Genomic DNA, 108126 nt, shown 5'->3' with positions numbered 1-108126 from the left:
TATATCTTTTTGCCTTGATGTGGAGGGTGTCAGCCCCGCCCCCTTCCTGCTCAAAACCTCCTCCATTCCTGAGACAGGCACATCTCCCTCACAGCGCTCGATGAGAGGACATCACGCTGCAGAGAAAACATGGAGAAGCCAAAGCCAGCCTGATGAGGCTTTACAAGCCGAAACGCGTCGCTGGAATCAGGTCCAACAATGTGTTTGACATCACATCTAATGCTTTTGTGATTTCTTTCTTGCAGGGTGCCCTGAGGGCCTACCGTTGGAGCTTGACGTTACCGGCACGGGCTGAAGCAGGACAGTGCATCCTTGCCCATCCCCCTTCCCCCAACCCTAACCCCACAACACCTAACTTGGCCAGTGCCGCCAGTCCGTGCGCAGGTGTCTTGTCTCCTCGGTGGACCTGACGGGTGCCTTGTGGGTGAGTTGTCCTTTTGCGGCAGGTGTGATGGGGGCAGCAAGTCATAAACTTGAAAGACTTGTTTTAAACACATTGTAAATAGGAGTTTGAGGGAGATCAAGGCATATATCTTTTTGCCTTGATGTGGAGGGTGTCAGCCCCGCCCCCTTCCTGCTCAAAACCTCCTCCATTCCTGAGACAGGCACATCTCCCTCACAGCGCTCGATGAGAGGACATCACGCTGCAGAGAAAACATGGAGAAGCCAAAGCCAGCCTGATGAGGCTTTACAAGCCGAAACGCGTCGCTGGAATCAGGTCCAACAATGTGTTTGACATCACATCTAATGCTTTTGTGATTTCTTTCTTGCAGGGTGCCCTGAGGGCCTACCGTTGGAGCTTGACGTTACCGGCACGGGCTGAAGCAGGACAGTGCATCCTTGCCCATCCCCCTTCCCCCAACCCTAACCCCACAACACCTAACTTGGCCAGTGCCGCCAGTCCGTGCGCAGGTGTCTTGTCTCCTCGGTGGACCTGACGGGTGCCTTGTGGGTGAGTTGTCCTTTTGCGGCAGGTGTGATGGGGGCAGCAAGTCATAAACTTGAAAGACTTGTTTTAAACACATTGTAAATAGGAGTTTGAGGGAGATCAAGGCATATATCTTTTTGCCTTGATGTGGAGGGTGTCAGCCCCGCCCCCTTCCTGCTCAAAACCTCCTCCATTCCTGAGACAGGCACATCTCCCTCACAGCGCTCGATGAGAGGACATCACGCTGCAGAGAAAACATGGAGAAGCCAAAGCCAGCCTGATGAGGCTTTACAAGCCGAAACGCGTCGCTGGAATCAGGTCCAACAATGTGTTTGACATCACATCTAATGCTTTTGTGATTTCTTTCTTGCAGGGTGCCCTGAGGGCCTACCGTTGGAGCTTGACGTTACCGGCACGGGCTGAAGCAGGACAGTGCATCCTTGCCCATCCCCCTTCCCCCAACCCTAACCCCACAACACCTAACTTGGCCAGTGCCGCCAGTCCGTGCGCAGGTGTCTTGTCTCCTCGGTGGACCTGACGGGTGCCTTGTGGGTGAGTTGTCCTTTTGCGGCAGGTGTGATGGGGGCAGCAAGTCATAAACTTGAAAGACTTGTTTTAAACACATTGTAAATAGGAGTTTGAGGGAGATCAAGGCATATATCTTTTTGCCTTGATGTGGAGGGTGTCAGCCCCGCCCCCTTCCTGCTCAAAACCTCCTCCATTCCTGAGACAGGCACATCTCCCTCACAGCGCTCGATGAGAGGACATCACGCTGCAGAGAAAACATGGAGAAGCCAAAGCCAGCCTGATGAGGCTTTACAAGCCGAAACGCGTCGCTGGAATCAGGTCCAACAATGTGTTTGACATCACATCTAATGCTTTTGTGATTTCTTTCTTGCAGGGTGCCCTGAGGGCCTACCGTTGGAGCTTGACGTTACCGGCACGGGCTGAAGCAGGACAGTGCATCCTTGCCCATCCCCCTTCCCCCAACCCTAACCCCACAACACCTAACTTGGCCAGTGCCGCCAGTCCGTGCGCAGGTGTCTTGTCTCCTCGGTGGACCTGACGGGTGCCTTGTGGGTGAGTTGTCCTTTTGCGGCAGGTGTGATGGGGGCAGCAAGTCATAAACTTGAAAGACTTGTTTTAAACACATTGTAAATAGGAGTTTGAGGGAGATCAAGGCATATATCTTTTTGCCTTGATGTGGAGGGTGTCAGCCCCGCCCCCTTCCTGCTCAAAACCTCCTCCATTCCTGAGACAGGCACATCTCCCTCACAGCGCTCGATGAGAGGACATCACGCTGCAGAGAAAACATGGAGAAGCCAAAGCCAGCCTGATGAGGCTTTACAAGCCGAAACGCGTCGCTGGAATCAGGTCCAACAATGTGTTTGACATCACATCTAATGCTTTTGTGATTTCTTTCTTGCAGGGTGCCCTGAGGGCCTACCGTTGGAGCTTGACGTTACCGGCACGGGCTGAAGCAGGACAGTGCATCCTTGCCCATCCCCCTTCCCCCAACCCTAACCCCACAACACCTAACTTGGCCAGTGCCGCCAGTCCGTGCGCAGGTGTCTTGTCTCCTCGGTGGACCTGACGGGTGCCTTGTGGGTGAGTTGTCCTTTTGCGGCAGGTGTGATGGGGGCAGCAAGTCATAAACTTGAAAGACTTGTTTTAAACACATTGTAAATAGGAGTTTGAGGGAGATCAAGGCATATATCTTTTTGCCTTGATGTGGAGGGTGTCAGCCCCGCCCCCTTCCTGCTCAAAACCTCCTCCATTCCTGAGACAGGCACATCTCCCTCACAGCGCTCGATGAGAGGACATCACGCTGCAGAGAAAACATGGAGAAGCCAAAGCCAGCCTGATGAGGCTTTACAAGCCGAAACGCGTCGCTGGAATCAGGTCCAACAATGTGTTTGACATCACATCTAATGCTTTTGTGATTTCTTTCTTGCAGGGTGCCCTGAGGGCCTACCGTTGGAGCTTGACGTTACCGGCACGGGCTGAAGCAGGACAGTGCATCCTTGCCCATCCCCCTTCCCCCAACCCTAACCCCACAACACCTAACTTGGCCAGTGCCGCCAGTCCGTGCGCAGGTGTCTTGTCTCCTCGGTGGACCTGACGGGTGCCTTGTGGGTGAGTTGTCCTTTTGCGGCAGGTGTGATGGGGGCAGCAAGTCATAAACTTGAAAGACTTGTTTTAAACACATTGTAAATAGGAGTTTGAGGGAGATCAAGGCATATATCTTTTTGCCTTGATGTGGAGGGTGTCAGCCCCGCCCCCTTCCTGCTCAAAACCTCCTCCATTCCTGAGACAGGCACATCTCCCTCACAGCGCTCGATGAGAGGACATCACGCTGCAGAGAAAACATGGAGAAGCCAAAGCCAGCCTGATGAGGCTTTACAAGCCGAAACGCGTCGCTGGAATCAGGTCCAACAATGTGTTTGACATCACATCTAATGCTTTTGTGATTTCTTTCTTGCAGGGTGCCCTGAGGGCCTACCGTTGGAGCTTGACGTTACCGGCACGGGCTGAAGCAGGACAGTGCATCCTTGCCCATCCCCCTTCCCCCAACCCTAACCCCACAACACCTAACTTGGCCAGTGCCGCCAGTCCGTGCGCAGGTGTCTTGTCTCCTCGGTGGACCTGACGGGTGCCTTGTGGGTGAGTTGTCCTTTTGCGGCAGGTGTGATGGGGGCAGCAAGTCATAAACTTGAAAGACTTGTTTTAAACACATTGTAAATAGGAGTTTGAGGGAGATCAAGGCATATATCTTTTTGCCTTGATGTGGAGGGTGTCAGCCCCGCCCCCTTCCTGCTCAAAACCTCCTCCATTCCTGAGACAGGCACATCTCCCTCACAGCGCTCGATGAGAGGACATCACGCTGCAGAGAAAACATGGAGAAGCCAAAGCCAGCCTGATGAGGCTTTACAAGCCGAAACGCGTCGCTGGAATCAGGTCCAACAATGTGTTTGACATCACATCTAATGCTTTTGTGATTTCTTTCTTGCAGGGTGCCCTGAGGGCCTACCGTTGGAGCTTGACGTTACCGGCACGGGCTGAAGCAGGACAGTGCATCCTTGCCCATCCCCCTTCCCCCAACCCTAACCCCACAACACCTAACTTGGCCAGTGCCGCCAGTCCGTGCGCAGGTGTCTTGTCTCCTCGGTGGACCTGACGGGTGCCTTGTGGGTGAGTTGTCCTTTTGCGGCAGGTGTGATGGGGGCAGCAAGTCATAAACTTGAAAGACTTGTTTTAAACACATTGTAAATAGGAGTTTGAGGGAGATCAAGGCATATATCTTTTTGCCTTGATGTGGAGGGTGTCAGCCCCGCCCCCTTCCTGCTCAAAACCTCCTCCATTCCTGAGACAGGCACATCTCCCTCACAGCGCTCGATGAGAGGACATCACGCTGCAGAGAAAACATGGAGAAGCCAAAGCCAGCCTGATGAGGCTTTACAAGCCGAAACGCGTCGCTGGAATCAGGTCCAACAATGTGTTTGACATCACATCTAATGCTTTTGTGATTTCTTTCTTGCAGGGTGCCCTGAGGGCCTACCGTTGGAGCTTGACGTTACCGGCACGGGCTGAAGCAGGACAGTGCATCCTTGCCCATCCCCCTTCCCCCAACCCTAACCCCACAACACCTAACTTGGCCAGTGCCGCCAGTCCGTGCGCAGGTGTCTTGTCTCCTCGGTGGACCTGACGGGTGCCTTGTGGGTGAGTTGTCCTTTTGCGGCAGGTGTGATGGGGGCAGCAAGTCATAAACTTGAAAGACTTGTTTTAAACACATTGTAAATAGGAGTTTGAGGGAGATCAAGGCATATATCTTTTTGCCTTGATGTGGAGGGTGTCAGCCCCGCCCCCTTCCTGCTCAAAACCTCCTCCATTCCTGAGACAGGCACATCTCCCTCACAGCGCTCGATGAGAGGACATCACGCTGCAGAGAAAACATGGAGAAGCCAAAGCCAGCCTGATGAGGCTTTACAAGCCGAAACGCGTCGCTGGAATCAGGTCCAACAATGTGTTTGACATCACATCTAATGCTTTTGTGATTTCTTTCTTGCAGGGTGCCCTGAGGGCCTACCGTTGGAGCTTGACGTTACCGGCACGGGCTGAAGCAGGACAGTGCATCCTTGCCCATCCCCCTTCCCCCAACCCTAACCCCACAACACCTAACTTGGCCAGTGCCGCCAGTCCGTGCGCAGGTGTCTTGTCTCCTCGGTGGACCTGACGGGTGCCTTGTGGGTGAGTTGTCCTTTTGCGGCAGGTGTGATGGGGGCAGCAAGTCATAAACTTGAAAGACTTGTTTTAAACACATTGTAAATAGGAGTTTGAGGGAGATCAAGGCATATATCTTTTTGCCTTGATGTGGAGGGTGTCAGCCCCGCCCCCTTCCTGCTCAAAACCTCCTCCATTCCTGAGACAGGCACATCTCCCTCACAGCGCTCGATGAGAGGACATCACGCTGCAGAGAAAACATGGAGAAGCCAAAGCCAGCCTGATGAGGCTTTACAAGCCGAAACGCGTCGCTGGAATCAGGTCCAACAATGTGTTTGACATCACATCTAATGCTTTTGTGATTTCTTTCTTGCAGGGTGCCCTGAGGGCCTACCGTTGGAGCTTGACGTTACCGGCACGGGCTGAAGCAGGACAGTGCATCCTTGCCCATCCCCCTTCCCCCAACCCTAACCCCACAACACCTAACTTGGCCAGTGCCGCCAGTCCGTGCGCAGGTGTCTTGTCTCCTCGGTGGACCTGACGGGTGCCTTGTGGGTGAGTTGTCCTTTTGCGGCAGGTGTGATGGGGGCAGCAAGTCATAAACTTGAAAGACTTGTTTTAAACACATTGTAAATAGGAGTTTGAGGGAGATCAAGGCATATATCTTTTTGCCTTGATGTGGAGGGTGTCAGCCCCGCCCCCTTCCTGCTCAAAACCTCCTCCATTCCTGAGACAGGCACATCTCCCTCACAGCGCTCGATGAGAGGACATCACGCTGCAGAGAAAACATGGAGAAGCCAAAGCCAGCCTGATGAGGCTTTACAAGCCGAAACGCGTCGCTGGAATCAGGTCCAACAATGTGTTTGACATCACATCTAATGCTTTTGTGATTTCTTTCTTGCAGGGTGCCCTGAGGGCCTACCGTTGGAGCTTGACGTTACCGGCACGGGCTGAAGCAGGACAGTGCATCCTTGCCCATCCCCCTTCCCCCAACCCTAACCCCACAACACCTAACTTGGCCAGTGCCGCCAGTCCGTGCGCAGGTGTCTTGTCTCCTCGGTGGACCTGACGGGTGCCTTGTGGGTGAGTTGTCCTTTTGCGGCAGGTGTGATGGGGGCAGCAAGTCATAAACTTGAAAGACTTGTTTTAAACACATTGTAAATAGGAGTTTGAGGGAGATCAAGGCATATATCTTTTTGCCTTGATGTGGAGGGTGTCAGCCCCGCCCCCTTCCTGCTCAAAACCTCCTCCATTCCTGAGACAGGCACATCTCCCTCACAGCGCTCGATGAGAGGACATCACGCTGCAGAGAAAACATGGAGAAGCCAAAGCCAGCCTGATGAGGCTTTACAAGCCGAAACGCGTCGCTGGAATCAGGTCCAACAATGTGTTTGACATCACATCTAATGCTTTTGTGATTTCTTTCTTGCAGGGTGCCCTGAGGGCCTACCGTTGGAGCTTGACGTTACCGGCACGGGCTGAAGCAGGACAGTGCATCCTTGCCCATCCCCCTTCCCCCAACCCTAACCCCACAACACCTAACTTGGCCAGTGCCGCCAGTCCGTGCGCAGGTGTCTTGTCTCCTCGGTGGACCTGACGGGTGCCTTGTGGGTGAGTTGTCCTTTTGCGGCAGGTGTGATGGGGGCAGCAAGTCATAAACTTGAAAGACTTGTTTTAAACACATTGTAAATAGGAGTTTGAGGGAGATCAAGGCATATATCTTTTTGCCTTGATGTGGAGGGTGTCAGCCCCGCCCCCTTCCTGCTCAAAACCTCCTCCATTCCTGAGACAGGCACATCTCCCTCACAGCGCTCGATGAGAGGACATCACGCTGCAGAGAAAACATGGAGAAGCCAAAGCCAGCCTGATGAGGCTTTACAAGCCGAAACGCGTCGCTGGAATCAGGTCCAACAATGTGTTTGACATCACATCTAATGCTTTTGTGATTTCTTTCTTGCAGGGTGCCCTGAGGGCCTACCGTTGGAGCTTGACGTTACCGGCACGGGCTGAAGCAGGACAGTGCATCCTTGCCCATCCCCCTTCCCCCAACCCTAACCCCACAACACCTAACTTGGCCAGTGCCGCCAGTCCGTGCGCAGGTGTCTTGTCTCCTCGGTGGACCTGACGGGTGCCTTGTGGGTGAGTTGTCCTTTTGCGGCAGGTGTGATGGGGGCAGCAAGTCATAAACTTGAAAGACTTGTTTTAAACACATTGTAAATAGGAGTTTGAGGGAGATCAAGGCATATATCTTTTTGCCTTGATGTGGAGGGTGTCAGCCCCGCCCCCTTCCTGCTCAAAACCTCCTCCATTCCTGAGACAGGCACATCTCCCTCACAGCGCTCGATGAGAGGACATCACGCTGCAGAGAAAACATGGAGAAGCCAAAGCCAGCCTGATGAGGCTTTACAAGCCGAAACGCGTCGCTGGAATCAGGTCCAACAATGTGTTTGACATCACATCTAATGCTTTTGTGATTTCTTTCTTGCAGGGTGCCCTGAGGGCCTACCGTTGGAGCTTGACGTTACCGGCACGGGCTGAAGCAGGACAGTGCATCCTTGCCCATCCCCCTTCCCCCAACCCTAACCCCACAACACCTAACTTGGCCAGTGCCGCCAGTCCGTGCGCAGGTGTCTTGTCTCCTCGGTGGACCTGACGGGTGCCTTGTGGGTGAGTTGTCCTTTTGCGGCAGGTGTGATGGGGGCAGCAAGTCATAAACTTGAAAGACTTGTTTTAAACACATTGTAAATAGGAGTTTGAGGGAGATCAAGGCATATATCTTTTTGCCTTGATGTGGAGGGTGTCAGCCCCGCCCCCTTCCTGCTCAAAACCTCCTCCATTCCTGAGACAGGCACATCTCCCTCACAGCGCTCGATGAGAGGACATCACGCTGCAGAGAAAACATGGAGAAGCCAAAGCCAGCCTGATGAGGCTTTACAAGCCGAAACGCGTCGCTGGAATCAGGTCCAACAATGTGTTTGACATCACATCTAATGCTTTTGTGATTTCTTTCTTGCAGGGTGCCCTGAGGGCCTACCGTTGGAGCTTGACGTTACCGGCACGGGCTGAAGCAGGACAGTGCATCCTTGCCCATCCCCCTTCCCCCAACCCTAACCCCACAACACCTAACTTGGCCAGTGCCGCCAGTCCGTGCGCAGGTGTCTTGTCTCCTCGGTGGACCTGACGGGTGCCTTGTGGGTGAGTTGTCCTTTTGCGGCAGGTGTGATGGGGGCAGCAAGTCATAAACTTGAAAGACTTGTTTTAAACACATTGTAAATAGGAGTTTGAGGGAGATCAAGGCATATATCTTTTTGCCTTGATGTGGAGGGTGTCAGCCCCGCCCCCTTCCTGCTCAAAACCTCCTCCATTCCTGAGACAGGCACATCTCCCTCACAGCGCTCGATGAGAGGACATCACGCTGCAGAGAAAACATGGAGAAGCCAAAGCCAGCCTGATGAGGCTTTACAAGCCGAAACGCGTCGCTGGAATCAGGTCCAACAATGTGTTTGACATCACATCTAATGCTTTTGTGATTTCTTTCTTGCAGGGTGCCCTGAGGGCCTACCGTTGGAGCTTGACGTTACCGGCACGGGCTGAAGCAGGACAGTGCATCCTTGCCCATCCCCCTTCCCCCAACCCTAACCCCACAACACCTAACTTGGCCAGTGCCGCCAGTCCGTGCGCAGGTGTCTTGTCTCCTCGGTGGACCTGACGGGTGCCTTGTGGGTGAGTTGTCCTTTTGCGGCAGGTGTGATGGGGGCAGCAAGTCATAAACTTGAAAGACTTGTTTTAAACACATTGTAAATAGGAGTTTGAGGGAGATCAAGGCATATATCTTTTTGCCTTGATGTGGAGGGTGTCAGCCCCGCCCCCTTCCTGCTCAAAACCTCCTCCATTCCTGAGACAGGCACATCTCCCTCACAGCGCTCGATGAGAGGACATCACGCTGCAGAGAAAACATGGAGAAGCCAAAGCCAGCCTGATGAGGCTTTACAAGCCGAAACGCGTCGCTGGAATCAGGTCCAACAATGTGTTTGACATCACATCTAATGCTTTTGTGATTTCTTTCTTGCAGGGTGCCCTGAGGGCCTACCGTTGGAGCTTGACGTTACCGGCACGGGCTGAAGCAGGACAGTGCATCCTTGCCCATCCCCCTTCCCCCAACCCTAACCCCACAACACCTAACTTGGCCAGTGCCGCCAGTCCGTGCGCAGGTGTCTTGTCTCCTCGGTGGACCTGACGGGTGCCTTGTGGGTGAGTTGTCCTTTTGCGGCAGGTGTGATGGGGGCAGCAAGTCATAAACTTGAAAGACTTGTTTTAAACACATTGTAAATAGGAGTTTGAGGGAGATCAAGGCATATATCTTTTTGCCTTGATGTGGAGGGTGTCAGCCCCGCCCCCTTCCTGCTCAAAACCTCCTCCATTCCTGAGACAGGCACATCTCCCTCACAGCGCTCGATGAGAGGACATCACGCTGCAGAGAAAACATGGAGAAGCCAAAGCCAGCCTGATGAGGCTTTACAAGCCGAAACGCGTCGCTGGAATCAGGTCCAACAATGTGTTTGACATCACATCTAATGCTTTTGTGATTTCTTTCTTGCAGGGTGCCCTGAGGGCCTACCGTTGGAGCTTGACGTTACCGGCACGGGCTGAAGCAGGACAGTGCATCCTTGCCCATCCCCCTTCCCCCAACCCTAACCCCACAACACCTAACTTGGCCAGTGCCGCCAGTCCGTGCGCAGGTGTCTTGTCTCCTCGGTGGACCTGACGGGTGCCTTGTGGGTGAGTTGTCCTTTTGCGGCAGGTGTGATGGGGGCAGCAAGTCATAAACTTGAAAGACTTGTTTTAAACACATTGTAAATAGGAGTTTGAGGGAGATCAAGGCATATATCTTTTTGCCTTGATGTGGAGGGTGTCAGCCCCGCCCCCTTCCTGCTCAAAACCTCCTCCATTCCTGAGACAGGCACATCTCCCTCACAGCGCTCGATGAGAGGACATCACGCTGCAGAGAAAACATGGAGAAGCCAAAGCCAGCCTGATGAGGCTTTACAAGCCGAAACGCGTCGCTGGAATCAGGTCCAACAATGTGTTTGACATCACATCTAATGCTTTTGTGATTTCTTTCTTGCAGGGTGCCCTGAGGGCCTACCGTTGGAGCTTGACGTTACCGGCACGGGCTGAAGCAGGACAGTGCATCCTTGCCCATCCCCCTTCCCCCAACCCTAACCCCACAACACCTAACTTGGCCAGTGCCGCCAGTCCGTGCGCAGGTGTCTTGTCTCCTCGGTGGACCTGACGGGTGCCTTGTGGGTGAGTTGTCCTTTTGCGGCAGGTGTGATGGGGGCAGCAAGTCATAAACTTGAAAGACTTGTTTTAAACACATTGTAAATAGGAGTTTGAGGGAGATCAAGGCATATATCTTTTTGCCTTGATGTGGAGGGTGTCAGCCCCGCCCCCTTCCTGCTCAAAACCTCCTCCATTCCTGAGACAGGCACATCTCCCTCACAGCGCTCGATGAGAGGACATCACGCTGCAGAGAAAACATGGAGAAGCCAAAGCCAGCCTGATGAGGCTTTACAAGCCGAAACGCGTCGCTGGAATCAGGTCCAACAATGTGTTTGACATCACATCTAATGCTTTTGTGATTTCTTTCTTGCAGGGTGCCCTGAGGGCCTACCGTTGGAGCTTGACGTTACCGGCACGGGCTGAAGCAGGACAGTGCATCCTTGCCCATCCCCCTTCCCCCAACCCTAACCCCACAACACCTAACTTGGCCAGTGCCGCCAGTCCGTGCGCAGGTGTCTTGTCTCCTCGGTGGACCTGACGGGTGCCTTGTGGGTGAGTTGTCCTTTTGCGGCAGGTGTGATGGGGGCAGCAAGTCATAAACTTGAAAGACTTGTTTTAAACACATTGTAAATAGGAGTTTGAGGGAGATCAAGGCATATATCTTTTTGCCTTGATGTGGAGGGTGTCAGCCCCGCCCCCTTCCTGCTCAAAACCTCCTCCATTCCTGAGACAGGCACATCTCCCTCACAGCGCTCGATGAGAGGACATCACGCTGCAGAGAAAACATGGAGAAGCCAAAGCCAGCCTGATGAGGCTTTACAAGCCGAAACGCGTCGCTGGAATCAGGTCCAACAATGTGTTTGACATCACATCTAATGCTTTTGTGATTTCTTTCTTGCAGGGTGCCCTGAGGGCCTACCGTTGGAGCTTGACGTTACCGGCACGGGCTGAAGCAGGACAGTGCATCCTTGCCCATCCCCCTTCCCCCAACCCTAACCCCACAACACCTAACTTGGCCAGTGCCGCCAGTCCGTGCGCAGGTGTCTTGTCTCCTCGGTGGACCTGACGGGTGCCTTGTGGGTGAGTTGTCCTTTTGCGGCAGGTGTGATGGGGGCAGCAAGTCATAAACTTGAAAGACTTGTTTTAAACACATTGTAAATAGGAGTTTGAGGGAGATCAAGGCATATATCTTTTTGCCTTGATGTGGAGGGTGTCAGCCCCGCCCCCTTCCTGCTCAAAACCTCCTCCATTCCTGAGACAGGCACATCTCCCTCACAGCGCTCGATGAGAGGACATCACGCTGCAGAGAAAACATGGAGAAGCCAAAGCCAGCCTGATGAGGCTTTACAAGCCGAAACGCGTCGCTGGAATCAGGTCCAACAATGTGTTTGACATCACATCTAATGCTTTTGTGATTTCTTTCTTGCAGGGTGCCCTGAGGGCCTACCGTTGGAGCTTGACGTTACCGGCACGGGCTGAAGCAGGACAGTGCATCCTTGCCCATCCCCCTTCCCCCAACCCTAACCCCACAACACCTAACTTGGCCAGTGCCGCCAGTCCGTGCGCAGGTGTCTTGTCTCCTCGGTGGACCTGACGGGTGCCTTGTGGGTGAGTTGTCCTTTTGCGGCAGGTGTGATGGGGGCAGCAAGTCATAAACTTGAAAGACTTGTTTTAAACACATTGTAAATAGGAGTTTGAGGGAGATCAAGGCATATATCTTTTTGCCTTGATGTGGAGGGTGTCAGCCCCGCCCCCTTCCTGCTCAAAACCTCCTCCATTCCTGAGACAGGCACATCTCCCTCACAGCGCTCGATGAGAGGACATCACGCTGCAGAGAAAACATGGAGAAGCCAAAGCCAGCCTGATGAGGCTTTACAAGCCGAAACGCGTCGCTGGAATCAGGTCCAACAATGTGTTTGACATCACATCTAATGCTTTTGTGATTTCTTTCTTGCAGGGTGCCCTGAGGGCCTACCGTTGGAGCTTGACGTTACCGGCACGGGCTGAAGCAGGACAGTGCATCCTTGCCCATCCCCCTTCCCCCAACCCTAACCCCACAACACCTAACTTGGCCAGTGCCGCCAGTCCGTGCGCAGGTGTCTTGTCTCCTCGGTGGACCTGACGGGTGCCTTGTGGGTGAGTTGTCCTTTTGCGGCAGGTGTGATGGGGGCAGCAAGTCATAAACTTGAAAGACTTGTTTTAAACACATTGTAAATAGGAGTTTGAGGGAGATCAAGGCATATATCTTTTTGCCTTGATGTGGAGGGTGTCAGCCCCGCCCCCTTCCTGCTCAAAACCTCCTCCATTCCTGAGACAGGCACATCTCCCTCACAGCGCTCGATGAGAGGACATCACGCTGCAGAGAAAACATGGAGAAGCCAAAGCCAGCCTGATGAGGCTTTACAAGCCGAAACGCGTCGCTGGAATCAGGTCCAACAATGTGTTTGACATCACATCTAATGCTTTTGTGATTTCTTTCTTGCAGGGTGCCCTGAGGGCCTACCGTTGGAGCTTGACGTTACCGGCACGGGCTGAAGCAGGACAGTGCATCCTTGCCCATCCCCCTTCCCCCAACCCTAACCCCACAACACCTAACTTGGCCAGTGCCGCCAGTCCGTGCGCAGGTGTCTTGTCTCCTCGGTGGACCTGACGGGTGCCTTGTGGGTGAGTTGTCCTTTTGCGGCAGGTGTGATGGGGGCAGCAAGTCATAAACTTGAAAGACTTGTTTTAAACACATTGTAAATAGGAGTTTGAGGGAGATCAAGGCATATATCTTTTTGCCTTGATGTGGAGGGTGTCAGCCCCGCCCCCTTCCTGCTCAAAACCTCCTCCATTCCTGAGACAGGCACATCTCCCTCACAGCGCTCGATGAGAGGACATCACGCTGCAGAGAAAACATGGAGAAGCCAAAGCCAGCCTGATGAGGCTTTACAAGCCGAAACGCGTCGCTGGAATCAGGTCCAACAATGTGTTTGACATCACATCTAATGCTTTTGTGATTTCTTTCTTGCAGGGTGCCCTGAGGGCCTACCGTTGGAGCTTGACGTTACCGGCACGGGCTGAAGCAGGACAGTGCATCCTTGCCCATCCCCCTTCCCCCAACCCTAACCCCACAACACCTAACTTGGCCAGTGCCGCCAGTCCGTGCGCAGGTGTCTTGTCTCCTCGGTGGACCTGACGGGTGCCTTGTGGGTGAGTTGTCCTTTTGCGGCAGGTGTGATGGGGGCAGCAAGTCATAAACTTGAAAGACTTGTTTTAAACACATTGTAAATAGGAGTTTGAGGGAGATCAAGGCATATATCTTTTTGCCTTGATGTGGAGGGTGTCAGCCCCGCCCCCTTCCTGCTCAAAACCTCCTCCATTCCTGAGACAGGCACATCTCCCTCACAGCGCTCGATGAGAGGACATCACGCTGCAGAGAAAACATGGAGAAGCCAAAGCCAGCCTGATGAGGCTTTACAAGCCGAAACGCGTCGCTGGAATCAGGTCCAACAATGTGTTTGACATCACATCTAATGCTTTTGTGATTTCTTTCTTGCAGGGTGCCCTGAGGGCCTACCGTTGGAGCTTGACGTTACCGGCACGGGCTGAAGCAGGACAGTGCATCCTTGCCCATCCCCCTTCCCCCAACCCTAACCCCACAACACCTAACTTGGCCAGTGCCGCCAGTCCGTGCGCAGGTGTCTTGTCTCCTCGGTGGACCTGACGGGTGCCTTGTGGGTGAGTTGTCCTTTTGCGGCAGGTGTGATGGGGGCAGCAAGTCATAAACTTGAAAGACTTGTTTTAAACACATTGTAAATAGGAGTTTGAGGGAGATCAAGGCATATATCTTTTTGCCTTGATGTGGAGGGTGTCAGCCCCGCCCCCTTCCTGCTCAAAACCTCCTCCATTCCTGAGACAGGCACATCTCCCTCACAGCGCTCGATGAGAGGACATCACGCTGCAGAGAAAACATGGAGAAGCCAAAGCCAGCCTGATGAGGCTTTACAAGCCGAAACGCGTCGCTGGAATCAGGTCCAACAATGTGTTTGACATCACATCTAATGCTTTTGTGATTTCTTTCTTGCAGGGTGCCCTGAGGGCCTACCGTTGGAGCTTGACGTTACCGGCACGGGCTGAAGCAGGACAGTGCATCCTTGCCCATCCCCCTTCCCCCAACCCTAACCCCACAACACCTAACTTGGCCAGTGCCGCCAGTCCGTGCGCAGGTGTCTTGTCTCCTCGGTGGACCTGACGGGTGCCTTGTGGGTGAGTTGTCCTTTTGCGGCAGGTGTGATGGGGGCAGCAAGTCATAAACTTGAAAGACTTGTTTTAAACACATTGTAAATAGGAGTTTGAGGGAGATCAAGGCATATATCTTTTTGCCTTGATGTGGAGGGTGTCAGCCCCGCCCCCTTCCTGCTCAAAACCTCCTCCATTCCTGAGACAGGCACATCTCCCTCACAGCGCTCGATGAGAGGACATCACGCTGCAGAGAAAACATGGAGAAGCCAAAGCCAGCCTGATGAGGCTTTACAAGCCGAAACGCGTCGCTGGAATCAGGTCCAACAATGTGTTTGACATCACATCTAATGCTTTTGTGATTTCTTTCTTGCAGGGTGCCCTGAGGGCCTACCGTTGGAGCTTGACGTTACCGGCACGGGCTGAAGCAGGACAGTGCATCCTTGCCCATCCCCCTTCCCCCAACCCTAACCCCACAACACCTAACTTGGCCAGTGCCGCCAGTCCGTGCGCAGGTGTCTTGTCTCCTCGGTGGACCTGACGGGTGCCTTGTGGGTGAGTTGTCCTTTTGCGGCAGGTGTGATGGGGGCAGCAAGTCATAAACTTGAAAGACTTGTTTTAAACACATTGTAAATAGGAGTTTGAGGGAGATCAAGGCATATATCTTTTTGCCTTGATGTGGAGGGTGTCAGCCCCGCCCCCTTCCTGCTCAAAACCTCCTCCATTCCTGAGACAGGCACATCTCCCTCACAGCGCTCGATGAGAGGACATCACGCTGCAGAGAAAACATGGAGAAGCCAAAGCCAGCCTGATGAGGCTTTACAAGCCGAAACGCGTCGCTGGAATCAGGTCCAACAATGTGTTTGACATCACATCTAATGCTTTTGTGATTTCTTTCTTGCAGGGTGCCCTGAGGGCCTACCGTTGGAGCTTGACGTTACCGGCACGGGCTGAAGCAGGACAGTGCATCCTTGCCCATCCCCCTTCCCCCAACCCTAACCCCACAACACCTAACTTGGCCAGTGCCGCCAGTCCGTGCGCAGGTGTCTTGTCTCCTCGGTGGACCTGACGGGTGCCTTGTGGGTGAGTTGTCCTTTTGCGGCAGGTGTGATGGGGGCAGCAAGTCATAAACTTGAAAGACTTGTTTTAAACACATTGTAAATAGGAGTTTGAGGGAGATCAAGGCATATATCTTTTTGCCTTGATGTGGAGGGTGTCAGCCCCGCCCCCTTCCTGCTCAAAACCTCCTCCATTCCTGAGACAGGCACATCTCCCTCACAGCGCTCGATGAGAGGACATCACGCTGCAGAGAAAACATGGAGAAGCCAAAGCCAGCCTGATGAGGCTTTACAAGCCGAAACGCGTCGCTGGAATCAGGTCCAACAATGTGTTTGACATCACATCTAATGCTTTTGTGATTTCTTTCTTGCAGGGTGCCCTGAGGGCCTACCGTTGGAGCTTGACGTTACCGGCACGGGCTGAAGCAGGACAGTGCATCCTTGCCCATCCCCCTTCCCCCAACCCTAACCCCACAACACCTAACTTGGCCAGTGCCGCCAGTCCGTGCGCAGGTGTCTTGTCTCCTCGGTGGACCTGACGGGTGCCTTGTGGGTGAGTTGTCCTTTTGCGGCAGGTGTGATGGGGGCAGCAAGTCATAAACTTGAAAGACTTGTTTTAAACACATTGTAAATAGGAGTTTGAGGGAGATCAAGGCATATATCTTTTTGCCTTGATGTGGAGGGTGTCAGCCCCGCCCCCTTCCTGCTCAAAACCTCCTCCATTCCTGAGACAGGCACATCTCCCTCACAGCGCTCGATGAGAGGACATCACGCTGCAGAGAAAACATGGAGAAGCCAAAGCCAGCCTGATGAGGCTTTACAAGCCGAAACGCGTCGCTGGAATCAGGTCCAACAATGTGTTTGACATCACATCTAATGCTTTTGTGATTTCTTTCTTGCAGGGTGCCCTGAGGGCCTACCGTTGGAGCTTGACGTTACCGGCACGGGCTGAAGCAGGACAGTGCATCCTTGCCCATCCCCCTTCCCCCAACCCTAACCCCACAACACCTAACTTGGCCAGTGCCGCCAGTCCGTGCGCAGGTGTCTTGTCTCCTCGGTGGACCTGACGGGTGCCTTGTGGGTGAGTTGTCCTTTTGCGGCAGGTGTGATGGGGGCAGCAAGTCATAAACTTGAAAGACTTGTTTTAAACACATTGTAAATAGGAGTTTGAGGGAGATCAAGGCATATATCTTTTTGCCTTGATGTGGAGGGTGTCAGCCCCGCCCCCTTCCTGCTCAAAACCTCCTCCATTCCTGAGACAGGCACATCTCCCTCACAGCGCTCGATGAGAGGACATCACGCTGCAGAGAAAACATGGAGAAGCCAAAGCCAGCCTGATGAGGCTTTACAAGCCGAAACGCGTCGCTGGAATCAGGTCCAACAATGTGTTTGACATCACATCTAATGCTTTTGTGATTTCTTTCTTGCAGGGTGCCCTGAGGGCCTACCGTTGGAGCTTGACGTTACCGGCACGGGCTGAAGCAGGACAGTGCATCCTTGCCCATCCCCCTTCCCCCAACCCTAACCCCACAACACCTAACTTGGCCAGTGCCGCCAGTCCGTGCGCAGGTGTCTTGTCTCCTCGGTGGACCTGACGGGTGCCTTGTGGGTGAGTTGTCCTTTTGCGGCAGGTGTGATGGGGGCAGCAAGTCATAAACTTGAAAGACTTGTTTTAAACACATTGTAAATAGGAGTTTGAGGGAGATCAAGGCATATATCTTTTTGCCTTGATGTGGAGGGTGTCAGCCCCGCCCCCTTCCTGCTCAAAACCTCCTCCATTCCTGAGACAGGCACATCTCCCTCACAGCGCTCGATGAGAGGACATCACGCTGCAGAGAAAACATGGAGAAGCCAAAGCCAGCCTGATGAGGCTTTACAAGCCGAAACGCGTCGCTGGAATCAGGTCCAACAATGTGTTTGACATCACATCTAATGCTTTTGTGATTTCTTTCTTGCAGGGTGCCCTGAGGGCCTACCGTTGGAGCTTGACGTTACCGGCACGGGCTGAAGCAGGACAGTGCATCCTTGCCCATCCCCCTTCCCCCAACCCTAACCCCACAACACCTAACTTGGCCAGTGCCGCCAGTCCGTGCGCAGGTGTCTTGTCTCCTCGGTGGACCTGACGGGTGCCTTGTGGGTGAGTTGTCCTTTTGCGGCAGGTGTGATGGGGGCAGCAAGTCATAAACTTGAAAGACTTGTTTTAAACACATTGTAAATAGGAGTTTGAGGGAGATCAAGGCATATATCTTTTTGCCTTGATGTGGAGGGTGTCAGCCCCGCCCCCTTCCTGCTCAAAACCTCCTCCATTCCTGAGACAGGCACATCTCCCTCACAGCGCTCGATGAGAGGACATCACGCTGCAGAGAAAACATGGAGAAGCCAAAGCCAGCCTGATGAGGCTTTACAAGCCGAAACGCGTCGCTGGAATCAGGTCCAACAATGTGTTTGACATCACATCTAATGCTTTTGTGATTTCTTTCTTGCAGGGTGCCCTGAGGGCCTACCGTTGGAGCTTGACGTTACCGGCACGGGCTGAAGCAGGACAGTGCATCCTTGCCCATCCCCCTTCCCCCAACCCTAACCCCACAACACCTAACTTGGCCAGTGCCGCCAGTCCGTGCGCAGGTGTCTTGTCTCCTCGGTGGACCTGACGGGTGCCTTGTGGGTGAGTTGTCCTTTTGCGGCAGGTGTGATGGGGGCAGCAAGTCATAAACTTGAAAGACTTGTTTTAAACACATTGTAAATAGGAGTTTGAGGGAGATCAAGGCATATATCTTTTTGCCTTGATGTGGAGGGTGTCAGCCCCGCCCCCTTCCTGCTCAAAACCTCCTCCATTCCTGAGACAGGCACATCTCCCTCACAGCGCTCGATGAGAGGACATCACGCTGCAGAGAAAACATGGAGAAGCCAAAGCCAGCCTGATGAGGCTTTACAAGCCGAAACGCGTCGCTGGAATCAGGTCCAACAATGTGTTTGACATCACATCTAATGCTTTTGTGATTTCTTTCTTGCAGGGTGCCCTGAGGGCCTACCGTTGGAGCTTGACGTTACCGGCACGGGCTGAAGCAGGACAGTGCATCCTTGCCCATCCCCCTTCCCCCAACCCTAACCCCACAACACCTAACTTGGCCAGTGCCGCCAGTCCGTGCGCAGGTGTCTTGTCTCCTCGGTGGACCTGACGGGTGCCTTGTGGGTGAGTTGTCCTTTTGCGGCAGGTGTGATGGGGGCAGCAAGTCATAAACTTGAAAGACTTGTTTTAAACACATTGTAAATAGGAGTTTGAGGGAGATCAAGGCATATATCTTTTTGCCTTGATGTGGAGGGTGTCAGCCCCGCCCCCTTCCTGCTCAAAACCTCCTCCATTCCTGAGACAGGCACATCTCCCTCACAGCGCTCGATGAGAGGACATCACGCTGCAGAGAAAACATGGAGAAGCCAAAGCCAGCCTGATGAGGCTTTACAAGCCGAAACGCGTCGCTGGAATCAGGTCCAACAATGTGTTTGACATCACATCTAATGCTTTTGTGATTTCTTTCTTGCAGGGTGCCCTGAGGGCCTACCGTTGGAGCTTGACGTTACCGGCACGGGCTGAAGCAGGACAGTGCATCCTTGCCCATCCCCCTTCCCCCAACCCTAACCCCACAACACCTAACTTGGCCAGTGCCGCCAGTCCGTGCGCAGGTGTCTTGTCTCCTCGGTGGACCTGACGGGTGCCTTGTGGGTGAGTTGTCCTTTTGCGGCAGGTGTGATGGGGGCAGCAAGTCATAAACTTGAAAGACTTGTTTTAAACACATTGTAAATAGGAGTTTGAGGGAGATCAAGGCATATATCTTTTTGCCTTGATGTGGAGGGTGTCAGCCCCGCCCCCTTCCTGCTCAAAACCTCCTCCATTCCTGAGACAGGCACATCTCCCTCACAGCGCTCGATGAGAGGACATCACGCTGCAGAGAAAACATGGAGAAGCCAAAGCCAGCCTGATGAGGCTTTACAAGCCGAAACGCGTCGCTGGAATCAGGTCCAACAATGTGTTTGACATCACATCTAATGCTTTTGTGATTTCTTTCTTGCAGGGTGCCCTGAGGGCCTACCGTTGGAGCTTGACGTTACCGGCACGGGCTGAAGCAGGACAGTGCATCCTTGCCCATCCCCCTTCCCCCAACCCTAACCCCACAACACCTAACTTGGCCAGTGCCGCCAGTCCGTGCGCAGGTGTCTTGTCTCCTCGGTGGACCTGACGGGTGCCTTGTGGGTGAGTTGTCCTTTTGCGGCAGGTGTGATGGGGGCAGCAAGTCATAAACTTGAAAGACTTGTTTTAAACACATTGTAAATAGGAGTTTGAGGGAGATCAAGGCATATATCTTTTTGCCTTGATGTGGAGGGTGTCAGCCCCGCCCCCTTCCTGCTCAAAACCTCCTCCATTCCTGAGACAGGCACATCTCCCTCACAGCGCTCGATGAGAGGACATCACGCTGCAGAGAAAACATGGAGAAGCCAAAGCCAGCCTGATGAGGCTTTACAAGCCGAAACGCGTCGCTGGAATCAGGTCCAACAATGTGTTTGACATCACATCTAATGCTTTTGTGATTTCTTTCTTGCAGGGTGCCCTGAGGGCCTACCGTTGGAGCTTGACGTTACCGGCACGGGCTGAAGCAGGACAGTGCATCCTTGCCCATCCCCCTTCCCCCAACCCTAACCCCACAACACCTAACTTGGCCAGTGCCGCCAGTCCGTGCGCAGGTGTCTTGTCTCCTCGGTGGACCTGACGGGTGCCTTGTGGGTGAGTTGTCCTTTTGCGGCAGGTGTGATGGGGGCAGCAAGTCATAAACTTGAAAGACTTGTTTTAAACACATTGTAAATAGGAGTTTGAGGGAGATCAAGGCATATATCTTTTTGCCTTGATGTGGAGGGTGTCAGCCCCGCCCCCTTCCTGCTCAAAACCTCCTCCATTCCTGAGACAGGCACATCTCCCTCACAGCGCTCGATGAGAGGACATCACGCTGCAGAGAAAACATGGAGAAGCCAAAGCCAGCCTGATGAGGCTTTACAAGCCGAAACGCGTCGCTGGAATCAGGTCCAACAATGTGTTTGACATCACATCTAATGCTTTTGTGATTTCTTTCTTGCAGGGTGCCCTGAGGGCCTACCGTTGGAGCTTGACGTTACCGGCACGGGCTGAAGCAGGACAGTGCATCCTTGCCCATCCCCCTTCCCCCAACCCTAACCCCACAACACCTAACTTGGCCAGTGCCGCCAGTCCGTGCGCAGGTGTCTTGTCTCCTCGGTGGACCTGACGGGTGCCTTGTGGGTGAGTTGTCCTTTTGCGGCAGGTGTGATGGGGGCAGCAAGTCATAAACTTGAAAGACTTGTTTTAAACACATTGTAAATAGGAGTTTGAGGGAGATCAAGGCATATATCTTTTTGCCTTGATGTGGAGGGTGTCAGCCCCGCCCCCTTCCTGCTCAAAACCTCCTCCATTCCTGAGACAGGCACATCTCCCTCACAGCGCTCGATGAGAGGACATCACGCTGCAGAGAAAACATGGAGAAGCCAAAGCCAGCCTGATGAGGCTTGACAAGCCGAAACGCGTCGCTGGAATCAGGTCCAACAATGTGTTTGACATCACATCTAATGCTTTTGTGATTTCTTTCTTGCAGGGTGCCCTGAGGGCCTACCGTTGGAGCTTGACGTTACCGGCACGGGCTGAAGCAGGACAGTGCATCCTTGCCCATCCCCGTTCCCCTAACCCTAACCCCACAACACCTAACCCTAACCCTAACCCTAACCCCTAACCCTAACCCTAACCCTAACCCTAACCCTAACCCTAACCCTAACCCTAACCCTAACCCTAACCCTAACCCTAACCCTAACCCTAACCCTAACCCTAACCCTAACCCTAACCCTAACCCTAACCCTAACCCTAACCCTAACCCTAACCCTAACCCTAACCCTAACCCTAACCCTAACCCTAACCCTAACCCTAACCCTACCTTTGCGGGGTTGGTGAAATCCCAATTATTGAGGTTTCATCGTATCTGCACCAGACGGGAGGACTTCCTGGGGGCCTCGAGGACCCTCTTTTCTGCTCTGATGAGGAGGGGCTATTCCAGGTCCTTCCTCAGACGGCAGTTGAGGGGCTTCTTGGACCCTAGGGGACCTCCCCCTGGGACAGACATGATTCCTCTGATCACCACCTACTCTCCTTCGGCTGCGCGGGCCGCCTGGAAGGTCAAAAACCACTTCCGGGTCTTTGTGGAGAGTAGTGGGAGGCTGCCTGGTCGCTATGTGGTGCCGGCCTACCGCAAGAACCCCAACTTGAATGATCAGTTGGTCAGGGCCAGGGTCTGCTCATTGAGAGACCCGCCCTCCACCAAGAGGGACGCCCTTGTCCGCCACTCACAATGGTTGGTGAACCCCCATAACCGCAAGGTTTTCCAGCCGTTGTGCCGTGGCGGCCGACACACACAGAACTGCGTGTATGTCATCCGTTGTCAGCAATGTGGGTGTATGTACGTGGGCGAGACGGGCAATACCTTAGCCAGGAGATTCGCCCAGCACAAATACAACATTGTTAGACAAAAAAATACCAACACTCACCTGGTTCAGCATTTCCTCCTGCACGGATGGTCTTCCGTCCGGGTGACTGTCGTAGAGACGGATCCTAAATGGAGCCTCGCCCAACGTCACAGGGCAGAGCTCCTGTGGATCTCCAAATTGGGCACCAGACATCCGGGGGGCCTAAATGAGATGTAAGTGTCAGTCCGTTGGATTGTAGACGGACAGTGCACATCCCCTTCTCCTAACCCTAACCCTAACCCCTCCCCCAACCCTAACCCTAACCCTAACCCCTCCCCCAACCCTAACCCTAACCCTAACCCCAACCCTAACCCTAACCCTAACCCTAACCCTAAATCCTTACCATAAACCTAACCCTAACCCTAACCCTAACCCTAACCCTAACCCTAACCCTAACCCTAACCCTAACCCTAACCCTAACCCTAACCCCCTAACCCTAACCCCCTAACCCTAACCCTAACCCTAACCCTAACCCTAACCCTAACCCTAACCCTAACCCTAACCCTAACCCTAACCCTAACCCTAACCCCCTAACCCTAACCCCCTAACCCTAACCCTAACCCTAACCCTAACCCTAACCCTAACCCTAACCCTAACCCTAACCCTAACCCCTAACCCTAACCCTAACCCTAACCCTAACCCTAACCCTAACCCCTAACCCCTAACCCCTAACCCTAACCCTAACCCTAACCCTAACCCTAACCCTAACCCTAACCCTAACCCTAACCCTAACCCTAACCCTAACCCTAACCCTAACCCTAACCCTAACCCTAACCCTAACCCTAACCCTAACCCTAACCCTAACCCTAACCCTAACCCTAACCCTAACCCTAACCCTAACCCTAACCCTAACCCTAACCCCTAACCCTAACCCTAACCCTAACCCTAACCCTAACCCTAACCCTAACCCTAACCCTAACCCTAACCCTAACCCTAACCCTAACCCTAACCCTAACCCTAACCCTAACCCTAACCCTTTCTTGCAGGGTGCCCTGAGGGCCTACCGTTGGAGCTTGACGTTACCGGCACGGGCTGAAGCAGGACAGTGCATCCTTGCCCATCCACCTTCCCCTAACCCTAACCCCACAACACCTAACTTGGCCAGTGCCGCCAGTCCGTGCGCAGGTGTCTTGTCTCCTCGGTGGACCTGACGGGTGCCTTGTGGGTGAGTTATCCTTTTGCGGCAGGTGTGATGGGGGCAACAAGTCATAAACTTGAAAGACTTGTTTTAAACACATTGTAAATAGGAGTTTGAGGGAGATCAAGGCATATATCTTTTTGCCTTGATGTGGAGGGTGTCAGCCCCGCCCCCTTCCTGCTCAAAACCTCCTCCATTCCTGAGACAGGCACATCTCCCTCACAGCGCTCGATGAGAGGACATCACGCTGCAGAGAAAACATGGAGAAGCCAAAGCCAGCCTGATGAGGCTTGACAAGCCGAAACGCGTCGCTGGAATCAGGTCCAACAATGTGTTTGACATCACATCTAATGCTTTTGTGATTTCTTTCTTGCAGGGTGCCCTGAGGGCCTACCGTTGGAGCTTGACGTTACCGGCACGGGCTGAAGCAGGACAGTGCATCCTTGCCCATCCCCCTTCCCCCAACCCTAACCCAACAACACCTAACCCTAACCCTAACCCTAACCCTAACCCTAACCCTAACCCTAACCCTAACCCTAACCCTAACCCTAACCCCTACCCTAACCCTAACCCTAACCCTAACCCTAACCCTAACCCTAACCCTAACCCTAACCCTAACCCTAACCCTAACCCTAACCCTAACCCTAACCCTAACCACGCCTACGAGTCCGAGCACTGCCAGAAAGCCCACTGTGCACATCAACTCGGATCGAAAAATGATGGATTGGCACCTGTCTGTCAGCAGGAAGGTCGTGGTGATCGGGGACTCTAACCTCAAGCACCTCCCAGCCTTTCGTCACCAGGACATCCAGATCGACAGCTACCCGGGGGCCAGATTTCTCCATGCAGAGGCCATCCTGAAAAAAACAGCAGTTAGTCCTGAGGTTGAGAAGGTGGTCTTAGCATTCGGTATCAATAATAGGGAACAAAAACCCAAGGTTACCACCTTCAAACAGCTCCGGAGGGCCCTTAAAGCGGCCAAAACGACCTTCCCTAATGCCGAAGTCTTCATCCCCCTCCTCAATTTCTCGGAATCCCTGCCCGAGGAACACAAGGACAACCTCCGGCTGATTAACAATTACATCCAAACCCGCCTCCAATTCTTCCCGGCACTCGCCGACGACGATTTTGAAACGGGGAGGGACAAGATCCATTGGACAAAGGACACAGCCAAGAACATGATGAGGCACTGGTATCACTGTTTAAACTTGACCTCCCCAAAAGCCCGACCTTTCGGGGGGGAAACATAAACACAAACAAAAACATCGTAAATTTATCAAAAAATTTCCTACTTACCTCATCGCAGCATTCCCTCCTCGACAAGGGCCTCAGTTTCGTCCCGTCCACCAGCCTCAGTCCAGAGTGGCACCATCAAGTAAAATTCGACCTGCAGGAATATCATAGAAGTGTCAAAACTGCGGTTTTCTATGAAAAGCAAGAGTCTCTTGGGCCGCGACCTTTCACCCCGAGGTCCGATTGGGAGCCCTCGCCGGGACTGCTTCCTCCAGAGGTCCAAACGCTGGTCCTGGCGGACGAACACCCGTCGCTCCTATCGGGCTGCGCCCTCGCGGTCGCGCCCAACCTGACGCGGGACGAAACAGAGGCCCTGCATAGCCTGAAAAACAACAGGAACATAATTATTAAGCCGGCAGACAAGGGTAGCGCAGTGGTCATCATGGATAGGTCTCAATATGTCTGGGAGGGCACCAGACAATTGAGTGACACCACCTACTACCAACCATTGGCCACGCCCATTTACCCACAAACGATCCCTATGGTCGAAAACATAGTCAAAAATTTAATGAAAAAACGATTCATTAACCACAAACAAAAGACTTACCTCTTGGGCGAATCGGAGCCCCGCCCCCGTAGGTTCTACTTGCTCCCCAAGATCCACAAGGAACGACACAAGTGGAGCCGACCGTACGAGATACCCCCGGGCAGGCCCATTGTGTCCGACTGCGGCAGTGAAACCTACAGGACGGCGGCGTTTATAGATTACTTTTTGACCCCACTCTCCATTAAACACGAGAGTTATCTTAAGGACACATATGACTTTATTGACAAAATTAAAAATTTGATCATTCCCCAAGAGGCAGTCTTGTTTACCATTGATATTGATAGTTTGTACACGAATATTGACATTGACCAGGGCATCCAAGCCGTCAAAAACATTTTTTATAAATACCGAGATGTTAGCAGGCCCGAGAAGGAACTCCTCCAGCTTCTCGACATCAACCTCAGGAGGAACGACTTTGAGTTCAATGGCCGGTTCTTTCTACAGATCAAGGGCACGGCCATGGGCAAAAAGTTTGCTCCGGCCTATGCTAACATCTTCATGGCAGAATGGGAGACCTCTGCCCTTGCTGCCTGCGCAATCAGGCCCCTCCATTATTTCAGGTATTTGGATGATATCTGGGGGGTGTGGACTCATTCCATGGAGGAATTTGAGGGGTTCCGCCACACCCTGAATACCCACAACCCCAGTATCACCATTAAGTCCACCACCAGCCCCACGTCAGTGGACTTCCTGGACACTACCACCTTCAAGGGTCCGGATTTCACCTCCACTCACCATTTGGACATTAAGGTGTTTTTTAAAGAGACGGATACCCATGCCCTCCTCCACAAAACCAGCTTCCACCCCCGACACACCTACGCGGGATTGGTGAAGTCCCAGCTGCTGAGGTTCCACCGGATCTGCACCAGGCGGGAGGACTTTGTAACGGCCATGGGAGCCCTGTTCACGGCCCTGAGGAAGAGAGGGTATTCCAGATCCTTCCTCAGGAGACAGTTCAGGTGCTTCCTGGACCAGAAGAAGCCTCCCCCTGGTAAACACATGATCCCCCTCATTACAACCTTCTCGCCTGCGGCGGTACAGGTTTCCAGAAGGGTCAAGGGTAACTTTTGTACCTTTGTGGAGAAAAGCGGCAAACTGAAGGACTATTATCTGGTCTCGGCCTACCGCAAAAATCCCAGCCTGGGTGATCTGCTTGTCAGGGCTCGGATCAGTTCCACCGGAGATCCGCCCTCGGCCCGGAGCAGCGCTCCCTTGCGGAACATCCCTTGGCTGGTCAATCGCCACAGCGGTAAGGTCTTCCGGCCGCTGTGCAGAGGAGACGGGCAGGTCAAAAATTGCGTGTATGTTATCCTCTGCCAGCGTTGCCGTGCTATGTATGTTGGTGAAACGGGTAACACCATCGCCACCCGTTTCCACCAACATAAATATAACATTGTCCGGCAGAAGAACACCACCACCTACCTTGTCCAACACTTTATCCGGCACGGGTGGGCTTCTGTCCGGGCGTGTGTGGTCCAAGCCAACTCCAGATGGAGTGCCGCCCAACGGAGGCGGGCGGAAGGCCTCTGGATCCACAGACTGGGTACTAGACACCCGGGGGGGCTCAATGAGACGTGAGTGCGAGCCCGCTGGGCCATAGACGGACCGTGCACACCCTTCTTATTCTTTTTTTTCGCTCTTTTCTATCGCCCCACCCCCACCCTTAGCCCTAACCCTAACCAACTCTCTTTCTCTATGCCTAACCCTAACCAACTCTTTTTCTTTATGCCTAACCCTAACCCTAACTCTAAACCTAACCCTAACCCTAACCCTAACCCTAACCCCAACCCCAACCCTAACCCGCCTGTGCCTCTGGTCCACTTACGGCTCGCGCTCTGCCTTGTGGGCCCACCTGGGCCATTTGTGTACACACAAACAACAAAAACAACATCATATTATTCCCACTTACCCTACTTACCTGCATTGTACAGCTACTTACCTGGGTATTCGGACATTCCGGCGCTGGGGGGGCCCCGGATGTCCCAGCACTCCTACGAGGACCTGCAAAAAAATACAAAAAACATCTTAAAAAATCACAAAAAACCTCAAAAATTCACAAAAACACATTAAAAAACCTGAAAAACTTCCTAAAAACATTGTTGGACCTGTTCGGACTCCATAAAGGAGCCATACTTACCTTGGTCCACGGCTTGGTTCACTGTGCAACTAATAGTGAATTTTTCTAACCTTTTTTTTATATGTAGTATAGTATATATCTGTATATGTGGACATAATTGTACATATATGTATATATATATATATATATATATATATATATATATAATTTTTTTTATTATATTTTATTATTGATTTTTATTTTAATTCACTATTATAAGCAATTCTACAGGGGTTAATTGTGCTTGGGGCCACACATTCCTGCAGTCACGTGGTTTATCAGTGGAGATTTTTGGCTTTGCAAAAATAATTCCTTATTTTCTGCCAGCCATGACTCCACCCCACCTCTCGCAGCCAATGGCCTCACTTGCCATCTAACCACCAGAGGAGCAACAGCTCACGAAATTGCACGAACAAGCCGATTTTCACACTCATTCAGTTAGACAAGTCTTACGCCTGAAGAAGGTACAGAGAGTACCGAAACGTTGCGAAACAAGACTTGCATTTATCACAAATTTACACTATTTTACCTCCTTTTCTCCCATTTTCCCTCTTTCCCTTTAATTTGGTGCCGTGGCGAGCTGGTCTCCCACGAGGCGAAAAGTCCGTTGACAATTCGCTTACTTACGTTCAGTTTTACAACCCTAAGTTTCTTAGCTAGTTAGTTCAACCCCTTTCCTTGGGGATTTTTTATCGTTCTTCGCAGAACCGCCCTTAGTTGTTTGTTAATTTGTTTTTTTGTCGAGAGTGCTTCGCATTCTCGGCCATCTTGAGACATCCGGTCCGGGCGGAAGTGCGCCACACAGCGGGCGGAAGCTCGCCGGTTTTCTCTTGTTTCACTTTATATATATATATATTATTTCCCATACAATTTTAATTTCTATTTCACCCTACTTACCTTAGTCCCTAATATAATTTTAGCCTACCCACCTTATTCTAATCACCAAAATAACGCATTTTCCAAAAAATGACGGCGTGGGAGGACGAGGAATGGCACCAGGTCCGTCCGCGCGGACGGAAACAGTGCCAGCAGCGCGAGATGGTTCCGCGTTCCCGATCCCCGCATCATAACGACCGCCATTACGGCCAAAACACACAATTTTCCGGCCGTTTTCAGCACCTAACATATGCTGAAGTGACTCGAGGTTGGCCTCATGATCACGATCATTGTTGCGGCGGCCATGGCCGCCCCCAAGGGGACACGCGTCGCCGTGATCATGACGCGCGGCACCGTGATCATGACGCGCGTCACCGTGATCATGACGCGCGTCACCGTGAGCATGACGCGCGTCACCGTGATCGCGACGCGCATCACCGTGATCGCGACGCGCGTGACCGTAATCATGGCGCGCGTGACCGTGATCGTGGCGCGCGTGACCGGGATCATGACGCGCGTGACCGGGATCATGACGCTCGTGACCGGGATCATGACGCGCGTGGCCGGGATCTTGACGCGCGTCGCCGGGATCATGACGCGCGTCACCGGGATCATAACGCGCGTGAGATACGAGACAGCGCCCCACAGTGGCGAAACAACGACACTGCACGCCAAAATAATAACACATTTTTCAGAGGCTTCCAACCGCAACATCCCAATTTTCCGGCAGATGACATGCCCCGCCAAAACAGGGGAAATTTCCACCCTACCCATGATAACCCTCCCTATCCCAGGGGGACTCATAGGGCAAATCATAGGGGTAACAAACAACACAAAACAGCACGGGGAAAACGCCGCAAAGAAAGAACAGCCAAGATTAACCAGGCACATCCCCCCAGGGCATCTTCTCCTGACAATCTGGACCCCGACTTTAGCTCCATAGCTAGAATTATGTACAACATCATTAAAGTGGTACATCATCTAAAAAACGTCAGCAAGGAACAACAACCACTTACCATCACTAGGATGGAACTTGCTTTGACGACGGGAATCAGACCAGCTGTTACCAACCCCGACACAGAAGACCGGATAAAGGGTAATGCAAAAAATTGGGCACATTCTACAATTATAATTCTTAGGGAACATTACCATAAAACACTGCAATCAGAAGCTGATAAACTGGGGGAATTTATTTCACACAATTGGGAAGCCCCATTCAAAGTGGCCTCGGCGTGGGCCAAGACACACCTAGGGCGCAGGCTGACGACTGAGACGCTCCAGCAGGCCCAGTCTCAGGTGGACTCGGTCTTGGTTGACACCCGGGCCGTTGAGGAGGTGTTGCCCCCAGCGCGGCGCCGACGTACCGAGCCTCGAGCGGACTCGGACTCGTTGGACAACCGCGTTGTCATGGAGGTGGTGCACCCCTCGCTGCCCCCGCCGGTCATTCTACCAACTGCCGCTGCACACGCCACGGTGTCCACCATGACCGACCCCATTACCAGGGAGTGGTCCCCTGAGGTGGAGCAGGATCGGGACCCGCGTGGACGGGTGACTCCGGTCCCTTTCCCGGTCTTGTCGCCTTCCTCTCCGGCTACCGAACCATCTGTGGCCCAGAGAGCAACGCGACCTCGCAAGCCGTGCAGCAGACCTGCCGACGACGCTATCGTCGAGGCACCTTTGGTCCGGCCGCATGGGCCGCGATCGCGGGTCGGTGCTGAGATCGGGGTCCTCCCGGTGGTCTCCGACACGCCGCCTCGCCCGGCTCCACCTGTTGAACACAGTGCGTTGATTTTGATACATGGGGATGAGAATGTGCGGGGGACTCCTGACCAGCCAGAGACGGACCAACACTTACCTGAGCAGTCGGGGTCGCCCACACGGGATCAGTCTTCCCCGGACACGCCTCCACCCTGGTACCTACTCTACCCTGAGCGGTCACAGGAACCCCTCCCGGACCCGCCCATCCCGGACGCGCCTCCTCCGGACACGCCTCCTCCGGACGCGCCTCTTCCGGACACGCCTCTTCCGGACACGCCTCTTCCGGACACGCCCCTCCCGGACACGCCCCTCTTGGACCTACCCGTCCCGGATCCACTCCTCCCGGGCGTGCCCCTCCCGGAGACGTCCGTCCCAGACAGGCCTGTCCTGGGTCTGAGAACCCCAAGTTGGGCCCAACTGTTTTCTGGAAGCCAGAAAAAAACAAAAACAGTCACTTCGACTTCACAGCCGACAGAAGACAATAGTACGGCGCAGGTTACCACGCCTACGAGTCCGAGCACTGCCAGAAAGCCCACTGTGCACATCAACTCGGATCGAAAAATGATGGATTGGCACCTGTCTGTCAGCAGGAAGGTCGTGGTGATCGGGGACTCTAACCTCAAGCACCTCCCAGCCTTTCGTCACCAGGACATCCAGATCGACAGCTACCCGGGGGCCAGATTTCTCCATGCAGAGGCCATCCTGAAAAAAACAGCAGTTAGTCCTGAGGTTGAGAAGGTGGTCTTAGCATTCGGTATCAATAATAGGGAACAAAAACCCAAGGTTACCACCTTCAAACAGCTCCGGAGGGCCCTTAAAGCGGCCAAAACGACCTTCCCTAATGCCGAAGTCTTCATCCCCCTCCTCAATTTCTCGGAATCCCTGCCCGAGGAACACAAGGACAACCTCCGGCTGATTAACAATTACATCCAAACCCGCCTCCAATTCTTCCCGGCACTCGCCGACGACGATTTTGAAACGGGGAGGGACAAGATCCATTGGACAAAGGACACAGCCAAGAACATGATGAGGCACTGGTATCACTGTTTAAACTTGACCTCCCCAAAAGCCCGACCTTTCGGGGGGGAAACATAAACACAAACAAAAACATCGTAAATTTATCAAAAAATTTCCTACTTACCTCATCGCAGCATTCCCTCCTCGACAAGGGCCTCAGTTTCGTCCCGTCCACCAGCCTCAGTCCAGAGTGGCACCATCAAGTAAAATTCGACCTGCAGGAATATCATAGAAGTGTCAAAACTGCGGTTTTCTATGAAAAGCAAGAGTCTCTTGGGCCGCGACCTTTCACCCCGAGGTCCGATTGGGAGCCCTCGCCGGGACTGCTTCCTCCAGAGGTCCAAACGCTGGTCCTGGCGGACGAACACCCGTCGCTCCTATCGGGCTGCGCCCTCGCGGTCGCGCCCAACCTGACGCGGGACGAAACAGAGGCCCTGCATAGCCTGAAAAACAACAGGAACATAATTATTAAGCCGGCAGACAAGGGTAGCGCAGTGGTCATCATGGATAGGTCTCAATATGTCTGGGAGGGCACCAGACAATTGAGTGACACCACCTACTACCAACCATTGGCCACGCCCATTTACCCACAAACGATCCCTATGGTCGAAAACATAGTCAAAAATTTAATGAAAAAACGATTCATTAACCACAAACAAAAGACTTACCTCTTGGGCGAATCGGAGCCCCGCCCCCGTAGGTTCTACTTGCTCCCCAAGATCCACAAGGAACGACACAAGTGGAGCCGACCGTACGAGATACCCCCGGGCAGGCCCATTGTGTCCGACTGCGGCAGTGAAACCTACAGGACGGCGGCGTTTATAGATTACTTTTTGACCCCACTCTCCATTAAACACGAGAGTTATCTTAAGGACACATATGACTTTATTGACAAAATTAAAAATTTGATCATTCCCCAAGAGGCAGTCTTGTTTACCATTGATATTGATAGTTTGTACACGAATATTGACATTGACCAGGGCATCCAAGCCGTCAAAAACATTTTTTATAAATACCGAGATGTTAGCAGGCCCGAGAAGGAACTCCTCCAGCTTCTCGACATCAACCTCAGGAGGAACGACTTTGAGTTCAATGGCCGGTTCTTTCTACAGATCAAGGGCACGGCCATGGGCAAAAAGTTTGCTCCGGCCTATGCTAACATCTTCATGGCAGAATGGGAGACCTCTGCCCTTGCTGCCTGCGCAATCAGGCCCCTCCATTATTTCAGGTATTTGGATGATATCTGGGGGGTGTGGACTCATTCCATGGAGGAATTTGAGGGGTTCCGCCACACCCTGAATACCCACAACCCCAGTATCACCATTAAGTCCACCACCAGCCCCACGTCAGTGGACTTCCTGGACACTACCACCTTCAAGGGTCCGGATTTCACCTCCACTCACCATTTGGACATTAAGGTGTTTTTTAAAGAGACGGATACCCATGCCCTCCTCCACAAAACCAGCTTCCACCCCCGACACACCTACGCGGGATTGGTGAAGTCCCAGCTGCTGAGGTTCCACCGGATCTGCACCAGGCGGGAGGACTTTGTAACGGCCATGGGAGCCCTGTTCACGGCCCTGAGGAAGAGAGGGTATTCCAGATCCTTCCTCAGGAGACAGTTCAGGTGCTTCCTGGACCAGAAGAAGCCTCCCCCTGGTAAACACATGATCCCCCTCATTACAACCTTCTCGCCTGCGGCGGTACAGGTTTCCAGAAGGGTCAAGGGTAACTTTTGTACCTTTGTGGAGAAAAGCGGCAAACTGAAGGACTATTATCTGGTCTCGGCCTACCGCAAAAATCCCAGCCTGGGTGATCTGCTTGTCAGGGCTCGGATCAGTTCCACCGGAGATCCGCCCTCGGCCCGGAGCAGCGCTCCCTTGCGGAACATCCCTTGGCTGGTCAATCGCCACAGCGGTAAGGTCTTCCGGCCGCTGTGCAGAGGAGACGGGCAGGTCAAAAATTGCGTGTATGTTATCCTCTGCCAGCGTTGCCGTGCTATGTATGTTGGTGAAACGGGTAACACCATCGCCACCCGTTTCCACCAACATAAATATAACATTGTCCGGCAGAAGAACACCACCACCTACCTTGTCCAACACTTTATCCGGCACGGGTGGGCTTCTGTCCGGGCGTGTGTGGTCCAAGCCAACTCCAGATGGAGTGCCGCCCAACGGAGGCGGGCGGAAGGCCTCTGGATCCACAGACTGGGTACTAGACACCCGGGGGGGCTCAATGAGACGTGAGTGCGAGCCCGCTGGGCCATAGACGGACCGTGCACACCCTTCTTATTCTTTTTTTTCGCTCTTTTCTATCGCCCCACCCCCACCCTTAGCCCTAACCCTAACCAACTCTCTTTCTCTATGCCTAACCCTAACCAACTCTTTTTCTTTATGCCTAACCCTAACCCTAACTCTAAACCTAACCCTAACCCTAACCCTAACCCTAACCCCAACCCCAACCCTAACCCTAACCCTAACCCTAACCCTAACCCTAACCCTAACCCTAACCCTAACCCTAACCCTAACCCTAACCCTAACCCTAACCCTAACCCTAACCCTAACCCTAACCCTAACCCTAACCCTAACCCTAACCCTCCAGCGGATGAGGTGGCCATCTTGCTGGAGACCTCAAGTGTGGAAGCTTTACATGCCTGATGAGGCCAAACAGGCCGAAACGCGTCGCATGTTCATAAAAATAATGAAGAAATTGGTTGATGTGTCTGACACCGCTCTCGGCGTTGTCCGATTGGGGTCCCCTGGGGGGGTGTGCTCTGGGTGTGGGGTCACTCTGGCAGGCTGTAGACGGACAGCGCATATTCCCTTTTCCCTCCCCCTAACCCTAACCCTACCCCCCAACACCTAACCCTAACCCTAACCCTAACCCTAACCCTAACCCTAACCCTAACCCTAACCCTAACCCTAACCCTAACCCTAACCCCTAACCCTAACCCTAACCCTAACCCTAACCCTAACCCTAACCCTAACCCTAACCCTAACCCTAACCCTAACCCTAACCCTAACCCTAACCCTAACCCTAACCCTAACCCTAACCCTAACCCTAACCCTAACCCTAACCCTAACCAGACGGGAGGACTTCCTGGGGGCCTCGAGGACCCTCTTTTCTGCTCTGATGAGGAGGGGCTATTCCAGGTCCTTCCTCAGACGGCAGTTGAGGGGCTTCTTGGACCCTAGGGGACCTCCCCCTGGGACAGACATGATTCCTCTGATCACCACCTACTCTCCTTCGGCTGCGCGGGCCGCCTGGAAGGTCAAAAACCACTTCCGGGTCTTTGTGGAGAGTAGTGGGAGGCTGCCTGGTCGCTATGTGGTGCCGGCCTACCGCAAGAACCCCAACTTGAATGATCAGTTGGTCAGGGCCAGGGTCTGCTCATTGAGAGACCCGCCCTCCACCAAGAGGGACGCCCTTGTCCGCCACTCACAATGGTTGGTGAACCCCCATAACCGCAAGGTTTTCCAGCCGTTGTGCCGTGGCGGCCGACACACACAGAACTGTGTGTATGTCATCCGTTGTCAGCAATGTGGGTGTATGTACGTGGGCGAGACGGGCAATACCTTAGCCAGGAGATTCGCCCAGCACAAATACAACATTGTTAGACAAAAAAATACCAACACTCACCTGGTTCAGCATTTCCTCCTGCACGGATGGTCTTCCGTCCGGGTGACTGTCGTAGAGACGGATCCTAAATGGAGCCTCGCCCAACGTCACAGGGCAGAGCTCCTGTGGATCTCCAAATTGGGCACCAGACATCCGGGGGGCCTAAATGAGATGTAAGTGTCAGTCCGTTGGATTGTAGACGGACAGTGCACATCCCCTTCTCCTAACCCTAACCCTAACCCCTCCCCCAACCCTAACCCTAACCCTAACCCCTCCCCCAACCCTAACCCTAACCCTAACCCCAACCCTAACCCTAACCCTAACCCTAACCCTAAATCCTTACCATAAACCTAACCCTAACCCTAACCCTAACCCTAACCCTCACCCTAACCCTAACCCTAACCCTAACCCTAACCCTAACCCTAACCCTAACCCTAACCCTAACCCTAACCCTAATAGGAGTTTGAGGGAGATCAAGGCATATATCTTTTTGCCTTGATGTGGAGGGTGTCAGCCCCGCCCCCTTCCTGCTCAAAACCTCCTCCATTCCTGAGACAGGCACATCTCCCTCACAGCGCTCGATGAGAGGACATCACGCTGCAGAGAAAACATGGAGAAGCCAAAGCCAGCCTGATGAGGCTTGACAGGCCGAAACGCGTCGCTGGAATCAGGTCCAACAATGTGTTTGACATCACATCTAATGCTTTTGTGATTTCTTTCTTGCAGGGTGCCCTGAGGGCCTACCGTTGGAGCTTGACGTTACCGGCACGGGCTGAAGCAGGACAGTGCATCCTTGCCCATCCCCCTTCCCCTAACCCTAACCCAACAACACCTAACCCTAACCCTAACCCTAACCCTAACCCTAACCCTAACCCTAACCCTAACCCAACCCTAACCCTCCGGGGGGTCCTGCGTTTGGCGTGGGCGTCGCCTGACGGGTTGTAGACGGACAGTGCACACCCTTTGCCCCTCCCCCTTACCCTAACCCTAACCACAAACCTAACCCTAACCCTAACCCTAACCCTAACCCTAACCCTAACCCTAACCCTAACCCTAACCCTAACCCTAACCCTAACCCTAACCCAACCCTAACCCTAACCCTTGACGGGTTGCAGACGGACAGTGCACTCCCTTTGCCCCTCCCCCTTCCCCTAACCCTAACCCTAACCCTAACCCCAAACCTAACCCGCCAGTGCCTCCAACCCGTCGCTTGGTGGCGCCCTGCCGTTCGTGGGTCCCCCGCGGCCCTGTTATCGAAATGTGGTGAGGGGCTCAGACGCCTCAAACAATCAACACAGGAGTCAGAGGATTGATCAAAGAAAACATTTAAATACATTCACCAAACATAACCATACTTACCTGTGTGTTTGGCCACTGTGTGATGCACAACATATGTCGAGGGGACACATCACACATGTAGGCGTTTTCTTTGATCCATAGGTTTGAGTAGTCGCTGGCGACACTGCAGTGGGGAGCTTAAGCCCCGCCCCCCTGCAGCTCACCTATATATATCCTCCTCCTGCCAGCAGGCTCATTCCCTCTCCGGCCGTGATGAGGGGACATCCGGCCGTGAAGACAAATAGGGAAGCCTCAGGAGCCCATAGTGCTCCACCTGCTAGGGAATTAGAAGTGTCCCAGCAGGCACGAGGTCAAAAGCCAACCTGACGAGGCCTAGGGGGCCGAAACGCGTCGTTGGACAGCCGCAGGGATTTTTTGAGTGTGTCTGCCACCACATTGAGCGCCCGCAATGGGAGTTATGTCGGATGGGGTCCCGGGGGTCCTGCGTTTGGCGTGGGCGTCGCCTTGACGGGTTGCAGACGGACAGTGCACTCCCTTTGCCCCTCCCCCTTCCCCTAACCCTAACCCTAACCCTAACCCCAAACCTAACCCTAACCCTAACCTAACCCTAACCCTAACCCTAACCCTAACCCTAACCCTAACCCTAACCCTAACCCAACCCTAACCCTAACCCTAACCCTAACCCCTAACCCTAACCCTAACCCTAACCCTAACCCTAACCCTAACCACTTGACAATGCACAAACTAAGGTGGAATTTGTGTACAATGGGCCGCAGAGAACTTTATTCTACCCCCACCCCTGACCCTTATCCTAACCCTAACCTCACTATGGTAGGGGCCTAAAACCTAACCCCACTATGGTAGGTGCCTAAAAGCTAACCTTGTTATAACCTGTATCACAGTTTTTTCAAGGAATAAGTATTAGGTTATAAAATATGTTGGGTCACAATTATGGGGCTAGGGATGAAGTTCTCTGCCACCTAATTATGTCTTTTCTATATTCCATGAGGATAGAGCATAATTTAAGGTGATTTATATTATATTTTAGTCATTATTTGTGCATTAGGCAGTGTTATTTTGATTGAGATGCAGTGCACTGTAGTCACTGGTTTTATCCACCAGATGGCACATGCATAATATACAGACAGGACGCTTCAGGAAGCTGTTTTTTTCCACTGAGTGTCATTAGACTACATTACCCATAATGCATGTCTCCTGCTTGACCAATCGGCGGCAGGCAGTTCTGGTCTCTCTTCCTGCCTCGAAGAAAAGTTGTCATAAGCCCAGAGTGATCGATGAAAGCAGCTTCCCGACCTCTAGTAAGCTTTTTGAACCTTTTTTTCTTTAGACTATTTTCTGTGACTTATCTCGCCTGATGAAGGTTTAATGCCGAAACGTTGCTAGGATTTGTCACAGTTGATATTTGCAAATAAATAGTGCTATTTTTTTCGAAATTTGAATTTTTCATTTTTCTACTTTATCTGCCCATTGACACATTGACAAAATACCTCCGCATTGCCTGCTTAATATTTTTAACAATGTCCGGGTTTTATAAAAGTCAAAACCCTTCGTTCATGGCTTGTGGCAATAACACAAGCCATGCGGCGCCACCATTTTGGCTAACTGCCAGCGCCGATGAAGAAGGGCGTGGCCTCAACTCTGTGTCACGCTCTGGCCAATCAGATGAAGATGGGCGTGGCCGAAACTCTGAGTCACGCCCAGGCCAAACAGCAGGCAATAACAATCAGAACGGAGATGGGCTCCAAGACAACAATTTCGGCCTCAAAATTAAATGCATGCAAAACATCATCACAGTTTTGCATCATTTGGAAAACATTAATAAGTCTGAACAGCCACAGACTTTTTAAAATGGCAAATGCATTGGCCAATAGGATCAGGCCTGCATTAAACAATGCCGACACACAGGCTTGTATTGCTATTAATGCCAAAAATTGGGCAGAGGCTACAATGGACATTTTAAAGAAGCATTACGTAATATCATTACAAATTGTGAAGGACGAGCTGACTCCTGTAATTGGCTACAACTGGAGGTCCTCCTTTTTTATTGCTTCTAACTGGGCCAGAAAAAAGTTTGGCACAAAGATGACCTTTGACACCCTACAACTGGCGGAGAGCCAAATAGCTTCGTTGGTGGTGACACCCAAAGGCCACAACGCACGAGCTGTTCCACCAGGACGGAGCGATGGCGCCGGGGCGAAGACGCCTGTCTCTGCATCCCAGATTCCTCAGGCCATGGTGGAGATTGGCGGCGAGTTCCCTCCTCCTTCCTGCTTGGCGCCGGCTGTCCTGATGTCTCCGCAGTCCGACACCCACGCAGAAGCTTCCTGCTCCGCTCCTGTGACGCAAGACGGCAGACGAAGGCGAGAATGCAGATGGCCCGTGAGTGACCCGAGACCCAGGAACATCGGACCCCGCGCGCCCCAGGTACAGAGTGCGACTTGTGGTGGACCCCCTCCCACCTGCAGGCGACCTGAGACGGAGAGGACGAGACGACTGAGCGCTGAACGCATCGTGCCTCCTGACCACAGCTCGCGCACACCCGTCGGTGTCCAGCCAGCCACAGAGGTCGGTGCGGTGACTTGGAGGTTCCCCACTGACGGGCTGACACGCTGGTTCCAAAGATGGACGGGTGTTGTCTGGTTTGCCTCCTTCAGGGACTTCCGGGGGGTTCTGCGTCTGGCGGAGCCCAACTTGGCGGAGGGTTGATTGGACCGTGCACATTCATTCATTCTCTCTCTCTCTCTCTCTCTCTCTCTCTCTCTCTCTCTCTCTCTCTCTCTCTCTCCTCCCCCCCCCCCCCCAAAACCTAACCCTAACAGAGTTCATCTGTGGAATCATTTACAATTACAAATGAAAAAATATGTAACACTTTATTGAAAAAAGTGGTTATAAATAAGATTGATCATGAATATCTACATACACATCAAATGAACATTTGTTTTGTAATGTTTACGCTCACCTTTTCAATCATATTGTTTGTCAAAAAGCACTAATCCAAAATATGGGGATGCATCTCAACAAGATTGTGTTCCACACACAATGATGTCACACGTGTTGATAATGTTAGAAAGTCAAAGTTAACAGAGTGTTGACAGTTTCAAATTCTGCTGCTGCTGTTGTCCCCAGCAGCACATTGGTGTTTGTTGAGCTGGTACTTATACGAGAACCTTTCCTCACACGCACTGCAACTAAACACTTTCTCTCCTGTGTGTGTCCTCATGTGTCTTACAAGGTTTGATCGTTCACAAAAGTGTTTGTTGCAGCTTGGACAGGAGTATGGCTTTTCCCCAGAATGTGTTCTCATGTGTACTTTCAAACACTGACTTTTAACAAACTCTCTGCTACAGACTGAGCATGTAAAAGGTTTCTCTCCAGTGTGTATTCTCATGTGTACTGTCAAATTGTTACTTTGTACAAAACCTTTGCCACAGATTGAACAGACAAAGGATTTCTCTCCAGTGTGTATTCGCATGTGTACTTTGAAAATGTGACTTTGTACAAAACCTTTACCACACACTGGACATAAAAAAGGGTTTTCCTCAGAGTGCGTTGTCATGTGTACTGTCAACAAATTCTTCCGTGAAAAAGCTTTACCACATTCTGAGCAGAAAAAAGGTTTCTCTCCAGTGTGCATTCTTGCGTGTTTTTTCAGAAGACTAGGGTATTTGAAAGTTTTGTCACAGTGTGAACATTTAAAGTGTGTCTGACCATCTTTACAGTCTTCATCATCAGAGTCAGGAGAGTGTGACCTTGATAGTGGAGCTAAGAACTTGTCTGCTGGTGGTCTTCCACAGTGGTCTCCATCATCAGAGTGTGACCTTGCTAAGAACTTGTCTGCTGGTGGTCTTCCACAGTGGTCTCCATCATCAGAGTCAGGAGAGTGTGACCTTGCTAAGAACTTGTCTGCTGGTGGTCTTCCACAGTGGTCTCCATCATCAGAGTCAGGAGAGTGTAACCTTGATAAGAACTTGTCTGCTGGTGGTCTTCCACAGTGGTCTCCATCATCAGAGTGTGACCTTGCTAAGAACTTGTCTGCTGGTGGTCTTCCACAGTGGTCTCCATCATCAGAGTCAGGAGAGTGTGACCTTGCTAAGAACTTGTCTGCTGGTGGTCCTCCACAGTGGTCTCCATCATCAGAGTGTGACCTTGCTAAGAACTTGTCTGCTGGTGGTCTTCCACAGTGGTCTCCATCATCAGAGTCAGGAGAGTGTAACCTTGATAAGAACTTGTCTGCTGGTGGTCTTCCACAGTGGTCTCCATCATCAGAGTCAGGAGAGTGTGACCTTGATAAGAACTTGTCTGCTGGTGGTCTTCCAAAGTGGTCTCCATCATCAGAGTCAGGAGAGTGTGACCTTGATAAGAACTTGTCTGCTGGTGGTCTTCCACAGTGGTCTCCATCATCAGAGTGTGACCTTGCTAAGAACTTGTCTGCTGGTGGTCTTCCACAGTGGTCTCCATCATCAGAGTGTGACCTTGCTAAGAACTTGTCTGCTGGTGGTCTTCCACAGTGGTCTCCATCATCAGAGTCAGGAGAGTGTGACCTTGCTAAGAACTTGTCTGCTGGTGGTCTTCCAAAGTGGTCTCCATCATCAGAGTCAGGAGAGTGTGACCTTGCTAAGAACTTGTCTGCTGGTGGTCTTCCAAAGTGGTCTCCATCATCAGAGTGTGACCTTGATAAGAACTTGTCTGCTGGTGGTCTTCCACAGTGGTCTCCATCATCAGAGTGTGACCTTGCTAAGAACTTGTCTGCTGGTGGTCTTCCACAGTGGTCTCCATCATCAGAGTCAGGAGAGTGTGACCTTGCTAAGAACTTGTCTGCTGGTGGTCTTCCAAAGTGGTCTCCATCATCAGAGTCAGGAGAGTGTGACCTTGCTAAGAACTTGTCTGCTGGTGGTCTTCCAAAGTGGTCTCCATCATCTTCTCTTGTCATGTGTGGACTTGGAGGCTCCTCCTCACTTTCACCTTTGACCTCCTCATCTTCACTCTTCACAGGGACACCAGTCACTGGGAACTCCTGACTGATGCTGTGTTCCTCCTCTTCCTCTTTAATGTGAGGGGTTTGTGGCGCCTCTTCTTGAAAGTGGGGTGGCTGTGGTGCCGCCCCTTCCTCTTTCGATTGGGGGTTTAGTAGGTCCTCCTCTTCCTTTTTAAAGTAATATGTCTCTAACGCTTTTTGTCCCTCCCTAAAGTGAGAGGACTGTGGCCCCTCCTGCGCCATCCTGAAGCTCCACTCCTGTTGCTCAGAGAGAAGATGATCTGCGGAACACAAAAAGACAACGTCTATCTTTGCTCAGTCACATGAGACACTCACTATGTTTACATGTACTAAAGAAAACCAAGTCATTGTATGAACTGGCCCAAAATCTTCTCAGGAGGACCAACACGCCACTCCGTACAAGCGTACGTTTAAAAACCAACACACCCGCATCTGCAATTAAAACATTTCTACGTGTCTACATTTAAATCATTGGAATAACATATTAAAGGTGAAAAATGTATACTCACTTCTGATTGGATGCTCACTTGTCAATCAGAAGCTAACCCGTTGTTGAAATAGTTCTCCTAGTGATGAAAGTTGGAGACCTCTGCTCTATCATAAAGCTGCACACTGGTGTATACACTTTTAGCTTAAGCTGGACAGAAATATATTTACTTTATTCTAAAAATTAATGATTTATCAGAAAAAGTTACTCACAAAAATTGTATATTTTATCCTGGTAATCTCGCACACAAAAACATAATTATTGAACAATTTGTGTGTGTGTGTATATATATATATTTGTCTCTGGCACTCAGCGAGAGTGGACGCTCTCCTTTCCTCTCCCTTATCACTCCTGCTTGCTTCTTTGTCTTGTCTTGTCTTAACTTTCTTGTTGCCTCTTTTTGCACTGCTCTCCAAATCTAAACATTGGAACTATTTAACTGGCCTCAACCAAATTGACAAGATCTTGGTTTTGGGGGAACCTGCTGTCGTGACGAAGCGGTTGTTGCTGGACACGCGACGGACTCTTGGGAGAAGAAGGAGTGCCGCGTGCCTGGCGACCCTTTTCTGTGGAGGGCATGAAGATATCTAGCTATTGGGAATGATGACAACAGGACATCTGCTGATTGGAGTAAGTGTTGCTCTGGTTTGTCCACAAATTGGAAGTTGCTGGCAGTCTTCAAAGTAGCCCAAAGCTGCCACGAATAATTGGAGGATGCGAAAAGAACTGTGGACACTCTTGTGATTTGGATAACATCGGACTGTCTGCCTCGCAGGATCTTTGAGGAGCAGTCATAGACAATTTAGAGTGAAAAGCAAATTTTCATTTTCACTGGCATACAAAACATTCTAACTTTGATTGTTTCCCTGGCTTGGAGACTCTCCCGAAGGACAGTGCAGCGAAAACACAACAGACTCCCTTCTTGTCTCTCATGGACACACACCTGTTCTGTTGTTGTTGACTTTGGACTTATCGGCTGCACAAGAATCAAGGCCGCGGAACAGAGACACACTGTAGGCTTACACACAAACAACATGCATCCACAAAAATATACGCCACACATACACCCCCCCCCCAACCCTCCAACCCAACGCAAATCCCATAGGGGTGATGGAAGGATGGTCAGCACCGAGAGCTGCGGCCTACCACCATTAGTCCGCCCCTTCCCTCTGTTGCTAGATATCTGGAGATGTATGTTGTAATATGGATATGTGCTTTGCTATGGAGGTTTTTTCCCACTCTAGACTGGGCCCTCTTAGGAGCCCAGTCTGGAGTGTATTTTTTTACTCATCCTTCCCCAGCGTTTTACCTTTTTCCCCATCTTTTACGGGGCTCCTTGTGGTGACCCATCAGCGTTCCTGTTCTGTAACCCTGTACACTGTTTAATTGTCTCATCTTGAACGGGTTTGTGCTAAAAACAAAGTTTCGTTGTACTTGTGCAATGACAATAAAGACCTATCTATCTATCTATCTATCTATATATATATATATACATATATATATATATATATATGTATGTGTGTATATATATATATATATATATATATATATATATATATATATATATATATATATATATATATATATATATATATATATATATATATGTATGTGTATATATATGTATGTGTGTATATATATATATATATATATATATATATATATATATATATATATATATATATATATATATATATATATATATATATATATATATCAGTGACGTGCAGTCAGGGGAGGCAGGTGAGGCGGGGCCTCACGTGCCATCATGGAAAGAAAAAAAATGTAAATAGAAAAAAAAAATTAAATTGTAATATGTATCCAGTGATTATACTATAAAGTTATTTTCCATTTAACTTCACCAGTTTTAGATTATGTTTATTCAAAATCGCTAAATTTTCACATTTGCCGTTCAAATAGTGACAAGAGACTTGCGGTGAGTCAGCAGCCAGTTGAGGCGTCACTGAGTTGAGCCTCACCATGGATTGCGCAATGACTGGGCTAACTGCTGGCCTGCTGTGCAGTGAGAGCATATTGCTATATCAATTATATTATACATTTCCATGGTTTAGTTAACTGAGGTAAATAATGTACAGTGTATTTTGTCAACAACTGTATGTGTGTAACGTATTTCTTGTGCTGAGCAATCATAAAACGGCTGCAAAAGACGCACTGGGTGAGGCTCGCAGTAATCCCGCCTCCTGGTGGTAGAGGGCGGTAGTGATCCCAGAGATCATTCTTTTTGGACATTCCAACATGACAATGATCCAAAACACAAGGCCAAGTCGACCTGTCATTGACTACAGCAGAACAAAGTGAAGGTTCTAGAGTGGCCATCTCAATCTCCTGACCTCAACATCATTGAGCCACTCTGTGGAGATGTCAAGCATGCAAGACAGCCCAAGAACTTACAGGAACTGGAGGCTTTTTGCCAAGAAGAATGGGCAGCTTTCCCATCTGAGAAAATAAAGAACCTTATCCACAACTACCACAAAAGACTTCAAGCTGTCATTGATGTTAAAGGGGGCAATACATGGTATTAACAACTGGGGTATGTCAACTTTTGATCAGGGTCATTTGGGTACTTTCTTTTGTCATTTTGATTTGAAAAGAGTAAACAGTTGTTTGCCAATAAATAGCTTCACACAACCATTAAGCATGAGTGGAAGAACGGTTTTTGTGTTGATTGATTGAAACTTTCATTAGTAGATTGCACAGTAGAGTACATATTCCGTACAATTGACCACTAAATGGTAACACCCAAATACATTTTTCAACTTGTTTAAGTCGGATTCCACGTAAATCAATTCATGGTACAAATATAAATTATATAAATTGTTATCATTCATATTCTATGAAGAACGGCCAAAAAATCATACATTCTCCCAGGGTATGTAAACTTATGAGCAAAACTGTATATATGTTGTGAAATTAGTTATTTACACTGAAATATTTGATAAATGTTTATTTGCACACCTTAATTGTTTCCAAATGGTGTCTGTAACAAGGCAGTAAAACGGCTGATCAAACAAAACAGGAGTCCTGGTCATGGACCGACCAGCTGCGCAAGCTAGCTCTTCAATCAGCTAAACAGACTCAATAACTCCACGCTGACGTTGTGCTGAATTTACTGAACTGAAACAACAAAAAGAATGTCATTGTAAGTTAATAATACTAACACAGACACTCGTAAACGTGTTAGCATATTACATTATGGTAGCATGCACACATATGCATGGAAACACTCCTACAGATGGGACAGAATAGTTTTAGTTATATTGTAAAACTTACAAACGTTGCCTGGAGTGATGAATGAACAATCCATACCAGTAGAAAAGCTATGGACGGCTAAAAAACAAAACGTGAAAGGCACGCCGGTTGGAAAAAAAAAAGCAGCACTACCGATAAATGGAAGGACACTACAGCCCATGCAGTGAGCCAATTTGTCGAAAGGTGGCGCCATATCACAAAAAATAAAACACCCTCAGTGTTTTTGATTGTTTTTTATATCAAATTATTTTTGTTATTGCTGTCAGCGAAGAAAAATCCATAAATTAGCAGGGTAGGAAAAAAAGTAGCGGCTTGTAGTCCAGAATTGATGGTACTAATTAGCATCCATCTACAGTTGTTCAAATGTACTAAGCTCTTGTTTCTTTCTCAAGATAGTTTAGGGGCTAGCTTAGCTATTAGCTTGTGTGTAACATGTTGGCCTTCATTCTACAGTCCTTCTGTGATAATAATAGTTAATTTGCCACAATGGAGAACGCTGGACTTAGGGGAGCGACGTAAGGAGATACAAGTAGCTGCTTTGTGGAAACACAATGGAGGACGCTGGACTTAGGGGAGCGACGTAAGGAGATACAAGTAGCTGCTCTGTGGAAACACAATGGAGGACGCTGGACTTAGGGGAGCGACGTAAGGAGATACAAGTAGCTGCTCTGTGGAAACACAATGGAGGACGCTGGACTTAGGGGAGCGACGTAAGGAGATACAAGTAGCTGCTCTGTGGAAACACAATGGAGGACGCTGGACTTAGGGGAGCGACGTAAGGAGATACAAGTAGCTGCTCTGTGGAAACACAATGGAGGACGCTGGACTTAGGGGAGCGACGTAAGGAGATACAAGTAGCTGCTCTGTGGAAACACAATGGAGGACGCTGGACTTAGGGGAGCGACGTAAGGAGATACAAGTAGCTGCTCTGTGGAAACACAATGGAGGACGCTGGACTTAGGGGAGCGACGTAAGGAGATACAAGTAGCTGCTCTGTGGAAACACAATGGAGGAAGCTGGACTTAGGGGAGCGACGTAAGGAGATACAAGTAGCTGCTCTGTGGAAACACAATGGAGGACGCTGGACTTAGGGGAGCGACGTAAGGAGATACAAGTAGCTGCTCTGTGGAAACACAATGGAGGAAGCTGGACTTAGGGGAGCGACGTAAGGAGATACAAGTAGCTGCTCTGTGGAAACACAATGGAGGACGCTGGACTTAGGGGAGCGACGTAAGGAGATACAAGTAGCTGCTCTGTGGAAACACAATGGAGGACGCTGGACTTAGGGGAGCGACGTAAGGAGATACAGGTAGCTGCTCTGTGGAAACACAATGGAGGACGCTGGACTTAGGGGAGCGACGTAAGGAGATACAAGTAGCTGCTCTGTGGAAACACAATGGAGGACGCTGGACTTAGGGGAGCGACGTAAGGCGATACAAGTAGCTGCTCTGTGGAAACACAATGGAGGACGCTGGACTTAGGGGAGTGACGTAAGGAGATACAAGTAGCTGCTCTGTGGAAACACAATGGAGGACGCTGGACTTAGGGGAGCGACGTAAGGCGATACAGGTAGCTGCTCTGTGGAAACACAATGGAGGACGCTGGACTTAGGGGAGCGACGTAAGGAGATACAAGTAGCTGCTCTGTGGAAACACAATGGAGGACGCTGGACTTAGGGGAGCGACGTAAGGAGATACAAGTAGCTGCTCTGTGGAAACACAATGGAGGGCGCTGGACTTAGGGGAGCGACGTAAGGAGATACAAGTAGCTGCTCTGTGGAAACACAATGGAGGACGCTGGACTTAGGGGAGCGACGTAAGGAGATACAAGTAGCTGCTCTGTGGAAACACAATGGAGGACGCTGGACTTAGGGGAGCGACGTAAGGAGATACAGGTAGCTGCTCTGTGGAAACACAATGGAGGACGCTGGACTTAGGGGAGCGACGTAAGGAGATACAAGTAGCTGCTCTGTGGAAACACAATGGAGGACGCTGGACTTAGGGGAGCGACGTAAGGAGATACAAGTAGCTGCTCTGTGGAAACACAATGGAGGACGCTGGACTTAGGGGAGCGACGTAAGGCGATACAGGTAGCTGCTCTGTGGAAACACAATGGAGGACGCTGGACTTAGGGGAGCGACGTAAGGAGATACAAGTAGCTGCTCTGTGGAAACACAATGGAGGACGCTGGACTTAGGGGAGCGACGTAAGGAGATACAGGTAGCTGCTCTGTGGAAACACAATGGAGGACGCTGGACTTAGGGGAGCGACGTAAGGAGATACAAGTAGCTGCTCTGTGGAAACACAATGGAGGACGCTGGACTTAGGGGAGCGACGTAAGGAGATACAAGTAGCTGCTCTGTGGAAACACAATGGAGGACGCTGGACTTAGGGGAGCGACGTAAGGCGATACAGGTAGCTGCTCTGTGGAAACATATTCCTCTGGACTTTGAAAATACATACCAACATTTAAAAATCTGGACATTTGGGGCCTTTGGAAACATATTTTATTTTAGGATTTTGCTTCAGATGAAGATCTGGCAATAATGTTGCACAATGAATTAGAGTTGAAGGATTGATAGTAGTTAGCAGACTGGTGCAGTAGTGCAAAGTTAGCATCAATATTAGTTTCAACAGTGGTGTTAGATTACTAAAAAATGGATCATATTAATATCACGTAACGCCGACCATGCTTTTAATTGCCTTATTTTGCATTTTAAAGGGTATATGCATTTGACACGTCATATATAATGTTTGTCCTGGGAAGGTTTTACACACAAACAATTATTAGGAGACAAAAGACTTTTAAAGACTTACAGTCAACTTACTGTTGTTACAAGACTGACTACTTTACATTTAGGACTCTGCTCCGTGTACTTTCCACCCCAGTATGTCCGGGCCTTTCAAGTGACTCTTTGCAACCTTTACACGCTTGCCGTCCTCTTTCCAGAGGCTTGTAAACGTTACGTTCCTCTTCCTGCTTTGAGCACATCAACTATGGCCCACTTAAACTGTTAGCTAACGATAGTGTTTAGCTTAGCTACTAGCATTAGCTGTCATATTCTATCATAGCAACAACATGACCTTAGTTGATTCTCTCACACTGTTTTAGTGTACGTGCACACTGTGTGTATGAGACAGTGTACGTGCACGCTGTGTGTACGAGACAGTGTATGTGCACGCTGTGTGTACGAGACAGTGTATGTGCACGCTGTGTGTACGAGACAGTGTATGTGCACGCTGTGTGTACGAGACAGTGTATGTGCACGCTGTGTGTACGAGACAGTGTATGTGCACGCTGTGTGTACGAGACAGTGTATGTGCACGCTGTGTGTACGAGACAGCGTATGTGCACGCTGTGTGTACGAGACAGTGTATGTGCACGCTGTGTGTACGAGACAGCGTATGTGCACGCTGTGTGTACGAGACAGCGTATGTGCACGCTGTGTGTACGAGACAGCGTATGTGCACGCTGTGTGTACGAGACAGCGTATGTGCACGCTGTGTGTACGAGACAGTGTATGTGCACGCTGTGTGTACGAGACAGTGTATGTGCACGCTGTGTGTACGAGACAGCGTATGTGCACGCTGTGTGTACGAGACAGCGTATGTGCACGCTGTGTGTACGAGACAGCGTATGTGCACGCTGTGTGTACGAGACAGCGTATGTGCACGCTGTGTGTACGAGACAGTGTATGTGCACGCTGTGTGTACGAGACAGTGTATGTGCACGCTGTGTGTACGAGACAGTGTATGTGCACGCTGTGTGTACGAGACAGTGTATGTTCACGCTGTGTGTACGAGACAGTGTATGTGCACGCTGTGTGTACGAGACAGCGTATGTGCACGCTGTGTGGACGAGACAGCGTATGTACACGCTGTGTGTACGAGACAGTGTATGTGCACGCTGTGTGTACGAGACAGTGTATGTGCACGCTGTGTGTACGAGACAGTGTATGTGCACGCTGTGTGTACGAGACAGTGTATGTGCACGCCGTGTGTACGAGACAGTGTATGTGCACGCTGTGTGTACGAGACAGTGTATGTGCACGCTGTGTGTACGAGACAGTGTATGTGCACGCTGTGTGGACGAGACAGCGTATGTGCACGCTGTGTGTACGAGACAGCGTATGTGCACGCTGTGTGTACGAGACAGCGTATGTGCACGCTGTGTGTACGAGACAGCGTATGTGCACGCTGTGTGTACGAGACAGCGTATGTGCACGCTGTGTGTACGAGACAGCGTATGTGCACGCTGTGTGTACGAGACAGCGTATGTGCACGCTGTGTGTACGAGACAGCGTATGTGCACGCTGTGTGTACGAGACAGCGTATGTGCACGCTGTGTGTACGAGACAGCGTATGTGCACGCTGTGTGTACGAGACAGCGTATGTGCACGCTGTGTGTACGAGACAGCGTATGTGCACGCTGTGTGTACGAGACAGCGTATGTGCACGCTGTGTGTACGAGACAGCGTATGTGCACGCTGTGTGTACGAGACAGCGTATGTGCACGCTGTGTGTACGAGACAGCGTATGTGCACGCTGTGTGTACGAGACAGCGTATGTGCACGCTGTGTGTACGAGACAGCGTATGTGCACGCTGTGTGTACGAGACAGTGTATGTGCACGCTGTGTGTACGAGACAGTGCACGCTGTGTGTACGAGACAGTGTATGTGCACGCTGTGTGTACGAGACAGTGTATGTGCACGCTGTGTGTACGAGACAGCGTATGTGCACGCTGTGTGTACGAGACAGTGTATGTGCACGCTGTGTGGACGAGACAGCGTATGTGCACGCTGTGTGTACGAGACAGCGTATGTGCACGCTGTGTGTACGAGACAGCGTATGTGCACGCTGTGTGTACGAGACAGCGTATGTGCACGCTGTGTGTACGAGACAGCGTATGTGCACGCTGTGTGTACGAGACAGCGTATGTGCACGCTGTGTGTACGAGACAGCGTATGTGCACGCTGTGTGTACGAGACAGCGTATGTGCACGCTGTGTGTACGAGACAGCGTATGTGCACGCTGTGTGTACGAGACAGCGTATGTGCACGCTGTGTGTACGAGACAGCGTATGTGCACGCTGTGTGTACGAGACAGCGTATGTGCACGCTGTGTGTACGAGACAGCGTATGTGCACGCTGTGTGTACGAGACAGCGTATGTGCACGCTGTGTGTACGAGACAGCGTATGTGCACGCTGTGTGTACGAGACAGCGTATGTGCACGCTGTGTGTACGAGACAGCGTATGTGCACGCTGTGTGTACGAGACAGTGTATGTGCACGCTGTGTGTACGAGACAGTGCACGCTGTGTGTACGAGACAGTGTATGTGCACGCTGTGTGTACGAGACAGTGTATGTGCACGCTGTGTGTACGAGACAGCGTATGTGCACGCTGTGTGTACGAGACAGTGTATGTGCACGCTGTGTGGACGAGACAGCGTATGTGCACGCTGTGTGGACGAGACAGCGTATGTGCACGCTGTGTGTACGAGACAGCGTATGTGCACGCTGTGTGTACGAGACAGCGTATGTGCACGCTGTGTGTACGAGACAGCGTATGTGCACGCTGTGTGTACGAGACAGTGTATGTGCACGCTGTGTGTACGAGACAGTGTATGTGCACGCTGTGTGTACGAGACAGTGTATGTGCACGCTGTGTGTACGAGACAGCGTATGTGCACGCTGTGTGTACGAGACAGCGTATGTACACGCTGTGTGTACGAGACAGAGTATGTGCACGCTGTGTGTACGAGACAGTGTATGTGCACGCTGTGTGTACGAGACAGCGTATGTGCACGCTGTGTGTACGAGACAGCGTATGTGCACGCTGTGTGTACGAGACAGCGTATGTGCACGCTGTGTGTACGAGACAGTGTATGTGCACGCTGTGTGTACGAGACAGTGCACGCTGTGTGTACGAGACAGTGTATGTGCACGCTGTGTGTACGAGACAGTGTATGTGCACGCTGTGTGTACGAGACAGCGTATGTGCACGCTGTGTGTACGAGACAGTGTATGTGCACGCTGTGTGTACGAGACAGTGTATGTGCACGCTGTGTGTACGAGACAGTGCACGCTGTGTGTACGAGACAGTGTATGTGCACGCTGTGTGTACGAGACAGTGTATGTGCACGCTGTGTGTACGAGACAGCGTATGTGCACGCTGTGTGTACGAGACAGTGTATGTGCACGCTGTGTGTACGAGACAGTGTATGTGCACGCTGTGTGTACGAGACAGCGTACGTGACCAGCATGAACGCCAAACTGACTTTCCTATTCATAATGAAATAGCAAGTTAGTCAACATGTGAGAGTAAGAAGTAAACAAACCTTTAAGTTGATGTTTCTTGAAAACAGCGTCCAGTAGTTGATTGTTCTCCTCTTTGGTTCGAGAAAGTTCCGCCTCGTATTCTGCGATCGTTCTTTGGAACACTACAAATATTTCTTCAATAGCAGCATTTAGTCGCTGATTCACCAACACTCTCAACATTTGTAGTTGACACATGTTCACACACTTTAAAGTAGTCACAGTGCTATCACACACTTTAAAGTAGTCACAGTGCTATCACACACTTTAAAGTAGTCACAGTGCTATCACACACTTTAAAGTAGTCACAGTGCTATCACACACTTTAAAGTAGTCACAGTGCTATCACACACTTTAAAGTAGTCACAGTGCTATCACACACTTTAAAGTAGTCACAATGCTATCAGCTTAAGGCTGCGTGTACCTAGTTAGCGGCTAACTAGCTAAGCTAACTAGCAACCTAAGCTAACTAGCACAAGCAGCTTCTCGAGCACCGAGACGATTTCATCCTTAAAGATCAAATTATTATTTTATACGACATTAATATTCACAAACTACAGAACAAATAACACTGACTTATTAGCGTCCTGCTCACTTATTTCCTCTTGAATGGGCTTTTACGACAGTTAGCACACTTGACGTCATAGGAGAGTTCTGCTCTGCTGACGCAAGATGTGTCATGCGCAGAAGAGTCAAAGGAACGAGGCGTTCTTCTTCTTTGGTTTAATGGCGGTTGGCAAGCAACCTTGTGGTGTGCATTAGCGCCACCTTGTGATATGGACGGAGATGGAACCTACTCTATATTCTTTTATTTAAGCCAGTCTTTTTTCAAAAATGTATATAATGCTTTGTATCCTACATGTTGTGAGTGCAATCCTCAAATATCTTCCACTACTAACCTAACCTTCTCCTAACTTATGTCCCACTATTGTATTTCCTACAACACTTACCGTATATCTGATGACATGATTATGTTTCCTCATCAATTGAGATATGTCCTAACCTCATTCTAGTAGATCCTCTCCCAGTCAGCCACTTCCTCTCTCTAACCATACACACCTTTTGACCCCCAACCCCTCAGAGCCAATCACCCAGCACACATTTCACATTTCAGCCTCTGACTGACCAGTAAAATTGCCGCTCCCCAAAAATGCGTTTAGGGTCGGTGTTAAAAAGCAGTTTGTGATAATATTGCAATTTAAAAGGGCTACTTTAACATTAACAAGACACACCTTAGCACTTTATTTTTACTGGACTATTACTAGATGTAAAGCCAAAATATTTCACAACAGTAAGTTTAATAAAGTAAACACTAGGTAGATAGTATTATATTACAATTACCACACCTACGATTCAGACAATATTGTACATAGAAATGGGTCATTTGCGCGCATATTAAAATACTCTGGTGTCATATACATATATATATATATATAATTTATATATATATATGTATATAATTTATATGTATATATATATATATATATATATATATATATATATATATATATATATATATATATATATATATACACATACACACAGGTATATGACATGATGTGTCACATCAAACATATGTAAATCAATACAAACAGCACAGCATCGTTTTAAAAGTCTCCATATTGTGTTTCATATCATTGCTAATGAAATAGAATAAAGACATGCAGTAGTAGTATTCGGATCTACCGCAGGAGGGCGCAGCATTCATGCCACAATGACCGGAAGTGCACCTAAGCAACCTTTGGGCTGCAGCGTCCCTCTTCTGGTCATGTCGTGAACTACAAGATCATTTTGTTCTTACACTTCAAATGTACTTCTTTTATCATTCATTTGACTATTTTTTATTCTATGCAATCCGCCTGGCCTAAGCCTTGATAGTCATCTTTGTGGGGGGGAAACCTGTGTTCATATCTTCTTCGATGTATACATGTGTATATACATGTGTATATATATATATATATATATATATATATATATATATATATATATATATATATATATATATATATATATATATATATATCTGTGTGTAAAAAAGGTATCTTTAATGTACTTGCCATTTAGTTCAAGTTGAGTTCATTTGGCCTGTCTGCGTATTCTGAAGTCATCCCATGTCTGAAGGCATCCCATGTCTGAAGGCATCCCATGTCTGAAGTCATCCCATGTCTGAAGGCATCCCATGTCTGAAGTCATCCCATGTCTGAAGTCATCCCATGTCTGAAGGCATCCCATGTCTGAAGTCATTCCATGTCTGAAGTCATCCCATGTCTGAAGTCATCCCATGTCTGAAGTCATCCTGTCTGAAGTCATCCCATGTCTGAAGTCATCCCATGTCTGAAGTCATCCCATGTCTGAAGGCATCCCATGTCTGAAGTCATCCTGTCTGAAGTCATCCCATGTCTGAAGTCATCCCATGTCTGAAGTCATCCCATGTCTGAAGGCATCCCATGTCTGAAGTCATCCCATGTCTGAAGTCCTCCTGTCTGAAGTCATCCCATGTCTGAAGTCATCCCATGTCTGAAGTCATCCCATGTCTGAAGTCATCCTGTCTGAAGTCATCCTGTCTGAAGTCATCCCATGTCTGAAGTCATCCCATGTCTGAAGTCATCCCATGTCTGAAGGCATCCCATGTCTGAAGTCATCCCATGTCTGAAGGCATCCCATGTCTGAAGTCATCCCATGTCTGAAGTCATCCCATGTCTGAAGTCATCCTGTCTGAAGTCATCCCATGTCTGAAGTCATCCCATGTCTGAAGGCATCCCATGTCTGAAGTCATCCCATGTCTGAAGTCATCCCATGTCTGAAGTCATCCTGTCTGAAGTCATCCCATGTCTGAAGTCATCCCATGTCTGAAGTCATCCCATGTCTGAAGTCATCCCATGTCTGAAGTCATCCTGTCTGAAGTCATCCCATGTCTTGACTGGATGCAAGGAGTTGCCTTGAGAAAACAGTAGTAATCACAACCACCACTGGAGGGCGCAGCACTCATAAACGCATGACTTGAGGTCCACCTGAGTAACCATTCGGTGAAGATAATAATCATTATGATAAAAACAACTATAATGCTAAATTATGATTGTTATCCACAAATATGAATTAAAAAGAAGAAAGAGAACACTCACCACAAATATTACATTTATTGTACCCAACTTTTGTTGACGTATACATTGCTTATTGCATAAAGGCCTGAGGACATGCATATAAAACAATATTCATAATACAAAACAGTAATACAGATCATTAACAGAATGGATTATTAAGACCCAACAAATCATTCATAAAGTCACACATTTTAAATGTAAATGATCTTGTATAAACAAAGTAAATAATGTGCTTCTAGAAGTGGTCCAGGTGATGTGAACATATGAATTTATAGGAATTTGTGTACTCAAAAGTATTAACACATTTAAAACAAATCTGTATATAATATACAGGAGTTAATCTATACAATCTTTTACGATTAGAAACAATATGTAACACTTGATTATTATATAAAACTACACTTGATTATTTCAGTAACCTATGTAACGGGTATAAGAAATACTTTGATTATTTGAGTGAAATTCCTGCTAAAATATGTATATTGGTTTGTTATGCAATGAGAGGTCCAATTGCGCCATCTGCTGGTACCTGAAAAGTCTGTAGATATTACCGCAAACCGGAAGCTATTAGTCGACTTCCTGTTCTCTGCTAATGGTAAGACACGTTTTGATATTGCTCTGCAAAATATTATAAATTACACTAAAGCTAACGTGAGATTTATTGTAAGATACACAGTTATTTAATAGCAGTTGAAATGCTATGTTGTGGAATTTTCGTTTTGAATTGGTTGTTGCTCACGTCAGATGTCCTACTATTTTGCACTGAAGTCGATATTATTTTCCCCCTGTAGACATCGAAAGCAGCAGAGGTGCTAACCACATATTGTGTGTATGATCACTCATTGCAGGTAATAATTGTTGCACTATGTGCGTTTTACGTGTCAAGACGTTCATATTTAAATTTGTATTGTTCGCCATTTTAACATGGGAACAACGTGGTCTGTCATATTCGCTAGTCACCATTAGAGGGTGCTAAAAGTCCATTTAATTATTTGTGTCATGTCTTGTATTGTATTTTGTATTTTTCTATGCTCTATTTCATAAATATATAAAAAAGGATGATGTTGGTTAAAAACCAAGTTAAAAATATGTTGCATTGAATTAATTGTAATACCATTAAAGATACAAGCAAGTTAAAACCACTATACGATCACACACGAAAAAAGAATACTGTTAAAAACCATTGTATTAAGTTACATCTGTAATTGCATTTCATGTAATTGTGAAAATATGAAGATGTTATGTACTTGGGTAGACTTCCTGTTCTCTGCTAATGACATCGAAAGCAGCAGAGGTGCTAACCACATATTGTGTGTATGTGCTCTCTGATCACTCATTGCAGCTACCAGTAAAGAACCACATCATCCAATCCAGCCTGTGTGTGGGTTCTTGGCGGGACGGGTACACAGCAGTTACACCTATATAAAACTATTATAAGTATAAAACAGAAATATTGATATCCTTAGACACATCAAATATTCATTGTATGTAACATGTGTTGTATCGTTTACTTGTATTTTCAGTCAAATTTCTCCCTGTCTTGTTTCCAGAAATCCACAATGTTGCATATTAATGCACGTACTGTACATGACTGACAAAACATCAGCTAATGTATAAATGTCTTGTTTCCAGAAATCCACAATGTTGCATATTAATGCACGTACTGTACATGACTGACAAAACATCAGATAATGTATAAATGTCTTGTTTCCAGAAATCCACAATGTTGCATATTAATGCACGTACTGTACATGACTGACAAAACATCAGCTAATGTATAAATGTCTTGTTTCCAGAAATCCACAATGTTGCATATTAATGCACGTACTGTACATGACTGACAAAACATCAGCTAATGTATAAATGTCTTGTTTCCAGAAATCCACAATGTTGCATATTAATGCACGTACTGTACATGACTGACAAAACATTAGCTAATGTATAAATGGTCAACCCGTAGTAACAAGACTGTGTTACACACACAACAGTGATGTCACACATTATATGAGCTGATGTTACAAAGTCAAAGTTAACATAGTAACTTTATATATATTATTATTATTTCAAATCATTTGCTGCTGCTGTTGTCACCAGCACACTTGTGTTTCTTACACTGGTACTTATTGGAGAATCTTTCATTACACACATTACAACTAAACACTTTCTCTCCCGTGTGCGTCCTCATGTGTTCTTTCAAATACTGACTCCGTACAAAACCTTTACCACAGATTGAACAGGTAAAAGGCTTTTCTCCAGTGTGCATTCTCACGTGTACTTTCAAATCGTAGGTTCGTGTAAAACTTTTACCACAGTTCGTGCAAGAAAAAGGTTTTTCTCCAGTGTGTATTCTCATGTGCTCTTTTAGAACACTTTTCTGAGCAAAACCTTTGCCACATACTGAGCAGGGAAAAGGTTTTTCTCCAGTGTGTGTTCTCATGTGTATTTTTAAATGCTGTCTTTGAACAAGATATTTACCGCAGATTGAACACGTGAAAGGCTTTTCTCCCGTGTGTATTCTCATGTGTACTTTAAAACACTGTCTTTGTACAAAATCTTTGCCACAGATTGAACAAGAAAATGGTTTTTCTCCAGTGTGCGTCCTCATGTGTTCTTTCAGCAAGTTTTTTCGTCCAAAGTCTCTACCACATTCTGAGCAGGAAAAAGGTTTTTCTCCAGTGTGTGTTCTCATGTGTTCTTTCAACCTAGTTTTTCGTGCAAAACCTTTACCACATTCTGAACACAAAAAAGGTTTATCTCCAGCGTGTACGCTCTGGTGTGTTTTCAAATCTTTCCTTTCACTAAAATCTTTGCCACAGATTGAACAGGAAAAGGTTTTCTCTCCAGTGTGTATTTTCATGTGTCTTTTCACACTACGACGGTATTTGAACGTTTTGTCACAGTGAGAACATTTAAAGCGTGTCTGGCCATCTTTAGAGTCTTCATCATCAGAGTGTGACGTTGTGTCCTCACTATCTGATAGTGGAGCTAACAACTTGTCTGCTGGTGGTCCTCCACAGTGGTCTCCATCATCAGAGTGTGACCTTGATAGTGGAGCTAACAACTTGTCTGCTGGTGGTCTTCCACAGTGGTCTCCATCATCAGAGTCAGGAGAGTGTGACCTTGATAGTGGAGCTAACAACTTGTCTGCTGGTGGTCCTCCACAGTGGTCTCCATCATCAGAGTGTGACCTTGATAGTGGAGCTAACAACTTGTCTGCTGGTGGTCCTCCACAGTGGTCTCCATCATCAGAGTGTGACCTTGATAGTGGAGCTAACAACTTGTCTGCTGGTGGTCCTCCACAGTGGTCTCCATCATCAGAGTCAGGAGAGTGTGACCTTGATAACAACTTGTCTGCTGGTGGTCTTCCACAGTGGTCTCCATCAGCTTCTCTTGTCATGTGTTGACTTGGAGGCTCCTCCTCACTTTCACCTTTGACCTCCTCATCTTCACTTCCCTCCTGGCTGATGCTGTGTTCCTCCTCTTCCTCTTTAATATGACTCCTCTTTCTCTCTAATGTGAGGGGGGGCTGTGACTCATTTTCCTCCTTAATGTAAGAGGCATGTGGCTGCTCCTCTTTAATGTGGGGTTGTTTTGGCGGCTCCTCCTCTCCCCCTTTAAAATGTGGGTACTGAGACTCCTCCTTTTCCTCTTTTATTTGCGGGGGCTCCTCCTCTTCCTCTTTGATATAAAGGCGCTGGAGCTCATCCTGTTCCATCCTTGAGGTCCACTGTTGCTGCTCAGGGAGAAGGTGGTCTTCACAGATGTCTGCAGGACACAAGAAGACTAACAAAAGCTTCAGAAAAGTCTCGTTTTCTTTCAGTCAAAAGGAGACATTGTTCTGCACCAGCCTAAGTTCTGAAAGGCCTGGGCACAATAACCTAAGTTTAAAATCTCCAATAAAAAAAGATGTATGATTTATTTCCTACATGTTCTACCTACTTTTTAAAGAAACCAATCAGTACAAATGACAGAGTTAGGTTTTGGCAGCTCCGTTTTTGTGATCACAGTCTATTTTTGGCAGTCGAGTCTCTGTGCATCACTAGTCAATGGTATGCAAATGAAAGGACATATATATATATATATAAATATATATATATATAAATATATATATATATATCCTTTCATACTGTAAGGACATGCTGGTGGTAATGTTTTATGTTGTTGTGGTTTTCATTTGATGTTTATTTTTCCAAAGGTCTCAAACACACCGTCCGTGCCTGAAAGTCCATTGGTGAAGAATGAGGAAGTGTTGTTGTGTATTCCAAGCAACTGTTGGAATTGGGACGGCTGTTATCATAAGAATCTCAATAAAAGTTAAAAATAGCAAGCCTTGGACGTTTTACTTCTTCTGGACACTACAATGCAATAATATATAAATGTCATTTGTTTTCAATGTACAAACAATCATACACACACAACACATGTCATCTGTTGTGTTGTTGGGAACGACATCATGGATGTAACATCAATGTACAAACAATCATACACACACAACACATGTCATCTGTTGTGTTGTTGGGAACGACATCATAGATGTAACATCAATGTACAAACAATCACACACACACAACACATGTCATCTGTTGTGTTGTTGGGAACGACATCATGGATGTAACATCAATGTACAAACAATCACACACACACATGTCATCTGTTGTGTTGTACATCAATGTACAAACAATCACACACACACAACACATGTCATCTGTTGTGTTGTACATCAATGTACAAACAATCATACAACACAACACATGTCATCTGTTGTGTTGTACATCAATGTACAAACAATCATACAACACAACACATGTCATCTGTTGTGTTATACATCAATGTACAAACAATCACACACACACAACACATGTCATCTGTTGTGTTGTACATCAATGTACAAACAATCACACAACACATGTCATCTGTTGTGTTGTACATCAATGTACAAACAATCATACAACACAACACATGTCATCTGTTGTGTTGTACATCAATGTACAAACAATCACACACACAACACATGTCATCTGTTGTGTTGTACATCAATGTACAAACAATCACACACACACAACACATGTCATCTGTTGTGTTGTACATCAATGTACAAACAATCACACAACATGTCATCTGTTGTGTTGTACATCAATGTACAAACAATAACACACACACAACACATGTCATCTGTTGTGTTGTACATCAATGTACAAACAATCACACAACACATGTCATCTGTTGTGTTGTACATCAATGTACAAAAAATCACACAACATGTCATCTGTTGTGTTGTACATCAATGTACAAACAATCACACAACATGTCATCTGTTGTGTTGTACATCAATGTACAAACAATCACACAACATGTCATCTGTTGTGTTGTACATCAATGTACAAACAGCAGTCGCAACTTGAGAGGCGGTCTTTCTTTTGGGGGCCTCAAGTCACCTCTTCAGTGGTCAAGCTGAGAACAGCACAGTACACTTCCCCCCTTCACAATAATAGCGTGGTGCGCCACATCCGGTCTGACTGCGCTAACAAAGTCAATGTTTCAAAAAAGTACCCTACACAAGCATAATGTACTTAAAGCACTTATTGATACATTTACACAATTATTATACTTTAAACTTAAATCCTGGTCAAAATTGTGCAAAGATGTATTGCACCAATAAATGTGGGTATTTTTGCATTTAATCACATTTTAATTGACACAAAAAGCACACATTCTATGGTGGTAAAATAAGTGTAAAAGATTAAAAAATGTATTAAAACAAAAACGGGAAAAAATACATTTGATTGTGTTTTTATATCGCTTTTGTTATTGAAATGTACTGTTGTTTCTATTGTTTTAGTTATTGTGGTTTATTCGTTACTAATGTATATAGTTTTTGAAACTAGAGTTTTGCTGGTACAATAAATACATACATTTACAAATTAATGAATAATTGTGGTTATTATTTTTGCCATATTCGTCCAGCCTGAAAGTGATTCAAGCTAAATATGTTGTGGACTAAAAATCCTTCTATATTCTCTACTGTTCGCCATGGTTACCATGTTGGGGTTATTGTGCAGAAATAAGTAGAAAAGTACACTAATTCACGTAGAAAAAGAAAGATGAGTTATAATACATAACGAGTGATGGATACAGTGATTAAAGCTAATTAATGATTACATAAATCAATTATTGTTTTGGTCGTTGTATGTCTTTTTGTAGGTTTATCGCGCTGTCGGGTGTGTTGGAGAGCTTACTTGTACTACTAGTAGTTCCAGCAGAGTGTTGCTTACTTGTACTACTAGTAGTTCCAGCAGTGTTGCTTACTTGTACTACTAGTAGTTCCAGCAGAGTGTTGCTTACTTGTACTACTAGTAGTTCCAGCAGAGTGTTGCTTACTTGTACTACTAGTAGTTCCAGCAGAGTGTTGCTTACTTGTACTACTAGTAGTTCCAGCAGAGTGTTGCTTACTTGTACTACTAGTAGTTCCAGCAGTGTTGCTTACTTGTACTACTAGTAGTTCCAGCAGAGTGTTGCTTACTTGTACTACTAATAGTTCCAGCAGAGTGTTGCTTACTTGTACTACTAGTAGTTCCAGCAGAGTGTTGCTTACTTGTACTACTAGTAGTTCCAGCAGAGTGTTGCTTACTTGTACTACTAGTAGTTCCAGTACTTCTGACATGCGCTTGGAGTCTTTGTGTCCCAACTGAGCAGGTGTCTGCTGACTTGTTGTATCTCTCTGTGGAAACACATTGAACATTACTGCGCTCCCAGATCATCTCTCTGTGGAAACACATTGAACATTACTGCGCTCCCAGATCATCTCTCTGTGGAAACACATTGAACATTACTGCGCTCCCAGATCATTTACACACAAGCAGTACAGCAACTGTTAGCTCACTAAATCAATGGCAGAGAGACGTCTTATAGCTAATCACTGAGCAAATATGTGGATATACCCACGGTGATGTGTAGATGAAGAAACAAGAAAGGATCAAACCTGGAGATTTGACACACTGCAGTAAAACACCAAAAAAGCTAATGATGTCAAATGTGTGTTTAACAAAAGCTACACACGGATATCTGGTTACCAACTTCACTGCTGCTTTGACCCAAGCTTGTAAACAATAGTTACATAGTTAGTTTTGTTGTTTGTCTATGTGGGGTGCAATGGTGTGTGTGCAATATGTATTTTGGGTGGTTGTTACAGTGAAGCTAACATGGCTAATATTATGGGTCCCAAGTGACCAGGACTGCGGTAACAAAGAGAAACATTTGTGGGTGGACAGTAAGACTGCACTATCCATCCATAGCCACTCAACATCAAGCTTTTAATTTAATTTGTGGGTGGACTGTAGGACTGCACTATCAATCCATAGCCACTCAACATCAAGCTTTTAATTTAATTTGTGGGTGGACAGTAGGACTGCACTATCCATCCATAGCCACTCAACATCAAGCTTTTAATTTAATTTGTGGGTGGACAGTAGGACTGCACTATCCATCCATAGCCACTCAACATCAAGCTTTTAATTTAATTTGTGGGTGGACTGTAGGACTGCACTATCCATCCATAGCCACTCAACATCAAGCTTTTAATTTAATTTGTGGGTGGACTGTAGGACTGCACTATCAGTCCATAGCCACTCAACATCAAGCTTTTAATTTAATTTGTGGGTGGACTGTAGGACTGCACTATCAGTCCATAGCCACTCAACATCAAGCTTTTAATTTAATTTGTGGGTGGACTGTAGGACTGCACTATCAGTCCATAGCCACTCAACATCAAGCTTTTAATTGGTGTGATAAATAACCACAAAGGGCAACGTTTTTTTCTGTCCGCCGTCACGCCATTTAAATGACAGACAAGTCCGCCAATTATCATTATGAACACTGAATATTCATCATTTCTGCAGTTTTTAAGTGGTTACTCCCATCACTATTATATGATTACATGACATTATGAACACTGAATATTCATCATTTCTGCAGTTTTTAAGTGGTTACTCCCATCACTATTATATGATTACATGACATTATGAACACTGAATATTCATCATTTCTGCAGTTTTTAAGTGGTTACTCCCATCACTATTATATGATTACATGACATTATGAACACTGAATATTCATCATTTCTGCAGTTTTTAAGTGGTTACTCCCATCACTACTATATGATTACATGACATTATGAACACTGAATATTCATCATTTCTGCAGTTTTTAAGTGGTTACTCCCATCACTATTATATGATTACATGACATTATGAACACTGAATATTCATCATTTCTGCAGTTTTTAAGTGGTTACTCCCATCACTATTATATGATTACACGACATTATGAACACTGAATATTCATCATTTCTGCAGTTTTTAAGTGGTTACTCCCATCACTATTATATGATTACATGACATTATGAACACTGAATATTCATCATTTCTGCAGTTTTTAAGTGGTTACTCCCATCACTATTATATGATTACATGACATTATGAACACTGAATATTCATCATTTCTGCAGTTTTTAAGTGGTTACTCCCATCACTATTATATGATTACATGACATTATGAACACTGAATATTCATCATTTCTGCAGTTTTTAAGTGGTTACTCCCATCACTATTATATGATTACATGACATTATGAACACTGAATATTCATCATTTCTGCAGTTTTTAAGTGGTTACTCCCATCACTATTATATGATTACATGACATTATGAACACTGAATATTCATCATTTCTGCAGTTTAAAAGCAGACAAAAGCTCCAAGTAGCTGCATTAAGTCAAACATTTTTGAAGTAAATGATTCCATATTGTTTTTAATGATTAAAACGATATGCAATGATGTAGTTGATGTGCAGCACCTTGAAACATGAACATGTTGATTGTCTAAAAGTCTTCCATCACTCGTTATGTCCATAGTTGTATTCATGTATATGTACAAAATATAAAAATCACAAATCGAATCGCAATGTCTGAGAGAAAAATCACAATTAGGTTTTTTCCTCAAATGGTGCAGTTGGAGTGCACAGACGTTCTTCCACCCCTGAAGAAAGCTGCTAAATATGAACACAGGAATGAGGCAACTACGCTGGTCTTTCTTCTTCCGACATCCGCTTGTTTATTCCACAATTACCAAAATAATGACAACTTTTCCCTGGTTCACATGTCTGTTTCAATATCAAATGGTTGGCTGTCAAATAAAAGCAAATGTACATTATTTCAAGTTCAAGTGTTCATCTTCTTTGCTGGACTTTTCCAAAGCTATACGTTGTACTCAGTCACGTGATTTAGGAACGGAAGTCAACAAAGTGGTGGGCCACCAACCAACATGGCGACTGTGCAGCAAACAGAGTGTGACCAATATGAGTACGCAAGGGGCCTAGATCTTACCACAAAAAGCAGATAAGAACAAAAAGTATGCAATACAATCTACCCCTATATGTCTCACAATCAAATGTTTTGAGTAATCCCAAGGATTACACCGGTCGCGTTCCCAAGCATATGGAACTATTGTGCTCCAGACATCATTCTACACCACAAAACAGATGAAACTTGGAAAATCATGGAGGTCTACAACTTCTTTGTGTGTGTCTGGGTCAAGGACATTGCTAGCAAGACTCTCCCGGATAAATCATGGAGGTCTACAACTTCTTTGTGTGTGTCTGGGTCAAGGACATTGCTAGCAAGACTCTCCTGGATAAATCATGGAGGTCTACAACTTCTTTGTGTGTGTCTGGGTCAAGGACATTGCTAGCAAGACTCTGCTGGATAAATCATGGAGGTCTACAACTTCTTTGTGTGTGTCTGGGTCAAGGACATTGCTAGCAAGACTCTCCTGGATAAATCATGGAGGTCTACAACTTCTTTGTGTGTGTCTGGGTCAAGGACATTGCTAGCAAGACTCTCCTGGATAAATCATGGAGGTCTACAACTTCTATGTGTGTGTCTGGGTCAAGGACATTGCTAGCAAGACTCTCCTGGATAAATCATGGAGGTCTACAACTTCTTTGTGTGTGTCTGGGTCAAGTACATTGCTAGCAAGACTCTCCTGGATAAATCATGGAGGTCTACAACTTCTTTGTGTGTGTCTGGGTCAAGGACATTGCTAGCAAGACTCTCCTGGATAAATCATGGAGGTCTACAACTTCTTTGTGTGTGTCTGGGTCAAGGACATTGCTAGCAAGACTCTCCTGGATAAATCATGGAAGTCTACAACTTCTTTGTGTGTGTCTGGGTCAAGGACATTGCTAGCAAGACTCTCCTGGATAAATCATGGAGGTCTACAACTTCTTTGTGTGTGTCTGGGTCAAGGACATTGCTAGCAAGACTCTGCTGGATAAATCATGGAGGTCTACAACTTCTTTGTGTGTGTCTGGGTCAAGGACATTGCTAGCAAGACTCTCCTGGATAAATCATGGAGGTCTACAACTTCTTTGTGTGTGTCTGGGTCAAGGACATTGCTAGCAAGACTCTCCTGGATAAATCATGGAGGTCTACAACTTCTTTGTGTGTGTCTGGGTCAAGGACATTGCTAGCAAGACTCTCCTGGATAAATCATGGAGGTCTACAACTTCTTTGTGTGTGTCTGGGTCAAGGACATTGCTAGCAAGACTCTGCTGGATAAATCATGGAGGTCTACAACTTCTTTGTGTGTGTCTGGGTCAAGGACATTGCTAGCAAGACTCTCCTGGATAAATCATGGAGGTCTACAACTTCTTTGTGTGTGTCTGGGTCAAGGACATTGCTAGCAAGACTCTCCTGGATAAATCATGGAGGTCTACAACTTCTTTGTGTGTGTCTGGGTCAAGGACATTGCTAGCAAGACTCTCCTGGATAAATCATGGAGGTCTACAACTTCTTTGTGTGTGTCTGGGTCAAGGACATTGCTAGCAAGACTCTCCTGGATAAATCATGGAGGTCTACAACTTCTTTGTGTGTGTCTGGGTCAAGGACATTGCTAGCAAGACTCTCCTGGATAAATCATGGAGGTCTACAACTTCTTTGTGTGTGTCTGGGTCAAGGACATTGCTAGCAAGACTCTCCTGGATAAATCATGGAGGTCTACAACTTCTTTGTGTGTGTCTGGGTCAAGGACATTGCTAGCAAGACTCTGCTGGATAAATCATGGAGGTCTACAACTTCTTTGTGTGTGTCTGGGTCAAGGACATTGCTAGCAAGACTCTCCTGGATAAATCATGGAGGTCTACAACTTCTTTGTGTGTGTCTGGGTCAAGGACATTGCTAGCAAGACTCTCCTGGATAAATCATGGAGGTCTACAACTTCTTTGTGTGTGTCTGGGTCAAGGACATTGCTAGCAAGACTCTGCTGGATAAATCATGCATCATTTTGCTCAGGTAAGGTTGCATTTCCTGATTTAAATCCACGTCTGCAGCCATGTTTGTTGTTGTTGCACGCGCCGCTTACGAGTAGCGCCTTTTCCTCGTCTTTATCAAAATATAACTATAGATGTCAACATTGTGTATGTACTGAAAGATTCATTTATGATTGTTTATCAAAATATAACTATAGATGTCAACATTGTGTATGTACTGAAAGATTCATTTATGATTGTTTATCAAAATATAACTATAGATGTCAACATTGTGTATGTACTGAAAGATTCATTTATGATTGTTTATCAAAATATAACTATAGATGTCAACATTGTGTATGTACTGAAAGATTCATTTATGATTGTTTATCAAAATATAACTATAGATGTCAACATTGTGTATGTGCTGAAAGATTAATTTATGATTCAAAGTTTAACTCGTTTAGGTTTTGCTTTCTTTTACTTAAACTTGCCGAGTTGGTGCTTTTCGAAATACTCGTAGTAAACATGTGTTTCAAGAAACACAAATAATATCAAGATACTTGAATGGAAAATACTAAACGTTAAAAGTATATCAAACAAACCTTTAACGAAGTGATCACTGCAAACTCGTGCGTTCTTCCACTTTGCTCCCTTGGACTGGAGTGTGTGTTACTTTCCTCGTCTTCTTGCACTCTTCTTGATCACCTCTCGAGGAAATCTGAAGAAATGTTCATTCTTTAGCAATTTGAACAGTTCCAACTGCCTAAAACAACGCCAGCAGAGGGCATTTTTCTTGGAGTAAGGCAAAATGTAACAGAAGCCCACCACTTCAAGCCTCACATAGCTCCTTTTCCACCATAAACATATTTGCCTTTAAACACAATATTACTCCACATTAAAGGTTTCTCTCACTTACCACATTGAACCTAGGGAATTTATCACATCAAACATTATATTAGCACTTTGCCAACACTGTTTAGGGTAACTTTGTCAACCTTTAAGTCACATAAATAGCAGTTAAATACATATATGTCAGGTATTCTCTCTATGCTGCGTGTGTTTAAGTCACATAAATAGCAGTTAAATACATATATGTCAGGTATTCTCTCTATGCTGCGTGTGTTTAAGTCACATAAATAGCAGTTAAATACATATATGTCAGGTATTCTCTCTATGCTGCGTGTGTTTAAGTCACATAAATAGCAGTTAAATACATATATGTCAGGTATTCTCTCTATGCTGCGTGTGTTTAAGTCACATAAATAGCAGTTAAATACATATATGTCAGGTATTCTCTCTATGCTGCGTGTGTTTAAGTCACATAAATAGCAGTTAAATACATATATGTCAGGTATTCTCTCTATGCTGCGTGTGTTTAAGTCACATAAATAGCAGTTAAATACATATATGTCAGGTATTCTCTCTATGCTGCGTGTGTTTAAGTCACATAAATAGCAGTTAAATACATATATGTCAGGTATTCTCTCCATGCTGCGTGTGTTTAAGTCACATAAATAGCAGTTAAATACATATATGTCAGGTATTCTCTCTATGCTGCGTGTGTTTAAGTCACATAAATAGCAGTTAAATACATATATGTCAGGTATTCTCTCTATGCTGCGTGTGTTTTAAGTCACATAAATAGCAGTTAAATACATATATGTCAGGTATTCTCTCTATGCAGCGTGTGTTTAAGTCACATAAATAGCAGTTAAATACATATATGTCAGGTATTCTCTCTATGCTGCGTGTGTTTAAGTCACATAAATAGCAGTTAAATACATATATGTCAGGTATTCTCTCTATGCTGCGTGTGTTTAAGTCACATAAATAGCAGTTAAATACATATATGTCAGGTATTCTCTCTATGCTGCGTGTGTTTAAGTCACATAAATAGCAGTTAAATACATATATGTCAGGTATTCTCTCTATGCTGCGTGTGTTTAAGTCACATAAATAGCAGTTAAATACATATATGTCAGGTATTCTCTCTATGCTGCGTGTGTTTAAGTCACATAAATAGCAGTTAAATACATATATGTCAGGTATTCTCTCTATGCTGCGTGTGTTTAAGTCACATAAATAGCAGTTAAATACATATATGTCAGGTATTCTCTCTATGCTGCGTGTGTTTAAGTCACATAAATAGCAGTTAAATACATATATGTCAGGTATTCTCTCTATGCTGCGTGTGTTTAAGTCACATAAATAGCAGTTAAATACATATATGTCAGGTATTCTCTCTATGCTGCGTGTGTTTAAGTCACATAAATAGCAGTTAAATACATATATGTCAGGTATTCTCTCTATGCTGCGTGTGTTTAAGTCACATAAATAGCAGTTAAATACATATATGTCAGGTATTCTCTCTATGCTGCGTGTGTTTAAGTCACATAAATAGCAGTTAAATACATATATGTCAGGTATTCTCTCTATGCTGCGTGTGTTTAAGTCACATAAATAGCAGTTAAATACATATATGTCAGGTATTCTCTCTATGCAGCGTGTGTTTAAGTCACATAAATAGCAGTTAAATACATATATGTCAGGTATTCTCTCTATGCTGCGTGTGTTTAAGTCACATAAATAGCAGTTAAATACATATATGTCAGGTATTCTCTCTATGCTGCGTGTGTTTAAGTCAAATAAATAGCAGTTAAATACATATATGTCAGGTATTCTCTCTATGCTGCGTGTGTTTAAGTCACATAAATAGCAGTTAAATACATATATGTCAGTGTGTTTTCTACAATAATATCTTTTGCGAAGGTCCGCCGCCATTTTGTAGCACGGCGACATCTCAAACAAAGGTCTTGCCAAACAATGATTTTAACTCGACATTTCACATCTACAGTCCGACACAAACCACGTCACGATTGTCATAAAACGTTCCGATTCGTGAAAATAAACATTTTTGTGATTTTGATGGAGTAGCAGGTCAATAATTACACGCAGCTCTTCTATCATCTTCCGACATCTGTCCGGCGAGGAGGCGGAAGTACCCTTCCTCATAGAAGTCCGGCGGAAGTACCTTTCCTCATAGAAGTCCGGCGGAAGTACCTTTCCTCATAGAAGTCCGGTGGAAGTACCTTTCCTCATAGAAGTCCGGCGGAAGCACTAAAAATCAGAGTTCTAGATCGGTCTTGAACTTTAATCCAATAGTAGAAAAAACTAAGAAAAGATTTAACCAATGGCTACAGAGAGATTTATCCTTAAAAGGCAGAACCTTGCTTTCCAAAGCAGAAGGTATCTCCAGGCTTACGTATGCGGCTATTTCTTTAGATGTTAAAGGCCTACTGAAATGAATTTTTTTTATTTAAACGGGGATAGCAGATCTATTCTATGTGTCATACTTGATCATTTCGCGATATTGCCATATTTTTGCTGAAAGGATTTAGTATAGAACAACGACGATAAAGATTGCAACTTTGGGTATCTGATAAAAAAAAGGCTTGCCCCTACCGGAAGTAGCGTGACGTAGTCAGTTGAACATATACGCAAGGTTCCCTGTTGTTTACAATGATGGCCGCATGAAGTGAGAGAGATTCGGACCGAGAAAGCGACAATTTCCCCATTAATTTGAGCGAGGATGAAAGATTTGTGGATGAGTAAAGTGCAAGTGAAGGACTAGTGCGGAGTTGAAGCTATTCAGATAGGGAAGATGCTGTGAGAGCCAGGGGTGACCTGATATTCAGCTGGGAATGACTACAACAGTAAATAAACACAAGACATATATACACTCTATTAGCCACAACACAACCAGGCTTATATTTAATATGCCACAAATTAATCCTGCATAAAAACACCTGCGTGTTTGTTATGCTAGCTCCTAGCTCCTCTGCTAGCTCCTAGCTCCATAGAACACGCCAATACAATTCAAACACCTGATCAACACACACAATCACTCAGCCCAAAAGACCGTTTACCTAACCCAAGGTTCATAAAGCTTATATATTTTTAAAAAGTTACGTACGTGACGCGCACATACGGTCAAGTTATCGAATGTTTAGCAGCCAAGGCTGCATACTCACGGTACCTGATATTCAGCTGGGAATGACTACAACAGTAAATAAACACAAGACATATATATACTCTACTAGCCACAACACAACCAGGCTTATATTTAATATGCCACAAATTAATCCTGCATAATAACACCTGCGTGTTTGTTATGCTAGCTCCTAGCTCCTCTGCTAGCTCCTAGCTCCATAGAACACGCCAATACAATTCAAACATTTGATCAACACACACAATCACTCAGCCCAAAAGACCGTTCACCTAACCCAAGGTTCATAAAGCTTATATATTTTTAAAAAGTTACGTACGTGACGCGCACGTACGGTACGGTACGTGTTATGCTAGCTCCTAGCTCCTCTGCTAGCTCCTAGCTCCATAGAACACGCCAATACAATTCAAACACATGATCAACACACACAACCACTCAGCCCAAAAGACCGTTCACCTAACCCAAGGTTCATGAAGCTTATATATTTTAAAAAAGTTACGTACATACGCAAAAAAAAGCCAAAGCTGCATACTCACAGTAGCACGTCTGCGTCTTTGTCATCCAAATCAAAGTCATCCTGGTAAGAGTCTGTGTTGTCCCAGTTCTCTACAGGCGTCTGTGTATCCAAATCAAAAGTCCTCCTGGTTAGAGTCTCTGTTATCCGAGTTCTTCCATCTTGACTGCATCTTTCGGGAATGTAAACAAAGAAGCGCCGGCTGTGTACTGTTGTGGCTGACTACGTTCGAAAAATACGTCCATTTCGCACCGACAACTTTCTTCTTTGCTTGCACGGCTTCCTTCTCCATAATGCAATGAACATGATTGTTGTGTATTGAGCTGTATGTTTTGTCTGCATGGTTACACCCAGTGACCACCAGGGGGAGTGCCAGGTGGGTTCATATATGTTGGGTTGAACTTCCGTTCGGTGTGTGGCAATAAAGCTGTCTAACGTCTACACCAGCTCCCGACTCGGCTCTCGTGATTACATAGATAAGGTGAAATAGGAGGATGACTGTTAGTGTTACATACTAACAGTCAGTATACAATAATTGGCGACGAGCACGGATGCGCCTGCCGACGGATTAAGAGGCGGGTGGCGGCGAATCCGCGGAGTTCATCGACGGCTAGCGTTAGCTTAGCTTTGTTAGCATTAGCTCCGCATAGCAGCGGGGGTACGACTCACGTCGGGACGACCTGCGAGCATGGCGGGCATCCTGGGACAGATGGACGCCTTTGATGAGTCGACGGAGCAGTGGTCGACATACGTGGAGAGGTTTGAGCACTTCGTGGCAGCAAATGGACTGAATGAGGGGAGGAAGCTGCCGGTGTTTTTCAGCGTGATGGGACCGGCGACGTACGGTCTACTGCGCAGCCTCATCGCCCCAGAGAAGCCGGGCACGAAAACGTATGATGAGGTAGTGACATTGTTGCAAGCACATTTCTCCCCAAAGCCCATAGTGATAGCGGAGAGATATAGATTTCATAAGAGAGATCAGGGGGAGGGGGAAACTATTACACAGTATGTAACAGATCTAAAAAAAATTTATCAGAGCACTGTGAATTTGGAGCTTACCTGCAGGATGCACTAAGAGACAGGTTAGTGTGTGGGTTGAACAGTGAGTCGATTAAAAAGAGGCTGTTAACAGAGAAGGATTTAACATACCAAAGAGCAGTTGAACTAGCAGTTTCAATAGAAACAGTGGCACGTGAATCTCAACAGCTCAGTAGCTCACAGAAGGTGAACGCTGTCTCTCTCTCCTTGCCACCGGGCCGTAAATGCACTCGTTGTGGTAGAGTAAATCACAAAATGGAGGAATGTTTTTACAAGGACCAGTCCTGCCACAATTGTGGAAAAAGGGGGCACATAGCTCGTATGTGCAGGGAGGATAAAGGGGGACCGAAGACAACACATGTTTTTGGGGTTAAAAAGGGACAGAAAATGAAAGGAAAATTCAAAAAGAGGGCCGATCAGGTAGAGGCGGAGACTAAGCCCAGCGACCCAGAGACAACAGATTCAGATGGGGTGGGAGGCTTACATGTAGTGGAGGTAGAAAAAAGCGTTAAACATGATAGCGCTGCGTCAGCGATTATCTGGGTTAGACCCAAAGTGGAGGGACAAACTATAGAAATGGAGTTAGACACAGGTGCGGCAGTGTCGATCATTTCAGAAAAAGTATACAATGCTAAATTTAGCCAGTTACGCCTCCGTACCACCAACCTACTGTTGAGATCGTATACAGGGCAGGTTATGACACCCTTGGGGGTAATAAAAGTAGACGTGCGTCTCAACAAACAACGGGCACGTCTCCCCCTGTATGTGGTTAAGGGTGACGCTCTCTCTCTTTTTGGACGAGAATGGTTGCGAAAAGTAAAGTTAGATTGGACAATGATTAAAACTATTCGAGCTACACATCCCATACAGGAAGACCGCACAATGGCGACAGTACTAGACAGCCATGCCAGGGTGTTCCAAGAAGGTCTAGGTACACTAAAGGGCTTTGAGGTGGCGTTAACCCTCAAGCCGGTGCATCAACCGAAGTTCTTCCAAGCACGGGCGGTGCCGTATGCACTTCGGCCGAAGGTGGAGGAGGAATTAGAGCGTTTGGAACAGGGGGGCGTACTGTCTCCAGTACAGTTTAGTGAATGGGCTACTCCAATTGTACCCATTTTAAAAAAAAATGGGAAAGTACGTATATGCGGAGATTTTAAAGTGACCTTGAATCCCGCGCTTTGTGCTGAACACTACCCCATTCTGAGGATAGAAGATCTTTTCGCATCGCTAGCAGGGGGGCAGCGTTTCAGCAAATTAGATCTGGCGAACGCATATTTACAGGTGCCGGTTCAGGAAAACTCCCGTAAATATCTGACCATTACCACGCAGAAGGGAATGTTTTGCTATAACCGTCTTCCCTTCGGGATCACCTCTGCGCCGTCAATCTTTCAGCGAGTCATGGACCAAGTGTTGCAGGGCCTCCCCAACGTCCATTGTTTCCTGGACGACATTTTGGTGACTGGGGAGAACGATGCAGATCACCTAAAAAACTTAGATGCAGTGTTGGGCCGATTGGGAAAATTCGGTTTGCGAGTACAGAAGGAGAAATGTGAATTCTTCAAGAGTTCATTAGAATATTTGGGGCATGTCATTGATAAAAAAGGGCTACATAAGTCCCCAGAGAAGCTTAAGGCCATAGCGGAGGCCCCAGCCCCCATTAATGTGAGTCAGCTCCGTTCTTTTTTGGGCCTGATAAACTATTATGGGCGTTTTGTTAAAAACATGGCAACCATGCTCAGCCCGTTACATGAGCTGTTGCACACCGGAGTGGCATGGAAGTGGTCACCAGAGTGCGAGAAAGCCTTTAAGGCAGCAAAAGACCATTTGCAATCAGAACAGGTGCTAACGCATTATGACCCCAGGTTGCCCCTGCGGATAGCGTGTGACGCGTCGCCGTATGGGGTGGGCGCGGTACTTTCGCACGTGATGCCCGGTGGTGAGGAGAGACCCATAGCCTTTGCCTCTAGGACACTCAGCAAGGCAGAGCAAAATTATGCTCAGATTGAAAGGGAGGCGCTGGGAATTATTTTTGGGGTACGTAAATTCCACGCCTATTTGTACGGGTGCCATTTTACACTACTCACAGATCACAGACCGCTGACAAGTATATTGAGTCCCAGTAAGGCGACGCCACCTATGGCGGCCGCACGACTGCAGCGGTGGGCGTTAGTGTTAGCGGCACACAACTACACAATCCAATACAGGAAAGCAGCAGATCATGGGAATGCAGATGGTCTCTCACGGTTGCCACTGCAGGTAGCGCATGGGGAAAAGCCAGATGCAGTAGATAGGGTGACAGTACATCACCTTGAGACACTCCCAGTGGACAGTGAAGATATTAGGAAGGGAACTAAATATGACCCAGTGCTCTCTAGGGTAGTAGATATGGTAGTTTCAGGCCAGTTTGTTGGAACAGTTGGGCAGAAGGACGCGTTGGCACCCTTCTACATGCGACGAGACGAACTGACGGTGATCCAGGGGTGTTTGCTATGGGGCAGTAGAGTGGTGGTGCCTCCAGCGTTGAGACCGCAGCTTCTGAAGGAACTACATGCCGGGCACCCAGGCATGGTCAAGATGAAGGCCATTGCACGGAGCCATGTCTGGTGGCCGGGGTTAGACGCCCAGATTGAACAGCAGGCCAGGACATGCTCTACGTGTCAACGGAACCAAAAGAACCCGGCGCTCTCCCCACTACACACCTGGCCGTGGCCGGGATCTCCATGGCAACGGATCCATGTGGACTTTGCGGGGCCGTTCGAAGGACACATGTTCTTGGTGGTGGTAGATGCGTACTCTAAGTGGCCGGAAGTACAGGTGATGAAAACGACGACGACGGAGAAGACTGTACAGGCCCTGAGGAGTATGTTTGCCCGCAACGGAGTACCAGAGACACTGGTTAGTGACAATGGGCCACAATTCACAGCGGCAGAGTTCGGGGCATTTCTCCGGGCAAACGGAGTGAAGCACAAAAGGTCAGCGCCGTTTCACCCCGCCACGAACGGTCAAGCAGAGCGTTTTGTGCAGACGCTGAAGCGTTCATTGAAAGCGTCTAGGGGAACATTTACGCTGCAACATCGAGTGGAGGCATTTTTACTCAGCTACAGGAATGCGCCTCACATGACGACGAGTGAGTCTCCGGCTATGCTCTTCCTGCGCCGTCGGCTCCGCTCTCGCTTGGACCTTGTGAAGCCGAACGTGTCGGCTACGGTGGAGCTGGCGCAGGAGGGCCAACGAGAACGCAGAGATCTGGTGGCTAAGGACAGACGGTTTGCAGTGGGGGAGGCCGTGCTGGTGCGTGATTATCGACGGGGGGAGGAGAAGTGGATGCCTGGACTGGTGGCATCACAAGAGGGACCGGTATCCTACTCCGTGGATGTGGGGGCAGGCGCACTCTGGAGACGTCACACAGAGCAGATGAGAGCCGGTGACCGTGGGCTTTTGGTTCCCACTGGTCCAGAGCAACCAGCTGTGCCGAGTGAACTGACAATTGGGGCCCAGCCGGTTGCTCCCCCCCCTTCTCCGGCAAGAGGGGATGCTCTGGGAACCGGGACAGTCGCCCCCGAGCCAGGAGGGTCACCCAGACGGAGAGCGGATGTTGGCGCGCCAGGCCGGAGGTATCCACTCCGGGTTACCAGAGCTCCAGACCGCCTTAATCTCTGAACTGGGGGCGTGGGTTGTTAGAGAGTCATGTCACGTTTTGGGGCAGAATAATCCCCGTTGACTGACTCCGAGGTTCGGGGGTAGTCTACCCCCCGGCCTCAGTAAGCAGGTATGTGTTTAAGTTTGAGTTCCCTATTTACAATAGCCCCCTAAGTGGGTATTTCAATGTATTTTATGGTTACACCGCCGATTCGCACAAAGCATCATTTTGCACATAACACACGTTCTAAGTGCTTATGGCCTAGTCTGTTTTTATAGGCTGGGGTTAATAGGGGTGGTTTTAGGTGGGTGCGAATCTGAATAAGTGGGGAGGGATGTTGTGTATTGAGCTGTATGTTTTGTCTGCATGGTTACACCCAGTGACCACTAGGGGGAGTGCCAGGTGGGTTCATATATGTTGGGTTGAACTTCCGTTCGGTGTGTGGCAATAAAGCTGTCTAACGTCTACACCAGCTCCCGACTCGGCTCTCGTGATTACATAGATAAGGTGAAATAGGAGGATGACTGTTAGTGTTACATACTAACAGTCAGTATACAATAATGATTGAAACAGATTCACGAACACAGATGTCCAGAATACTGTGGAATTATGAAATGAAAACAGAGCTTTTTCGTATCGGCTTCAATGTGGAAGGCATACCCGTGTTCGCCGGGCAACGTCACACGCATACGTCATCCTCAGAGGCGTTTCGAACCGGAAGTTTAGCGGCAAATTTAAAATGTCACTTTATAAGTTAACCCGGCCGTATTGGCATGTGTTATAATGTTAAGATTTCATCATTGATATATAAACTATCAGACTGCGTGGTCGGTAGTAGTGGGTTTCAGTAGGCCTTTAACCAAAAAATATGTAAAACTATTGACAAAATACTTGTTGACTTTGTTTGGAAAAACAAAATTCATTATATTAAGAAATCTGTTATAATGAACAATTATAATCAGGGTGGTCTAAACTTTCTGGATTTCACTCCACTAAACAACACCTTCAAGATTAATTGGATACGACACTATTTGAAAGACCCTACCTCAATTTGGAACTTCATTTCTCATCATGTATTTTCTAACCTTGGAGGCCTAAAATTTTTGCTATTGTGTAACTACAGCATTGATAGGATTCCTGTTGCTCTTTCAAACTTCCACAAACAAGCCCTTCTGGCATGCTCTCTTATATACAAGCACCATTTCTCACCTACCAAATACTTCATTTGGAACAATAAAGATATATGTTACAAAAGGAAATCTCTTTTCCTCAACAATTGGTTCAACAATGATATTATTTTAGTGAGTCAGCTTTTCAATAAGGAAGGTCAACTTTTTAATTACCAAGAATTTCTCAACCACTTTAAGGTCCCTGTAACTCCCAAACAATTTGCCATTGTATTTGATGCCATTCCAACGGGTGTTGTTATGTTGTACAGGGCTTACTCATCTCCTCTTTCTGCTGTAAAAATTGTGAATGATCCACTTGACACTCCTGTGGGGAAACTTTGCTTTGATCAGAAAAATAACAGAAAAATCCGCAGCTTATTCCAAAATGATTGTGTGTCTGTCTCCTATGTAATTGCGCTCTGGAATAATATTGTGAATGACATCTGCTGGGTCAAAACATGGTCCCTTCCTAACAGGTATTTACTTACCAACAAAGTCAAAGAGATATCTTTTAAAATCATTCATCGTTATTACCCTGTAAAGACTGTGATGGTTAGATACAAGAAGGACATTGATGTTACCTGCACCTTATGTAACATGCATCCAGAGACTGTTTACCACCTGTTTTGGACTTGTGAAAGCACTCGATCACTATGGCAGGCATCTGTCGCTTCATCCTGGACAATATTCACGACACATTTGTGCTTTAATTTTAAAGATGTGATATTTGGTTTTACACTATATGAACAAAAATTTGAAAAGGAATTTTACCTTTGCAACCTCATTATACTATTGGCTAAGTTTTATATTCATAAATGTAAGTTTCTCAGTACCCGACCTGTCTTTTGTGCCTTTAAAAAAGAGTTAGAACTGTACATTAAGACACTCTCTACCTCTAGCAACCAGAAAGCTGTGAAGACGATTATGCTGTGTTCCAAATTTGAGTTGTTTACTGAAATTGAGTGCACTTTGTTTATATTATATATATGTTTTTTTTGCATTCTATTTTAGTTACTTTGAATTTATAACCCCCTGGCGCTGCTTTTTATTCTTTTTGTACTGTTTTGTACTACTTTTGTACTTATTTGATTGTTGAAATGTTGAAATGTATAAATAAAACTTTAAAAAAAAAAAAAAGTACCTTTCCTCATAGAAGTCCGGCGGAAGTACCTTTCCTCATAGAAGTCCGGCGGAAGTACCCTTCCTCATAGAAGTCCGGCGGAAGTACCCTTCCTCATAGAAGTCCGGCGGAAGTACCTTTCCTCATAGAAGTCCGGCGGAAGTACCTTTCCTCATAGAAGTCCGGCGGAAGTACCTTTCCTCATAGAAGTCCGGCGGAAGTACCCTTCCTCATAGAAGTCCGGCGGAAGTACCTTTCCTCATAGAAGTCCGGCGGAAGTACCTTTCCTCATAGAAGTCCGGCGGAAGTACCTTTCCTCATAGAAGTCCGCTAACACTTTGGTTCCGCCCTCCCGTTTCCCAGTATTAATGTTTTGTTTCACACCAAATATTGCAATAATTACTCCCGGTCCTCACAAAAATATTAATATATATTTTTAAAAGTCTTTGAAAAATTAAATACTACACAATGACCATCAGTAATCAACATCAATTATCAGAACTGAAATGGTGTTTTTTTGATTGATTGATTGATTGATTGATTGAAACTTTTATTAGTAGGTTGCACAGTACAGTACATATTCCGTACAATTGACCACTAAATGGTAACACCCCAATAAGTTTTTCAACTTGTTTAAGTCGGGGTCCACTTAAATTGATTCATGATACAGATATATACTATCATCATAATACAGCCATCACACAAGATAATCATCAGAGTATATACATTGAATTATTTACATTATTTACAATCCAGGGTGTGGGATGTGGAGGGGGCGGGGGGGGGGGGTAAGTTTGGTTGATATCAACACTTCAGTCATCAACAATTGTCTGAGAAATGGACTTTGAAACAGTGTACGTCTCACTTGGTAGGATATGTACAGCGAGCAGTGAACATAGTGAGCTCAGTAAGCATAAGAACAAGTATATACATTTGATTATTTACAATCCGGGGAGGTGGGATGTGGTGGGGGGAGGGTGTTAGTCTAGGGTTGTATTCAGGGACGTGCACATGATTATAGAGGGGCAGGGGCTCAAAGTCAGAAAAGGGCAGGAATTTTTGTTTTGGTCCTTTACACAATATAGAAATTAATGTAAAATTAAATTTGCTAATAGGAAGCTCTAACTACTTAGCTGTGTGTCCTCTGTAGGTAAAAGTGATTGCCATTTCTTTTGTGTCAACAAATGATGGTCATAATGAGTTAATTCACATTATCATAGGCGTGGAAGACATGAAAAGCAACAAAACACTGGTTTATTATTAGGCTATTTATTGTTTAAGATAAGCACTTTAATATTGAACATTGAACAGTGCAACATGAACTTTGAAAAAAAATACTAAAATTAATACCCAAATGGAAAAAACTTCAATGTGAAAATCTGTCCTTCTTCCCTTAACTTGATGAAAACACCATCAAGTTGTAACTTATGGTCTATCTCACTTAATGCTCAGACTAAACAACTGAAACGCAATACAGGGCCAAAAATATGGACCAGGGGCCAGTAGAGGGCAGTATATCCTTTCTTTTTTTGCCATTGTGCTGCAGGCATAATCAACATGAATCAAGTTTAAATACAGATGGCAATATTCCCAACAGATAACCTACATCTTATATCCCCAGAATGCTGAAATTATTATTATTATTAATAATAATAATAATAATTATTATTATTATTATCATTATCATTGTTCTTCTTCTTCTTATTGTTATTATTATCATTATTATTATTATTATTTTGTTAACCCACACAGTAATAGCAAAGTCACAATAACCTTATATCTAAAACTCTACTGTGAGAGAAATGTGATCCGCCGTAAACACAGTGCATTTTATTTTGAAAATTAACCCGGTATTTATTTTGTATTTTGTACATTACTTCCTGTCCCGCACGATCCGCTCTGCTCTGTGCGGACTTGATGTGGCGTGCTCAATTGATGCGGCGTGCTCCGACGTCCGGCAAAAAGAGAAGCTGACACATTGAATCATAGAATAATACAGCGTTTTTCTGCAATATGACCCAAATTAGATGCTGAATAAGTGGACGGCGACTAGACCAGAACTCACAGCTTCAAGTTGCTCCACTGTCACGTCTCAGGGGCGCAGTTGGCTCTCTCTCCTCTCACTTACTCACCCGCAGATCGAGGAAAGGCTAAACGTTTAAAAGTTTAGAGCTGTCCACATTTAGGGAAGATTTAATCCCCTCCTCGATCTGCAGGCTGCAGTCAGGAGTTACTCTCTTGAACCGCGAAAGCAAGCCGGTTTCCAAACGAATAAAGACCAACTTCGATATTGTACATTATAACAAGTCGATGATTAAAATAGTCATGCAAGTAACAGCCAATCAGCGTCAGTGCAGTCCGGGGTAAACTGCAGCGTGGAGGACAAAGTGATTGTTGCCGTTTGCGACTCCCGGAGCTTTATATATAATGACGTTGGAGAATCTGCCGGATCTCCGCCACCAGATGGCGCCCGCGGGGGTTAAACCTTTAGCCCCTCCTCGATGACAGCTGCACGTGCTCTCTCTGGCGGAAGCGGCAGGCTCAAACAAGCCGCTATTACAAGAAAACGTGGAGTTTTTGTACCGCTGTTTTTTTGTTTTTCTTTTTCTTTTACATCCCTGACAGGAATTTATTAATGTTGTTTAAAGGAAAAAAAACAACACACACACAGGCAGAGGGCACTTTTTAAGACGAGGCAAAAAAGGGCAGGGGCTCAGGCACCCATAGGGCCCTATGTGTGCACGTGCCTGGTTGTATTGATTGATTGAAACTTTTATTAGTAGACTGCACAGTACAGTACATATTCCGTACAATTGACCACTAAATGGTAACACCCCAATAAGTTTTTCAACTTGTTTAAGTCCGGGTCCACTTCAATTGATTCATGATACAGATATGGGTTAGGGTTAGGGTTAGGGTTATAGGGATGATAGTATATACTATCATCATAATACAGTCATCACACAAGATAATCATCAGAGTATATACATTTAATTTTTTACATTATTTACAATCCGGGGTGTGGGATGTGGAGGGGGGGGGGGGTTAGGTTTGGTTGTTATCAACACTTCAGTCATCAACAATTGCATCATCAGAGAAATGGATATTGGAACAGTGTAGGACTGACTTGGTAGGATATGTAGAGCGAGTAGTGGACATAGAGAGAGAGAGAGAGAGAGAGAGAGAGTGTGTAGGTCTCACTTGGTAGGATATGTACAGCGAGTAGTGGACATAGAGAGAGAGAGAGAGAGAGAGAGAGAGAGAGAGAGAGAGAGAGAGAGAGAGAGAGAGAGAGAGAGAGAGAGAGAGAGAGAGTGTAGGTCTCACTTGGTAGGGTATGTACAGCAAGTAGTGGGCATAGAGAGAGAGAGAGAGAGAGAGAGAGAGAGAGAGAGAGAGAGTGTAGGTCTCACTTGGTAGGATATGTACAGCAAGTAGTGGGCATAGAGAGAGAGAGAGAGAGAGAGAGAGTGTAGGTCTCACTTGGTAGGATATGTACAGCAAGTAGTGGGCATAGAGAGAGAGAGAGAGAGAGAGAGAGAGAGTGTAGGTCTCACTTGGTAGGATATGTACAGCGAGTAGTGGACATAGAGAGAGAGAGAGAGAGAGAGAGAGAGAGAGAGAGAGAGAGAGAGAGAGAGAGAGAGAGAGAGAGAGAGAGAGAGAGTGTAGGTCTCACTTGGTAGGATATGTACAGCGAGTAGTGGACATAGAGAGAGAGAGAGAGAGAGAGAGAGTGTAGGACTGACTTGGTAGGATATGTACAGCGAGTAGTGGGCATAGAGAGAGAGAGAGAGAGAGTGTGTAGGACTGACTTGGTAGGATATGTACAGCGAGTAGTGGACATAGAGAGAGAGAGAGCGAGAGAGAGAGAGTGTAGGACTGACTTGGTAGGATATGTACAGCGAGTAGTGGACATAGAGAGAGAGAAAGAGAGAGAGAGATCAGAAAGCATAAGAACAAGTATATACATTTGATTATTTACATTTGATTATTTACAATCCGGGGAGGGTGGGATGTGGAAGGAGGGTGTTAGTTAAGGGTTGAAGTTGCCTGGAGGTGTTCTTTTATTGCGGTTTGGAAGGAGGATAGAGATGCCCTTTCTTTTACACCTGTTGGGAGTGCATTCCACATTGATGTGGCATAGAAGGAGAATGAGTTAAGACCTTTGTTAGTTCGTAATCTGGGTTTAACGTGGTTAGTGGAGCTCCCCCTGGTGTTGTGGTTATGGCGGTCATTTACGTTAAGGAAGTAGTTTGACATGTACTTCGGTATCAGGGAGGTGTAGCGGATTTTATAGACTAGGCTCAGTGCAAGTTGTTTAACTCTGTCCTCCACCTTGAGCCAGCCCACTTTAGAGAAGTGGGTAGGAGTGAGGTGGGATCTGGGGTGGGAGGGTCTAGAAGTAACCTGACTAGCTTGTTCTGAGATGTTGGAGTTTAGATTTGAGGGTTTTGGAGGTGCTAGGGTACCAGGAGGTGCATGCGTAATGAAAAAGGGTTGAACGAGAGTTCCCGCCAGAATCCTCAAGGTGTTTTTGTTGACCAGAGAGGAGATTCTGTAAAGAAATCTTGTTCGTTGGTTGACCTTTTTGATGACCTTGGTTGCCATTTTATCACAGGAAAGGTTAGCCTCTAGAATGGAACCTAGGTAGGTGACCTCATCTTTCCTGGTGATAACAATGTCACCCACTTTTATAGTGAAGTCATTGACTTTCTTAAGATTGATTTTGGTCCCAAACAGGATGGATTGAGTTTTACCCAAGTGTATGGATAGCTTGTTGTCAGCGAGCCAGGTGCAAGTTCTACAGAGCTCAGCACTGAGGATTTTCTCCACTGTGACTTGTCCTTGCCGGACACCAGCAGGGCCAGAGTCATCCGCAAACAAGAACAATTCACAGTCGCATGCTGATGACATGTGGTTTATGTATATTAGGAACAGTAAAGGCCCCAATATACTGCCTTGGGGGACTCCACAGCTTACTGAGAGGGGGGGTACAGGACCAGTGGTCCCTACCACTAGGGGCGCTAGTGAGACTGGTCCTGATTGATTGATACTTTTATTAGTAGATCGCAAAGGAAGAGAATACATTATATGAAGGAGTACAGTTTACACAATACAGTACATATTCCTTACAATTGACCACTAAATGGTAACACCCGAATAAGTTTTTCAACTTGTTTAAGTCGGGGTCGACATTAATCAATTCATGGTGCTGGTCTGGTCAGTGCGGTCCATGAAATCTGCCTGTGGTCTTGACCAGTTACTAAAAGGTCCGTGGAGTAGTTGTTTTCTCGTCATGTTGGCAACACTGTGAAATAAATAAAGTTTAATAAAATGTTTTGATAATAGTTCATCAGTGACATATTATTCATCCTTAATATAAATCATGACTGTGATCAATCATCACTGTTAGTCGTAGTTTTATGAATCAACGATGAATCATACAAGTCCATGTCTTCACAAGAAGTTTAGGCTAAAACTGTATCAAATCTTGGGACTATCATGTCAAATGAATGAGGAGGAACGAGCTGAGCAAGAAAACCACAGTAAAGGGAAATACAAAAATAGGAATATTAATTGAAACAAAACTGTAACTGAAAGTGTTGAATCTTTATTCCGATTCAATCAGAGTTCCAAGGGTTTTTTCTTCATGAAATCTTGACAAACCCTCAGAAAGAATTAGTAAGTCAATTGTGGCCTGCTTACAAAAAAAAAAAACATTTTAGTTCAAGACAACATAAACAAATGACCAGTAAGTGGACATACACCACTTTCTTCATGTCAAATTAGCAGACGTGATTCTATTTATTGGAGATCAAGCTAAATACCATTTTGTCATGGAGGGCCCCTAGGCTATGTGGTCCCTTAGACTTATCATAAACCTTTCCCCCCCAATACAACGCTAATTAATTGTAGCTTTTTGAGTGATTAACAATAATACAATATTCAGACTACACTGTATTTGGCCAACACTTTAAACACACTACTCTCTTTTTTTATTATAATCTATATCTTTGTTTTTATTAACAGATTCTATTTATACCCCTTTCTTTTTCATTATGTTGTGGTCCTCCTTGGGCTAAATGTGGTATTTTGGCTGCTAGACTATATTCCACACTGCCACTGTGCAGCCATGCTTGACTAAAAAGACTTTCAAAACATTATAAAGCCAACCCTATAAAGTATTCTCATCTTTTTTTAGAAGGCTGACTATAGAACTTTATGGGCTTTTCTTTGGTGGGTGGACACAATATTACAGATATCAAACTCTAAAATTAGACAAGTCTTTACTAAGGTCTCTTTTCCTTAGAGATCAAAACAATTCCAAATAATTGAATGTGGTTTTGCGATTGAAGACAACACTAGTTCTTTCTGAGACATGGAATCAAAGGGAGCAGCACGGTGGCGCAGGGGTTAGTGCATGTGCCTCACAATACGAAGGTCCTTAGTAGTCCTGAGTTCACTCCCGGGCTCGGGATCTTTCTGTGTGGAGTTTGCATGTTCTCCCCGTGACTGCGTGGCTTCCCTCCGGGCGCTCCGGCTTCCTCCCACCTCCAAAGACATGCACCTGGGGATAGGCCCCTCCCACCTCCAAAGACATGCACCTGGGGATAGGCCCCTCCCACCTCCAAAGACAGGCACCTGGGGATAGGCCCCTCCCACCTCCAAAGACAGGCACCTGGGGATAGGCCCCTCCCACCTCCAAAGACATGCACCTGGGGATAGGCCCCTCCCACCTCCAAAGACAGGCACCTGGGGATAGGCCCCTCCCATCTCCAAAGACATGCACCTGGGGATAGGCCCCTCCCACCTCCAAAGACAGGCACCTGGGGATAGGCCCCTCCCACCTCCAAAGACATGCACCATGGGATAGGCCCCTCCCACCTCCAAAGACATGCACCTGGGGATAGGCCCCTCCCACCTCCAAAGGGGATAGTTTGATTGACAACACTAAATTGTCCCTAGTGTGTGAATGTGAGTGTTAATGTTGTCTGTCTGTGTTGGCCCTGTGATGAGGTAGTGACTTGTCCAGGGTGTACCCCGCCTTCCGCCCGAATGCAGCTGAGATAGGCTCCAGCACTCCCCGCAACCTGAAAAAAGGACAAGCGGTAGAAAATGGATGGATGGATGGAATCAAAGGGACATTTATTTGTCTGTGGGATGATGTACATTATTGGCTGTTCCCCAACCTGCCGATCTTTTCTGAAACTGATATTGTTTTGGGGATTTTAAGAAAGGAAAAACACAATAACTGTCATGTAGATTCTTTCAAATTCTTCATAACCTTCCATAGAATTCTGCAGTCTTCCCTTATCTATATATTGCATAAAGGTCTGAGGACATACATATAAAACAATATAAGAGGTGATTAATTCAAGACCCAACAAATGATTGATAAAGTCACACATCAAATTAAATGTGCTGGGAAAAAGGACACAAAGGACACGACTCGGATTTCGGAAGCCGGATACGAACCAACCCTCGGGTTGTTTTCATGGCTGCTCTACCATCTGAGCCACTCCACCCTGCTACTGTTCTGACCAGGACATTGGTGTTTGCTGAGCTGGTACTTGTACGAGAACCTTTCCTCACACGCACTGCAACTAAACACTTGCTCGCCTGTGTGTGTCCTCATGTGGACTACAAGGTTCCTTTGTACACAAAAGCGTTTGTTGCAGCTTGAGCAGGAATAGGGTTTTTCCCCAGTGTGCGTTCTCATGTGTAGTTTCAAATTGTGACTATGCGCACAACTTTTCCCACAGACCGAACAGGTGAAAGGGGTTTCCCCGGTGTGTGTTCGCATGTGCACTTTCAAGTTGTGGCTATGTGTACAACCTCTCCCGCAGATGGAACACCTAAAAGGTTTTTCTTCAGCGTGTGTCCTCATGTGTACTTTTAAATACCGGCCTTGTAGGAAATCTTTACCACACACTGAACAAGAACATTTCTTTTCTGCAGTGTGTGTTCTCATGTGTTCTTTCAACATAGTTTTTCGTGCAAAACCTTTACCACATTCTGAACACAAAAAAGGTTTATCTCCAGCGTGTACGCTCTGGTGTGTTTTCAAATCTTTCCTTTCACTAAAATCTTTGCCACAGATTGAACAGGAAAAGGTTTTCTCTCCAGTGTGTATTTTCATGTGTCTTTTCACACTACGACGGTATTTGAACGTTTTGTCACAGTGACAACATTTAAAGCGTGTCTGGCCATCTTTAGAGTCTTCATCATCAGAGTGTGACGTTGTGTCCTCACTATCTGATAGTGGAGCTAACAACTTGTCTGCTGGTGGTCTTCCACAGTGGTCTCCATCATCAGAGTGTGACCTTGATAAGAACTTGTCTGATGGTGGTCTTCCACAGTGGTCTCCATCATCAGAGTGTGACCTTGATAAGAACTTGTCTGATGGTGGTCTTCCACAGTGGTCTCCATCATCAGAGTCAGGAGAGTGTGACCTTGATAGTGGAGCTAACAACTTGTCTGCTGGTGGTCCTCCACAGTGGTCTCCATCATCAGAGTGTGACCTTGATAAGAACTTGTCTGATGGTGGTCTTCCACAGTGGTCTCCATCATCAGAGTCAGGAGAGTGTGACCTTGATAGTGGAGCTAACAACTTGTCTGCTGGTGGTCTTCCACAGTGGTCTCCATCATCAGAGTCAGGAGAGTGTGACCTTGATAGTGGAGCTAACAACTTGTCTGCTGGTGGTCTTCCACAGTGGTCTCCATCATCAGAGTCAGGAGAGTGTGACCTTGATAGTGGAGCTAACAACTTGTCTGATGGTGGTCTTCCACAGTGGTCTCCATCATCAGAGTGTGACCTTGATAAGAACTTGTCTGCTGGTGGTCTTCCACAGTGGTCTCCATCATCAGAGTCAGGAGAGTGTGACCTTGATAAGAACTTGTCTGCTGGTGGTCTTCCACAGTGGTCTCCATCATCTTCTCTTGTCATGTGAGGCTCCTCCTCACTTTCACCTTTGACCTCCTCATCTTCACTCTTCACAGGAACACCAGTCACTGGGAACTCCTGACTGATGCTGTGTTCCTCCTCTTCCTCTTTAATGTGAGGGGTCAATGGGTCCTCCTCTTCCTTTTTAACGTGAGGGGCCTCATCTTCCTCCTTAATGTGGGAGGGCTGTGGCTCCTCCTGCGCCATCCTGAAGCGCCACTTGTGTTGTTCAGGAAGAAGATGTTGGTCACAGACCCCTACAAAACACAAGAAGACCACGTTACAAACGTCTAGCGTTGCTCAGTCACATGAGGCACTCACTAGGTTTACATGTGCTAAAGAACATCTCTTCAGGAGGACCAACATGGGGAAAAACGACAGGAGGAGGACTTTTTACTGGGGATGGGCAATACAGCCTAAAATCTATATTGGGATTGATTATAGTATTGATAATAAAAGCATTTCACAAAGGCTTGTAATTTAGTTGCTGACATATGCATAAAATATTCCAGTTGTATTTTCTCAAAACTATGATTCATGTACTTGCTAATTTACTGTTAGTCTGTTTACTTTCTGTTGTAACATGTTTTTATCAACACTTCTGTCAAAATAAAAATAAGCATTTATTCTTTGGTTGTTTGAACACTTGACATTAGTTTTGGCTGATACTAAATATTTGGGTTAAATCCAGTACCAAGTAGTAGTGGTCATACCAACACTGATTTGTGTATCTCAATTAGGGCTGTGCGGTATAATAATAATAATAATAATGGATTAGATTTATATAGCGCTTTTCTAGACACTCAAAGCGCTTCACAGAGAAGTGAGAACCCATCATTCATATTTACAACTCATTCATTCATCATTCATTCTCCGGTGTGAGCGGCACCGGGGGCAAGGGTGAAGTGTCCTGCCCAAGGACACAACGGCAGCGATTTTGGATGGTAAGAGGCGGGGAGCGAACCTGCAACCCTCAGGTTTCTGGCACGGTTGCTCTACCCACTACGCCATACCGGTATACCGGTATTACAGTTAATACAGGTATATTTTAGACAAAGATATCTATTTGAGACAATACCGCCATACTGGTATTTTTGTTCCGGCTGCCTGGGGGCACATCCGGCACCTTAGCTGAAAAAGGGAAGGGACTGGCGCGTGTTGGCAGTCGCTACCGCACATTGCCAACACCAACCCCCGCATTGCCCGCACCGTCGCTACCGCACATTGCCAACACCAACCCCCGCATTGCCCGCACCGTCACTACCGCACATTGCCAACACCAACCCCCGCATTGCCAACACCAACCCCCGCATTGCCCGCACCGTCGCTACCGCACATTGCCAACACCAACCCCCGCATTGCCCGCACCGTCGCTACCGCGCATTGCCAACACCAACCCCCGCATTGCCCGCACCGTCGGTACCGTGCATTGCCAACACCAACCCCCGCATTGCCCGCACCGTCGCTACCGCGCATTGCCAACACCAACCCCCGCATTGCCCGCACCGTCGCTACCGCGCATTGCCAACACCAACCCCCGCATTGCCCGCACCGTCGCTACCGCACATTGCCAACACCAACCCCCGCATTGCCCGCACCGTCGCTACCGCGCATTGCCAACACCAACCCCCGCATTGCCCGCACCGTCGCTACCGCACATTGCCAACACCAACCCCCGCATTGCCCGCACCGTCGCTACCGCACATTGCCAACACCAACCCCCGCATTGCCCGCACCGTCGCTACCGCGCATTGCCAACACCAACCCCCGCATTGCCCGCACCGTCGCTACCGTGCATTGCCAACACCAACCCCCGCATTGCCCGCACCGTCGCTACCGCGCATTGCCAACACCAACCCCCGCATTGCCCGCACCGTCGCTACCGCACATTGCCAACACCAACCCCCGCATTGCCCGCACCGTCGCTACCGCGCATTGCCAACACCAACCCCCGCATTGCCCGCACCGTCGCTACCGCGCATTGCCAACACCAACCCCCGCATTGCCCGCACCGTCGCTACCGCACATTGCCAACACCAACCCCCGCATTGCCCGCACCGTCGCTACCGCGCATTGCCAACACCAACCCCCGCATTGCCCGCACCGTCGCTACCGCACATTGCCAACACCAACCCCCGCATTGCCCGCACCGTCGCTAACCCTCCTCTTTATTCATCACACAAGCCAGTGAAAAGATTAAAAAGCCTGTCAATGCTAACGCTAAGAAATTCAGTTGCACTCAGCTAAAAGCCTTGCCACTTGTCACTAGGCACCGCCTTTTAAAGGCACACACACACACACAAACTTCTCTCAATTGCATATGACACATAATTAAAGAAAACATTTAAGTAACGCATGAATGACTTTCCCGAGTTATGAATGGCATTATTATATTATTAGTACTGACATTTTTTGTAGTAACTATAATCAATTACATTTTACAAGTAGATTTCAGAGCACTGGTAGAAACAAGATTGTGGTGTTGAGTTAAAACTAAACACTTTTAAAATAGCGATATATATTGTATGTTGCGATGCGGCCTAAACATGCTAAGATATCAGTTTTGGTCCATATTCGCCAGTCCTAATCTCAAAATCACGTAACAATATCAAATCAATACTTACATTATTTGCTTTCCTTTGTTTACATTCAAAAGCTCTAGCTTCCGGTTAACGGCTAGCATATCCTCCTTGTAGGAAACATGGATCATGTGTCGCCATGGAGACGAGGATTGCTGACGTAGAAGTGGCTTAGCACTGTGAAGAGACGTTAGCTTGCTAGCTAGAATGCTACAGTGCGTTGAGGACACGTTTGTCGCCATCAGATTTGCGGACACAGCCAGAATGCATCAAACATTTATTATCACGACAGCATTACAAGCTTTATTGTTGCTTGGATTGATATCAATGATATCTTATATTGTCCGTATCCCACAACCCTAGTGTTTACAGCAGGGCTATATAACTGGCGGCCCGGGGGCCAAATTGGACCCTGGAATGACACCACACCGGCTCTCGTGTTCAGTTCAGAAGTTGAAGGACAAACATTTATTTAGCAGCAACAGACTAGAGTTGTATACGGAACTTGGACCGTGTATTTCAATACTTCAAAAACAAACACAAATATATATTATATATATTTTTGTCTTAATTACAACAACAAAATCTTCAACATCAGAATCAGGAGTACTTCATTAACCCCTGAGGGGAAATTAAAAACATCTGCTTCTTATTGCACTCACTGGACAATTTGACAAGATTCTAATCTAAATGAAGGCATTCAACTCAAAGAAGACTTTAGGATATTTAGTCTGCCCTATGCTAGGATCAGATGATATATAGTCTGCCCTATGCTAGGATCAGATGATATATAGTCTGCCCTATGCTAGGATCAGATGATATATAGTCTGCCCTATGCTAGGATCAGATGATATATAGTCTGCCCTATGCTAGGATCAGCTGATATATAGTCTGCCCTATGCTAGGATCAGATTATATATAGTCTGCCCTATGCTAGGATCAGCTGATATTTAGTCTGCCCTATGCTAGGATCAGCTGATATATAGTCTGCCCTATGCTAGGATCATCTGATATATAGTCTGCCCTATGCTAGGATCAGATGATATATAGTCTGCCCTATGCTAGGATCAGATGATATATAGTCTGCCCTATGCTAGGATCAGATGATATATAGTCTGCCCTATGCTAGGATCAGGTGATATATAGTCTGCCCTATGCTAGGATCAGATGATATATAGTCTGCCCTATGCTAGGATCAGATGATATATAGTCTGCCCTATGCTAGGATCAGCTGATATTTAGTCTGCCCTATGCTAGGATCAGATGATATATAGTCTGCCCTATGCTAGCATCAGATGATATATAGTCTGCCCTATGCTAGGATCAGATGATATATAGTCTGCCCTATGCTAGGATCAGATGATATATAGTCTGCCCTATGCTAGGATCAGATGATATATAGTCTGCCCTATGCTAGGATCAGCTGATATTTAGTCTGCCCTATGCTAGGATCAGATGATATATAGTCTGCCCTATGCTAGCATCAGATGATATATAGTCTGCCCTATGCTAGGATCAGCTGATATATAGTCTGCCCTATGCTAGGATCAGATGATATATAGTCTGCCCTATGCTAGGATCAGATGATATATAGTCTGCCCTATGCTAGGATCAGCTGATATATAGTCTGCCCTATGCTAGGATCAGCTGCTATATAGTCTGCCCTATGCTAGGATCAGCTGATATTTAGTCTGCCCTATGCTAGGATCAGCTGATATATAGTCTGCCCTATGCTAGGATCATCTGATATATAGTCTGCCCTATGCTAGGATCAGCTGCTATATAGTCTGCCCTATGCTAGGATCAGCTGATATTTAGTCTGCCCTATGCTAGGATCAGCTGATATATAGTCTGCCCTATGCTAGGATCATCTGATATATAGTCTGCCCTATGCTAGGATCAGCTGATATTTAGTCTGCCCTATGCTAGGATCAGCTGATATATAGTCTGCCCTATGCTAGGATCAGCTGATATATAGTCTGCCCTATGCTAGGATCAGCTGATATTTAGTCTGCCCTATGCTAGGATCAGATGATATATAATCTGCCCTATGCTAGGATCAGCTGATATTTAGTCTGCCCTATGCTAGGATCAGCTGATATTTAGTCTGCCCTATGCTAGGATCAGCTGATATACAGTCTGCCCTATGCTAGGATCAGCTGATATTTAGTCTGCCCTATGCTAGGATCAGCTGATATATAGTCTGCCCTATGCTAGGATCAGCTGATATATAGTCTGCCCTATGCTAGGATCAGCTGATATTTAGTCTGCCCTATGCTAGGATCAGCTGATATATAGTCTGCCCTATGCTAGGATCAGCTGATATATAGTCTGCCCTATGCTAGGATCAGCTGATATATAGTCTGCCCTATGCTAGGATCAGCTGATATTTAGTCTGCCCTATGCTAGGATAAGCTGATATATAGTCTGCCCTATGCTAGGATCAGCTGATATATAGTCTGCCCTATGCTAGGATCAGCTGATATTTAGTCTGCCCTATGCTAGGATCAGCTGATATTTAGTCTGCCCTATGCTACGATCAGCTGATATTTAGTCTGCCCTATGCTAGGATCATAGAATAAACAACTTGATTGACATGATGCTTGCCACTCTTGGTGTGTGCTTTAAGATGAATGCAATGATTAGTAAAACAATACAAGTCCACAGATAACACAAGTAGCAGGTAAAACAATACAAGTCCACAGATAACACAAGTAGCAGGTAAAACAATACAAGTCCACAGATAATACAAGTAGCAGGTAAAACAATACAAGTCCACAGATAACACAAGTAGCAGGTAAAACAATACAAGTCCACAGATAATACAAGTAGCAGGTAAAACAATACAAGTCCACAGATAATACAAGTAGCAGGTAAAACAATACAAGTACACAGATAATACAAGTAGCAGGTAAAACAATACAAGTCCACAGATAATACAAGTAGCAGGTAAAACAATACAAGTCCACAGATAACACAAGTAGCAGGTAAAACAATACAAGTCCACAGATAATACAAGCAGCAGGTAAAACAATACAAGTCCACAGATAATACAAGCAGCAGGTAAAACAATACAAGTCCACAGATAATACAAGTAGCAGGTAAAACAATACAAGTCCACAGATAATACAAGTAGCAGGTAAAACAATACAAGTCCACAGATAACACAAGTAGCAGGTAAAACAATACAAGTCCACAGATAACACAAGTAGCAGGTAAAACAATACAAGTCCACAGATAATACAAGTAGCAGGTAAAACAATACAAGTCCACAGATAATACAAGTAGCAGGTAAAACAATACAAGTCCACAGATAATACAAGTAGCAGGTAAAACAATACAAGTCCACAGATAACACAAGTAGCAGGTAAAACAATACAAGTCCACAGATAACACAAGTAGCAGGTAAAACAATACAAGTCCACAGATAATACAAGTAGCAGGTAAAACAATACAAGTCCACAGATAATACAAGTAGCAGGTAAAACAATACAAGTACACAGATAATACAAGTAGCAGGTAAAACAATACAAGTCCACAGATAATACAAGTAGCAGGTAAAACAATACAAGTCCACAGATAACACAAGTAGCAGGTAAAACAATACAAGTCCACAGATAATACAAGTAGCAGGTAAAACAATACAAGTCCACAGATAATACAAGTAGCAGGTAAAACAATACAAGTCCACAGATAATACAAGTAGCAGGTAAAACAATACAAGTCCACAGATAATACAAGTAGCAGGTAAAACAATACAAGTACACAGATAATACAAGTAGCAGGTAAAACAATACAAGTCCACAGATAATACAAGTAGCAGGTAAAACAATACAAGTACACAGATAATACAAGTAGCAGGTAAAACAATACAAGTCCACAGATAATACAAGTAGCAGGTAAAACAATACAAGTCCACAGATAATACAAGTAGCAGGTAAAACAATACAAGTCCACAGATAATACAAGCAGCAGGTAAAACAATACAAGTACACAGATAATACAAGTAGCAGGTAAAACAATACAAGTCCACAGATAATACAAGTAGCAGGTAAAACAATACAAGTCCACAGATAATACAAGTAGCAGGTAAAACAATACAAGTCCACAGATAATACAAGTAGCAGGTAAAACAATACAAGTCCACAGATAATACAAGTAGCAGGTAAAAGACACCTGGTTAAAGGCCTACTGAAAGCCACTACTAGCGACCACGCAGTCTGATAGTTTATATATCAATGATGACATCTGATAGTTTATGATGAAAATTATGAAATCTTAACATTGCAACACATGCCAATACGGCCGGGTTAGATTAGTAAAGTGACATTTTACATTTCCCGCAAAATATTCTGCTCGGTATGATGACGTTTGTGCGTGACGTCACGGATTGTGCGGACATATTGGGACAGCATTGTGGCCAGCTATTAAGTCGTCTGTTTTCATGGCAAAATTCCACAGTATTGTGGACATCTGTGTTGGTGAATCTGTTGCAATTTGTTTAATGAACAATGAAGACTGCAAAGAAGAAAGCTGTAGGTGGGAAGCGGTGTATTAGCGGGCGGCTGCAGCAACACAACCAGGAGGACTTTGACTTGGATAGCAGACGCGCTACCGTGAGAACGCAGCTGCGGCTTCCAAACATTTGATGGCTTGCCCGTCTGTGCGTGCCGCTATGTGCATGTCACGTATGTGCGTGCCGCTATGTGCATGTCACGTATGTGCGTGCCGCTATGTGCATGTCACGTATGTGCGTGCCGCTATGTGCATGTCACGTATGTGCGTGCCGCTATGTGCATGTCACGTATGTGCGTGCCGCTATGTGCATGTCACGTATGTGCGTGCCGCTATGTGCATGTCACGTATGTGCGTGCCGCTATGTGCATGTCACGTATGTGCGTGCCGCTATGTGCATGTCACGTATGTGCGTGCCGCTATGTGCATGTCACGTATGTGCGTGCCGCTATGTGCATGTCACGTATGTGCGTGCCGCTATGTGCATGTCACGTATGTGCGTGCCGCTATGTGCATGTCACGTATGTGCGTGCCGCTATGTGCATGTCACGTATGTGCGTGCCGCTATGTGCATGTCACGTATGTGCGTGCCGCTATGTGCATGTCACGTATGTGCGTGCCGCTATGTGCATGTCACGTATGTGCGTGCCGCTATGTGCATGTCACGTATGTGCGTGCCGCTATGTGCATGTCACGTATGTGCGTGCCGCTATGTGCATGTCACGTATGTGCGTGCCGCTATGTGCATGTCACGTATGTGCGTGCCGCTATGTGCATGTCACGTATGTGCGTGCCGCTATGTGCATGTCACGTATGTGCGTGCCGCTATGTGCATGTCACGTATGTGCGTGCCGCTATGTGCATGTCACTTATGTGCGTGCCGCTATGTGCATGTCACGTATGTGCGTGCCGCTATGTGCATGTCACATATGTGCGTGCCGCTATGTGCATGTCACGTATGTGCGTGCCGCTATGTGCATGTCACGTATGTGCGTGCCGCTATGTGCATGTCACATATGTGCGTGCCGCTATGTGCATGTCACGTATGTGCGTGCCGCTATGTGCATGTCACGTATGTGCGTGCCGCTATGTGCATGTCACATACGTAACTTTGCGGAAATATATGTGCTGTATGAACTTTGGGGAAGTGAACGGTACTTTGGGCTGTGGGATTGAGTGTGTTGTGCGGGTGTTGGAGTTGTATTGGTGTGTTATATGGACGAGAGGGGGGAGGTGTTTGTTATGTGTCATATTAAATATAAGCCTGGTTGTGTTGTGGCTAATAGAGTATATATATGTCTTGTGTTTATTTACTCTTGTAGTCATTCCCAGCTGAATATCAGGTCACTCTCACAGCATCTTCCCTATCTGAATCGCTTCCACTGCCCTCTAATCTTTCACTCTCACTTTCCTCATCCACGAATCTTTCATCCTCGCTCAAATTAATGGGGTAATCGTCGCTTTCTCGGTCCGAATCTCTCTCGCTGCTGGTGGCCATGATTGTAAACAATGTGCAGATGTGAGGAGCTCCACAACCTGTGACGTCACGCTACTTCTGCTGGTGGCCATGATTGTAAACAATGTGCAGATGTGAGGAGCTCCACAACGTGTGACGTCACGCTACTTCCGGTACAGGCAAGGCTTTTTTATCAGCCACCAAAAGTTGCAAACTTTATCGTCGATGTTCTCTACTAAATCCTTTCAGCAAAAATATGGCAATATCCTAAATGATGAAGTATGACACATAGAATGATGAAGTATGACACATAGAATGATGAAGTATGACACATAGAATGATGAAGTATGACACATAGAATGATGAAGTATGACACATAGAATGATGAAGTATGACACATAGAATGATGAAGTATGACACATAGAATGATGAAGTATGACACATAGAATGATGAAGTATGACACATAGAATGATGAAGTATGACACATAGAATGATGAAGTATGACACATAGAATGATGAAGTATGACACATAGAATGATAAGTATGACACATAGAATGATGAAGTATGACACATAGAATGATGAAGTATGACACATAGAATGATGAAGTATGACACATAGAATGATGAAGTATGACACATAGAATAGATCTGCTATCCTCGTTTAAATAAGAACATTTCATTTCAGTAGGCCTTTAAAGATAAAACACACAATTCAGTCATTTCACTAGCACTAGTTTGCGTTACGTGGGCGGTTTGACAACACTTGACAATCACACAATCAAAACACTTGACAATTAAATAATCACAACACTTGACAATCACAACACTTGACAATCACACAATGACAACACAACACTTGACGATCACAACACTTGACAATCACAACACTTGACAATTAAATAATCACAACACTTGACAATCACACAATGACAACACAACACTTGACAATGACAACACAACACTTGACACTCACACAATGACAACACAACACTTGACAATGACAACACAACACTTGACACTCACACAATGACAACACAACACTTGACAATCACACAATGACAACACAACACTTGACAATGACAACACAACACTTGACACTCACACAATGACAACACAACACTTGACAATCACACAATGACAACACAACACTTTACAATGATAACACAACAGTTGACACTCACACAATGACAACACAACACTTTACAATGACAACACAACATTTGACACGCACACAATGACAACACAACACTTTACAATGACAGCACTCACACAATGACAACACAACATTTGACACGCACACAATGACAACACAACACTTTACAATGACAACACTCACACAATGACAATACAACATTTGACACGCACACAATGACAACACAACACTTGACAATGACAACACAACACTTGACACTCACACAATGACAACACAACACTTGACAATGACAACACAACACTTGACACTCACACAATGACAACACAACACTTGACAATCACACAATGACAACACAACACTTTACAATGATAACACAACAGTTGACACTCACACAATGACAACACAACACTTTACAATGACAACACAACATTTGACACGCACACAATGACAACACAACACTTTACAATGACAGCACTCACACAATGACAACACAACATTTGACACGCACACAATGACAACACAACACTTTACAATGACAACACTCACACAATGACAATACAATATTTGACACGCACACAATGACAACACTTTACAATGATAACACAACATTTGACACGCACACAATGACAACACAACACTTTACAATGACAACACAACATTTGACACGCACACAATGACAACACAACACTCACACAATGAGAACGCAACAGTTGAAACTCACATTTGATGTGTACTTAGTCTCCATCTGCACTTAGTGGTGTGTTGATCACTTAGTGGTGTGTTGATCACTTAGTGGTGTGTTGATCACTTAGTGGTGTGTTCATCACTTAGTGGTGTGTTCATCACTTCCGCGTCTTTGTTAGCAGCTACCAAGCTAAGCTAACTAGCAAGCTAAGCTAGCGCTCAGACTAATGCACCAAACAATTATTCATCTACTAAAGACTATACGTGTGTGCAGACTGATGTATCAGGAATACAAAGAATTATTAATGTACTAAACATTATATATGTGTACATGTCTGCAATCATTAAAAACAAACAACTATAAGGCACACGTTTAGGAATTTTCCGTCAAACGCCATGTTGCTTTTTTCTTCTTCTTCTTCTTCTTCTTCTTCTTCTTCTTCTTCTTCTTCTTCTTCTTCTTCTTCTTCTTCTTCTTCTTCTTTGGTTTAATGGCGGATGGCAAGCATTACCGCCACCTACTGACATGGAGTGTGGACGAGGTGGATCCCTACTCTATATTTTAAATATGTATATAATGCTTTATAACCTATGTGTAAATACCTTTATTTAACCCAGGGTTTTTAAATATGTATATAATGCTTTATACCCTATGTGTTCTGATTTAAATACTTTTATTTAACCCAGGGTTTTTAAATATGTATATAATGCTTTATACCCTATGTGTTCTGATTTAAATACTTTTATTTAACCCAGGATTTTTAGATATGTATATAATGCTTTATAACCTATGTGTTCTGATTTAAATACTTGTATTTAACCCAGGGTTTTTAGATATGTATATAATGCTTTATAACCTATTGTTCTGATTTAAATACTTGTATTTAACCCAGGGTTTTTAGATATGTACATAATGCTTTATAACCTATGTGTTCTGATTTAAATACTTGTATTTAACCCAGGGTTTTTAGATATGTATATAATGCTTTATAACCTATGTGTTCCGAGTGCAATGCTCAAATATCTTCCACTGCTAACCTAATCTTCTCTTTCGCTAACTTACTTTCCAGTATTTCCCTTTCTCTATTGTATTTCCTACAATGTATTAAACACTTGATATTTGATGGCAACAGCCATGTTTTATGTTTCCTATCAATGTCAGTGAACTATTTTGCATGTGCATGGTGTTAACATCCTGTGTATTTCTGCAGTGTCATGTTTGATTGATTGAAAGTTGTACTAGTAGATTACAGTACATATTCCCGACACTAAATGGTAACACCCAAATACGTTTTCAACTTGTTTAAGTCGGGGTCCACGTGATGTTTGTCATTCATAAAAGGGTCATTTGTCAACAGTAAAAGGAGCAAGTCTCAGTTTGGCTTGCTTTTTACTTTACACACTATTATTTTACTTGCTTTTTACTTGCTTTTTACTACACTAACACGTCGTGTCTTTTGTGCTTCCTTTTTGTCCCTGCTCGTGATTTTATTCAGCTTTTAGTTTGCGTTAAACACGCTGTATGTACAGTAAACATGTAGACAATGAATAAACAATCATAAAGTCACTGACGTTTGTAAGATGTAATATTGTGTGTTGGAGTCACTAACCAGGTGAGGTCTTTGTACTTCAGACTCACTCACTTGCTGTCAGGTTGCACAATACAAGGTCAATCGTTGGCCAACCAAAAAGTAACCACAGACCACTACAGTATATCCAACATGTTCTGATGCGTATTGATGTACATATGTATATGTGCCCTTATGTGGGCTCTGAACCGAGGACGTCGTTGTGGCTTGTGCAGCCCTTTGAGACACTGAGGGCTATATAAATAAACATTGATTGATTGATTGATTGATATGTATATATTACACATTTCCTGGTAAAATATCAAACATGCAAAACTACAAGAATGATGTAATTAAATGTGTGAACGTGGAATACGTGTGTACTATGTGTGTACCTGTCATTGTATTTATTTTTTTATAAACCTTTATTTATAAATTGCAACATTTACAGACAGTTTAAAAACAATAATCAGTACAAAAACAGTATAAAACTATATCCAACATTCACCAAGACATGGCAATAAACAACTTACATCACTTTATTACAGAAACATCAGGAAACCGCAAAAGTATTTTTATAAAAGTGGTTGACAGTCTAGAAGAAATACTGCCAATGACCTGTGGAGGGCAGCCACACGCCAAGCATGCATATTCCGCCGGAAATGGAAAGAAGAAGAAGAAGAAGAAGAAGAAGAGAAGGCGTGGCCTTCTTTAACCGCATGAGAAAATCCTTTGGTCGGCCGCAGAACTCATGTTGACACACTTTGTCTTTAAATCTGCCTTCATCTTTCATTTATGCCAAGTCGTCTACCACACTTGTTGATGTTTGCTGTGAGGACAAACTGGACTCGTCTCAGTCAACTCTGAAGGCTAGCTTAGCTTGCTAGTTAGCTTAGCGTGTTAGCTGCTAACAAAGTCATCAACACATCGCCAAGCAGAGATTAGCTGTGACTACTTTAAAGTGTGTGAACATGTGTCAACTACAAATGTTGAGAGTGTTGGTGAATCAGCGACTAAATGCTGCTATTGAAGAAATATTTGTAGTGTTCCAAAGAACGATCGCAGAATACGAGGCGGAACTTTCTCGTACCAAAGAGGAGAACCATCAACTACTGGACGCTGTTTTCAAGAAACATCAACTTAAAGGTTTGTTTACTTCTTACTCTCACATGTTGACTAACTTGGTATTACATCATTAACATGAGAGAAGAGTTGGAATAACTTGACTGGGTGGAGAAGTGAAAGTACGAAGGTACTTCCTTTAGCATCACATTAAGGAGTTCCTGCGAGGGTTCCATTCTTCATTTGACGCCAGGAGCCTTAAAAGGTGCACAACATCATGCATTCACATTGTAACACACATGTGACAAAAGCCCAACACATCACCCTATAAGGTACACAACATCATGCATTCACATTGTAACACACATGTGACAAAAGCCCAACACATCACCTTATAAGGTGCACAACATCATGCATTCACATTGTAACACACATGTGACAAAAGCCCAACACATCACCTTATAAGGTGCACAACATCATGCATTCACATTGTAACACACATGTGACAAAAGCCCAACACATCACCTTATAAGGTGCACAACATCATGCATTCACATTGTAACACACATGTGACAAAAGCCCAACACATCACCTTATAAGGTGCACAACATCATGCATTCACATTGTAACACACATGTGACAAAAGCCCAACACATCACCTTATAAGGTGCACAACATCATGCATTCACATTGTAACACACATGTGACAAAAGCCCAACACATCACCTTATAAGGTGCACAACATCATGCATTCACATTGTAACACACATGTGACAAAAGCCCAACACATCACCTTATAAGGTGCACAACATCATGCATTCACATTGTAACACAAATGTGACAAAAGCCCAACACATCACCTTATAAGGTGCACAACATCATGCATTCACATTGTAACACACATGTGACAAAAGCCCAACACATCACCTTATAAGGTGCACAACATAATGCATTCACATTGTAACACACATGTGACAAAAGCCCAACACATCACCTTATAAGGTGCACAACATCATGCATTCACATTGTAACACACATGTGACAAAAGCCCAACACATCACCTTATAAGGTGCACAACATCATGCATTCACATTGTAACCCACATGTGACAAAAGCCCAACACATCACCTTATAAGGTGCACAACATCATGCATTCACATTGTAACACACATGTGACAAAAGCCCAACACATCACCTTATAAGGTGCACAACATCATGCATTCACATTGTAACACACATGTGACAAAAGCCCAACACATCACCTTATAAGGTGCACAACATCATGCATTCACATTGTAACCCACATGTGACAAAAGCCCAACACATCACCTTATAAGGTGCACAACATCATGCATTCACATTGTAACACACATGTGACAAAAGCCCAACACATCACCTTATAAGGTGCACAACATCATGCATTCACATTGTAACACACATGTGACAAAAGCCCAACACATCACCTTATAAGGTGCACAACATCATGCATTCACATTGTAACACACATGTGACAAAAGCCCAACACATCACCTTATAAGGTGCACAACATCATGCATTCACATTGTAACACACATGTGACAAAAGCCCAACACATCACCTTATAAGGTGCACAACATCATGCATTCACATTGTAACACACATGTGACAAAAGCCCAACACATCACCTTATAAGGTGCACAACATCATGCATTCACATTGTAACACACATGTGACAAAAGCCCAACACATCACCTTATAAGGTGCACAACATCATGCATTCACATTGTAACACACATGTGACAAAAGCCCAACACATCACCTTATAAGGTGCACAACATCATGCATTCACATTGTAACACACATGTGACAAAAGCCCTACACATCAACGCTCGCAGAGCCAATCAGATCCCAGGATAGAACGCAGCATCAGCCAATCGTGTGCCGTGTACGAGCTGACGTGGGCAAAATAGCTTAGCTGGTCTGTAGCAGTTTATTTAAGACAATATAACAAAGGATAACATAGCGATGTACTGAGACTGCAGTAAGTAAGGACTGTACTTTCACACTATTATGTTAGATCCACTATGGACTGGACTCTCACACTATTATGTTAGATCCACTATGGACTGTACTTTCACATTATTATGTTAGATCCACTATGGACTGTACTTTCACACTATTATGTTAGATCCACTATGGACTGTACTTTCACACTATTATGTTAGATCCACTATGGACTGTACTTTCACACTATTATGTTAGATCCACTATGGACTGTACTTTCACACTATTATGTTAGATCCACTATGGACTGTACTTTCACACTATTATGTTAGATCCACTATGGACTGTACTTTCACACTATTATGTTAGATCCACTATGGACTGTACTTTCACACTATTATGTTAGATCCACTATGGACTGTACTTTCACACTATTATGTTAGATCCACTATGGACTGTACTTTCACACTATTATGTTAGATCCACTATGGACTGTACTTTCACACTATTATGTTAGATCCACTATGGACTGTACTTTCACACTATTATGTTAGATCCACTATGGACTGTACTTTCACACTATTATGTTAGATCCACTATGGACTGTACTTTCACACTATTATGTTAGATCCACTATGGACTGTACTTTCACACTATTATGTTAGATCCACTATGGACTGTACTTTCACACTATTATGTTAGATCCACTATGGACTGGACTCTCACACTATTATGTTAGATCCACTATGGACTGGACCCTAACCCTTCCCCATCAACAACAATGATAATCGAGCAGACTTAGTGAGAGACAACAACGATTACCTTGGGAACAATTATGATCCAGAACCTTCTATTTTTGAGCCTGAATATAAGGAGGATGATCTACAAGTTTTAGAAGCTGTGTGCTAAACAGATGCAAACACTATGCATCATGCAGCAATATTGCTAAGTGCTAAACATGAACATAATAAGACAATCACTTACTGTACAATGTCTGCTCTCACTTCAATCACGACTGATTTAGATAAAGAATTAATCATGATGCACACAAAGGGTTAACAGGGAAAAGTCTCCCTGCAGACACCGTTTTGGGTTGTGTGTGTTTGTCTCCATTTTTGGGTATAAACTGAATGTCACAGATGAACAACTTTTGGATTGATGGCTAAATCCTCCTCATATCCAGATGAGAGGCTGGATTTTTCTCATCTAGAATAACTTAAACGCCCAAATTACAATCACTATTATTTACATCAATATTAAAATCACAGTTAAAACATATTCTTTGCACTTGTTATTTCAAACAGTATGTCAATTTGGCTTTCATTTCAGAATGGAACTTTAAAGATAATGAACTCTTATAAAACAAAGGGCTGATTAAAATCAATATAGCATTGCAGAGTGCGTTCAACAAGTGGATAAAAGCACATTCAAGATCCTGCTGACAGGATCTTCAGGACAAATAAAAGCTTATGACGTCTGTTATTTTGCTGCACGCTTGATGTTACGCTCATCTGTATTTTGGGCACGCCCACTTTTCTAGCTGTTTGCGGCGGTGGCGGCCATTTTTCCAGAAAAGAAAGGAAGTTTAACGTGTCTTCATTGTTTGGAAGTGTGGCGTGCGTTCCTTCATCCGCGCGGGAGTGCCGAGAGAACTGTTCAAATGCGTGTGGGAGGAGATGTAAGAATGCGTTTATTTTTCTACTCATTCACTCTCACATGTCTGGCGGTTGGCTTTTTGAAATGTTAATATCCATTTAAATGTAGCTGCCAAAATGGTGATCAGGATTAAAAGTGGAATAATTGTATTGATACGAATGTTTTTTAAACCAAGCGCAAAATAAACATGTAATGATAACATGGACATATCACCCAGTTCAAGTAGATCTTGACCACAAATATGATGGAGCATTTAAAAAGAAAAGTTGTAATCAACTCTGAAATGGACTTGAAGCAAAGAACGTAGAAGTGTGTTTAAGAGTTGTGCTGCGGCATTTTGTACCAGGAAGACAAATATTCAGACTGCGGCAACGTGTGTTTCAGTAAAAAATGTTGCTTGCAATCCTACTGAGTCTCAGTTCTTCTTCTTGTGTTCTGCAGACGTCTGTGAAGAACATCTTCTACCTGAGCAGCAGGAGTGGGCGGAGCAAGAGGAGCCACAGACCCTGCGCATCAAAGAGGAAGAGGAGGAACACAGCATCAGTCAGGAGTTCCCAGTGACTGGTGTCCCTGTGAAGAGTGAAGATGAGGAGGTCAAAGGTGAAAGTGAGGAGGAGCCTCACATGACAAGAGAAGCTGATGGAGACCACTGTGGAGGACCACCAACAAACAAGTTGTTAGCTCCACTATCAAGGTCGCACTCTCCTGACACTGATGAAGCTGGTCAAACACGTCACGCTGACAACACTCGCTCTAAATGTTCTCACTGTGACAAAACTTTTAAATACCACAGTTATCTGAGAATACACATGAGAACGCACACTGGAGAGAAACCGTTCATGTGCTCGGTTTGTTGCAAAAGATTCTCTCTAAAAGAGAATTTGAAAAAACACACAAGACTACACACTGGAGAGAAGCCATTCATGTGCTTAATTTGTAGTAAACGATTCACCAGGAAGGCACATTTGATATTTCACACAAGTATACACACTGGTGTAAGACCCTTTAGTTGTTCAGTCTGCGGTAAAGGTTATATGCAAAATGCTGATTTGACAGTACACATGCGAAAACACACTGGTGAAAAACCATTTTCCTGTCCAAACTGCAACAAAAGCTTTAGTTACCGATCAGCTCTTGTAAGACACATGAGGAGACACACAGGCGAGAAAGTTTGAAAGCTTCTCCAATAAGTACCAGTGTAAGGAACACAAGTTCCAAATCAACTGTCAAAACTTGAACTTACAGCATCAACACTTCTAGCATGTAAGGAACACAAGTTCCAAATCAACTGTCAAAACTTGAACTAACAGCATCAACACTTCTAGCATGTAAGGAACACAAGTTCCAAATCAACTGTCAAAACTTGAACTTACAGCATCAACACTTCTAGCATGTAAGGAACACAAGTTCCAAATCAACTGTCAAAACTTGAACTTACAGCATCAACACTTCTAGCATGTGTGTAACAATCTTGTCATAATGATTCTACCACGTATTATTAGATTATTATGGCTTTATTTCAGTCAAGTACATGCATTATTTGTTCAAAAATAAAAAATGTCATTAGAACGAAAACGTGTAAGCTTAAGCATGAACTGATTTTGCTTACATTTATATTCCATCCATCCATTTTTACCCCTTGTACCTTTCACTTGAAAACAATATATTATATATGTATACGTATACATATGTAGATACATGTGTGTGTGTGTGTGTGTGTGTGTGTGTATGTATGTGTATGTATATATATATATATATATATATATATATATATATATATATATATATATATATATGAGGCTATTTCATCCCTACAAGCCTGTTTTGGCAGATTACTCTGCTCTGTGTTTTTCCCTGACCTAACGTATATTCCGGTATTGAGCACTGTATAACTGATAGAACCACAGAAACCTGGACTATATATACATACATAATAAATAAATAAATGGGTTATACTTGTATAGCGCTTTTCTACCTTCAAGGTACTCAAAGCGCTTTGACACTATTTCCACATTCACACATTCACACACACATTCACACACACATTCACACACTGATGGAGGGAGCTGCCATGCAAGGCACTACCAGCAGCCATCAGGAGCAAGGGTGAATTGTCTTGCCCAAGGACACAACGGACGTGACTAGGATGGTAGAAGGTGGGGATTGAACCCCAGTAACCAGCAACACTCCGATTGCTGGCACAGCCACTCTACCAACTTCGCCACGCTGTATGTAATGTAAATACATGAGCATGAGGTATGAACATAGTTGTGAAAGTGTGTCACCCTAAGTGTGGTGGAGCAGCTCAGTCTGGATGCACAATGCTGATGTCATATACAAATGAATGGAGAATAAAGCACTGTTGATTTACACATGGTCTATGTCGCCCTCGAGTGGTAGGATAAGGTAACTACCGTGTAAAAGGGCGAAAGTTGAGCTGGCGAATGATATCCATCCATCCATCCATTTTCAACTATCGGGGTCGCGGTGGTGCTGGAGCCTATCTCAGCGGCATTCGGGCGGAAGGCGGGGTACACCCTGGACAAGTCACCACCTCATCACAGGGCCAACACAGATAGACAACATTCACGCACTAGGGACCATTTAGTGTTGTCGTCATGCAGAAACATTGTTGCAAACAAACACTCCGTTAAGGCTACATTTTAGCATTAATAACATTCTCCGTATACTTACATTTTAATCGGGAACGCACACGATGCTGTTGACACCAACACCCGCGAGCACAAAAGTCCAATAACAAAACACCACTCGGGTTCAGATCCGGACGGCCATTCTTCCCAATCACCAGGTTTCACTGTCGTTGCCAACATGAGCATTGAAGTCCCCCAGTAGAACGAGGGAATCATCCGGGGAAGCACTCTCCAGTACTCCCTCGAGTGAATCCAAAAAGGGTCGGTACTCTGAGCTGATGTAAGCCCAAACAACAGTCAGGACCCGTCCCCCCATCCGAAGGTGGAGGGAAGCTACCCTCTCGTCCACCGGGTTAAACTCCAAGGTGCAGGCTTTGAGCCGGGGGGGCAACAAGAATTGCCACCCCAGCCAGTCGCCTCTCACTGCGTGCAACGCCAGAGTGGAAGAGAGTCCAGCCCCTCTGGAGAGAACTGGTTCCAGAGCCCTTACTGTCGGTCGAAGTGAGTCTGACTATATCCAGCCGGAACTTCTCCACCTCGCTCAGGAGCTCAGGCTCCTTCCCCCCCAGCGAGGTGACGTTCCACGTCCCAAGAGCTAGCTTATGTAGCCGAGGATCGGACCACCAAGGGCCCTGACTTCGGCTGCCGCCCAGCCACACTGCACACAACCTCTATGGCCCCTCCTATGGGTGGTGAGCCCATTGGAGAGGGGACCCACGTTGCTTCTTCGGGCTGTGCCCGGCCACCAGGCGCTCGTCATTGTGCCCCAACACCAGGCCTGCCTCCAGAGGGGGGCCCTGGTGACCCACGTCCGGGCGAGGGAAATCAGAGTCTCGGTTTTTGTATACCGTCTCGGGGCGGTATAGCTCAGTTGGTAGAGTGGCGGTGCCAGCAACTTGAGGGTTCCAGGTTCGATCCCAGCTTCTGCCATCCTAGTCACTGCCGTTGTGTTCTTGGGCAATTCTTTTTTTTCCTTTTACCTAATTATTGTTTTAAATTATTACTATCCAATTTCCAATTAGTCAGACTGAGGAGAGCTGATTGGTCAACGCCCACAATGATGAATTATTTGTGTTCCTGTTCCTGCAATGATGAATTATTCCTGTTCCCGCCATCCCAGCCTAGGAACTACGATGGCACACTTACCAATTTTAGCCTCGGAACACAGGAGGAGCTAACCATCCAGGTTACCCTTGGACTATAGACTATTTGTTATTACCCATACTTACCTTTTGAACTATGAGTTAATTAACCAGCTACCACTCAGCTTCACTGTGCGGGGGAGGTGTTACACCCCACATTGTCCCCACTCCTGCATTGTGCGGGGGAGGTGTTACACCCCACGTTGTCTCCACTCCTTCATTGTGCGGGGGAGGTGTTACACCCCACGTTGTCCCCACTCCTGCATTGTGCGGGGGAGGTGTTACACCCCACGTTGTCTCCTCTCCTTCATTGTGCGGGGGAGGTGTTACACCCCACGTTGTCCCCACTCCTGCATTGTGCGGGGGAGGTGTTACACCCCACGTTGTCCCCACTCCTGCACTGTGCGGGGGAGGTGTTGCACCCCACGTTGTCCCCACTCCTGCACTGTGCGGGGGAGGTGTTACACCCCACGTTGTCCCCACTCCTGCATTGTGCGGGGGAGGTGTTACACCCCAAATTGTCCCCACTCCTGCATTGTGCGGGGGAGGTGTTACACCCCACGTTGTCCCCACTCCTGCATTGTGCGGGGGAGGTGTTACACCCCACGTTGTCCCCACTCCTTCATTGTGCGGGGGAGGTGTTACACCCCACGTTGTCCCCACTCCTGCACTGTGCGGGGGAGGTGTTACACCCCACGTTGTCCCCACTCCTGCATTGTGCGGGGGAGGTGTTACACTCCACGTTGTCCCCACTCCTGCATTGTGCGGGGGAGGTGTTACACCCCACGTTGTCCCCACTCCTGCATTGTGCGGGGGAGGTGTTACACCCCAAATTGTCCCCACCCCTGCATTGTGCTGGGGAGGTGTTACACCCCACGTTGTCCCCACCCCTGCATTGTGCGGGGGAGGTGTTACACCCCACATTGTCCCCACTCCTGCATTCTTTGGCTTGGCAAGCCGATTGACCTGACTGGGATTTGATTGAGAGCTAACGGCTTTAAAGGCCTACTGAAAGCCACTACTAGTGACCACGCAGTCTGATAGTTTATATATCAATGATGACATCTTAACATTGCAACACATGCCAATACGGCCGGCTTCACTTAGAAAGTGACATTTTACATTTCCCGGGAAACTTCCGGCTGAAAACGTCTATGTATGATGACGTATGTATGATGACGTATGTGTGATGACGTATGTATGATGACGTATGTATGATGATGTATGTATGATGACGTATGTATGATGACGTATGTGTGATGACGTATGTGTGATGACGTATGTGTGATGACGTATGTATGATGACGTGTGTATGATGACGTGTGTATGATGACGTATGTATGATGACGTATGTATGATGACGTATGTATGATGACGTATGTATGATGACGTATGTGTGATGACGTATGTATGATGACATCAACGGTTGAAACGGAAGTATTGGTACACCATTGTATCCAATACAAAAATCTCTGTTTTCATGGCAAAGTTCCACAGTATTCTGGACATCTGTGTTGGTGAATCTTTTGCAATTTGTTTAATGAACAATGGAGACTGCAAAGAAGAAAGTTGTAGGTGGGATCGGTGTATTAGCGGCTGGCTGCAGCAACACAACCAGGAGGACTTTGAGTTGGATAGCAGACGCGCTATCCGACGCTAGCCGCCGACCGCATCGATGATCGGGTGAAGTCCTTCGTCGCGCCGTCGATCGCTGGAACGCAGGTGAGCACGGGTGTTGATGAGCAGATGAGGGCTGGCGTAGGTGGAGAGCTAATGTTTTTAGCATAGCTCTGTGGAGGT

General features: G+C 46.3%; 4 protein-coding genes across 6 annotated transcripts; 2 read left to right on the top strand and 2 right to left on the bottom strand.

Annotated features, from left to right (window-relative positions):
• Positions 1-38824: 38824 nt before the first annotated feature.
• On the bottom strand, positions 38825-66105 carry LOC133651245 (zinc finger protein 37-like). Its single transcript, XM_062049302.1, has 4 exons — positions 66044-66105; positions 60766-60855; positions 40638-41223; positions 38825-40250 (listed from the first exon to the last, which is right to left on the bottom strand). The coding sequence occupies exons 3-4, from the start codon at positions 41183-41185 to the stop codon at positions 39065-39067; spliced, it is 1734 nt and encodes a 577-aa protein (XP_061905286.1). The 5' UTR covers positions 41186-41223; positions 60766-60855; positions 66044-66105; the 3' UTR covers positions 38825-39064.
• LOC133651244 (zinc finger protein OZF-like) lies at positions 54164-96711 on the bottom strand. 3 transcript variants are annotated; one of them, XM_062049300.1, is made up of 4 exons: positions 96302-96711; positions 85380-86132; positions 57257-57458; positions 54164-57178 (listed from the first exon to the last, which is right to left on the bottom strand). In XM_062049300.1, the coding sequence occupies exons 2-4, from the start codon at positions 86080-86082 to the stop codon at positions 56206-56208; spliced, it is 1878 nt and encodes a 625-aa protein (XP_061905284.1). In that variant the 5' UTR covers positions 86083-86132; positions 96302-96711; the 3' UTR covers positions 54164-56205. The 3 variants fall into 3 exon arrangements, with proteins under 3 accessions (XP_061905284.1, XP_061905283.1, XP_061905285.1); XM_062049299.1 differs by having other exon boundaries at positions 54164-57458; XM_062049301.1 differs by lacking the exons at positions 54164-57178; positions 57257-57458 and adding an exon at positions 83837-85315 and having other exon boundaries at positions 85385-86132.
• On the top strand, positions 70381-76770 carry LOC133651243 (uncharacterized protein K02A2.6-like). Its single transcript, XM_062049298.1, has one exon. The coding sequence runs from the start codon at positions 71255-71257 to the stop codon at positions 74657-74659; it is 3405 nt and encodes a 1134-aa protein (XP_061905282.1). The 5' UTR covers positions 70381-71254; the 3' UTR covers positions 74660-76770.
• Positions 96712-98505: 1794 nt separating the features above from the next.
• Positions 98506-103923, top strand: LOC133649914 (zinc finger protein 572-like). Its single transcript, XM_062046626.1, has 2 exons — positions 98506-98978; positions 102975-103923. Exons 1-2 carry the CDS (start codon positions 98804-98806, stop codon positions 103706-103708), a joined length of 909 nt encoding a protein of 302 aa, XP_061902610.1. The 5' UTR covers positions 98506-98803; the 3' UTR covers positions 103709-103923.
• The last annotated feature ends 4203 nt before the right edge of the window (positions 103924-108126 follow it).

Source organism: Entelurus aequoreus, linkage group LG05, assembly GCF_033978785.1.
Source record: "Entelurus aequoreus isolate RoL-2023_Sb linkage group LG05, RoL_Eaeq_v1.1, whole genome shotgun sequence".
In the NCBI taxonomy this organism is placed as follows: Eukaryota; Metazoa; Chordata; class Actinopteri; order Syngnathiformes; family Syngnathidae; genus Entelurus; species Entelurus aequoreus.
The sequence above is the reverse complement of the archived record's forward strand: the minus strand, read 5'-3'. Positions and strand labels throughout refer to the sequence as shown.

Excerpts from the sequence above, each read along its gene's own strand:
- LOC133651245 (XM_062049302.1), bottom strand. The coding sequence starts at position 41,185 with ATGGCGCAGGAGGGGCCACAGTCCTCTCACTTTAGGGAGGGACAAAAA. Across the intron at positions 40,251-40,637 it reads GCAGACAAGTTCTTATCAAG|GTCACACTCTCCTGACTCTG; the intron begins GTCACACTCTGA and ends GTTCTTATCAAG.
- LOC133651243 (XM_062049298.1), top strand. The coding sequence starts at position 71,255 with ATGGAGGAATGTTTTTACAAGGACCAGTCCTGCCACAATTGTGGAAAA.
- LOC133651244 (XM_062049299.1), bottom strand. The coding sequence starts at position 86,082 with ATGGCGCAGGAGGAGCCACAGCCCTCCCACATTAAGGAGGAAGATGAG. Across the intron at positions 57,459-85,379 it reads AGCTCCACTATCAAGGTCAC|ACTCTGATGATGGAGACCAC; the intron begins ACTCTCCTGACT and ends CACACTCTCCTG.
- LOC133649914 (XM_062046626.1), top strand. The coding sequence starts at position 98,804 with ATGTGTCAACTACAAATGTTGAGAGTGTTGGTGAATCAGCGACTAAAT. Across the intron at positions 98,979-102,974 it reads CAAGAAACATCAACTTAAAG|ACGTCTGTGAAGAACATCTT; the intron begins GTTTGTTTACTT and ends TGTGTTCTGCAG.